General features: G+C 39.3%; 1 protein-coding gene across 1 annotated transcript; it reads left to right on the forward strand.

Annotated features, from left to right (window-relative positions):
• Positions 1–55,114: 55,114 nt before the first annotated feature.
• Positions 55,115–120,141, forward strand: rxfp2 (relaxin family peptide receptor 2). Its single transcript, XM_012958212.3, has 18 exons — positions 55,115–55,127; positions 57,111–57,239; positions 78,975–79,052; positions 80,577–80,682; positions 81,482–81,553; positions 83,490–83,561; positions 87,636–87,707; positions 87,808–87,879; positions 89,012–89,083; positions 92,784–92,855; positions 96,016–96,087; positions 97,989–98,060; positions 99,615–99,683; positions 102,358–102,429; positions 109,597–109,826; positions 111,676–112,086; positions 117,171–117,389; positions 119,326–120,141. Exons 1-18 carry the CDS (start codon positions 55,115–55,117, stop codon positions 119,592–119,594), a joined length of 2,172 nt encoding a protein of 723 aa, XP_012813666.2. The 3' UTR covers positions 119,595–120,141.
• The last annotated feature ends 1,755 nt before the right edge of the window (positions 120,142–121,896 follow it).

Consider the following 121,896-nt stretch of genomic DNA (forward strand, 5'->3'; position numbering starts at 1 on the left):
GACACTATAAACACACACACACCTCTCTCTGTCACGTTGTTTGTCTATACTAACCCCTTGATATGTTTCGGTTGTTCACGTTGTTTACTCCTGGTTGCTTAGCAACGTTATCTTTGGCGCCATTTTCTCCTTAAAAACGCCGCTTTGTATGTTCTCATTCTGTATTCCCTGACGAAAGTCCCAAGTGCGGACTGAAACGTTGGTATTAAAGCTTCACCGTTTGCATCATAATTGCTTTGATGGTTTGATTTGACTCCGTGTGAAAATCCTATGAGTGCTGACACTTTGTTGATTTATATATATATATATATATATGTATATATAATCTGTTGGTTAAGTATTCACTCTGGGGATATAGTTTTCCTTTAAGTTCACCAATCATGAGATACCAGAAAGTAGTGCTGATCCCCTTCAGTAAAACCCTCTCATGAATTAAAGGAATATTGCCATTGGAAAAAAAGGTTTTTTTTTCAAAACACATGAGTTAATAGAACTTCTCCAGCAGAATCCTGCTACCGGACATGAGCTTTAGCCTCTTTAGCCTTAAGGTGGCAGTTTGGGAGTATGAATATTATGTTCCAGTTCCCAGGAATTTTCATAAGTTCCATACCCTTTCCATTTAACCCAGTTTTGATGTTACTTACCCCATGGGTGTGATGTTTGAATCTTTAAATCTAGCACATGTCACAGAATCCAACATATTTATCAAAGTCAGAAGATATATTTGGCCAACTAAAAAACCTTTGAGCCAGGATTAAAGTTATTTTTTTAAACTCCAGGGTGACCAGCTTGGAATCATGTACAGAATGCAGCATTTCTAGCCAAAGACTTTCAGGAACAAATATTTTGTCTTTAAAAAAGAGTCTGTCCCTATGGGTCAAGTTGACCCCAGGAAGAATGTTTGGATCACATGCAAAGGCTTGTTTCATTCGCTCAATGAGTGAATGTTGCATTAGTCAAAAAAAAATGTGTGGCTGAAGGATGGTCTCTGATCAGAACCAAGACTTCCTGAGCTAGTAGGGAAATTAACCCCACGGGTCCCTTACACTAGTTTCACCAGATGCACAATTGAGCCTCAAATGTATTTGATGTTTGAAAGATCTAATATCATATTAATTATTCTTGTTCAGTACATCTGTTTTCATTGTGAACTTCTGTCATGGTACCGGAAAGTCTGTTAATATCATTGTTTAAAATACATCTATTTATAATACAGAGCCATGAATATCTTGAAAATTAAATCCTTATAAACAGTGCTTGGTGATGTCAACAGTTATAATTTGATGCTTGATGATGTAATTTCTATCACGTGACTCACTGAAACGTGTGTATAATAATAAATAAAGTACCCCCTTTTGTAAAATATGAGGATATTGGAAGTCACTTTGGAGTTCCATGACCATGTAAAAGGACTCGGCCTTTGGGCTTATGCTACATAGTCATGGAACTCCTCAGTGACTAATAATATCCTAATATGTATTATATATAGTATGGTCTATTTACACAGCTAGGATACAGAACGTCTCTCTGATATGCACCAAAAGGAGCAGGTTTAAATGAAGCACCAAATACTTAATACAGAATACTCCCCTTTTTAACACAAGCCTATTGCTTTAATTAAGAAATATCTATGGTTTCTATTATTTCTGGCATTAAACAAGAACATGAAGTCAGTTTCACGTATGTACTTCCTGTCACTTCCTGATACCCAAGACCTTCACAGGAGCTGATAAAACAAATTACCAGTCAACTGAGAAGCCCCTGATAATTAGCTGCTCAACGACTGCTGCTTAGAGAATGGAAGGGGTTGTTTGTTCAACGTAAATAGGGGGCTCTGAACAAATTCCCCAGTTTATTAAGGAAGGGGGGGTTGGTTTAGTAGAATAAACCAACTTTCAAATTAGTACTTTATAATGGCAAAACATAGTAAAATATGGATTTTTTTTAATTAAAGCAATAGGTAGAATGTAACTTTAACAAAAGTCCTGTTTCTTGTGTTAATTTTTAGCAAATGTGTTTTAGGTGCATACTGTCTGTTTAATCCATAAACAACAAAGGAAAAATATATGAATGCCAATAAGTTTTAGTACTTTAATAAAAGGGCAAGAGACAGGACATACTAAACCATGCCTTACTATATCTAGTCTATGATTAAGTGCCCCTAGGGCATGAAACTTGTAGGGTCGACGGAGATTTTTTAATGTAACTGTTTTTACTTTTCAATTTTGTGACCCCTGTGGAGATTCCTGAGTGCCTCTATGCCCATTGTGGTTGTTGTTTTCTGCATTATGCACTCTATGCTGAGGGTCTGGGGTTGGTGCACCTGGACCACCTCTTCTAGTGATTTGGTTACTGTTGGTCCTTTTGTGCCTTTATTTTTCATTTTGCATTTTACTACTGTATATTTTTGCCATTGCAGTTCACTTTGCAGGGAGATGTCCATCTTTCAGACAAACTGGAGCAGCCAGGCACTTGCACCAATAGGAGACCTTGCAGACCATGTTATTTTTTAGAAATTACACTATTTTCAAGATCAAGGAGAAACTATATTTATAAAATGCTCACATTCTGCATAAGTTAGGGGTTCAATCACTCACTTACATATTTTCTTACTGTGCTCCATACTTAGTAAGTCTTTCCTTGTTTAAACCCTACTCATTTACACCAAAGAATTTAAAAGTATCTAATCCATAAATCCGAGCATGGTTGGATATTAATGAAGACTTGGGGAGGCTTAGCATCTCTAGACCAACACCAATGACTTTCCTACAACAAACAGGATGGAGATATTATACATGAACTTGGCACAGAATTTCTATAGACTGTGGAAAGACTAGCAAATCCCAAGTAATGAAAGATATAGGTTACAAGTGATCTGTACTGTGTTCATGGCTGATGCTAAACCGCTGCAGGGCCTATGGAGTATGGGAGATCACAAGGAGAAGTTACAAAAGCAATGTGTGATTTTTCTCTGTATTTAATCTTCTGTATCTTTATTCAAGGCCATCAACAACATTGTCAAAGACTTTCCCTCGTTGCTGTTTTGGATCCATTCTGACTTCCAGTTTGCTGCCAAATGCTATATCTCCCAGGAGCCAGCTTTGTGTTTAATCGCTTTGGGTACAAAGATAAACTCCTCCAATTTAATTTTATGGCTATCATTTAATTGTCAGTGACATACTGTGAAGAAAATAGATCTCTTCATCTTGCTAGGCCTTTACTTGGGAGATGTTTGCTAAGACCCTGTCTTAGGCATTAGGTCTGTTTGCTGTCATGTGTATGATTAATGTCCTTTTTGTTACTCCAGCCTGGGCCAAATTACTGAAACATTTTACAAGTTTCTCGTGAAGTTTTGCTATGAAACTACTTGTATGTCAGTCATATCGTCTTACCAAAAGCTGCTGACCAGTCAAATAGCACTTTGTTGTGCTTAATCCCATTGGAAATTACACAACTATTGAAAAGGAATCACTGTGATTATATAGTCTTGTATATAAAAATTGTTTGTGCCAAAAAAAAAAAAAAAAGTCTTATGAATAACAAAGCCAGGAAAATCTCTCTTCAAGATATGCTAAAATGAATATGATCCCTACAGACATTAATATTTGTTGAAGCTCAAATACCCAATACTGCAGGAGTCTCTGTAAGCTTTCATAAAGAGGGGAGGGGGAATATATTCTCATTAAAATGTACTATTCCTCAGGCTCAAGCCAGGAGGATTTGAAGTTATATCTGTTAATGCAGAAAGCATTCCCTACTGGCATAAACATTAAATTATATAGGATTTGGGTGACTACTGTTGATTTAGCATCTAGGGCAACCTCTGAAAGGCAAAGTAAGCATTTGAACCTACTTTTGAATATATCAGTAAGAAACCAAAGAGAGACACGTAGAACAAGCTTAAAGCTGGTCATACTCATTCAGATTTTAGTCTTTTTTAGACAAACGTTCGGATATTGATTGTACGTTTAAATGCAACAATCTAAAACTAACATTCAGGATAAAGCTCTGAAAATAACAAATCGGAGGATGTTCTAAACATTAATAAGTTGGCAAGAGCGACTCCCTGGCAATGCATTATAGGTCCCACGAGGATATAACCAGATACACAATACACCCGCAGATTTTATCTTTATCCAACCAAAATTTTCTAACCTGCCCTATCAATAAAATTATTGGGCCGATGATTCTGAGCCCTCACACCGTCCTAAAATCCTATTAAACCTAGTTTTGATTTTATTGGTGTGTGTGTGGCCAGCGTAACTTTTCTTCCTTCTATCAATTCCAAACCAAAGATAGTGGAACACAATGGCCTACAAATGTTTGGAAGAGTAGACAGAACAATGGGATCAATCCTATACACTGGGTTATGTTTAGAACTCCTGGAAAAACATTCACTGTCCATTGCCTTTAATTTCATTTTAGGGCTACCACTTTTAAAGATTTGTAACCCCCAAAAAAAGGATTCAGTGATAATTTCAAGTTCGACTAGATAGGTCTAATGCGCCCAGCCTTCCAGACCTCATGCATCAAACCCCCAGCAATAGAGCTGCACTCTCAGCCAATGTCCAATCGAAAAAATATATAGGGGGGGAGCACGTGACAAAATGCAACATTTTTGCAAAAAAAGTGCTTTTATTTTTATGCCATACACAACATGTTTCGGGCCCCCCTAAGGCTACCACCCTAAGCACAGGCCTTTGAATGCCTATATATAGATAAGGCCCTGTGTTTGGATTATTGCCAACACTTGGACCAATGGATCTGCCATTGCTTATTAGTTTGTTCTGGTTATACGCAGTGGGTATATAGAAATATTTTTCTTTTTTTGTTTCAGTAAATGGGAATTAGTTACTAGCCATGACTGTTACACATCTAGGAGGAAAATCCTAATTGGTGATGACAAGTGTACAATATAATATGCAAGGCCAATTATTTTGGCAGTGTAAAGTTTGTCAAACATCCCCAGGGTTCTCAAAGCAGATGTAAAAATATTTTTTTTTACTTTGATTGTGTTTTAAATAAATCAGAAAATTAGATCACAAAATAGGATTTATGAAAGTGGATCCCTAGCGTGTAGACTCATCAGTTGTCATTTGTAACAATAACAGACACAAATTTCTTCACTTAGCGGTTCATGGCCTTTTGTGATCAGATGGCAGTAATAAAGATAGCATTTATAAACACACAGAGGTAATATGGCTGTACTGTTTGCTGTATGCCTTGCTACCTGCTACCCAGCCTTTACAATTTTCATGACCAAGTACTGGTTTTTCTTAAAAGTAAAAAATGACAGTGACATATATGAACCACTGGAGATTTCCTTGCATCTAAAAGTGGTATAGGTTGGAGAGTAAGGAAGGAAATCTGGCGGTATCTAGACATACTAGGGAGCATATTTATTATAGCCTGTAAGCCAGCATCACTGGTGATTTTGTCCATACCTGCCAATCAGAAATTAAATTTGAATGGTATATCAAGTTAGAAAACAAAAGCAAAGATCTTATTGGTTGCTATGCGCAACATGCCGCTTAATGTTGTAAGTGGAGAACTGAAGCTTCCAACTGATCTGTTTACAGTCTACAGACAGTGGCGATCCTGCCTCAGGTGGCAGCAGCCCAGATGCCGCCTCTCTCTGCTGCTCTATGTCTACAACTTTAGTGTTGGAGTGGGTCGAGAGGAGGCCCCATCGCTAGTGCAGAGAGTGCCATTGAGCTCTCTTCAGTAGCAGAGCTGAATGTTCATTTTAATAAATGAAAAATTCAGCTCCTAAAGTTACCAGAGGTGGCATTTTGCTTGCTCCCTGCTGCCAGAGGCAAGGTTCTCACCATGACAGGAGCACCCCTGTCTACATAAGTTTAGTTTTAGTGTGTCCCTTACAAGCCCTGGATGCCTTGCTACTGGGGCTTCATATGTTTTTATATTAGATAGATACCATGTCAGTTTACTTTTCACATGTTATAAGGAAAAGTTTCAGAATTTTCTACACTAATCCTCTCATCCTAGAACAAGCCATTACAGAAACTGTCCTCACACTGTCTTCTCCTACTGGGACCTACTTTCCCTCTTCTTACACCAAGCACTGCCTCCAGCAATTTGGCCTCCACCGAAAGAGGGACACATGACAGAACACTAGACAGATGAGGGAATCCTAACACCCCCTGGCCAACTAGTGACCTGGAAAAAGGAAACCACTCCCATCTGTAAATCAGAACCAACTCTTAGTTGTCCAAACCCCTATGGGGACTGCCTAAAGTAAAAATGTGCAAAAAATGTACCCCCTTTACCATGTTGGATTATTTTTCAAAGGCCATAAGGGAAAGTTAGGGAATTTACAATACAAACAATCTAATTAGAACCTCTGGCTGTTCTACTGACTACACTAATCTTCTCATCATACAGAAACTTTCCCTGTATTCTCTTGCTGGGGCCTATCTTCCCCTCAGGCTCTTCTGGCACCAACCACCCCCTCCAGCAAGTTGGGATCCACAGAAAGAGGCCTAACACATGGCGATATTTCTTATATAGATGAGGGAATCCTGACACCCCCTGGCCAACTAGTGAGCTGCAATGAAAAATTTTTGACCTGAAAACAATAACTCCCATCTATAAAATTAGCACTAGCTCTTAGCTGTCCAAACCCTTATAGGGACTGTCTGAAGTAAAGATGTGTAAAACGTTTACCTATGCCTTTTTAAGGGAAAACTCACATCAGCCAGGGATCCTGCATTTCTTCTGTGAGTTCTCACAGGCGGATGAACAGCTTGTAATATTCAGCCACTGTTGCGGGAAAATAACTGATTTAGAAAAAAAATAGGATATCATTAGTAACAGAAATATGGACAGAGCTAATTAGGCATGCTGAGATAATGAGAGGACCTACTAAAAGCAAGAATATAATAGGATGATAACATTTGTATAAATAATCAACTGAAAACATTTTGCAAGTAAGGACAGTAAAAGAAAGGGATATTGGTGGCTGGTTTAATACGCAAACAGTTAAGCAATAACACTTTTTCTTCTTCTTAATGTCAAGGTAGGCACTAAGTATTGACAGCCCTGCACGTGGCATTTCTAAATATTCCACTAGTAATTGAATAAGGATAAACATAGAAATCCAACACAAGAGTACAAAGATCTGTCCTATAAAATGTGATTTTCCGGCACATTTAGTAACCACACATGCAAGAAATTGGTCATTAATATGTATAAAGCCACAAACACATATGTATATAACACAAATATTGGCACCCAAGATGAGCAATTTCTTACACACAGTGGGGGTGATTTTATAAAATTCGCACAGCACAGAATTAATCTCTATAAGCAGGAAAGAGTTAATATATATTGCATTTGTTAATTTGGGGTTGGGCTTATTTTCTCTTATAGGTGCTTATTAGCACAAGTGCAATTGCAATTAGCAACCAATCAGGTCTTTGCTTTCATTTTCTAATATAGAATAGTATCAGACTAAGGGGCAGATATATCAAAACACGAGTTTGAATCCCAAATGGGAAAAAGTCAGATTGGAAACGAAAATTCCTGAAGATCGCAAATATCACGAAAATTAGTCACGATAATGTCGTATTGGTGATCCGAAAGTCACAAAATTTTCGTACCGAACAATTGTAAACAGCGGCAAAACCGATCTGATTTGTTTGCGCTAAAAATACGAAAAAGTTGCGAAAGCGCTGCAAAAGTCGCGAAAGCGCCGAAAAAGTCGTGCAAGGTATGAAAAAGTCGCAGAAAATACGGTTGGACCAATCAAATGAACGCTCGGAGCATTTGTGGATAAGTAAATGTGCCCCTAAGTACACATGTGCAATTTAGCTCCTCTGTTTGTAAATCCGCAGTACTGTGTATAACATTCACTAGCTATGTAACAGAGAAAAATACGTTGGAGAGAATGAAATAAATTCCTCCCAGAAAAACGGCAAAACAGTGAAGTTCTCTTCATTCTTGGAAGATCGTTTATGCAAGCGAATGGTCTCCAACACAGATGGATATACTAATTAATTAGTTATTGTTGTGAGAAAAATGATTCAGCAAGCTGTCAGCTGCTTCAAAAGGTAGTGGTCCGTCACCAGTGTAACAGTGAATATGCAGCTTAATAGAGATGTGTGGGAACCTACAGAGAGCCGGAGCTGGAGCTTGGGGCAGGCAGCAGAGGCATCATTCCCTATGGCCCTAGGCACATACTGCTTCTGCCTTCTGCCTGGGGTACTGCAGAGCTCACCATGTAAATGGAGTGGGTGGGCAGTGAGCAGCTGGTGGGGGGGGGGGGGGGGGGGTAGGGAGCAGTGTGTATCATGGGGCTGCACTTACATGTGCATTAATCGGAGAAATTATGCAATAACTTGCTCCCTATTGCATTTGTAAATCTCACATTAAAGAGGAACTCCGGTTTTAAAATTGTTAAAGAGCCCCACTCAACACACAAACCTCAAAAATACCTATCACTGTAATCTGTTCCTTGAAAAAGTACAAATAAATACCATTTTTATATGCTGAAATCCAGCTGCAAAACAGTTCTTCTCTTTCTGCATCATTTGAAATCCTTGCAGGGGGAGGAGGGCCTAAAACATTGATGTTACAAATTGTAACAACTTCTCTCCAGCTTACAGACAGCATGCAGGAACTACATAACCCACAATGCATTGCACTGTGATGTTCCTTCCCTTATTGACATCACGTGTGCAGGGAATTGTGGGATTGGGAGGATGCAGGCTGAAGGCAGGCTGGGGACAGGCGACTACTGTTACATTTTATTTGAGTATCAAAGCAGTCAGCCAGATCAGCAGGGGAACAGGGGGCCAGGCTTAGGGAACTATTCCAAACCTTATTATTACTTACATTATTACATAAATCATGAAAAGCTGCATATTTTTTAATTGATGTACAGTATATTGCAAAATTGCTTAATATTGTGTTTACTTTTCAAAAAGTTGTGTTGTGAGTGCAGTTTTATTTAGTAAGGCTTACTGAATTAGAATTTAATGGTTCTTTTTCTTGCTGTTTCCTGATTGTATTTTCCAACATGATCAGATACCCTGCAACTCCAATGGGGTAAGGGGCACAATGGTTCCTAGGTCACAAAGCACTGCTACAGGGCAGGTAGTAAATAATGCACTAATGATACAATTCAATGGTGGGAAGTGCCAGGGATCCATTCACTGTGCTAAGGTAACAGAGCATGGCTTAGATATTATAAGCTGAACAAATCAATTTATTGGACACCCATAAAAAATGAAAACTGCTGGCTGTAAAAAGAACATAGCCATAAGCAGCATTACTGAGCAAGTTCTTTAATTAAAATATATTACATTTGTCAAATGCCTGAATGGTCACAGTGAATGAATAAGCCAGGGATTTGTGATAATGATTTTAAATGCAAAGTTAATAAAGCAACGCACACCTGACTTGTAAATTCAGACTTGGTTGAGTTATAGGTAGAAAACAATTTCCCGGGGATGGGGGGGGGTATATTTCTGATGAAAACAAGTAAATGAAGTGGGAAATAGAAATGTTAACAGAATATTACAATCACTAGGGGGTGCCAAGATGTTCAAATCCCCTGGAAATGGGTATCGCCAAGTTGACAGCTCTGCAATAGATTTGCCCACACAGCTTCCTAGGATCCCCAAATTGTAATGATCACCCCAGGAGAGCATCACATAGACACACATACAATAAATCAGAATTCCCAAAGCACTTATTCTGTAGTTATACACTTTTGGGGGCAGGCACGTGGTATCCAGCCAACTGGAGAGTCCTTTATAACAGACCTACACCTGCAATACCAGTATGTCGGGTTCAGATACTGATTCCTGTGGATATTTTCAGGATTATGAAAGTACTGAACCTCTGAGTGCTGGAAATATAGTTTCACAACATCTGGAAAGCTGTAGGTTGCCCGAGGCTGTATTAAACCCTACAAAAATTCTTCATGGACACTTGTCCTTTGCAGATTTTTTTTAAACGATGGCAGTACAATTTCCATTTGGGAAAGGACAAAACCTTCCAAATGCATTAAAGAGTTAACAAACCAGTTCCAGAAATAATATGCGTTTGCCTCCCTTTTAACAAGTTGAAAATATACCGTAACAGTTCATCAAATCCCTGATGTTCCACTGCATTCTGGCAATATGCTCCGTTGCACATCTAGCTTGGTTTAGCCGACTGGTTTTGTCATTATCTGCAAACTTCCATTGCTAGGAACAATCTCTGCAAGCACGGCCATGTCTGACAAGTACTGCACGCTCTCATTCATAGCTCCACATGCCTTTTCCCTTCCTATATCTATTTAATCGGACTTTAAGCGATTGGGTCTCTCCAGGGAAGTAATGATGTGTTAAAGTATAAGGAAATCCTAAAAATACTGATTGTAAAATTGGTCAGGGTACTTTTCTAAGCAATTAATTCTTTTTTTCAGCATCAGAGCTAGTTAAGTTGTTATTAACTGCCAGGATAATGAATCTTGCAACAACAGTGCCACCTGCTGGTAAGTTCCTGTAAGTGTATAGTCAGAGAGAAGGAAACCTTCAGAAGGGAAACAGAGAAGGGTTCTGATGTTGCACAATGTCACACAATGGCCAATACTCAGCCTGTTTGGGCTGGACAGACAGATACTATAGGACAGTGATCCCCAACCAGTGGCTCAGGGGCAACATGTTGCTCGCCATCCCCTGGGATGTTGCTCCCAGTGGCTTCAAAGCAGGTGCTTATTTTTGAATTCCTGTCTTGGAGGCAAGTTTGGTTGCTTAAAAACCAGGTGTACTGCCAAACAGAGCCTCCTGTAGGCTGCTGCTCCACACAGAAGCTACTAAATACCAACCATAGCCCTTATTTTGTACTACCTAATACATTGTTTGTGCTTGTGTTGCTCCACAACTCTTTTTACATTTAATTGAGGCTCACAGGTAAGAAAGGTTGGGGATCCCTGCTATAGGAGAAGCCACACATGGCATGGCCACCTTTCCGTTCGTTCAGACCATCAACATCTTTCATCTTCCGATGCACCATACACTGGCAGACACAAAGCACTGGCAGATGAAAATTTCTAGCATGGACAAAGAACCAACTGATATTCGTGGAACAAAGATATTGGTCAGGATTATGACCCAGTATTGTGGACCAGTCAGACAAACAGAACAATAAGGGAAAGGCAAAATATAAGAATAAAGCATATTAAATAAACATGATAATAATAAACCTGAAGCTTTATAAATAGTCTGTGTTTTTTGATTGCCGGGGTCACTGACCCCAGCAATCACTTGCCATTTTCAGAAGCAGAATTAGAATAGCAAAAAATAACAATTACAAAACAATAGGAAACAATGGTGACAAACTGAAAAGTTGCTTTGATTAAAATACAATTTCATTTAAAACTGAACCCCTTATTTAACCCTTTAAAGGAATACGGTCTTTACAATACAAACTCATTTACTAACAAGTTTGCATCAGTGCAGCGGCCCATAGCGACCAATCGGTTATCTGCTTTCAGTTCTAAGACAGTTCAAAGTTAATTGCTGATTGGTTGCTATGTGCTATAGCATGGATGCTAAATTTGTTTGTAAATTTGCCCCAAAGTATTCATTTTTACCTGAAACGTGTAGTTTTGGAAACAAATGTTTTGCTGTACTGCTTGAAAAAAGTTGATTTTGTTTAGGAAAGGGCTTTGGATGCAATGCAGGGAATGGTGGTGCTACTGTGACCAGCTGTGTAGCAGATGCACAGGGCCCCCGCTGACATGAATTGCAGATTTAATCATTGGCTGGGTTTATCTTTGCACAGTATTGAACATTTCTTATATTCATGGGGTTGTTGTCATTGTGGATCAGCGCCAGTAGGTTCTGTAGTAACATTGGAACAAGGGAGTTACAGCAGCAATTACTGCAGGATGGCTTCTAACCTAGAACTTTATGCAAGTCAAATTGATCTGTTTCCCCTTGAAACTGTTGTTGCTGCAAGGCCAAGAGCTGCTATTATCTCATACATGCACCTGTGTGTTGGTATCAGTTCTGAGCAGGAGCAAAAAGCAAGCGGCTCTGTATCTACTTATAAATAAGCTTTCTAACCTGCCACTGCCCCCACAAATATATTGCTTAAATGTCTGCTCAAGGACTCTACCTCTGTATTATCTTTAGAATGATATTGACATTACCCTACAAAACTTCTACGGGTATGGGACCTGTTATTCAGAATGCTCGGGACCTGGGGTTTTCCGGATAAGGGATCTTTCTGTAATTTGGCTCTCCATAACTTAAGTCTGCTAAAAATCATTTAAACATTAAATAAATTGCCCCCAATAAGGATTAATTGGGATTAGTTGGGATCAAGTACAGGTACTGTTTTATTATTACAGAAAAAAAGGAAATACTTTTTAAAAATTAGCATTATTTGCTTATAATGGAGTCTATGGGAGATGGCCTTTCCATTATTCAGAACTTTCTGGATAACGGGTTTCCAGGTTTTAAGGTACTATGTACATAAAATGTATATTATTTATGTTACCTATAGGTCATGTTGATAGTTTTCCGCTGATAGAGCTGCTTTTGTAAGTAATTGTTACTTGAAGTCCCTAAACCTGACTGTTTTGCCAACCTGACTGTCCCTTCCCAGCCTGTCAGTTATAGCTTCTAATGCTAACGGCCTCCTGCTTCACAAATATGGCCGCCCCCTCATAGAGGGACATGGGGGATCAGATAGGGAATGCAAAAGCATTGGGCAAATACTTTTATGGCAAAATTTTAAATAGCATGCAAAGACATTTCACATTAATATATGATAGATAAAAAAGGTTTAATTTCTAGTTTCATTATCTCTTTAATGATGTTTCTCATTCTGGTTGCACTTCAATCTCCCTTCCTTAGTCCCTGTCAAAATCTCCTTATAAAAAACCACCAGGGAGCAGTATCCTGTGTCTAGCCGTAAGTCTCCTACTTTGCCAGAAGAGTACTAGAAAGAACTTCCTAAATGTGTTCCTAGCCAGTACATGTATGGGATCCATTATCCTTGAAACCCATTATCCAGAATTATCTGAATCACAGAAAGGAAATCTGCTATAGACTCCATTTTAATCCATTTTAATTAAGAATAAATCTGTGTCACGATAGGTGTTCACTTGAGCACAAAATGGAATATTATGCTTTATTGTATTATATTTAAAGGGATGTTGTCGCTTTAACAGAATTTCCTTCTTTATTTTATACTTTCCACTTTTGTCCTTTGCTCGCTCAATCTCCTTCTTTTCTCTGCTTCCCGGTGCTATTATGTTTCCCATCACACATTCATCGTATCCTGCCTGTAAAGCTATCTTAGGACACATAGAACATTAGGTGGGAGGTTTGAAACATCTGACTGTATAGCTCTACATTTTCTGTTGATATTCAATGGAATCCATTCTTCCCGCTACATGATGATTTTTCACAGGGAAAAAAAACCCCCACTGATTACAATGCATTTGGCACGAGATAAAACTGCAGCAAAAAACACCAACTGACTCCAATGCATTTGGCACATGAAAAAAACATGGCGAAAAAAAGGCCACTGACCTTTAGTTTTGAATTGAGCCAAACTTCAGCTAACTTTTGGCATTAGCCAATTCTTCCTGTGGTTTTGAGAATCATCACTACCAGTAATGCTTCACATTTATATATCTATCATATACCAAACAACATTTAATCTATTATCATATACTGTGTCTGTAGAAACCCAAACTAGTACTGATCAGGGTCGGACTGGGGGTTGCAGGGGCCACCGGGGCTCCCGCCCCAGGGGCCCTGCAGGTGCCTCTCCGGCCACGTCCCCTAACCTCCCCCCACACAAGCGCCCCCCTAACCCCCCCCACACAGGCGCCACCCTAACCCCCCCCCCCGCAGGGTACCCTATCCAACATCCTCCCCAAGCGCTCATAAATTTAACACGTCAGGGGAGGAACAGTCAGGCAGGGGGAGCGCCGGCAAGGGTCGGGTCTGGGCCGTCGGGCCCACTAAGACCCTGATACTGATAGCACAATGTTAGAGCCTTAGTGGAACCTTAGTAGCACTGTTGGAAAGGGGCAGAGCTGTTCCTAGTTTTGGCTAAAAGAGAACGAGTTTGATATGTTTAATGATAAAGAAATGATACAGATATGCAGTGTTACGCTTAACAAGCCCCTGGAACCTCAGAATGCATGTGCAATTTTACTCAAAATTATTAGAGACATTAGAAAAGAGATTTATTTCTGACAGTGTATCTACTTTTGATTAAATTACATTTGATAGGGATTGAGTAGGTAGCATAGAGAGGCAGAGGTGAGAGAAAGAAAGAGACCTGACAACAAAATGTATTGCAGATACATTCTGACATTCAGTTACAGGGGGTGAATGAACAAGCAGGATCATCCGCCTCAAATGAAGTTATATTTAGAAAAGGGTGAAAATAGGATGTGCCATGGGGAGATTGAGCAAAATGAGGCAAACTGAAAGGCTTGATGTAATTTTAGCGACTTTGACTTGGGTCAATTAACTGTCAATTCACACAGATAACCTTAAGAAATGTTCGTCAGGCCCCTAAATCTAAACTGTTATTCACAATGTGAGTCAAATTGCAAATGTTTTCCTGAGAATTATACTGTAGCCATATTCTGTAATATGACATAACTATTCTGATATATGACATAACCTTCCATAAAAAAGGCTTGAGACTGCTTTTGAATAGTGACAGAGTGTGTCTCTCATACTGTTAAGAATAAGGCGTTCCATGGAGAGGCATCTCAATGTATAAGTATGGCTGCCAATGAGGGTCACGGGGTTGTGTCAGGGAGCTACTCATGGTGGGGGTGACTGATCTGTTGCAAAAAGGGTTGGTTAGATGTTGTTATGACACAGAAGTAAATCGACATAAGCCATATGTACATTCTTGCGCTTATGTTTTCCTGCACCAACCTGTGGCACACCTGTTGCACCTACTGCACCTATTGCTGTGACTGAGGATAAGCATGCAGAGGGAGCCTAGTTCTTTATATTTGCCATTGACTAGGCCAGGCCTTTGCTCATGAAAATATCTACAACTAAAGGGCATGTTGGGGCCCTGCTCACTTAACACTTATATTTCACAAGTGCAGTGCAGTTGTGAAGAATTAACTAACCTACACAGTAACTTTCAGGTGCAGCAGTTTGCACTAAATGGCAGTTATTGCTTTTCACTTGCTTGTAAATTAATTCTTAAGGGGGGAAATCTTATGATAAGAGCAAGTTTTTACAATGCATTATACATATCTAAAAAAAAATGCAATTCCATTTCCTGTTGTCTGCTTTCCCAGGCTGTTCACCAAAGCCAGTGAGTCTCAGCACCTTTCACTGTAGGGTATCAGCCAATCCACAACTATTGTGTGGGCAGCCAGGTAGACCTGAGAGGGAACTGTAGTAGAACTGTAGCTCTGTGTGAGAGCTAAACTATGATTGGCTGCCCACCTCAATACTTTATAAAGGGTTCAAGCATGATGGGAACTGTAGTCCAGCAATGTAACATAAAATGTTCTCAAAACAGAAACTGCTTAACAAGAAACTTCCCAAACTCTTGGGGGTCATTGAATTCAATGTCATCCTCCAATCCTGCCTGCTCCATTCGTACCTAGCTCCCTGTTTTTTGTTTAGGCATTCATCACTGGAGGCGTTAAGCCATTGATTAGCTCTTTCTTCTTTAGATTTCATGAATACTTAGTTGAAAGTTAAGCATGCTCATTATTACAAGGCAGTTATTATAGTCTCATGAATGTTGAAGGCAGACACTATATAATATATAATTTTCAAACCCAGTTGAATGTCAGCTGAATGACAATAAAAAGGGTTATTTCTTGATTACAATCCAATGCCATTTTTGTTTTAGGGAGTCTAAGTTGGGAATGATAAATGGGTTATAATTGTGTCTCCTAACACATTTATAAATAAAAAAACAAAAACAGCTGTTGGTGGGATTCTGGGATTTGTAGTTAAACTGCCTTTGGAGGATTTCAAGTTGGATATCCCTGACGTAAATAACCCACCCCCTAATTAGGTTGGAAGCCCACACTTCCTGCATTGCCAGGGCCCCACTTTAGCTTTGATTAGGAGCTCCCCCAAACAAAACTGTAATTCTCTTCCTCTGAAAGAAATCATTTCTAAAATATAACCCAAATGAAAGAAAGAACATCACTTTTTGGTCAGAATGCATGGAGCTGAGAGTGCCCAGATAACTGCTTGTCCATTACAAATACATTAGGACAGAAGTGCACAAAACAAGGCAATATCAATATTGGACAGTACACTATCATATCTGAAAGCTTCAAGCAGTAGGTGGTACTTTTGTTAAACTGACTTCATATAAATGCTATACGTTCTTAAACTAGCAAATGCCTCTTTAGTGTGCAATAAAAACCTACCCTATTATAAACACTGCCTTATTGGGAATTCAGCTCAATAACAAAGCTCTTGATGAGCTCTCGAATTAAAGGCAATCCCTGGCCAAATTGGTTTCTAACTAAGAAATCATAGTTAATTAGATATGAGCAGTTAAAAGAAACCTTAATTGTTATCCAATGATGAAGTGCAGGACAAACATGCTTAGTAATTGAGCTGCAAAAATAGACTTTGCTATGTCTTTGCTATATCTGGAGACACCTGCATGCTTTATTTTGCTTTGGAGTGTGGGAATGCTAAAAGCTTGAGATTGGGCGGGGGTGCATGTAATATTATAGAATGGGCTAATGCTGATAACCACAGTTTCATTTTAGGCAGGGCTAAAGCTAGGGGTAGGCAGATACAGTATGTGCCTACATACATGCCTTGTCTGCCCTCTACCTTAGGTGGGCATATTGGGGAAAGATCCTCACCAAATAAGCAGATCTCATAATGTATGGGTGACTTTAAGCAACCAACCCATGTTCCCTCAAAAGTGTGCGCTCATGTGTGCCCAGACAAACTGGGACATGGGGAGGCGGAGTGATCCTTCTCAAGAAGAAGTTACCAAGAATTGGTAACTTCAAAAAGTGATTTTTTTTTTTCTTTAAATGATGTTTCTGTTGATCCAGGACCTGCAAATAAACCACTTCTTGGCTTTTTATTTTAAATGACAAAGGTTTTCAGTCTGTAGTCCTATAGAGAGATACAGTATGAATGGCATTCGACCCCTGTGTAAGAATAAAATCCATTGTATTCTACAGAGCTTTTTTGCTATGTAACCTGTGCCTTTTTTCCTTTTTCAGCTTGAATAACAGCCCGAATGGCCAGGCCCGGACTTGTGGCAAGGCCACAAAGGCCCACGCCTAGGGTGGCAAGAATTTAGGGGCGGCATGCTGCCCCGCCGCACCAAAGTTTTGCTCCCATACGGAGCAATTCTCCCCACTGCTCCGTATGAGTTGAAATGGGTGCCTGCGCAAATGCGCATGTGTGCGCTCGCGTGGGGGGTGGTGAGGGTGACCGCGCATGCACGCGCGGGGGGTGGTGAATATATTTGACCTTGGGGCACCTGGATAAGAAATCCAGCACTGCCAATGGCTACACAACAGCTAATTTATATAACCTATACCAGTGTTTGTAAAGCAAACACACCAATTTTACCAGTGCAAGGCAACAGTATATTATATTAAAACACTTAAAATTCGGAAAACTGCTAAAAAATTCACAAAATGGTACAAATTCGAGAAATTAGGCTTACATGCAACTTTTTTTAGGAGCACAACTAACATGCAGCTTTTTTTTATGACTGCGACTTTTTTTGATGTGAACTGCCAAACAATGAAAAGGAAAAACATATGAAGCTAAGCTCCCGGCAGATATAGCTCTGTTTGTTTCTCAGTTACAGTTGGCCCAAAAGTGTTTCTCGAGGACAAACTTTCAAGCAAAGTGACTCTGGTGATTACTGGGTCAGTGCTGATCCTGCACAAGGCAGTGCGTTTATGGTCAGTGTGGGCACCCACTGTTATTCTCTAACAGGCAGTCACTAAACTGCAATTTACCGCTTCCCGTATGTATTTACTGTTCTTAGTTTTATTACTGCGGCGTGAGTTGTTTAATAAGCAAGCTTCCTCTTGGAATCTTCTACAATGTTAGCACTCTAATTATAACCAGTCTAACAGAAAAGGAAATAACTATCATGATTTTCTTTTCTCCATTATCACAGTTTATGCATATTTGGTTGAGTGAGTTGGAAACTGATTTGCTAGCGTGCCAACTGTAATGCATTTTTTATTAAGCATATTAAGCCAAAAATTTTTTCAAGAAAAAAGGCCTGTGCTCAGTGTCGGACTGAGATGGCAGGGGCCCACCAGAAAACCTTGGACCATAGGCCCACTCTCAAAACTATTATTCCTCCTCTCCTCCCTCAACCTCTATATTATCCAAGTCTCCTTTATCTATCCTTCCATCTCATTTTCCCATACAGAAATAGGGAATGACCAAGCAATTTGACAAATAGTTAGATGCAAGAGACTCCTGGGCCCACTGGGAGTTTTCCTGGTATCCTGGTGGGCTAGTCTGACACTGTCTGTGCTGTTTCCCTAGTATTTACCAGTTGCTATAGGGTTAGGCCATTTCCCCCAAGGTTTATATTAAAAAAAATATAGGGGGCCGGTGGGGTATAGGGGCTCTGGAAATCCTGGTCTTTGCAACCTATGCTCTGTGGGAGGAAAGTTTCCTATTTGGCCCAGGAATCTAGAGATAATTTCATTTTGGCACTAATATAATGGAAATGAGTATATGGCTCCTCTTCATTGGACTCATTGTTAAGTTTTTACTGTGATTCGAGGTTCTTTTGCTATGAATCATGAATTTGAATTATGGTTTTGAAAACTTGTATCTTCAATATTCAATAAGATAAAAAAGTGAAGAACTTAAATGTCAAACTTCTACCTGAATGGGAGCTGTCCCAGGCAAAATTTCAACTGTTTACCCGATTCGAGTTTTTCAAGTTTTTAAAAAAAATGGGTAAACTTGTAGACCCATTAAAAATATAAACTTGAAGTACAGATATGGGATACATTATCCGTCAACCCATTATCCAGAAAACTCAGCATTTTGGGAAGGTCATCTCCCTGAGATTCTATTTTAATCAAAGAATTCACATTTTAAATAATGATTTCTAGTTCTTCGGCAGGCATGGTTTCACAAAGAATTTCCACAATTTACCATTGGCGAATTGTTTCTCGAAACTTCAGTGAAAATTAATTGTGAAAACATTTACCACGCATCAAAAAAATTGGGCATGGTTGCGTAAAAAAAAAAGACACGGGCATTAAAAAAAGATGCAGGCAACAAAAACGTTGCCCCCAATAAGGATTGATTATATCTTAGTTGGGATCAAGTACAGGTACTGTTTTATTATTACAGAGAAAAGGGAATCATTTAACCATTAAATAAACCCAATAGGGCTGTTCTGCCCCCAATAAGGGGTAATTATATCTTAGTTGGGATCAAGTACAGGTACTGTTTTATTATTACAGAGAAAAGGGAATCATTTAACCATTAAAAACACCCAACTAAGATATAATTACCCCTTATTGGGGGCAGAACAGCCCTATTGGGTTTATTTAATGGTTAAATGATTCCTTTTTCTCTGTAATAATAAAACAGTACCTGTACTTGATCCCAACTAAGATATAATTACCCCTTATTGGGGCAGAACAGCCCTATTGGGTTTATTTCATGGTTAAATGATTCCCTTTTCTCTGTAATAATAAAACAGTACCTGTACTTGATCCCAACTAAGATATAATTACCCCTTATTGGGGCAGAACAGCCCTATTGGGTTTATTTAATGGTTAAATGATTCCCTTTTCTCTGTAATAATAAAACAGTACCTGTACTTGATCCCAACTAAGATATAATTACCCCTTATTGGGGGCAGAACAGCCCTATTGGGTTTATTTAATGGTTAAATGATTCCCTTTTCTCTGTAATAATAAAACAACTTGAAAACATTTTTTGCAACTTTTTCTTGCACAGACTTTTCCTATCTGATTTTTTAGCCAAGTTTGAAAATTTTTAAAAATGAGAAATTATAGAGTTTTAGAAGATCACGGAAAGATCCCTATCCGTAAGATCCAAAGTCCAGAGCATTCTGGATAATAGGTCCCATACCTGTATTTGAGGGGTTTCTTTCTTATTAGATCACCTTTTATATTCAAACCTTTTAATAAATAAGCAAACATTCCAGTTTTATAAAATTTTGAGTTTATTCACACTGGAAAAGATTATGAAAATTACACAAATATAAATTTCGATCATTTTGGCCCACGTGTCAAGACACTCAGCTGGAAATGGACCTAGGCTTTCACTAGAGAAGATCTGGATCTCTTAAGGGTATCTCAGGGAATCAGAGCCTTTCTACTCCAAACCCAACTGCTTTGTGGGAATACAGAAAGCCTCAACAGTAAGTTCCACGGTGCAGGAACAAAAGGAAGGACAATATTTTGCAGCTATATAAAGGTAAATAACAATATAAAAATGTAAATAATATGCTTCCAAGTAGCAATACTTTGCAGGATGGAAATTCTATTCCCAGAAAGTGTTCGAGCCTGCAGATTATAGATACTGAAATCTCTGCTTTGTGTATTGTGCTGACTGTGAAGCAATATATCATGTTTATGCTTCAAGGAGAAACATATTTCTTTTTTCATTTCCTGAACTTATTGAGCTCTAGAGTAGCTTAAAGAGAGTGACAAGATCCAGCGTGAGTAGTCGCACCAGTCGTAAAATGGATTATCTGGAGAGACAACTTTGCAGTTTGTTAATCCATTGCAGCTGAGAGAGAATTTAAAGTTCCATTGCTGCAGAGTTAACAACTTCAAATTCTTCTCAACATGGAAGGGTCTAGGGGAGTAGCATAACCCGTGTATCAAAATAATAAAGTAGTACATCCATGTAATATGACAGATCAGAGGCGCCATTAATCCCAAGTACAGTTTTCAGTGCCTTTCATTATTGTATGGCAAGCGGTGCAAGTAAATAAAGTCAGGCAAAGTATGAAAGTGTCAGTTAGAGAAGGCTCCAACTCGTTTGAGTTGATTCCAGTTCTTATTTTTTTGCCACGTTCTCGAGTCAAAACAGATTTCGTAGTGCCAAAAACTGCAACAAAAAATATCAATTCTCATCAAAAGAGAACCTGGGGAAATTGAGACTGATCAAACAAAATCAGTGTTTTTCCTATTCAGGGACACTTCAATGTATACAAAAAATATGAAAAATAGCTGCCATTTCTTAAGCTCTCTGCTGCATACTTGTCAAAGAGGAAAGCACAAGAGAACTTGAAATGAGCTGAAAAAATAACAAAAATTATCTTGGGGAAAAGATGGGGGGTTGGAAGAATGCCTGGAAGCTTTTTATGGGTGAGGAGGGGAAGATTAAAATTAAGGAGGGTGAGGTAGGAATAGGAGATAGGAATAAGGGGAATAGAAAAAGAGGTAATTGTAAGGAGAAATATAGGGACAAGAGGATGAGCAGGACTGGTAAGATTTTAGCCAGTTTAGAATGTTTATTTCTCTGTGTAGGTTTGCTATTAACAGAGATATGGATGAAAAATTGCAAGAAGGTCATAGTCACGGATAGAGATTGGTACAGGAATAGGGTAAGAAAAGACACTGGGATAGGGGCAAAGCCAACATCAAAGGGTTACAATCAGGAGTCCTGTCAGAAGTCTAGTCTAAGCAGGGGCTCCAAGCTATCATTAAAAAGGTGGCCTTTGGGTAGAATGGACAGCTCATGGGTGCCCCCTGGAGGACATATGAGACACTGTGATTCCTGACAGCAATGCTAGATATGGGGTATTGGGGCAGAGTAAGGGACAGGGGCACAGAGAATAGGGGCAGGAAGGTGAACAAAAGTAAAGTAAGAAAATAGTATACTGCATCAAAAATAATAAGGGTTAAGTATTTTTGGTAAGTTTAGATAGTGGAAGGATGGAGAAAATACAACAGCCTGAAGTATTCTAAAGAATCGTAAATAGTGATGAGCGAATCTGTCGCGTTTTGCGTTTCACATTTAAATATGTAATAAAATGAAATAAGGTTATGTATAATATTTAAATTATTTAGTAAGTAATGGAAAAGATATGGAATATAATTAAAAAAATTATCCATCCTAAACTCTGATGGCAGTAATAACATAGAAAATCATATGTGGTCTATACCTTTTGTGGCAGGAAGTGGGACTGTGCAAAATGAGTCGATTTGGAAGAACCAGTGAGCTGGTCATGTGGAAAGGTCTTCATAAGTTTACTTACATGCCATTCTTAGGCTCAGCCATATGCTGTAGACAGTCAGTACTGGAAGTTTACATAGCCAGTGACCTGTAGCCCAGGGTGAGATGGCTTACAGTTCCCAGACTGCTGTAACCTGCAAGTTTTTTAGACACTATAGGGTTGATTGACTTAAGTGCGATAACACATATCGCATGTTTTTTTGCATTAAAATTGACGCGAAAAAAACACGCGATTCGGCAAAGTATTATTGCATGCGTTAAGACGCATGGATTCGCGGCGAATTTCCGCGGAAAAATTCGCCGCACGTCAAAAAATTGTCGCGGGTGTCAAAAAAGAATAGTCGCGGACGTCAAAATAATAGCTGCAGGCGACGAAACAAAAGCAGCGCGACGAAACAATAGCCGCGGGCGACGAAACAATAGCCGCGGGCGACGAAACAATAGCCGCGGGCGACGAAACAATAGCCGCGGGCGACGAAACAATAGCCACGGGCGACGAAACAATAGCCACGGGCGACGAAACAATAGCCGCGCGACAAAACAATAGCCGCGGGCGACGAAACAATAGCTGCGCAACAAAATAATAGCTGCGGGCGACAAATTTTTTTTGTCGCACAACATTTTCACCGTTTCGCGAATTTTTCGCCATTTCGCGGATCTTTTGAAAGATTTGCAAATTTTTCGGCGAAGCGAAACGGAACAGATTCGCTCATCACTACTTAGATGCACTAAATATCGCATTTGTCTGTGCGAAAAATAACACCTACTTGAAAGTACAGTTCATGAGCTTTTGGCAACACAATATGGACTTTGCAGCGGGATTTATTCAAGTCTGTGTTGGTCCCTGAGCGATGCAGCCGCCAGTTTGCAGGGAAATGGTCATTTTCAGAAAAGTAGTTTTATGAAAGTAATGCCGTGTATGGCTAATATGGCGTGCGCTTTTTTCGCACGCAGTGACTATTTGTGCACAATGCGTTGATTAGTGTGCAGTAGCTGTGAATGGTGCAATACCATTGATTAGTGCTACATCAGTAATTTTGCACTTATATAAATAAGTAGGCTTCTTACTCCAATCAGGAGGATTGTGGACATCCTTCTGCCCTCAGTACTTATAATGACAAATTTTCTAGTTAGGATTACCCAATGGCACATACTACCAAAAAAGATAAAATGCTTTTATAAAAATGGTTTATTTAGATGAAGCAGGGATGGAGCAGGGTTATGCAATATATTTTATAGAGACCGTCACTGTTTGGGGTATAGTTTTCCTTTATATGATGTGATTACGCAAAACTCATGTAACACCTGCACATTAAGGGCAAGGGCTAAAATACAGAAATTCTTCCCATTATAGCGATAAGAAATATCTGTCTCAGTGTCCAAATGTAACATTACAATATAACATTACCAAGCTGCTAGCTGTATCTATATTTTTAGTACCTTATGTAACCTTAGCAACTAACTGAAAATGATGCGCTGTATGCAAATAATGAAGCAACCACATACGGTTCACTGGCCCTAAGTAAAGCACTTTCTTTAAACGTCTTATTGGGTATCAATATTATTGTAAAGAAACAATAATCAAGGATAGGGGCGTACATTACATTCTTCATTAAATCCTACAAAGGTAAAACATTTAGTTCTGAAAAAAACTTCATCGTTCATGAATACAATTGCACTGTGAATTTTGTTCCGGCATAGGATCCCTTATCCGGAAACCTGTTATAAAGAAAGTTCCAAATTACGGAGAGACTGTCTCCCATAGACTCCATTTTAATCAAATAATTCAGATTTTTTTTATCTGTGTAGAAATAAAACAGTATCTTGTAATTGATCCCAGCTAAGATATAATTCATCCTTATTGGATGCAAAACAACCTAATTGGGTTTAATGTTTTATTGATTTTTTCGTAGACTTAAGGTATGGAGATCCAATTTACGGAAAGACCTCTTATTATGTTCCCGAACATTCTGGATAACAGGTCCTATATTACCATGATTTTACCCATAATGCAGCATTTTGCTCATAACTGCAACAATGCTCGAGTTGTGTTGGCCAAAGCTTTTTGCACCCTGATTCACTGGGAGAAAGTCTTTCAAAGCAACCTGCTGTCCCCACTTCTCTGATTGTACCATTCCTTCTCCTTTAAGTGTTGTCATTTTTATACTTAATGTTACAAAAACAAAACATACGGCTTACTAGAAATTATTCTGCCTCAAAACCCATACCGTATAGTGTTATTTTTTACATTTCCCTTAAAGGCGAATGCAAGTCAAAATGTAAAAAGCATACTGCCCAATAGTCCTTCCATTGTTTAGTAAAAACGCCACACTTTCAGCTCACCTAATCAAATATTTACTCAGTCACACTTACTTCACATTTTCTAGAACAGGCAGCCATCTCTAAAAAGGTATTCTCCCTCCCTTTCCCTCCTTGCTTCATACTGCACATGTGTTTCATTCCCTCCCCCCCTCCCCTCTGCCAGATCCGCTTCTGATTGGCTGGTGGGCATGTGTAGCTCAGAACAGGAGACAGGATCAAGTTACACACATGCTCAGAGAATAGGAAGGCTGCCGCTGGCACCTACAGGAAGGGGAGAGAGATTTCAGTGATGTCACTGTAGGCTTCACACTGCTGTAGGCTGCCAGCACCATATCTCAGAGAAGCAAGCAGGGATCTGGGAATTTAGATATGCAGTAAGTACTTAAAAAGAATGCATTTAGACTTACTTTTAATTTATATTAAACTTTCATTGTCCTTTAAAGATGAAAGAATTCCCTTTCCCATGGGTTTGTAAAAATATATGTAGGGACCCATAGGGTTAATATGCTCCTATGGCTTTAACCTCTACCATTTCCTCTTTCTCCTTGTTACTGGGCAAAAACCCATGTATGAGTTTGATACTAACATCTTGTGCATTATTGGTTTATAGGTAGACCACTCCCTTGGCACTCAAATATAGTGTTTAGCAAAGGGGTGGTTCCTCCTCTTTGGTTGCATCTGTTGACTCAGTTGGAAGTTCCACTAAGCCTGGGATCAACAGGGCCCTGTAAGCCGTATACCCTAGAGAACCATCTAAACTTTAGTGAAGTTGGGGAACAGGGACCCCGTGAATGAGGATTAGCAAGAGCAGGAAAACGTCATTCATAGCACTTTCCAGGAAAGTGAGATAGTTTGGTTAGAAAGAGCAGTTTCTAGCTCCAACCAGGAGAGATTAGCTGGGAGTATTCTTACCTACAGGCACTGTTGCCTTATTTTAGGGCCACAGTTAACAGGTTACACAGGTATCAGGTTAGTTCCTATCCCTGATCCACTGTCGTCTGTTGGGGATCTGTGACCGCTATGGTACAGATACTTATCCAGACTACTCTCCACAGTGGTGTTGGGCTGTTTGAATGTCTTTACCCTGCCCACGCTCTGCTGAGGTGGGATAAAACGGTGGATATGGGGTATGGTCCTTTCTAACTTCTGTGTATTTATCTGATAATTCCTCTGAGTGAGTATTGAATAACTCTGTAGATCATTTGTCTTGAGCAAATAAAAAAGTTCAGTTCTGTTTTGCTTCAAAAGAACCTTCTGGTGCCCATTCTTTCAGTTACTTTGCACACAGCCTATGTGAGTTGTAGTTGTACCACATTCCCTTGATCTTTCCAGCCCATCTTGTGTGTTAGAGTCCTATGTACCCCTTGCTCTAAAGCCTATTTAGCTGGTATTTCCTGTTACAGGGTTACATACATTAGCTATTATATGTTTCAGTCGCGTGGTACAGGGCTTCAAAATGTGTGTAATTTAAAGTGTTTAGTACTAAAATCAAAAATTCTGCATTCCTTGTACAATTTGCTAAAAAATGTCGGTTCTGATCTCTCTCAAAACATGAATAGATATTTGTGTCTAACTTATAATTTTTATGTTGTTTTGTACCATTGGCAGCAATTTAATGCATCCATTAACATTATCTGTGTTCTTCGCTGTTTCAAAATCTGTATTTTAGAGAGTTCAGCAGCGGGTCAGAACCATTGGTGGGAAGTAAACTACAGCGACAATCATCTTCCTCAGCTGGAGAGGCACACTTCTATTTTAGTAGCATTTTCTTTAAATAAGGAATTAAAGGAGTTTTAGGTCAATATATTATTATGTCCATTACATATAATGGTTATATATTTAATTTGTCTTGAAAATAGACAAATCAAGTTCAACCCCTCAAACACAATAGCCCTAGTGCTACCAAGTCTTCTCGTAGTTTTCCTGCGGACGGCAACGCCTACCAAATAACCTTTTCTTCTCCATTCTTCTCCAAGATTTATTTTTAATTATTCTATAATTTTTAAGGAGGAGGAAAGCCATTTTGGCATTTTACTGCCAATAGATTTGCCACATTAGTGCCACCTAGAACAATATATTTATTCTGCAGAAAGCTTTATTATACCTGGGTAAAGAGCCATAGTAGCTCCCTCTTTTTGTATAAGATTCCAGCTGCCATTTTAGCTTGGTCTTTGTAGCTTCCTGCTGCAGCTCCAGAGGCTGGTAGCTCAGATTACACATTCCTAAGGGAGGGGGGAGTGAGTTTTATGAATTCTTATGGAAGGGGGAGCAGGAGAAAGGAGAGAACTGCACAGACTCTGGCCACAGGAATGAAGGATTTTTCTAAGAGAGAAAGTCTGTTACCAAGGAACATGTTTACAAAAAAGGAGACAAGAAATCCTGTGTTTCTTTTGACAGAGGACTGCAGCTTTTCTGTGAGTGCTTATGGCTGTATTTACATAGACCTTTCTGATTACTTAGTTTTTAACTTTTCTTCTCCTTTACATAGTTACATAGTTACATAGTTACATAGTTACATAGGGTTGAAAAAAGACCAGTGTCCATCAAGTTCAACCCATCCAAGTAAACCCAGCACACCTAACCCACACCAACCAATCTATACACTCACATACATAAACTATAAATACAACCACTAGTACTAACTGTAGATATTAGTATCACAATAGCCTTGGATATTCTGATTGATCAAGAACTCATCCAGGCCCCTCTTAAAGGCATTAACAGAATCTGCCATTACCACATCACTAGGAAGGGCATTCCCCAGCCTCACTGCCCTCACCGTGAAAAACCACCTACGCTGCTTCAAATGGAAGCTCCGTTCCTCTAATCTAAAGGGGTGACCTCTGGTGCGTTGATTGTTTTTATGGGAAAAAAGAACACCCCCCATCTGCCTATAATCCCCTCCAATGTACTTGTACAGAGTAATCATGTCCCCTCGCAAGCGCCTCTTTTCCAGAGAAAACAACCTCAACCTCGACAGTCTAACCTCATAGTTTAAATCGTCCATCCCCTTAACCAGTTTAGTTGCAGTCTCTGCACTCTCTCCAGCTCATTAATATCCCTCTTAAGGACTGGAGCCCAAAACTGCACTGCATACTCAAGGTGAGGCCTTACCAGGGACCTATAAAGGGGCAAAATTATGTTCTCATCCCTTGAGTCAATGCCCTTTTTTATACAAGACAGCACTTTATTTGCTTTAGTAGCCACAGAATGACACTGCCTGGAATTAGACAACTTGTTATCAACAAAAACCCCTAGATCCTTCTCCATTAAGGAAACCCCTTGATCTTGATCTAATTTTGCAAACTAATCTCTATAGGGACCCTTAATTTGTTTTAAGGAAAGGAGACCAATTTGTTAATGTGCGCCAGGAATTAAGGGGGTGATTTATCATGGGTCAAGTTTGCTTTTTTTTTTTTTTTTATTCAAGTTTTTTTGCACTTAAAAAACTTAAATTCGAGTTAAGGTTCAGAAACTCGAATGTCTGGCTGTTTATGAAGTGCAAAAAACCTGAAAACTCTAATGTAAAAATTTGCCATGTAAAAGCTTGTGAGTTTCTATAGAATTCAATGGGAGCTGTCCTAACGACTTTTTTCACTATAATTTCTACTCACTGTAAAGACCTGTACAGCCCTTACCAGGGTTCAAGTTGGGACCAAGTCCAATGCATGGTATCTAAGAGTCAGGAACAGAATATCGAATTTAGACACACCCAGGAACTTGCAAACCAAGTTCAATATTTGGGCACTGAACCAGCTCCTCAGCGTGAATTTATGATTAATCTTCGTGCCAAAGGTGGTGGCGGCGCATCACTTTAAAATAAAGCACTTCTGACAATCACTAATATTTTTTGAAACAAAAATGACCAAGATGATGTATAATTAAATATTTGTGCTCTGATCCACAAATTGAATATTTACTTGCTAATATCACATTGGTCTTTTTTTTAAAAAAATAACATTTGGCTTAATGTATTGGAAACTGTGTAGCTCATTAGAAGCAATAATTATAAAAGTAATTATCTGAAATTGTACAGATGGCTTTGAAGGTATAGGTTAGGGGGAAGTGCTAGACATGCTAAGGGAGGCAAAATTGTTAACCTTTACAGGTCCGTAAACCTTTAGAGCAGTGTAACTGTATGCTGCGCCGGTTGCATTGGTTGCACCTTGGTTAGTGCATCTGGTGCAGCCTGATACTGCAAAAGAATATTTTGTTTTTAAATGCTGCCTTCTGCAGGAGCCCCTGTGTAATGATGCACAAGCAAGGGGTGTGTAAGGGAATACGGCTTACTACCAATGTGCCACCTCTTACACGGCTAATGCAACTCCATGGTACTCAGTTACAAGGGCCCCCACAATAAGGCACAAGGATTTGTACCCATCACCAGCAGGCACTATTACCAGCCACCTTTAGGAAATAATGAGCATTGTGGGCAAAAATCATGACCATTTGCACAATGCACTCTTTTAAATTATAAATGAACACTTATGTTGCTGAACAAACTCTGCTGCTCCAAAACCTATCAGGAAAAAAGGCTGCCTGATCTACTGTAGGTTCTTATAGAGTGAGATTTGTTTAATGAGGTATTATATCCTTATATAATTGCCTTGTCACTCTTGGTGTTCTTGAAAATTAGAGTGAATTTGTGGCTTCTGCTGACAAGGCAACTCAATGTCATTGAAGGAAGCAGGCAAACTGCTGGGGATTGGTTGCTCCTGCTGGTTTTTTTGGGAGCCGCAAGAACAAACGATGTGCCTTCCCTGTGTGAACTGGCAATTTGAGAGACTGCTATGGTTTTCAAATGATCCGGCTACTACTTATAATGGAAAAGTACAAAAAGTCTTTTGACAACTGTGAATTGAGTTTAGATGACTTGCACTGTCTGGGACCATTATGGAAGTTCTGTGTCTCTGTATGAGAAATGTTAGTTGAGTTAAGACATTACCGGGCTCATTTACTAAGACAACCACAGATGCAGTTGCACTATAATGGACACGGTCGTTGCCCCAGTGAGTTGCATTAATAGGTGCAGTGTACTTGTGCCTAAAGAATCTTGTGTAGATGTTGTTTTCATGCCATGCACCTAAAATGCTGAAAATCCAGCTCTAAAAATGTTCAGCTCAGTTTTGTTTTATTAGCATCAAAGTGTAAGCCCACGTGTTTTGACGCATTGGATGCAGAAATGATGTATTGTGGGTAAAAAACATGGCAACTTGCATCCAAACTTGCACTTTACATGCTGCACTTGGTGCTCCTAAATGAGCCCTTATATTGATCCAATAAGGTGTTTCTTTACTAGGTCATGACAATATACATGCCTACAATTTGTAACTAGCTAATATTCTGTGACTAACTGACTTGTCACAAAGATAATTTTAATGTCAAATGCCAGTGTGGCTCCTGTATTTGTTTCCAAGCATCAATTTAAAAAAAATTGATGGAGCAGACTACATGGTCAACTAGTGGTCTGTTTGTCATACACACAGCATAACCTTTTCCTCCACTAACTCAGTTTGTATTATCCCCAAACACATTCAGCCAGTTTTTAGGGCAAGAAGCCATCTTCCACATCAGATCATTAGAATTCATATTCTGAGTCTTGAAGACATTATAACTTATTTGTTTAAATTTCTGTCCCTGTTGGATACAGCATGGCTGGTATAAAAGTACAGACATCAGTTCACACGTTCTTCTGTAACAAGGAAGGCCTCAAAAAACGTGTTATTTTCAGAATTATCATACTTTGAAGGGCCACTCCGATGCCATTCCAGTCACGTTAGGTATGTTTGTTTTTTTCAGCAAGGGACCTGTATTAGTTACACTTTTAAAAGATAAATTGTTACATTTACTGCACTTTCACCGCAATCCATGCGGACGATAGAGGAAAACTGGATCTTTCCATACACTGAGCTTTACTGAAGCAATCTCTACTTGTCTTAACAGATGTTTTTATATATTTAGGGGAAAGGGGTAGACTGTAGATGTGCATTAAGCACAATTCTTTCACATTGTCGCCATGATATATTATGTGTCTATGACTGTGCATGTAAATGAAATACTCATATTGTGGGAAAGAAGCCATTCTGAGAAACTCTAGATGTTGAACTTTCTGAACTTTAGCATTTGATGGTGGGTGCTGATAGACAGCCAGTTGGAAACCAATTACTTCCCACACCCATATCTCTGGTAGCCTCAGTGTCTCTTGGGGTGTCTTAGGTTCACACATAAAAAAAAACCTTATTTGCAAAAGGCACAAGTGCAGGAATGCTAAGGACAACAATATTTTGGGTCTTAGTTTAGGGAGCGTGTGAGTTAAATCATACCTTTATATTATATCTTCATTATAAGATGTTGTTTGCTAAATAACATAAGGAAAACGTTACACAACTGTGCAAACATATGTGCAATCTTATTGTAAATTACTTATTTGCATTACCAAGGGGTTGCGTATGGTGAAACAATAGGGACAGAGAACAGGTGCGGCTGTAAAATATCAAAGCCACCAAACCCTTCTGTGTTTCTTGGAGGAGTGAATTTCCCAGGCCAAGTGTGGATAAAAGTCTAGATGTCTAGACTTAGTAAGTAGGGTAGTAGGGATAGGCCGATGACACACAAGATTAGTCACTCGCGACTAACCTCCTCTAGCGATGGCGACTAATCTCCGCTGAATGTTTTCCTACCAGTAAGAATGCAAATTGCCGGTGGGAAAACACATCTGTTGTTTTGGCTTTCGGAAGTCTCCTGAAGTTGCCTCGCATTTAACATCTGTCGGAGCTGGCTCACTGTGCTACTACTTTATGTATTTAAAACTGTATTGGCCATCTCTGCTGTACCTTTTTTATTGAACAAAGTAATAAATATTCTTTATTTTGTATAAAATATTACAAGCCCTAGACACACCAGTGAGTCGGCACTTGTATTAGTAGTTGTATAATAATGCTAAATCTGTAAGCAGTAACCCAGGCTTCCGACACCTAGAACCCACGCACCTATCCCTTTCATTCTGCATTTGTGCTCTGTGCCCTGAGCAGGACTGCTGCAGGTGAGTGAGCTCCATTTTGCTTGCACCACAAATATAGCATTGACTGTATTAGTCAGTGCTGTATTAATAATGGAAGAGAGAGAGGAGGCTTGAAGGCATCCCCCTCCTGCCCCCTACCCACCCCTTCATCCTGCGCCCTTGGCTGGGACAGGGCTGGCCTATGCACCCTGATACAGCTCTTGGTGCTGGATTTATAAACTAGTGCACAGTGCAGAATGCAGCATTGCCCAGCCTGTGAGTACTTGTTAGGTGAGTACTTGATTGAGCTCTTGTATGAATGAACCAGAATGGTCTCCTGACTTTTGGATGTTTCCATCATCATTGGATCAGTGATAAAATTGTTCAGCCAGTCAAAAAAATAAATCTGCTATGCCCAATTCATTACTTTCCCAAAGCAGAGACTTCAGAAAGACCGAACTTGTCCTCAATAAACCACTATTAATTAGGAACCACTTTATAGCAGGTTTTTGTTTCCAGCCACCGCTTTACAGATTGTTATTGGATTTGTGTATGTTCATGTCTATGTTACTTCTGTTGTGCTTGTAATATTGTTATCCCAAATACAGTCCCATAATGACCCTTCTGAGAGCCTCTATGCTATGGATGTCAGGCTTAAAGGTTACATCTTTACTTGCTGACAATGTTTTTCCTATTTCAATAACAGCTCCTTATTTACCAAGGCCTTCGTCTTGCTGCACTTTTCCAGATATGAACAGTACCTGTGGGCATTGGTGCTTTATTTACACTTCAACTGAATTCAAATTCTTATGCTGCTATGAATTTCTTTGTCAGCCAGTCACTTTTTATATTTAAGGTACTGGACTAATGTAATCTCAAGCCTCCAGAAAAATGGCCTCTCTTTGATATAAGCAGAAGTAAAGTTGCAGGGAATTAAATCAGATATTCTATACAGACATACTGTATGTCTGCTGGTACCGACATATTTTTCTTAACTGTAACTGTGCATCTATTCTTGTGAAATAATAAATAAAAATGATAGATAATAATAATAATAAAGTCTAAATATATGGATAACGCACGTTGTTTGACTTCCAATCAAATTGACCCTAGTTGTGGGTGTGTGTGTGTGTACCTGCAGTAAGCAATCCATCATGTATGATTCAGTGAGTAGGGCTGATAAGAATGATTTAACATTCTCTATAAAGTACAGTGCAATTTCTCACAGATGTATCTTTATCTTTAAGGTGCAGGTTATTTACTACATGCAGGGCAGGATGCAAAGTGCAAAAAATATGTGCTATGTTGTTGGTTGTTGCACCCTGCCCTGCAGTCAAATGAACACAGAGAACTATGTTCCACTGATGAATACTGTGCTGCCTGCATTAGTCAGCACTGTATTCATGAGGGGTCCCATAACTGCCCTGCAGTTGTAAATAAAACCTCAATTTAATATTTTAGAGGAACCCCAATTTTATGCACTAAATATTCGTGAAACTATTGGAGGGCAACTGGAATGACAATGTTCATATATAGCATGCCAGATAGCTGACACTGGACTTATGATTAAAAAGTAACTTTTATTGCATCAAAATATTATTATTATAATTAACATTTATTTATAAAGCGCCAACATATCCCGCAGCGCTGTACAATAAGTGGGTTACATACATTGGACATACAGAGTAACATATAAAGCAATCAATAACCGATACAAGAGGTGAAGAGGGCTCTGCCCAAAAGAGCTTACAATCTACAAATAAAAATAAGTCAACATTTTGGTCCCTGTCTTGGACTTTTCTCATACATACATACACAGTACATACATACATATATATATATACAGCAGTCCATGTGGTACATACCATTACAAAAACATAACCTGGGTGCCTGAGCTGTGATATGAAAATAGACCAAAGAATGTCAGCACTCACCAGATGTAATGAAAGGTAAGATAGTGATTTATTAAACAGTGCCTCAACATTTTGGTCCTCTGTTTTCTCTGTTTTCTGTATTTGCTTCATTTTCTGGGGCAATTCAAATGCTGTTTATAGGATTGTTGCTTAGTAACATTCTTTTGGGCGCCAAAACTGCATTGGTGAGAGTACTTTCAGGGGGTGTTTGGAGTGGCTCTGTTAATATTGGTTTGTTTTTGCTTGATGCTGACGACGGTCCCTGTGGGGGACTGAAATATTGAGACACATTTTTCAATAAACCACTATCTTTGCTTTTGTTAAATCCTGTGAGTGCTGACATTCTTTGGTCTATACAGTATTATATACAGTATTTATATATATTGATGGAATGGACAAAGCACTCACAGGACTTTGTAACAAATCTATATTATACTTTATTAGTGCAACATGTTGGTTATATATATATATGTCTATGCAGGTTTACTATTCACAGCAGGCCTGGAGGGCAGTCTGTGGGTTCTGGCAAATGCCAAAGGGGCTGCTGTAAGATGCCATATGCAGTCACTATTTATTGGGCTGGTGGGGGCTGTTTGGGCCTGATTCACAGCATTAACATCAGCCCTATGAATACTGATCATATCAGATGTGCGGGGCAACCCAGCTAAGGAAAGTCTGTAGCACAGAACCCCCCTTAGTGCCACAGCTTGGCAGGCAGTGCATAATAATATAACATGCCAGGCTTTAATGCTTTCCACATGGTGCTACTTCTCTCAGGAATACTGGGGGAATAGTGGAATATAGAACTGGATATAGAGAAGGGTTTAGTGCTTCATTGTTAAACTAGGTTATGTAACCATTATGTAATAAAGTTATATTATTAATTAATTGTAATTAAACATCTTTCTTTATAGAGAAACTAGAACACTAACTAGAGAAACTAGAACACTAAATAAAATGTTACACAGTAGCTATAAAGTATTAGAATCCATGGGATAATGTAATAAATGTTCCAAGGCGTGCCCCAAGTAACGTATAGTTAGCATTCAATGGCCGCCTACTTGAAAGCAAATATACAAATTGCATTCCTGTATAATGCAAAAAAAAAAATGGTGTCTGTGTGTACATACCCTTTTGGATATTATTTTATTCTGGTGTCAGGTAGTTTATTTCCAAATAGCCAAGACTGTCTCTAATTTCTTTTCTGCCTCTTGAAAAGGCTTGCTTATATTTAAATACGGAAGAGATTAGGAGGGAGATTAGAGACAGCAGCCGTCAGTCAAACCCATGAAACCTTTATGATGCCATAAGGCACATTACTCCAGTTTTGCCATATAGCACCAGCATTAACTGTCAGTGCTGGTCCTACTCTTTTGCATTGCACAAAAAGGTACTGTCTTTACACCTGACTAGATGAATAGCTCAGATGTGATGATTGGACCCTCAAATGGAGTAATAAAGTCAGTTGTGCCCGTCAGGTCTAGTGTGCTTCTGTGAAAATTGGATGACAATTGAAATTGCCAATACTGCTGCGTGGGGCTAATTTGAGACAGGAATGATTGCATTACCTTCTTTTTTTAACTTTCAAATGTTCTAAACAAGCCAATCACATTGTGGAAGAAATGTGTGTAATAGTTTTGCAAAAGCCCTATTTTATACTAAATGCTATGCCATCAGGCACCTTTACTATTCATCTGCTTGAAGCAGTCATAAGGTGTCCCGGAGATGTCACATTCTAGTAATTATGAGCCTCTGGGCATCTCTATCCATGGACCTACGTGCCATCATCATTTCAGCGGAAAGCACATCTCCTTGGGCAAAGGACTATAAAATTATGCGGAATTTCAAAAGAAAAACATTATCTTGTTTTTCTACAACACATTGATTTTCTGAGGGAGGGACTGAAATAGTGGTTTATATGTGTGTTTATGCACGTCAATATCAAACTTAAGATATTAATTGTGTGTGTGTACAAAGTGAAATTAGAGCAATGCAAAGAGAAAATATTGGATTATTACAGCTTGAGCCAGCTCTAGGGAATACATCATAATTATTAGGTGACTATGGGATTTAAATAATTGTGTAATCTTTCATTTCTACTGTGATTAAGAGCATTTTAATCTGATTAAGCATTTTTAATTCTACTCATTAGCGCTTCACTAGGTGATGATGTCACATAGAGGGAGGAAGTGATTGGAAGGCTGGTTGGGACACACCCACATTTGTAAGTTTATGAAAGTAATGTGTTTTAGTAGGTCTTGAGAAAGTTTCTAGACATGAGACTTAGGGCCATATTCGTTAAAGTACGAATCCGAATCACGAAATCGAATAGTTTCTGATGTTTGCAAAAGTCACGAAAATTCTGTTAGTTTGAATACAAAGATTTTGTACTTATGATCCGAAAGTTCCAAAATGTTCGCATTGAAATGATTATTTGCGAATGACGATCCCATAATTACGATATTTTCGTATCCGAACGATCGTAAACAGTGGGAAAACCTTTCTGACTTGAACCTTTAATGCAGGAAAGTCATGATACCGAAGCTTTAATGAATATTGATTGTATGGCAAGATGGAATAAAGATTGAATTTTATGGCCTTGGAGTGCACCATTTGCCTATCATATATCAGGTGTCCCTGATGAAAGTTCCAGTCAGAACTGAAACGTTGGACTAAATAAAACCTCTTTTTATTTTCTTCAAACCAGTGACTCCTGTATAAAAATTCCTGTGTGTGCAGCTTCCTGGCTACCTATATATATACTTTGTTGATTTTACCATTTTTACTTAATATCCATAAAAGAAAAAAAAAATCTAGACTTGGAAAATATTCCATTGCTACTCAAAATATCCATGAAATCTGAAAATATTCTAGTGTTAGTGAAATGTCCAGGAACTCCTTTTCTCTTTTAGCCATATCACAACATTAGGTTATGGCTTTGGTATTTCTCTGGAATAATAATGAATAATTAGACTCCAAAGTAAAGTCTAAAATATATGACAAGGTTTCAGCTTTGTTTTCCATGTAAAACCTTATCAAGGATTGGCCTTAATTATTGTTAATGGACTTTGTATAAAGTAGCAATAATTATCCCCATAACTGGGTTAATACCATAACCTCTTGAAAAACTTGATGCATGTACACAATAATATTCTCTGGCAGCACATACTAAAAGATTGCACAATCCTGAAGCATGTCTCTCACATTAATTGTCCAACTGTATTTTCTAGCTTTGATTGTCGGCTATGTAATTGAGCTGTAACCAGTGGTGTAAACTACTATTTAGTGGGTCTGGGTGCAGGACATGTACCTGGGCCCCCTCGGGAATTGCCCCCGATCTTCGTTTGATGTGTGGGAGCAAATATCTTTACAGATTTGCCCACAATAGGACACCATTGTTTCTCCTGTGGGTCCCAAGGGGGTGTGGGCCTGGGTGAAATTGCACACCCCCGGTAGTAATGTTATATTTGATAGTTATGAAGGGGGGAGGAAAGGTATAAATAGCTATAAAAACTGGCCTTTATGCTGAATGCACCATTAAGGGGGCCCATTCATTTAACCACAATTTTTTTGTAGTTAAAATAACTCCAACCTCCAACCCGGCCCAAGGAAAGTCTCCCATAGGGCTCAATGGCACTCTGCAGCTCCAACCCGGCCCAAGGAAAGTCTCCCATAGGGCTCAATGGCACTCTGCAGCTCCAACCTGGCCCAAGGAAAGTCTCCCATAGGGCTCAATGGCACTCTGCAGCTCCAACCCGGCCCAAGGAAAGTCTCCCATAGGGCTCAATGGCACTCTGCAGCTCCAACCCGGCCCAAGGAAAGTCTCCCATAGGGCTCAATGGCACTCTGCAGCTCCAACCTGGCCCAAGGAAAGTCTCCCATAGGGCTCAATGGCACTCTGCAGCTCCAACCCGGCCCAAGGAAAGTCTCCCATAGGGCTCAATGGCACTCTGCAGCTCCAACCCGGCCCAAGGAAAGTCTCCCATAGGGCTCAATGGCACTCTGCAGCTCCAACCTGGCCCAAGGAAAGTCTCCCATAGGGCTCAATGGCACTCTGCAGCTCCAACCCGGCCCAAGGAAAGTCTCCCATAGGGCTCAATGGCACTCTGCAGCTCCAACCCGGCCCAAGGAAAGTCTCCCATAGGGCTCAATGGCACTCTGCAGCTCCAACCTGGCCCAAGGAAAGTCTCCCATAGGGCTCAATGGCACTCTGCAGCTCCAACCCGGCCCAAGGAAAGTCTCCCATAGGGCTCAATGGCACTCTGCAGCTCCAACCCGGCCCAAGGAAAGTCTCCCATAGGGCTCAATGGCACTCTGCAGCTCCAACCCGGCCCAAGGAAAGTCTCCCATAGGGCTCAATGGCACTCTGCAGCTCCAACCCGGCCCAAGGAAAGTCTCCCATAGGGCTCAATGGCACTCTGCAGCTCCAACCCGGCCCAAGGAAAGTCTCCCATAGGGCGCAATGGCACCCTGCAGCTCCAACCTGGCCCAAGGAAAGTCTCCCATAGGGCGCAATGGCACCCTGCAGCTCCAACCCGGCCCAAGGAAAGTCTCCCATAGGGCTCAATGGCACTCTGCAGCTCCAACCTGGCCCAAGGAAAGTCTCCCATAGGGCGCAATGGCACTCTGCAGCTCCAACCTGGCCCAAGGAAAGTCACCCATAGGAATCAATGGCACTCTGCAGCTCCAACCTGGCCCAAGGAAAGTCTCCCATAGGGCTCAATGGCACTCTGCAGCTCCAACCCGGCCCAAGGAAAGTCTCCCATAGGGCTCAATGGCACTCTGCAGCTCCAACCTGGCCCAAGGAAAGTCACCCATAGGAATCAATGGCACTCTGCAGCTCCAACCCGGCCCAAGGAAAGTCACAATACTGAAGCTTGAATGATTTGTGATCGTAGTCTTTGTGAAAAATAGGACTTTTTTGTGGAAGTTAACGAAAACTGCAAAAAAGTCGTGGAATTTTAATGAAATTATCATGGACAATACGAAAAGTTCTATAAAATAGAAAAAAAACTGTAGCACTTGCACATGGGGTTCCAAAATGAGCCCCGTGGATTCTTAACCTATGGATCAGGACCTGGAAGGAATCATATAAATATCATATTTATAAATAAGGAGCTGTTGTTTTGAGGTTTATTTGATGTGAGCAGTCACCAATGATTTAGAGTAGAGCAAACTGATGTGCAGTTCCCATGCATTTATACGGGATTTTATGCAAAGCAGCCATTTAGGCTCCCAGCCACTGCCGGAGAGTAAGCACTTTAGCAAAGCCAGACCTTTCCATGAACTCCCAATTCCTGCCTCACACTATTGTATTCCTGCACTATTTCATACTCATATGACAAATATAATTGTATGCAAATCCCCTGCAGACCATAATTGCCTTTATCTACTCTTTATAGGGAAGGGAACATGGAAACAATATGAAAGAGACTACACATGGCATCTGCAAAATATCAAAGTCACAGCTTATGCTTTTGTTTTTATTGCCATTTCTATTAGTGCTGGAGAGAAATTCCATGTAAAGTGGAAGTTTTATTGTGCCTACTTAAAGGCATCTGTATCAGGCGTATCTTTCCCTCATGGCTGCAATTACACTGGAATTATGGGCTGGAAATGCTGCTTTGTGTGTAAAAAAAAACATGGTGGCTTTCATCTTTTCATTATTCATGATATAAATGCAAATATAGGTATTGGACCCATTATCCAGAATGCTCGGGACCAAGGGTATTCCGGATAAGGGGTCTTTCTGTAATTTGGATCTTCATACCCTTAGGGCTGTGGCACACATAGAGATTAGTCGCCTGCTGCAAATCTCCCTTGTTGCGGGCGACTAATCTCCCTGAAATGTCATCCCACCAGTGGGAATGTAAAATGTCGGTGGGATGGCATACGTGGCGAAGCGATTCCCCTGAAATCACAGAAGTTTCTTCTCTAGGCAACTTCCACGATTTCGGGGAAATTGCAGCGCCGCAGCCCTAAGGCTACTAAAAAAATCAATAAAACATTAAATAAACCCAATAGGATTGTTTTGCCTCCAATAAGGATTAATTATATCTTAGTTGGGATCAAGTACAGGTACTGTTTTATTATTACAGAGAAAAGGGAATCATTTAACCATTAAATAAACCCAATAGGGCTGTTCTGCCCCCAATAAGGGGTAATTATATCTTAGTTGGGATCAAGTACAGGTACTGTTTTATTATTACAGAGAAAAGGGAATCATTTAACCATGAAATAAACCCAATAGGGCTGTTCTGCCCCCAATAAGGGGTAATTATATCTTAGTTGGGATCAAGTACAGGTACTGTTTTATTATTACAGAGAAAAGGGAATCATTTAACCATGAAATAAACCCAATAGGGCTGTTCTGCCCCCAATAAGGGATAATTATATCTTAGTTGGGATCAAGTACAGGTACTGTTTTATTATTACAGAGAAAAGGGGATCATTTAACCATGAAATAAACCCAAAAGGACTGTTCTGCCCCCAATAAGGGGTAATTATATCTTAGTTGGGATCAAGTACAAGGTACAGTTTTATTATTACAGAGAAAAGGGAAATCAGTTTAAAAATTTTGAATCATTTGATTAAAATTCCATAATTCGGAGCTTTCTGGATAACGGATCCCATACCTGTAAATGTATATTCATACTGTACAAAAGTAGCAGTTTAAATCACAGTGATGTTTCAGGTTAGGCCCGAGTGTTCTTTGTGAGAAGCCTTGGTCAAAAGAGTTAATTCATTTTGTCCTGGCTTCATAGCCCCGATTAAAGGCAAACTATACCCCCTAACAATGTAGGTCTCTATAAAAATATATCACATAAAACAGCTCATATGTAAAACCCTGCTTTATCTAAACAAGCCATTTTCATCAAAAATATACTTTTTAGTAGTATGTGCCATTGGGTAATCCTAAATTAAAATTGCCATTTTCAGTACTAAGTGCCTTCCCCTGGGATCACACATACATGTGAGGGCACATCAGCCAATGAATGGACAGAGTTCTGCCTTTTACTCCCACACTACTTCCTGTTACAGTTAGAGCTGCATTATTTCCTGTCAGCTGATCTCTGAGGGAGCACACAGTCCATCACTAAATGGCGGCTCAAGGGAAAAGATGTAAAAGAGCAGTTCTGAGCTCCTACATAAGACTTGAAGTTTTGTGGGTATCTCTCCCAGGCCATGTTGCCTGTAGTGTAGGGATCCCAGTGAATAGGGAATCGGGATAAAGAATTCCCTGAGGGATCCACTACAGGGTGTGTCGCAGAGGTGAAGTGAGATTCGTGTCAAGTCTGCCCGCAGGGGAGTGTCAGTCTGTATTACACTCTGTATGTGGTGTTGCCTGTACCACTGGCCTCTGAGAAACTGTGCTGTGGGAACCCTGTGGATGCTTAATAAACTGAAAGGAACCCATAGGGTTAAATGGTCCCTATGGCTTTAAACCCCTACAGGTTGAGTTCCCTTAGTTGCTGGGCAGAAGGGAAGGTATCTAAGTTAGTTCATTAACATATGTGTGCTATTGGTTAGAAGGTATGGTGACCCCATCCTGCCTCACTTTGGTATAGTGCTGGGAAAGGAGTGGCACCTTCCTGTTTGGTTCCACAGGAACAGGGTGGTTGTGTGCTATGAACCCAGGGCATGGGCCCAGGCCCATTTGAAGTTGGGGAACAGGGCCCCGTGAATGAGGCATTAGATAGTGGCAGGTGTAGCTCACTCTAGGAGTAAGGCAGTTAGGGCTAAACTAGAATGAGCAGGTCTGAGCTCCTACATAGGACTGCAGTTTTGGAGGTATCTCTCCCAGGCCACATTGCCTGTAGTGTAGGGATCCAAGTGAATAGGGAATCAGCATAGAGAATTCCCTGAGGGATCCACTACAAGGTGTGTCGCAGAGGTGAAGGGAGATTCCTGCCAAGTCTGCCCACAGGGGAGTGTCAGTCTATATACACTCTGTATGTGTTGCCTGTACCACTGGCCTCTGAGCAGCTGTATTGTGGGTAACCCTGTGGATGTTCAATAAACCTTTATTATTTTGTAGTTTGCAAGAACCTCTGGCGCCCTCTGTTTTTATTTATCTGTATAGCAGTAAGAGGTGTAGTTGCACAACCCCCTCACCTTCCTCTTCCACTTAGCGAAGGCCCATTCTGGGTGAGAGAGTACAGTGTAACCCATGTTCTGCTGGTACTAGTCTGGGAAGGCAGCTATTGAGCTGAAATAGAGGTTACAAAACTCTTTCTGGTTTGTTGTTTGCAAGAACCTCTGGCGCCCCCTGTTTTTATTTTTCTGCACAGCAGCAAGAGAGGTGTAGTTGCACAACCCCTCACCTTCCTCTTCCACTTAGCGAAGGCCCATTCTGAGTGAGAGAGCCCAGTGTAACCCATGTTCTACTGGTACTAGTCTGGGAAGGCAGCTATTGAGCTGAAGTAGAGGCTTCACAAGCATAAAATTACATCTCTGTCTTTGCTTCTGTTGTTTCTTAAAGCAACTAAAAAGGCTGCTTGAGTTAATATATTGTTCAAAAATGTGTAATTTTCATTTTAATTGTAATTGTGTGCTGGGTAAATCTGTAAAAATACAAAGAAAAATGCAAGTGGTGGATGCCGCAGGATCCCAAAGATGAGAATAAATAATGAAATACTCAATGTGAGATTACTGTACTATACAAGTGAATATAACCTCGGAAATGCAAATGTATGCAGGTAGCATCAGGATGCTTATTACTGTTCCAATTGACAGCTGAATGTGAATGCAATCTTACTTGTAAAATACCACAATAATGCGTAGCGCTTAGCTGGAGAGAATGGAGCATTGCGTGCTTTAGGTACGGTAAAGAAATCAGCATGTTGCATGGTAACAAGGCACCGTTACCCATTCACTATCAGCATCTTTGCATTTGTCATAATGAATTTAAAGTTTATATGTAACAAGGTTAACAGAAATATCCCTAACGTGAGTGCCAGGTACACATGATAACAATACTTGCCTCAACCTTGTGAAATGAATAAGAACAACAACAGAAGCAGAAAGGAGGTGCAACCTTTTCTCATGTTTTTCTTCTTGCTTTGAAAATATTCCCCCATGAAAATTAATTATATTTTAAGCCCAGGAGCAGGCAGAGAAAAAATTGCCATCAGAGACGCAATTACCATTATATTCTGCCATATGCCACAATTTCTCCCCTAATCTTCTTACTTCTCTTTGCACCTCTTTTGCCATTTCAGACCAATATTTCCCCCTCCAGTATTCCAATATGCTTGCCACTTGTCTCTCCTTGATACACCTCCTACACACAATTCTGCGGATTCTCTGGGAAGCGTTGGTGTTGTACGGTTTCTCTGGGAAGCGTTGGCGCTGTACGGTTTCTCTGGGAAGCATTGGTGCTGTATGGTTTCTCTGGGAAGCGTTGGCGCCGTATGGTTTCTCTGGGAAGCGTTGGTGCCGTATGGTTTCCCTGGGAAGCGTTGGTGCTGTATGGTTTCCCTGGGAAGCGTTGGCGCTGTATGGTTTCTCTGGAAAGCGTTGCCGCCGAATGGTTTGTCTGGGAAGCGTTGGCGCTGTATGGTTTCTCTGGGAAGCATTGGCGCTGTATGGTTTGTCTGGGAAGCGTTGGCGCCGTATGGTTTCTCTGGGAAGTGTTGGCGCCGTATGGTTGCTCTGGGAAGTGTTGGCGCCGTACGGTTTGTCTGGGAAGCGGTGGCGCTGTACGGTTTCTCTGGGAAGCGTTGGCGCTGTACAGTTTCTCTGGGAAGCGTTGGCGCTGTACGGTTTCTCTGGGAAGCGTTGGCGCTGTACGGTTTCTCTGGGAAGCGTTGGCGCTGTACGGTTTCTCTGGGAAGCGTTGGCGCTGTACGGTTTCTCTGGGAAGCATTGGTGCTGTATGTTTTCTCTGGGAAGCGTTGGCGCTGTATGGTTTCTCTGGGAAGCATTGGTGCTGTATGGTTTCTCTGGGAAGCATTGGTGCTGTACGGTTTCTTTGGGAAACATTGGCGCTGTATGGTTTCTCTGGGAAGCGTTGGCGCCGTATGGTTTCTCTGGGAAGCGTTGGTGCCGTATGGTTTCCCTGGGAAGCGTTGGCGCCGTATGGTTTCTCTGGAAAGTGTTGCCGCCGAATGGTTTGTCTGGGAAGCGTTGGCGCTGTATGGTTTCTCTGGGAAGCATTGGCGTTGTATGGTTTGTCTGGGAAGCGTTGGCGCCGTATGGTTTCTCTGGGAAGTGTTGGTGCCGTATGGTTGCTCTGGGAAGTGTTGGCGCCGTACGGTTTGTCTGGGAAGCGGTGGCGCTGTACGGTTTCTCTGGGAAGCGTTGGCGCTGTACAGTTTCTCTGGGAAGCGTTGGCGCTGTACGGTTTCTCTGGGAAGCGTTGGCGCTGTGCGGTTTCTCTGGAAAGCGTTGGCGCTGTACGGTTTCTCTGGGAAGCGTTGGCGCTGTACGGTTTCTCTGGGAAGCGTTGGCGCTGTGCGGTTTCTCTGGGAAGCGTTGGCGCTGTATGGTTCTTTGTGTATAGACTTCATATATGCTATGATGTTTGTTTTATGGGTTATTTGGGTTATTGGATTGTTCAGTGTTTCCATTTACTTACGTATATCTCAGCTCATCCTTTTTTACAGTTTACAATTCCAGATTGCATTAGTTTACAAAAACTCCCTCACATCCCCAGTCCTTAACAATATTATCCCTTCACCCTTGTCTAGGTTATATCCGTGCGTCCAATGTTTATCCCAAAGCTTCACAATGTCATGGGGTCTCCTTTACATAAAATAGATTTCATTACAAATCTGATAGGGACATGTGACTCTGCAATTTGCTTATTTGACCCCCAAAGGAATGTAATACTGTTAAAGTTAACCTATGGCTCTCCAGATGCTATGCCAGCTGTTTGCAGACTTTAGCTTCAAGCTTATTCCTAATTGCTGCAGGATGTTGCAAACTTCAATTTTGAGGCTACAGCAGAACATTGTAAGGGATATAGGAAGGCAGGACGGCTCAAAAACTGGGTAATACTGGCAGAGAGAGAAGTCCAAGGACCAAGACTAGTCTGAATCAGGCTCAGGACCAAACTGGGATTAAGATCAGGAGTGGACAGTATCTGGGACAGAATAAAAAAAGCAGGATAGCAACTACGTGTAATAATCTCACCAGGATGCCAGACAACCCACTAAGTCTGAGAATATAAACCAGTTTTCCTAAATAACAAAACTATCACAAAAATAAAATATGTAATATAAGCTTCAGCATACTGAAATAAGAAACTTTCTAAATACAGGTGTTGGACAAATTTTTAAAAACTATTTCCATTTTATCTGTAATAATAAAACAGTACCTGTACTTGATCCCAACTAAGATATAATTACCCCTTATTGGGGGCAGAACAGCCCTATTGGGTTTATTTAATGGTTAAATGATTCCCTTTTCCCTGTAATAATAAAACAGTACCTGTACTTGATCCCAACTAAGGTATAATTACCCCTTATTGGGGGCAGAACAGCCCTATTGGGTTTATTTAATGGTTAAATGATTCCTTTTTCCCTGTAATAATAAAACAGTACCTGTACTTGATCCCAACTAAGATATAATTACCCCTTATTGGGTGCAGAACAGCCCTATTGGGTTTATTTAATGGTTAAATGATTCCCTTTTCTCTGTAATAATAAAACAGTACCTGTACTTGATCCCAACTAAGATATAATTACCCCTTATTGGGGGCAGAACAGCCCTATTGGGTTTATTTAATGGTTAAATGATTCCCTTTTCTCTGTAATAATAAAACAGTACCTGTACTTGATCCCAACTAAGATATAATTACCCCTTATTGGGGGCAGAACAGCCCTATTGGGTTTATTTAATGGTTAAATGATTCCCTTTTCTCTGTAATAATAAAACAGTACCTGTACTTGATCACAACTAAGATATAATTACCCCTTATTGGGGCAGAACAATCCTATTGGGTTTATTTCATGGTTAAATGATTCCTTTTTCTCTGTAATAATAAAACAGTACCTGTACTTGATCCCAACTAAGATATAATTACCCCTTATTGGGGGCAGAACAGCCCTATTGGGTCCTAATTAGCATATGTTAATTAGGATTCGGATTCAGTTCGGGAATTGGCCAAATCCTTCAGGGTGGGTTAGGGGATTCGGTTGAACCCAAAAAAGTGGGTTCGGTGCATCCCTAATTATTTCTGTCTCTCTCTACATTCTCTTCTTGTGTGTTTTCCCCAGAAATTCTGTCTCTCTACATACAGGATTTGTGCCATTTATCTTGTTTGATTTTGTGTGTGCTGGAATTGGTTACTTGGATTACCTCTATTACATTTGTTAGGAATGGGAGCCCACCCTAAAAGATATATTGGATCTAAATGTCAATCAAAATCTGACTTTGACTCCTGCATGGGAAAACAATATAGAGAGACAGATGCTGAGTGGGGAATAAAAAAGAGTAACTTTATCATTTCCGAAAAAGTAAAACATTGTTAATTGATGGGTTGTTAAACATTGTTGATTGATGTTAATTGAGTGGGTAAATTTAGTTGCAGGTTTATAAATCCACTCTCTGTAGTATCCATACTATCTTGTTCTGCAGGGTCTCCATCTGTATTAGTTATAATAGCATGTAACCTATCAAAATAGATCAAGTAGTGATCAAACCTAACACACGTATTTGTTTTCGAAAAAAACTCTCCCTAATTAACAAGAGAATTGCATCTTTTTTACATATATTAGGCTTTTGGAGACTTTCTCCAAAATTTCTGAATCTTTTTTGGGAAACTGTCGTCAAAATCCTTATGTTTTTCGTAAGAGGAGCAAAAGAAGTTTAACGTGCAGTAAGTGAGCTCTCCACAGGAAACAAGAGGAGCAGCCAAGAAGTTAATTGGTGCGCTCATTTCTGTAGAACACATGCTGCTTTCCAAAGGCAGGGAGTATGGAGATACCACTGACATCAGCAACCTGCAAAGTTTGATCAATGGCAATACTGATTACTCAGTGTGTATTGCGATACAACACCCATTAGATTAGCCAGGAACCCACATAAGAGAAATCACCTTTTCTCAAGTGAAATCAGTTACATTAGCAATGTGAGCTTTCAGACTCGAGTAGTTATCGGATATTTTGCTACACTGCCATCCTTTAAACACATATATCATCTTGGAGCAGCAGGGGCTGTATGAGACACTTACACACTTCAGAATAAATCAGGATTGTGTATTAATGGCTTGAACTTGAGGCAACACGAACAACTGTATATATGTATGTATGTATGTATATCTTTATTTATAAAGCGCTACTTATGTACGCAGCGCTGTACAGTAGAATACATTAATAACAGGGGGTTAAAGATAATGGATAAATACAAAGTACAACAATAAATACAAATAAATACAAGGTGCAGTTGCAATAAGAGTCAGAAACACAAGATGAAGGATGTCCCTGCCCCGTAGAGCTTACAATCTATATAGGAGGGGTAACTAACAGATGCAAATGGGCAAATGTAGGTGCTGTAGGTCACAGTGGGTGACCTTACAGTATAATTGCCAGTTCCCAGATCAGGTGCTGGGCGAGTGCTCCAAAAGGTAGTCTTTAAGTTTAGTTTTACAAAGACTGAGGGAGGATTCTCTCCGGAGGAAATCAGGGAGGGAATTCCAAATGTAAGGGGCAGCAAGGCAGAAAGGTTTAAGGTGGGAAACAGCAGTTGTAGTGGGGGGCGCAACCAAACGATTGCTCAGCGAGGAACGAAGGAGTCGGCCAGGAACGTACGGAGACACCAGGGAAGAGATGTAGTGAGGAGCAGAGGAATGGAGGGCTTTGAAGGTTAAGAGAAGGAGTTTGTAAGATATTCTTTGTTTAACAGGAAGCCACGATAAGGCCTTTAGCAGGGGAAGGGCCTGAACTCTCCTGGATGAGAGGAGGAGAATTCTGGCAGCGGTGTTTAATATAGACTGTAGGGGGGAAAGATGGGAGTTAGGGAGGCCGGTTAGCAGCAGGTTACTGCCAAATGCAGGCTCATTATCAAATGGGAAGGGGGTCGTTATATAAATATATATATATATATGAATTATCAAAAAAATTATCGAAAAAACTCAAAAGCAGCCCAAACTCAAAAGTGTGCTTTTTTTTTATTAAAACCAGAAAAGCTGAAGGAATAAAGACTTTTTTAGAAAAAACTTGAGATGGCAAAATCACGTTCTAATCATTTTCAAGCCTACCAGCTGACTACGTGCTTTCCATCTTCCAGCTTTTAGACACCACATTTTTACATTTGAGTTTTAGAATTTTTGAGCTTAATATATCTAGAACATTTGTTTCAAAAACTGTAAGTGTGTGAGTTTCAAAGCAAAAAAAAACTTGATTTGAACATTGATACATCTGCCCAAACTCTTAAAAAACGAAGGGCTCATTTACATCTGCATGCGCAATGTTCCACTTGCGCTTTACCTTGCAGTGAGTTGCACGTAAACCACTTTCATTAAAGGTACTTGTGTCAAAATATGCTCCTTGTGCTTTTATATAGTTGCACTTTGTGCTGCTCAGTCCCTCCTGCCTTCTGTTCTAAACCGAGTGCTGCTGCTCCTATCGACACAGGGGAACCCTGAAGTTACCACCACTTCTGAACCAGGCGGTAGCTCTAGGGTACCCTCAGGGAATGACTCCAGAGAACACTGGAAACGATACCAGACACACTTCAAAAATGTTTGGTGCAATTGTTAATGGTAGGTGAGGTGCAATCACATCAAGAGTATTGTCCATTTACAGCCACAATAATGTACTTCTGTGCAACTATCTGATATACAGTTCAAGTAATGACTAATAAACCCTGCAGAATGTATAAACCAGACCCTGAGTTGTCATGTGACTTTAAAGCTCTGTACAACTGAACCTAAGAATTTATTTGCTTACAATTGAAAACATATCTTCCAAAACTTGAATTTGTAAATTTGACTTTTGATTTGGATCATTATTTGAATGAATCTTTTGCGTAGAATTCTGTATTTGGTTGAATCCAAAAATGATAAATTTGGGATTATCTAGGAAGGGGAAAGTGTTCATCCGGATCAAAGAATTCAAACTGGAAATCATTTTGTTCCTACCCATAGCAAACAGTTAGCTTTGCCTGGCCTACAGCAGAAGTCTCATGAAAGAAAACTTATAAATGTTTTCTGTTGGTTACAACTTCCAAATAAATTGTACTCCACTTAACTTTTGTTGCTAACCATGTGTAGGGCTACCAGTTAAAGGAATGGGCAGCCATGCTTTTATACCTTTTCTCAATGGCAGAAAGATTTAAGGGCACATTCACTTACTGAGGCACAGTGAGCAAAGTTCAATGTCGAGCACAATTGCCATGTTTTTTCCTCACAATGCACCGTTTTTCCAACATTATGCATCATGCCTATGGAATCAGCAAATCTACAGAGATACATAGCTCCATATGGTCCCACTCACACTTAACCATGTCTCAAGCATAATATATATAAAGGCAAGACCCCACGGAGCAACATACTCGCCCCCAATAGATTGCTGCTATCGTGGGCAAGTAACCGCTCCAATTTATAGATGTCACCGGTGGAAAGCCCTTTGCCTCGCTTTGGTTTCCGAAGTTGTGCAAAGTTTCCTTCTGCGACTTGTGCGACTTTGGAAACCGTAGCAAAAGTCTTTCCACCGGCGACTTCTATAATTGCAGGTAGGAAACCCTTTTCGGAGCAGTTAATCGCCCGTGATAGTAGTGATCTATTGCGGGTGAGTAAGTCACTCCGTGGGGTCTTCCCCTAATTAGTGATGAGTGAAATGTTTTGCAGCGAATTTCTGCGTTTAGCCATTGGCGGATTACTTCGCGACATGTATACCAAAATTCACCATGCGACAAAAAAATAAAAGACACAGCATTTTTTTGTTATGTGCAAAAATGTTTTTGATGAGCGATATTTTTTGTAAATTTTCCGACTTTTTGCCAATTTTTTAAAAGCGAAACAGGACAGATTCGCTCATGACTAATTAAGGGGGCTCCGATGGGAAATCTGCCTAAATATCCTCTACCAAAGGAAGGAAGTACAGAGTAATAATACATATGCAGTCTTTCCAAATAACCTTTAGTTCTGTACAGAAGCAATGGCATTGTATCCCCCCGCCCCCCCCCAAATAAAAAACCATTTACAGGCAGGGGAATTTGTGCTGCTTTATATTAGCTGCTATCGAAGACCGATGACAACAGGCATTAATCACAGCCGGAGACAGGACCGTTTACAGGCATATCTTTTATTAAAGTATATAGATGAAGTCACCATTTCATTATTTATTTTTTTTATCTGCAATTTGGAATTCACCATAGATCTAACATCTGCAAAGGCCCATATTAAATGTCATACAGGCGGAGGGGCTTTTTTTTATTGTAATCTTATGCACACATTTTAGCATTTAATTAACGATTATTTAAAGGGGAACGCCACCCAAACACAACTTAAGCTTTTTGAAAAGTAAACTTAATTTCAAGCAAGTTTGCAATATACATCAATTGAAAAAATATGCAGCCTTTTCATGATTTTTAATGTAATAATATGGTTTGTAACAGTTCCCTAAGCCCCGCCCCCTGTTCCCCTGCTGATCTGGCTGACTATATGGAGACTCAAATAAAATGTAACAGTAGTCGACTGTCTTCAGCCTGCCTTCCTCCAAATCCCACAGTTCAGGAAAAATCCCACAATAAGGAAAGGAACATCACAGTGCAATGCATTGTGGGTCTGCTTGCTGTGTGTAAGCTGTGGAGAAGTTGTTACAATTTGAACCACCAATGTTTTAGTCCCTCCTCCACTGCCAGGATTTCAAATGATGCAGAAAGAGAAGAAATGTTTTGTAGCTGGATTTCAGCATATAAAAATGGTATTTATTGATAATTTTGAAGGAACAGATTACAGAGATAGGTATATTAGGGGTTTCTGTGTTGTGCAGGGCTCTTTAACAAATTTTGGTTCAGAAGCCAGAGTTCATCTTTACAGGAACTGAGTTGCCCCAGTTAGTAAAGGGGTTCATGACAATTTTGCTAAGATAATGCATTTGCCACTGGGCAGTATGGACCAAGCTGAGATGCATACGCCTGACTGGTTCCTTTCTATCCACATGTCTTTCCTGTGTATGACCCGTACTTGTACTTGTATTAAATCAGGCATTAACTACTGGGCTTTCAGTGAGCTAGGCTCTCTGTGCAAGTGCTTAGTTTATGGCTATTAAAGGGTCACAATTACTTTTTGTTAGTCCTACCATTGGTTGAAAGGAATGTTAACTGTTATAGGCAGCTGAGTGCCAAAGCCAAAGAAGATTATTGGTGCAGCTGGTATGGTTTGTTTTATGCTCCTAACCCAGTGTCAGAATTGAGAAAGCCAGTAGGATGACCGGCGAAACGTCTTCAAGAAAAACACAGCAAGTCCAGTTGATTTGACTTATTACTAGAGATATACCATGACCCGGATGAATGAAAACCGTCACAAACTTTCATATTTCAGTTTTTTTTGTTTTAAGGCATTTAACTCTGATTCTTGTTTTTTGATAATGCCACAATCACAACAGGACACAGAGAAGCAAAAGGGCAAGATATTGTATTAAGTTGCCAATTGCAATATTTTTTATAAACAGAAAAGAGTCAGATTGGTGGGCAACCTCCAGACCCAGCAGGGTTATTTTTGCACCAGGTTGTCTATGGTGACCAAGACTTGTTGTATTTATCTAGCTCGTGGTGTATTAGGGTGAAGACACACAGAGCTACTAGTAGCAGCTACTTGTTGTGGCTACTAAAATAGACAATGCTGATCATTTACTGTGTTTTTGCAGAGGCTATTCTCAGTATTGTCTATGGCAGGGGATTTTCTGGCATTCAGTAGCCAGTCGCCAGTAGTAATTAGCTGCTACTAGTAGCTCCATGTGTCTTCACCCTTAATGGGAGGATAAATCTTTCTTTTTATGTTCAGTGTGGGGAGGTCCACTTTCTACACCTAAAATCTAGGCTCTATTTGGGAGCAGTGTTTAAATTCCTTTTTGCTGAGTCAGTCATTCAATGCCAGATGGTTCGGTAGAACCTCTATTTATAAAAAAGTTCAAATATTTCCTTCCATAGTGTGAATAGTAGTGTGCAAGTCAACCATAAATGTAGTTTGTTTCCTCCCTCTCCACAATCCCTAAAGCAGTTAGGTTCCGAGCCATAGATTTTACATAGGGGCAGATTTATCAACATTCTGATTTTCATGGTTTTATAGATTTTTGAACCATGAATAACCAAGAGTAAACCAAGAATGTCTAGAACATGAAAACCACCAATCTTCATGGACTTATATAAAAATATCTCTAAAACCACAAATTAAATAAAGATTGTTACAGTTTGCCTAGTGCAGCTCCCATTGGCTTCTACATGACCTCAACAGCTTTTAGATGGTGTAGTTTTGTAATAGTGGTTTTAGATTGAAAAAAAGATGAAATATAAATGTTAGTAAATGCCCCCCCCTCCCCTTCGTTTGGCTAGGGTCAGGTACCAAACATGGAACAACGTATAAGCCTTTTCTTTGATAATGGTGTTGATGGACACTTGCCTAATATTGTCGAGAGTAGATCAGTGCCCCGTATTGCATTCAGTCTCTGTTCCCAGCTTTCCATATTTTTAGTTTTATCCGTAGTAGAATGTGAGCTTAGTCGGGTGTAAATCTAGGTGATTTGCTTCTTGTCGTTTGGGTGGGACCATAAATATTCAAAAATTGTGCTTTGCCTGGAGGCCTTCCCACCTGTTTGAGCTGCAAATACCTGAAGTTCTTATGGCAAGGAATTGAGTGTTTGCAGCGTAAATCGTCCCAGATTATATCCCACATAATGATAGTTTAGCCAATGATTACATAGATGTGTAGTACAGAAAGGTACCTATTAAGGAGAACAAGTTATAATTTTCAGTAACTCCCACATTAGGCTACAACATACGTACTACACTAACCTCAGATATAAGCTCTACGGTAAAGCCCCCATGGCAGCCATGCACATAGTAGTGTTTTTGTAGCTACAGCAAGTTGGCGGAAGGACAATAGGACAGTATTTACTGCCTTTCAGTTATTTAAAATGAGCAATGGTTGGATTTGATTATCTGATTTGTAAGAACACCTTATTTTCATAGTACTTCTTGTGTCTGCTCTGAAAGTATTACAATGGAATATTCTAAAATCTCTAATACTTAATAGGGCATATTGCCAAGGAATGAGAAGGCTGTGCTAGTTACCTTGGAAATAAGCAATGTCAATCTATAGCAGTGATCTATATTTCTTTTAACTGAATATAATTGCTCCTGGATATAATGGATATAAATGTTTCATTAATTGGTTTATTATTTCTTTCCTTATAAGTAAGTGAACATATTTTATTATTAGATAGAGGAAGCTCCATTTTTTATTCCGGGCACAGAACCACAGGATGGATAATAATCACTCTGAATATCCTCACACCTCATCTGAATCCTCATCTGTTGAATTATGTCAGGGGTCACTTACACAGCTTATCCACCTCCAGGCATCAATTTTGAGTACATTTGTGTACCAGAAAAAAGCTGTCTCTCTATGTAGTTAAAAGTTAAGCATGGGTATTTCTTATAATATTTATGTAGTTTGGTGCTAAAATATGATGATATATTCACAGAGAGTCTCCCAGCCCCAGTTGAGCCTACAGGAGTCTCATTTCAATGCTACAATAATTTACCAGTCAGGCTTTGCATTGTAGAAGGAGGCTAGAGAACTAGAAGGAAACCAATACAGAACATATATAATCCATGCCAGCCACAAAAATGTTAAATTGATTACAGATATTTGTCTACATATACAATATGGAGGGGATTTATTAACATTCCGATTTTTGTGGCTTTGTATTTTTTTTAAAACCACGACTAAACTCATTTCCATTTATCAGAAAATACAGATTGAAAAACCACAAACAAAAGCACAACATTTTTGATTTGTAACAGGAAAACCATTACTTTTTCATATTGTCGCATCAGAAAAACCCTCTAAAACCACCAAGCACAGAAAGATCTTCCAATTGGAAAAGGAACATCTGACTTCTACATTAGGGGTGCCCAGACTTTGCCACCCTGTGATCTACAGGCCACAAGAAAAACTTAATTTAATACCCAAATCCAATATACAATATACTGTGTGTATATATATATATACACGCAATACAGACTAATGTAGAACAGCAGTCACAGGATTTGCTGAATACATCTTCCAAAGGTTCATCTAGATTAACGTTTCGGTCCCCCACAGTGACCTTCGTCAGGAGTCAGACAGTGCAACCAGATCCACCGTAGTGTGACAGAATTTAAACTTTAAACCCCCACAATTTCTTGATGCCAAGAAATTTCTTATATAGGACTATATAATATATATGTCAGGTGGTTTCATTTGCATATGTATGTAACCTGCATGCAAAAACTGTTGGGAAAATATTCCATTATACGAAAAAAGTAATATTTAAGGCCAAATAAGGAGATAAGATAGGTCAGTTACTCAGACCTCTTATTGCTTATTCAGCAAGAACTTTTTCCACCAGCTCTCCTAAAGAGCGAGTATACAGGGAGAACAGCAGAGGATCCCTAGGGTCTCCTAAAGAGCGAGTATACAGGGAGAACAGCAGAGGGCCCCTAGGGTCTCCTAAAGAGAGAATATACAGGGAGAACAGCAGATGTCTCCTAAAGAGAGAATATACAGGGAGAACAGCAGATGTCTCCTAAAGAGAGAATATACAGGGAGAACAGCAGATGTCTCCTAAAGAGAGAATATACAGGGAGAACAGCAGATGTCTCCTAAAGAGAGAATATACAGGGAGAACAGCAGATGTCTCCTAAAGAGAGCACCATCTACACGTTAACTTGCTCCAATCAGAAGCCCGTCAGGTTACCAACACCTTACATTTCAACCCCTTTACATGTATCGTCCTTTCTTAAAAGTAGAGTCTTCAACCTTTTGTTTCTTAAAGGCATAGGGACCTTTACCTTAATGTGACAAATTTGTTAGCCTTGTATATTAGCATAATTCTTCATTTATACAGCACCAAAAACCTACGTAATTATCGATAATATATAAAAATAAATACAATATGTTCATATAATTAGAACAAAGAAGTGAAAGTGTTATAATCATTCACAAAGAAGGGTTACAGACTGGAACAGGAGGGTGAGATGGGCCTTCAACCCCTTGCTCTGTACAGCACAGAAGGACATGGCTTTATAACAAAATAATAATGATAATGAACAGTAGCCTGTCAAGATACAGTACTTTTGGCCTTTAATAATGTCACAGTTGTAAACACCAGCAGCACATAACACACTCAGTATACTCAGTGAGCATCTGATGATATGAGAGGCCTTTGGGCTAATATCATTGCTTTTAAGATAGAAAGTTTCAGGGTTTCGCTTTAATTTGATATATATACCAAAGTTTCAATGTTTTTCCTACATCAAGTTTTTTGTTAGCAAATTTATGATCACATTGAAACATTGTGCATAAAATGTAATATATTGCGATTGCAGCTTGATATACAGGAGGTTACAGTAACGATGCCCATAAATACTGAGCCAAGGTCAAGAGAGAGATGGTTTCTAAACATCCACACTGAAATGATATTGAATCTGCTTCCTGTATATCAGCACTCAGAATGGCGACAAGAAGTAATGAAGTATAATTACTGGCACCACAAAAATGCTTTTGAATCATAAAGACAAACTGGGGGAAGCCCTACAAGCAATTTAGCAACTATCCTAACGGGGTTCTCCGGCTGAATAGGAATTCTTTTGTGATACACATCGGCTTGTATGTGTTTGTTCAGCTGATTCTATGACAATAAATTATTGATGCAAAAAGAAAAAATCGGTTGTGCTATCCAAAATAGAGTCTATAGTAAAGTTAACTGGGAGTGCGTATTCCTAAAAGCCGTGGCTTCCGGCTATTGACATATTGGAGTTGATTCACTAAAGTGAGATCATTTTTATCGCACGCGATAATTAGCGCGCGATTCACTACAGTATTATCGCGTGCGTTAAATCGCATATCGCATGCGTTAATTAGCGCGCAGAAAAGAATACTAACGCATGATTCACAAACAGTAAGGCACGCTAAATATCGCATTAGACTATGCGAAAATTAACACCTACGTCAGGCAGGCGGTAATTATAGAAAAGTACAGTAAATGAGCTTTTGCCAATAAAATATGGACTTACAGTGTTATTTATTCAAGTATGTGTTTCCCCTAGAGTGACGCAGCCGCCAGTTTGCAAGGAAATGGTCATTTTTAATACAGTAATTTTCCGCAAGTATTGGCGTGTATGGCTAACATGGCGTGAGTTTATTCGTACGACTATTTATATGCGGCTACAAGTGATGAAATGTTTCGCCAGGCATGGATTCGCAGCAAATTTTTGGACGTGCAGCAAATTTTTCAGCGGCGAATTTTTTCATGCGTTTCGCAAAACAATCTGCCAATGGCAAAACGCATGAAAAAATTTGCCACGCAAAAATTCACCGCACGTCCAAAAATTGACATAGGCGTCAAAAAATAATAGTCGCGGGCAACAATTTTTTTGGCCGCACAACATTTTTGCTGTTTCGTGGATCTTTCGAACGATTTGCGAATTTTTCACCAAAGATAACCAGAACACATTTGCTCATCACTAGTGGCTACTATTTATAAGCATCTACTATTTATATGCTACTATTTATATGCTACTATTTATGTGCTACTATTTATATGCTACTATTTATATGCTACTATTTATGTGCTACTATTTATATGCTACCATTTATATGCTACCATTTATATGCTACTATTCATATGTGGCTAATATTTATATGCTACTATTTATATGCGGCGACTATACGCGGGCATTATTTAGTGCATGTACCATCAAATACTGCACAAAAATAGTCTTGGCGAGTTAAATAACGCATGCAGTATCGCGCGTAAATTAACGCAAGTATGCTTTTAGTGATAGCGCACGTTTTATCGCACTTTAGTGAATCAGCCCTATTAAGTGCAAAGTACAAAAAAGGAAGTCACTCACAATTCAGTAGGTGCAAAAAGCTGCCGAAACGTCTGTATCCTTCTCACTGATTACTCCAATAAACCGGCACGGAGGCAGCTTTTTGCACCTACTGAATCGTGAGAGACTTCCTTTTTTGTATTTTGCACTTAATAAATTATTGATGGTTTTTATTTCAGTGCCAGGATTATATTTTTACCAATTACTTAATTACAGCTACTATTTATGAAAGATTTCATCTATTGGGAATGGTTGATATAACACTATCACTAATAACTTACCACAGGCAGGGGCTGAAGGACAGAGGAAGCAGACCCTATGGTTGCAGGGGGGACAGTAAGGCCATAATTAAAGGGGAATTACAATATATCTTGACAGAATAGGTCAATTTACCAATGTTTTGGGGCCCTAAATTGAATTGGCTGTGGGGCCCATTATATCTAGTTACGCCACTGCTAGCTCCACAGTAACCAACACTTTTAAATATGTTCATAGAGTCACAGAGTACAGACTATCCCCTATACTGAACATTATACTGCATGGAAATGTGTGCAGTGCTACTTAAATATGGATTTTGTCCTAATCCTGTATTATTCCTTTTTCTTTCTAATACAGATTCCATTACTGATCCTGAATGCAGAATGGGGTTTTTCCCATGTGGAAATGTAACTATTTGCCTCCCAAGGACATTTCACTGTGACGGTGTAAAAGACTGTGAGAATGGGGCAGATGAGGAGTACTGTGGTAAGTCTTATACTCGCTTTCAGCATCATAGAACGTGTAGGCCTGGGAGTTTGCAGACATGAACTAAAGAAATAAAATTCAGTGATTATGATATAGTAATCTAAATTATTTTGTAACTGAACTTGTAGGTTGGTTTAAGTTTAAGCACATGATTTCTAACACCACTTATGGCAGCCTAAGGCCACTGTTAGTTGAACCCAAGTCATTGGGACTGAGTGAACATATTTGCCCTGCCTGTGTTTATATTTATAAAGCTGGACAAGGTGCATTTAATGTGCAGACAATTTTTATTTGCAGTGCAATTAAGAGTTTTTAAAGCAGAAGGAAAGGTAAAAACTAAGTAAGCTTTATCAGAAAGGTCTATGTAAATACAGCCATAAGCACTCACAGAAATGCTGCACTGAGTCCTCTATCAAAAGATTAGTTGTGTCTGTTTTCCTCTGCCAGAGACAGGCAGCTCTCTGCTCTCTGATGCTCCCCCCTCCCTCAAGAATGCTAAGAACTCACCCCCCCCTTAGGAATGTGGATCTGAGCCAATCAGCAGGAAGTTGACTCATAGGGGCTGATTCATTAAAACACGAGTTCGAATCCCGAATGGGAAAAATTCGGATTGGATACAATAATTTCTGAAGATCGCAAATATCATGAAAATGCTTACGGAAAAAATGTATTAGTCCCGATAATATCGTATTGGTGATCTGAAAGTCATGAAATTTTCGTACCGAACGATTGTAAACAGTGGCAGAACCTTTCCGAATTTTTTGCGCAAGTGTACGAAAAAGTCGTGCGGGCGTACGAAAAAGACGCGCAAGCATGAAAAAATCGCCGAAAATACGTGTCTTAATAAATCTCCCCCATAGTGTTACTAACTGAGCATGTTCACTTGGTCTGGGTGTCGGTGCAGGAGTGAGGCATTATGGGAACTTTCTTCACAGAGCACAACGTTTTGTTTCCTGTTTGGCTTCTGATCATCTGAATGGGAGAAATATGGGGAGACTTAAGGGCACTATTGAGGGAACTGAAGGTATGCCTGCAGCTTGAGATTAACTCTTTATTAACCTTTCCTTCTCCTTTAAATATGGCATATTCACAACTTGCAAATATGTATGTGGGGTAAAAAATATTCACTAAACAAACATTGCACAAAGTTTTGGTGTAATGTAATAAGGTTGGTGATTTATAATTGGGGCGATGTTAATGATGGCTCCCTAGTAAGAATCATAGTCATTAGTGTAATAAAAAAGATCCCATAAGCCTTTATTGTCCTTTGGATCAATGGTATACATTGTGCAACTGGCCCACAAGAACACAAGTGCCTTGGTGATGTATCATCATCTCTCTTGATAGGGATACTAACAGTTTTATATTGATTGCAGGATTGGGTGCTCCAATAAGACTATGTTCTACCGTTGGGGTTTAAGGGAAAATCACATACACAGCACTTCCCCATGTCAACATACATATTATAACTACATACAAAAGGGAATATAAACCCAAAAATAAAACTTTACCCAAATACATAAAATAGTTTATTTGTAAAGCCTATGATCTCCAGATATCAATGAACTACTCCAGCATTGAACAACACAGATCCAGGGTCAAGGCATGCTAAAAGTTGTAATTGTGCAGTGTCTGAGTACCAGGTTTACTTTTAGTTTGCTGCAGAGAGTAATATTATTCATATTTTCTAATTAGTGTTTTTTTATTTATGTATTTCACTTTTTGTTCAGCAACTCTTCCATTTGGAATTTCAGTGGCTATCTGATTACTAGGGTCCAAATTACCTTAGCAGCCAGGCAGTGATTTAAATGAGAGACAGGAAGATGATTAGGAGAGGCCTGAATAGAAAGATAAGTAACAACAACGATAATACAATGGTAGCCTCACAGAGCAATACTTTTTTTGCTGTTGAGACCATTTGCAAGCTGAAACAGAAGAAGAAGAAGGCAAATGAAAAATGAATTATGAATACCAGCTGAAAAGTTGCTTAAATGTGCCATTCTATAGAAAAAAGGCACAGTATTGCCTTCTGTAAATCACTAGGTAATCATTGTTTGTTTCTTTAAATGTTTGCTCTACTTACCCAAGAGCAGCTTGCTATGTGCTATGTGCTAGCTGGAAATAAATTGCCAGTGTTGCAAGGATTAAATTAAGTGAGCTTCGAGGAAAATAGATTACTTGCATGTTCTCTAGAGAAATCTAACTTTTAATTACTGTGAAAGAGAATTATACGTGTTGGTACGGCAAATCTATGCACATCATTCCCCGTTTCTCTGTATATACCCTGTATTGAATGTTGTTAGGGACTTTCATGAAATTATTTAAGCACATTGTGGGCCAGTGTAGACCTGCCCTAATACACTTTTATATAAAAAGGTAATATTATAACAAACATAACAAAGACTCTTACTTACTGAAATTATGTAAGAGTTCTGTATATGGTTAAACTGTACAAAATACCACCGACAGTTTATAGACAAAAAGGGGCATAAATATTGTATAAATATTGTATTGTAATAATACCCTAAATAAGACTAAAATTAGAAATAAAATATAATAGCACTTTGTCACCACAGTATAGAGGACTAACTCACTAAATGGAATGGTTCACCTTTATGTTAACTAATATGTTATAGAATGTCCTGTTGCTAGCAACTTTGCAACTGGTCTTCATTATTTATGTTTTATTATTTTTTTTTTAAAACTTGATTTATTTTCCTTCATCTTTCAAATGGGGGTCACTGATCCCAGCAGACAAGAACCTATTGCTCTATGAGCTTACAATTTTATTTATTTGTTACCGTATATACTTGAGTATAAACCGATCCGAATATAAGCCGAGATACCTAATTTTACCTAAGAAAACTGGAAAAACGTATTGACTCGAGTATAAGCCTAGGGTGGGAAATGCAGCAGCTACTGCTAAGTTTTAATAATCAAAATAAATACCAATAAGATGATACTAATTGAGGCATCAGTGGGGTATATGTTTTTCAATATTTATTTCAAAGAAAAACAGTAAACTAGCTCTGTAAGCGGAGAAGAGGGACAACAAAAACAATGAGTACTATCCCACGCTCATTGCACCTTGACAAACTGGCAGCAGACACAGTTCCGGAGGAGATGTAAGGGGAAATAAATATTGCTAGTGGGAGCCTAGGCCAGGGCACTGGAGGGTCTGGTTGCAGGTGGCCTAATTTGCACACAAAGGAGAGGAGGGTGCTAGTCTAGAGGGACCCATGGCACCCGACTCGAGTATAAGCCGAGGGTGACTTTTTCAGCACATTTTGGGTGCTGAAAAACTAGGCTTATACTCGAGTATATACAGTAATTTTTATGACTTATCATTCTATTCAGTCCTATTTGTATTACAGTCTCTCATTCAAACCACTGCCTTGTTGCTAATGTAAACAAGACACTAGCAATGTTGGTCTTGGGGTCATTCGGGGTCCTTGTTTCACTCTATCTTATAGAAGGGCTGGAAAATCTAGCTGAAATATTTGTACATATCAATAAACATATGAACTTTCTGTAAGATCTATGAGAGATGTCTCTTTATATTGTGGATTTGGATCATTGAGTTTGGAGTGCACCTGGGCTGGGTTTGTTCCTGGTAACTGTGAGGGCTGCCACATGTTATTTTTATCTTTCCATAGAAATTATAGATACATATAATTCAGTTTTAGGAAAACAAATCTAGTTGCCTATTTTGCAATTTACAATAATGTATTACAACAGTCATGTTTAAGAAACAATTGTTTCGTATGAGAGGAGTTTTACGTGTTTTTTGCTCTCTGGCTCCAAAATCAATATGAGCCGTTCAGCTTTGACTCAGCGGGCTATTTATACAACTGTTTCTGTTATTGTGTGTTAAACTTAATTAAGCGTTTGATTTTATGCAGGCAAGGAAAGACTGTATTAGGATGTGTATTCTGAAATGACTGGCCAAGCAATTTCTTTTAGAGCATGTATATATGTAGGGATTGTGGAGATGCACTGAGGCCCTATAGCAACACGGATACACTTAGTGCTGACCTCTTATCATTTTCTCCTTGGATTGTTTAGTTTCACAGTGATCACAGTAAGGCTCTGCTGGGATTCAAGCCACAAACCATCAGGTTTCTAGCTGCTCTCCCTAAGCATTAAGCTAGGTGAGCAGCTGGCAATCTTGCTCATTATCTTTCTCCTGACTTTTCCATTCTCTCCTTAGCAGCCTCATGGGTTGGATAGGATCAGCCAATCAGGGCTGACTTTGCCCTATTTAAACCCTACTTCCACTTTACGTCCTTTGCATAAGCATTGGCCTCTGTTAGCTTGAACGCTGTGGCTTGCCCTAATTCTTGCTCCCCTTGTTCTCACTCCTGTTCCTGCTCCGGTCCTCTTCTTACTCCGATCTTGTTTCTACCACTTTACCTACAGAATGCATGCTCTGTCCCACTCATGGTTGTCCCTGATTCTTCACCCGCTCCATCCCAGTCCTGTCTGTCTTGTTCCTGACATTTACCCTTTTCATTTACAGTACCTGTCTTGTTTCTGATTGGTCACAATAACTAGTTCTCACCTGAAGGACTCACCACCCATCAAAATCCCTTACAATCACAAACAAGTGCTAATGCTGAACATCTGAGTGCCACATATTTGTATAGTTACCAGTCTATTCACATTATGTTGGATAGATAGGATTTAGAGACTTGCAGCAAGGAGCCTTTGCAGCTGGACCAAACACGTGGCCACAAGACCATGTATTCTCAAGCTGATTCATTGGTTCCTTCTTGGCTTATATATTACCCTATTTAACTAACTTGTATAAAAAAAAATATTCCCTGCACTTCCACTAGGGCCAGACAAGGTGCGTAATGCAATTTTTGCCCTTTTCTCAGGATGAACCTTACTTACAGGTTGGATATGGGAGAGAATTTCAAGGGAGTGACAGTCTAGCAAATGTCCTTTGGACACTATCCAAACTATCTTAACCAACTCAATAAACCAATAGTCTCTTGAGGAAAATGTCAAAGGACAGCACCTATATACACTTAGGGGCCCATTTACTTACTCACGAACCGGCCGAATGCGCCCGATTGCGCTTTTTTCGCAATGATCGGTATTTGGCGATTTTTTCGGAAAATTATTGCGACTTTTTCGTTGCCATCCGAATGTTGCGTAAAATCTGGCGATTTTTTCGTAGCGTTAAAACTTGCGCGAAAAGTTGCGCCTTTTTCGTAGCCATTCCGAAACTTGTGCAAAATGTTGCGATTTTTTCGTAGCGTTCGGATTCATTCAAGCTTCAGTATGGTGACTTTTCTTGGGCCAGGTTGGAGCTGCAGGGTGCCATTGAGTCCTATGGGAGACTTTCCTTGGGCCGGGTTGGAGCTGCAGAGTGCCATTGAGCCCTATGGGAGACTTTCCTTGGGCCGGGTTGGAGCTGCAGAGTGCCATTGAGCCCTATGGGAGACTTTCCTTGGGCCGGGTTGGAGCTGCAGAGTGCCATTGAGCCCTATGGGAGGCTTTCCTTGGGCCGGGTTGGAGCTGCAGAGTGCCATTGAGCCCTATGGGAGACTTTCCTTGGGCCGGGTTGGAGCTGCAGAGTGCCATTGAGCCCTATGGGAGACTTTCCTTGGGCCGGGTTGGAGCTGCAGAGTGCCATTGAGCCCTATGGGAGACTTTCCTTGGGCCGGGTTGGAGCTGCAGAGTGCCATTGAGCCCTATGGGAGACTTTCCTTGGGCCAGGTTGGAGCTGCAGAGTGCCATTGAGCCCTATGGGAGACTTTCCTTGGGCCGGGTTGGAGCTGCAGAGTGCCATTGAGCCCTATGGGAGACTTTCCTTGGGCCGGGTTGGAGCTGCAGAGTGCCATTGAGCCCTATGGGCTACAGGCGCCGCTTACGAGCGCTCAATCCGAAAAAGTCGCGACAAGATACGAGTGAATCGTAATGGCTACGAAAAACTCACGTTTTTTCGCGAAAATATTATTGGTAACGAAAAAGTCGCGACAATTTCCGAAAAGTCGTAAAGGCGCCGAAAAAAATCGCAAAAAATACAAAAAAGACGCAAAATGTTCGTTTTCCAATCGGAATTTTTCCAATTCGGATTCGAATTCGTGTCTTAGTAAATCAGCCCCTTAGGAGCACACAATTTATTTGTTAGGAAAGTCACCCAAGGGAAAGCTTCCCCAGCCATCTATTGATAAATTATTGGAGAAACACCCAGCCCCAGCTTTGTAGCTACAGATGTCCTCTTTTGTATATGTGGTTGGACAAGAAGATAATAAGTGATCTCATCTCATCAGTAGAATCACATATTCAACAAAATGGTTTCTTTTTTTCATGAGGTGACATGACACAAGATAGGCAACAACCACTTACACACCAGTTAGACCCTATTAACACCCTTCTTAAGCTGGCCATACACGTGGCGATCTGACGATATTTTGTGTGACCATCGGTCGCACGAAACATCATCAGATCCGCCACACACCGTCAGGGCTGAAACAGCAGATAAGGAGGTAGAAACAATAGGATTTCTACCTCCTTCTGCCGATTCAGCCCTGAAGGCAGATTTTGGTCAGGCGCCTTCTATGGCTCCCGATCAAAATTTTCTAACCTGGCCGATCGGCGAGTCGGCCGATATCAGCAGCTTCCTGCGATATCGGTCGACTCACCGACATGCCATACACGCCACAAATATATCGTACGAAACGAGGTTTCGTACGATAGTATCGGTTCGTGTATGGCTAGCTTTATAATATTAAAAGGTTAACAGTGCTGGTATCAAACACAGACTTCTGTAATATGCATTCTCCAGCTTTTAGTGAGTCTATTAAACCACACAAAGAGAAATGTATAAAGACACGCAGTTTGTGTGGGTCTAGTAACCCATAGCTGAACAGTAAATTCTACACAATGGGTTCTACACCAGCAGCACAGTTTGCACCTATTATTACATTACCCCCAGTGACTGTGAATGGCCAGTAACCTACAGAAGGCTGTAACACAGCAGGCTTAGTTTTTCACTTTCTGTTCACAGGCCAAGTAATAAGCTGAAGGGAGTGCAGCAGAATTGTTGGACTAAAATGTATTTTTACACATAGACAAACTTTCTGTATCTTATCCCACGTTGGCATTGTTTCTGTTACACAGCCATCTGTCAGCATGTTAAAGAGGTGTGCATGATAGGAATAAGCAAGCCTTCCTTTATATTGCGATCACGTGATGGGATCGGCGCAAAGGCACAGCAGGGAAATTGGCTGGCAATGTCAGGCCGCTATATTTTTAATCATATTTCATTTAATTCTGTTTTACATAAATAAACAGCTGAACCACAAGCAGTTACATTTATAGAGTTGCCAAGACATTATATTACAGTTCAGATAAATTGTTTGGATATTTGCAATTTTCAAAATGATTGAACTGGCTGGAAAATCCATTTTATATCAACACAAAATGCACCATTTTTTAAATGTATCACATCCACTTACTATATTCACCATGTTCTATAATTGTAATTTTTTATTGCCCACCATTTATTTTAACAAATATTTTGCTTGGGAGAACTAATGGAGAACTAAAGTCTCCATGGCTGTATTTTGTTTACTCAAATCTACCAGCTCAGTGGTTCGGCTCCCCATAACAGTAAGAATCCATGTATTCACAGCAGTTCCCCGTATTCTTGTTGGGCCATGTTTAGAGTGTCACTGACTCTGCACATGCTCAGTGCACTCTAGACTGCTGTTGAGATACTTAGCTTAGGGGTCCTTGGAAATTATCAAAATGTTACAGAAGATGATGCTGCAAGGGCAGTTATTAATTCATTCTAATGCATTGGCCATGGCTACGCTGCCATGTAATGTAAATATGAATCACCGTTTAGCCTTGTATGTGATTTGCTATTGGGTTTATATACAGTTTATCGTGAGTCAGTCACTAAGCTCAGGTAACTGACAGCAGCCACAGAGAATATGCAGGGAATCTTCTCTGCTCATGGGTTTTGGTTGCCTTGTGACGGCAAAGAAGCCCAAAAGGTCTAGAATTTCTACCCTAATCCTATGATGAGTTTTCGTTCTCCTTTATAGAAGAGGAGAGGCAGAGGCATTACACAGCTTCTAACTGTGATTTGCTAAGATATGTTAGTATTGTACATAAGTAGCACATCCTCCTCTAAAATGCAAGATGTGTGCAAGAAATGCTCTGAACTTGAAGGACCTTTTCATAGTTAACATGTTGAAACAAAAGTTAGGAGCCTTTAGAAAAAATACTTGCCTGTGGCAGTAACCCATGGCAACCAATCAACCAATGTTGCATCCTTTGTTCTACCTGCAGCAAGCAGCTGCAAAAGGCAAATCACTGATTGGTTGCTATGGGTTACTGCCCACTACTGCCTAGTGGTGATAAATGAGCCCCAGTTCTTTTTTAGTTGTGTTATTGCTCAGGAGTCCATTGTATGTGTGTATATGTATGTACTTTGTACAAATGACAAAGAGAATGAATTGAGGGTGAGACGCTACTCAGATGCCAATAAGATGGAGTTTGCCATGCTAGCTGACTTTGGTCAGACGGGTTAGAATTGAAATTTGGCTACAACCTTCTTTGGCTCCTAAAATTTTCCTGTCATGGAACCGAAGGCGTGCACAGAAGTAGCATATAGAGCAGAAAGATATGGGTGAGGGTTGAATGTAGATCCTACAACTGCAACATTTTACAGACGGGTTGGGTGCGAGTTAAGGCTTTGCTGGTAAGGGATGGGCACATCACTATGCCTTGCCTTAGGTTCTGCTGGCGATGAAAGCGGAGCAGGGGTGATATCATGGGGGGCGGCGATCGGCCAATGTTACTGCTGTCCTGCTGTACTAAGTACTGCCTGTTTTTTCTAATTAGGGAAACCGGGCAGGAGGTTTTGGCTTGGGCAGCCCTTCCTAAAACCGGTCTGTCTCGGTCAAAACTGGACAGGTGGCAACCCTAGGTGCGGGTTGAGTTTTTCCTGACCTGCACATCACCATGCCATGCCTTAGGTTTTGCTAAGCACCTTATACTTCTAATAGTTCTCCTTTGATCCATGAATGCTGAATATTTATCAAGTAATACATGATTATTTCCAAATCGCCTTTACATCCATCCCTTTGCTGTCAATACCGATCAATTAAAAATAACTGCTCCATTACAGATGTTCTTACAACATTATTATTCTAAAGATTTTGTAGCGCCTTGCTCAACAGACAAACCCCATGCATTAAGGCAATGAGGAGAAATAGTGGTTTCCTCCTGATTATGGTATGTCTCTGTACAGATTCCCATTCAGCAAATGCATTTCCCTCTCTGACATTATCAGGTGCAGGGTACCATGACCCATTGTGCTGTTCCTGATAATGCGTTAACAGGTTTCCCAGTATTTTGTTCTTTGGTGAATGGCAGACTGCTTGAGCCGGATGGCTTTGCTCTCATCTAACAGAGTGAGAAAAACGAAGCACTTCTTAAGTCCCCATTAATATCTGCATTGTTTGAGCCCAGAGCTTAGGGCTTGACTGGAACTTAGTTTTAGGTAGTTTTTTATTTTTAGGTAGTTTTCTCTCTGTGTGCATTCAGGTACATATACACTTCTATTATGCTTTTAATCATAATTAGAGCTTTAGCTGACATAATACTTAATAGCAATGTTTGAGCAGAGAATCAACACAGTCCTAACAGGGATAAAGGTGACCATATAACTTGGCCAATTTTGATGGAAACTCAAGATCAATAAATAACCAGCAAAAGAAAGAAGCAATTTAAAAATTTTAAGATGGGGGTCAAGGTAGGGATGCACCGAATCCACTTTTTCTGATTCAGCTTAACCCCCGAATCCTTCGTAAAGCATTTGGCTGAATACCTAACTGAATCCCAATCCTAATTAGCATGTGCTAATTAGGTTTTGGAAGGGTTAAATGTTGTCAGTGTCCATGTTTACATGACACATGATTTTTAGGATTTGGATTTCGTTTGGCTGAATCCTGCCAAAAATGGCAGAATCTTGGCCGAATCCTGAACCAAGTCCTGGATTCGGTACATCTCTAGGTACATGTTCATATGCCCCAGACTTCCTGTAAGGGGAGTAAAGCTTTAAAAATCAAACATTATGGCTGGCACTCAGGGTGGACCATAATGTAGATAATTGTCCTTGCCAATAACCATTTTGTAAATACACAGTAATCTCATACTTGCCCAGAGCTCTGCTGAGGGAGCCCCTTTGGTAGTCCATCATACAAAAATAACGCTGGTCTCTCTCTAAACTAAAAAATACATCTGGAGATGCTGCATTTCAACACATCAATGGGGCATTGGTAGATGCTGAAGGGAGAAGAGCCAGAGCACCACCTCGCTTTCCCTCAGATCTGCTCATTAGGGCAATCAGCCTAAACAGAATAAACTATATTATATGGCCATTTGTATGAATGGACACATAGCACAATACCTGACCCTCAACACAATCCCTTGGATAACTTTAGGACTGGTCCATGTAAAGCCATCTATAGAGAAGAATTATAAGGAAAATTAAATTCAAAGTATTATGGGGAATTTTCGAAAAGCTTATTGGATATAATTGGATAAAATTAAATATTAAATATGTCAAATGGAATTTTAATGCAGCCTGTGGAATTCTCGTCTAGTGTGTGCTAGGTATCATTGGATTTAGATTTCTGCTAAAGGTTAGCTGTTCATAGATGACCTATCCATGCAGAAATATAGTACAGAAATTAGATTTGTGTTTAATGGCCTTGCCCACAGAAGTTTTAGAGTGTGTTTTTAAGTGCTAATTGGTATCACACATATACATAGAATTATTCTCAATCTGTGTTTGCTGGATGGTTTGTGTTCCATTGATTTCTGCCCATGGGTTTTTAGCAACAGCAAGAAGAAAGTGAATGAATTTCAACTGATCAACAGTAGCAAAGAGCTCAGTCAATCCCACTCAGATCCTTGGGGCTACGGCTAATTAGTTCCAATAAAATTCATTTGCTGATTTAGATTATTTTAAAGGGCCTCCACCTAGAATTCTAAAATATTTTAATATCTCCAGTCTGAAGTTAGTCCAACCCACTTTTCAGGGTCCCACAATTGTGTGGGTATCAGCACTCTCATACCCAAAGAGGTATTTATGAATGTGGCGCAGAGTGCAAAGTGCAATTTTTGGATGCAAATTACCATACTTTTTACCCACAATGTAGTGTTTTTTCTAGAATTTCGACATCATTGGCCCATCTCAAATTGCATACAGTGCAACAACATGGGCACAAAAGTAACATCATTTGGAAAATTACTTACATGTTCAGTTAATGCTATTTCCCCTGTATTAGTGTTATAATGGTGTTACTTCCAGCCCACTTCATTACTACTGGCATTGGTCTCCTATTGGCTTAGGGCAAGTCCACCTATTAACAAAAAAATTTGCTAAATATTCCTTATACAGGTATGGAACCTGTTATCCAGAATGCTTGGGACCTGGGGTTTTCTGTATAAGGGGTCTTTCTGTAATTTGGATCTCCAAAATTTAAGTCTGCTAAAAATAATTTATATTATATTATTTATATTGAATAAACCCAATTTTGATTCTTAGTTGGGATCACATACAAGGTACTGTTTTATTATTACAGAGAAAAGGGAATCATTTAACCATTAAATAAACCCAATAGGGCTGTTCTGCCCCCAATAAGGGGTAATTATATCTTAGTTGGGATCAAGTACAGGTACTGTTTTATTATTACAGAGAAAAGGGAATCATTTAACCATTAAATAAACCCAATAGGATTGTTCTGCCCCCAATAAGGGGTAATTATATCTTAGTTGGGATCAAGTACAGGTACTGTTTTATTATTACAGAGAAAAGGGAATCATTTAACCATTAAATAAACCCAATAGGATTGTTCTGCCCCCAATAAGGGGTAATTATATCTTAGTTGGGATCAAGTACAGGTACTGTTTTATTATTACAGAGAAAAGGGAATCATTTAACCATTAAATAAACCCAATAGGGCTGTTCTGCCCCCAATAAGGGGTAATTATATCTTAGTTGGGATCAAGTACAGGTACTGTTTTATTATTACAGAGAAAAGGGAATCATTTAACCATTAAATAAACCCAATAAGGCTGTTCTGCCCCAATAAGGGGTAATTATATCTTAGTTGGGATCAAGTACAGGTACTGTTTTATTATTACAGAGAAAAGGGAATCATTTAACCATTAAATAAACCCAATAGGGCTGTTCTGCCCCCAATAAGGGGTAATTATATCTTAGTTGGGATCAAGTACAAGGTACTGTTTTATTACTACAGAGAAAAAGGAAATACTTTTTAAAAATTTGAATTATTTGCTTATAATGGAGTCTATGGGAGATGGCCTGTCCGTAATTCTGAATAACAGGTTTCCGGATAAGCGATCCCATTCCTATACATACTTAATACATTCATAATAGGAAACATGTATGGGCAAAGCTCAGGAGACACAATAGGATTTGCAGGAAAGCCTTCCTATATCAGTTTAATTAAGAGATAATTAAGAGAGTATTTAGACAAGGACTTGCTGTACAGACTGCATTAACTTTAAGGGCTCTGGCACACGGGGAGATTAGTCGCCCGCGACAAAACTCCCTGTTCGATTTCGCGCAAATCGCCGAAAAAGCCTCGCGAGGCAACTTCGGCGATTTGCGCGAAATCGCGCCGCCGCACATGCCATCCCACCGGCGACTTACATTTTCACCGGTGGGATGGCAGGTGAAGGCAACTTGGGGAAATTAGTCGCCCACGAACAGGGAGTTTTGTCGCGGGCGACTAATCTCCCCGTGTGCCAGAGCCCTAACCCAGTAACAGCTATGGATTTTAATCTCAGTGTTAAAAGGATTAGTATTTTATTGACTTTATCATAATCATGTCTATCTGTTAATTTAGTAGCAAGACAAAGTAATTTTAATCTTTTTAGATCACTCAAGAGCAGATTTCTTAATGATTAAAGTGGGGGATCCAGAAGGATTTCCAGCAGTTTGGTTTTTTCCCACTTCACTGACTGTCAGGAGAGTGTTAAAAATTGTAGCGTTCATCAAGTGGATAGATATTGTGCATCTGCAATAGGTGGGATTGAGTCACTGCTTTCCTGAATTTGACTTTTTCTCTTTTTCCTAACTTTCTCCTTTCTTTCTTTCTTTCTTTCTTTCTTTCTTTCTTTCTTTCTTTCTTTCTTTCTTTCTTTCTTTCTTTCTTTCTTTCTTTCTTTCTTTCTTTCTTTCTTTCTTTCCCTTTTATCCACATTCAAGTGTACTGAAAGCAAAGTGTACTCTGTATATTGTACAGCAGGGAACCTCTGTATGCAGAGCTGTGAGTTCCTGTCTGACTGTATCTCCCTTCCTCTTCTATGATTTCTATATTATAGTCACGTTCTGTCAGTTGAAGTCTACTTATTCTTAAATGTTAGGGTATTGCAAGTATAAACACATTTTGCAGGATTTACTTCTACAACTCTTTTGACTAAAAATGACCTTTTAACAATCTGGATATTTATCATCATCATCGTCCATTACCATTAATAATTATCATTAATTATTATTATTATTTAAAGCAGCTTTGTCTCCCACATTACACCTTAAGAGATGCACAGTTACTCCTTTTCTCTGTGAAGATAGTCAAAGAAGTGTCTACTGCGCATGCTTGTGTGTCTTGTTCCAATGGGAACTCAATAAGGCATGCACAGTAGACACCTCTTTTACCATCTTCACAGTCAATGAGAGAAGAAGGAGGTGAAGGGACAGAAGGACAAGGAGGTGGAGCATCACAATAGACCAGGAAGTAGCTGAAAGAGCTGCAGTTGAGCTGCTTGTGATTTAGAAATGAAATTAGACTGCACGCAGGGATTAAAACATGTTGTTCTGGGAATGATTTAGAGTTATTTTGAAGATAGGGAAAAAAAGTTTACTTGTTCTTTAAGGATAAGTGGTCTAAAGCAAAAATGGCAGCTACATTTTCTGAATACATTCTGTATAAAAAACTTCAAAGATGCTTTTTTCTTTTCTCAAATGTGTATAATGGCAAGTGACACGCAGAACTGCTCACAGAAGGGAACATTCATGAATTATATGTCACAATGAAGATACTGTTTCTTGAAGCTTTTATAATACAGTATTTATTAAGTCAGACTTTCATTCCTAGTGTAGAGCCACTCTAACAGCAACTTCATGTAGCAGCTATTTAGTCTATCAGGCTGTTAATCATCCAATTCCCCAACATTACTTCATCAGCCTGCTCCTATAGTAGGGCTAGGGTGGTGCACAACAAGCACTTTAAGTGATATTCTAGTGGGAACATAAGGATTTTCTATTAATATTCAAGCAATGTGTTTGGTATTTGTTCCTTTGTTAATCAATTGCACTTCAGCCATGGAAGTTACAAGTATGCAGTAACAATGTCACTTGTGAATGTCTGGCTCTGTGCCCAGCGCTAATATTTGGCCAAACTTAAGAGTAAGCGGATATGGGCAAAGCGCTTAGGTTTCTCTTTGCAGAGAGCTGTTTTCTGGGCTTCCAGATTTTTCTAATCCTCAGAAATAACTGTTTTCATCTGAGCCACTAAATATGTTTCTCTGGACAGGAACGTTAGTGTCAAGTCTGAAACCCAATAAATCATTTTTGTGAGCAAAACGCTTAAATCATCAGGGCTGTGCCTGGCAGTGATGGGGACATATTATATTAGGTTTGTGTTAACGTTCCCATATGTATGGTCTGTTTGTCCCTCGCACTCTTGTTTGCTCTGGAGCCTGAACTGCAGATAAAGGGAACACACAATAAGAATAGCAATTAATATACAGAATAACATGTTTAAAGTAACCCTAAATAAAGGCGTAGCCCTGCAAAGGAAAGAAAATAGATATGAAGGTTATCAGAAAGTCAATCAAATGTGAAATAAAGAGCTGCCTCTAAACAAAAGGCTACAGATAACAAGAAATAGGGGGGACCCCGGCACAGGAAGGCAAGGCAAGCATAAGGGAATATTACAGGAAAGTAGCAAATACCGAGGCAAAGTGTGAGAGGTAAAATACTTATCTAATTATGGAGGAATTGTCATATTTTGTGCACAGGGAGTTGTGGTTTTCTAGTTTTCACATATGCTTGTACTCACCATTGGCTGCTTGAAATTAACTTTTACTATATTTTAGAAAGTCCTAATCTTTTTATGGTTTTTTAAATGATTTGTTTTCCACTTTCCAGCTTTGAAATGGGGTCACTGACCCCAGAATACAAAAAACTATTGCTCTTGGCAGGGTTAAAGGGGTTGTAAACCCAGCCATGATGCTGTCCCACTGCACTCACTAGTTTTGCTGTAGAAGTTGTCAAAAATGTAATTATAGATGCAGGAAAATTCACCAATGAGCATTCTACTGACTAAAAACCTCATTATAAGTGCAAGAGAAGTGACCAATGAGAACACTGATTCCCAGCACTATGTCAGGCATCTTGCTGTTATCTTATATATAGAGATAATTATGTCATTATTATTATTTCATTATATGACACAGGAATCAGACAGGGGGATAAAGGACAGGTTTGTTCAGTGCTGGGAAACTGTGCTTAAAGCTCCCAACTCCAATTGCAGGAACAGAGAACAGGGAGCCGGGTTTATACAGATCAGCTGGGATTCTTATTGGAGGATTTTTGGAATTTTAATGCAGCTGCTGGCCCTGGAGATTTGGAGAAAAGTTTTATTGTTCAATATTGCTTTAAGAATACAACCCTGATGTTGCAGGACTACAGCTCCCAGCATGCCTTTACCTTCATTATATGTTACATTATTCTGGGATTTGTAGTCCAGCAACAGCTGAGAAAAGTTTGGTTGAGCAGTGCCGGGCAGCAGGGTTTAGTAGCCCTTTAAAAATTTTTGTTATTGTTATATTTTTCTACTTATCTTCCTGTTCAGGCCTTCTCCTGTTCATTTTCCACCCATTTCACTCATTCAAAACCACTGCCTGGTTGCTAAGGCAACTTGAACCCTAAGCAGCCAGATAGCAGCTGAAATTCCAAATTTAGCTGCTAAAAAAAAAGCTAAATAATTAAAATGAAAACTTAAAATGAAGATTAATTGCAAATTCTCAGAATCTTACTATCTACATCATACCAAAAATGAATATAAAGATGAACAACTATTTTAAATAGTTAAGTAATCTGCTTTATTAAACAGTCTGTTTTATGGATGATGTATGCGCTTACCCAGACACAGTGTGTAATTTTGGGTGCAGATGGCATGTTTTTTCCCACAATGCACTGTTTTTCCCAGACTTCCAGCATCTAAGGGAACCCTGGAGCCACTGTCTGGAAAGTGGTGGCCTTAGCTCCTGGGTTCCCCTGCGCCAGTAGGTGCCGCGCACCCCATTCAGACTGGAAGGCTGGGGGGCCTGAGTAACTCTGGGTGCAACAATATGTAAGTGCAAAGAGCACAATTTGCCACAAAGTGGGCTTTGAGTAACACTGCGGGTAAAAGAGAAAGTTGCCCTGTGCGCTTGCAGAGATAAACAAGCCCTACTGCCTTCTGAAGGGAATGTCTGGAGCCTCTACAGAGGTTCCCCTGCTTAGACCACCTGCCTGAATATTCCCAGGCCTCCTGTAATAGCACTGCAACTGTTGCAAGCATCTGGATTGGCAATTACTGTCCAGCAGTTAGAAACCAAATCTGATATTGTCAAAGATGGCAGCCACCAACTGCGCTGTGCAACTCTACAGTGCTGGTATGGGGGACCCAGGAACTATTCGAGGCAGAGACCAATGATGTTTGAGTGAATCCAGAAAGTCCACTTTGGAGAAAATAATAAAGATTAATTTACCTTTAAGCAGTAATACACAAGAAAGTGCAGTATCCTGTGATAATTGTGGCTACAATTGAGATTGTGTTCAGGCGGAACTAGAAGTGCTTCCCTCAGAATGGTACTCTCCCCAACAAACTTCCCTCCATGCAGCCTTCCCCTCCACAAGCCCACTCATCAATACCCAAAATATTCCATCTCATAAAGAAAGTCTTCTCTCTGCATAAATGTCTCCCTGAAATAGCATCGCCCGCTAAAGCTGTCTGTCAAAATGAGCGTGAATACAAATAACAAGCTCCCTAGGCGATCTGCATTACAGTCAGGAAAAATCCATTATGTCTTTTTATATGCTTATATGTCACAGTAGGTGCTTTATTATCCCATATACGTGTGTATATATATATATATATAAATCCCCACCAACTGAATATCCAATCTGTTGTATTCAATAGAGTGAAAGAAAATATGATTAATGAATACGTTGGTTCTATACAAATAAAGTATAATAATTTCAGAAATACAGTATATATATGCCATGTGGAAGTAAGTTATGGAAGTGATGCAACATTATTTTAAAGTCCAGATTCTGTAATATTTTTCAGTGAGTTATGGAATAGGACCAAACCCTTTTCTGAAAGACAATAACAAGTTTATAAAACTGTCCCAATATGATGAAAATGAACCCATGTATTAAACGCATTGATGTAAGATATCTCTTAATTAGAAGGATGAATAAGACCAAGGGATTATCGTATTGCAATACTGTACCTGAGGCTGCAGACCACTAGTCTGAGAGGTCACAATAAAGCAATTAGATAAACATAAATGTTGTGGAATAATCCTTGGGCTTCTGTGAGAGGGCTGCTTGTATTACAAATCATTATTCCGCAGCGGCTCTTTAGCAACATCTTACATTTTACTGTTCACTGCAGCAAGTGAATCATTGCTAGGCAATAACATGGCATTTTGTAAATGCAAATACCTATTATGCTGCCTATGTCATTTTCTGTGTTCTATTTTATTCTTCCTTCTCTGGATCTGTTACAGACAAGTTACACTGCTGTTTCATGCTGTGCCCAGATACAGGGAATATAGAATACTGCTGATTTTTTCTTTTCACAAATGTGTAGTGTTCAGTCCTCGCTTTCAGAGAGCCTGAATGTACTGATCAGAACTCTTGCAAGAGAAAGTAGAATACATTGTATTTTTGGGTCATGTGATGTATGTGACATTCTAGCTGCTGCCTGTCTATAGTTCCTTTAGCTCTTATTGAGGAACACTGATTCTTAGCAATTCTTCTGAGCCCTGTAAAGACTAGAGGCCAATTTATTAATGTTCTATATATTTTTGCAGAGCTTTAATGGGGTGGTTACTGCTCAGTGAAAAGGCATTGAGCATTTTTAGACGTAACAATTTGTTTTTCACTCTGGAACAGTTTGTTATAGTGGTGAAAAAAGAGGTTGTCCGAATCTTTCATTTCTATGGGCCGATTCACCAAAGATCGATAACACTTATCGCATGCTTTTTTGCGTAAAAAAGCATGCGAGAAATAAGTACAGATTCATCAAAGTAATTTCTTTTGGCAACACAATATGGACTTTGCAGTGGGATTTTTTCAAGTCTGTGTTGGCCCCAGAGCAGGGGGCTCAAACTCAATTTACCTGGGGGCCGCAGGAGGCAAAGTCAGGATGAGGCTGGGCCGCATAAGGGATTTCACAAAAAAATGGCTTTCAAGGGATAATGCAAGGCACGGCGGGCGGGAGCTGCTGATTGCGGAAATGACGTTATGCCATCATAACAGTTATTATGGGAAGACGTTCTGTGTGCACAATTAGCTCCTTAGCAGCTAATTGTGCACACAGAACGTCTTCCCATAATAACTGTTATGATGGCATAATGTCATTTCCGCAATCAGCAGCTCCCGCCCGTCGTGCCTTGCATTATCCCTTGAATCGCAATAAAAATCGCGATCCATTCATTGCTTTTGAGAAGGTGTTGGTGCGGGCCACAAAATACTGTACCGAGGGCCGCAAATGGCCCGCGGGCCGCGAGTTTGAGACCCCTGCCCCAGAGTGATGAAGCCGCCAGTTTGCAGGGAAATCGTCATTTTCATAAAAGTAGTTTTAAGAAAGTAATGGTTACGTGCGTAAAATCGTGCGCTAATATAGCATGCGGCGAAATATATTGCGTGCGACAGGAAATAACACACGGTGGGAAATAACACAAGAAAATCGCTCATTGCGAGTTAAATAACGCAAAGAACATCACTTCTTAATTATGACACGTGTCCCTTTAGTGAATCGAGCGTTAAAGAACAAGGAAAGGTTAATATAAATTAAAAGTAAATCTAAAGGCATTCTTTTAAGTACTTACTGCATATCTAAATTCCCAGATCCCTGCTTGCTTCTCTGAGATATGGTGCTGGCAGCCTACAGCAGTGTGAAGCCTACAGTGACATCACTGAAATCTCTCTCCCCTTCCTGTAGGTGCCAGCGGCAGCCTTCCTATTCTCTGAGCATGTGTGTAACTTGATCCTGTCTGCTGTTCTGAGCTACACATGCCCACCAGCCAATCAGAAACAGATCTTCCGGGGGGGGGGGGCTCGTTTTATCGACCTTTAGTGACCTCTAGTGTTAGTTTGCATCAGGATTTAATGATTCAGAAGGCTGTTAGAGCTCTCCGCTGCTCTAACTGTAAGGGATTTTGACGAGGGAACAAGACAGACAGAAGTGGGACAGACGGGGTGTTGAGACAGGAGCAGGCAGGACTAGAGCAGGAACAAGGCGAGAGCTAGGGACTAGAGCAGGAACAAGGCGAGAGCTAGGGACTAGAGCAGGAACAAGGCGAGAGCTAGGGACTAGAGCAGGAACAAGGCGAGAGCTAGGGACTAGAGCAGGAACAAGGCGAGAGCTAGGGACTAGAGCAGGAACAAGGCGAGAGCTAATGAATAGCCACAGTGCCATTATTTTACGTAAGCTCTGCTTCCTCTATAGTAATGCCATTGGCATGCCTATTTTATACAGTGTTTTACACCATTTTTTAGGCAAAATTCATTTTACACAGCATAATAAATAGGCCCCTAACTGCTGATAAAGCAGAACAGTGTTCGCAATTCCACACATTCTGTTGAACTGACACTTTATCTGCTGGGACAGCCCAGTCGGACATGTAGCTTTTAAGTAAAAATTTACTTATATTGAGGTTGAGATATATTGAGATATTGAGACTGAAACACTGCACGATGAACCTTCTTGTTATATAAGTTATATAGAAAAGTTATTTCTATTGTTATTTATCGTACTTGGTCCTATGAGGAGTATGTGAATGCGCACCTACCATATATTGACATAGGATGGAACACTGTATAATGAGTGTAGAAGTGAAACTAAATATGTTTAGTGCTTGCTGTGCTGGAGCTGCCTCAAACATCATTGAAACGTAATAGCCTCTTTATGGGATCTGTTATCCGGGAAACTGTTATCCAAAAAGCTCCGAAATACCAAGATTCAAATTTAATCAAATAATTCAAAGTTTTAAAAATTATTTCCTATTTCTCTGTAATAATAAAACAGTACTTTGTACTTGATCCCAACTAAGATATAATTACCCCTTATTGGGGGCAGAACAGCCCTATTGGGTTTATTTAATGGTTAAATGATTCCCTTTTCTCTGTAATAATAAAACAGTACCTGTACTTGATCCCAACTAAGATATAATTACCCCTTATTGGGGCAGAACAGCCCTATTGGGTTTATTTCATGGTTAAATGATTCCCTTTTCTCTGTAATAATAAAACAGTACCTGTACTTGATCCCAACTAAGATATAATTACCCCTTATTGGGGCAGAACAGCCCTATTGGGTTTATTTAATGGTTAAATGATTCCCTTTTCTCTGTAATAATAAAACAGTACTTTGTACTTGGTCCCAGTTAAGGTATAATTACCACTTATTGGGGGCAAAACAATCCAGTTGAGTTTAATTAATCTTTAAATGATTTATTAATAGACTTGAGGTATGGAGATCCAAAATACAGAAAGATCCCTTATCCGGAAACCCCAGTTCCCAAGTATTCTAGCAGCTCTCATACCTGTACTGGATTCCAGCTTACCAAATGACTGACTAAGCATATAGGGACAATCAATATCAATGCTCAGTTTCTATGGACATGTCAGTTCCTCCAGATATCAGTTCGTTGTATTATTATTTATTTCAATTATTCAGTTATACAATGATGTTCATTTATATTCGGGTTCCGTGGATGCAGCTCATTTCCTTTAAAATCTAAGTTCTAATCTACAAGTTCACAACTGCAAAAATTGTATTTGTATTATTTTTCTGGGTTTAAACTTCTTAATAGAGAAGGGATTCAAATGGAACAAAGCAATCAAAAGAAAAGTCTTGTGGAATAGAACAAATTGTTCCAAAGCAATAATGCAGAAAATGCTCAAGTTTTATTAATTTTTACAGTTTAAGAGCCCAAGGTTACCTGGAACTGGGATGAGCCCAGAGTCGGGCCCTGGCTTGGATATGCTGTATCTGGGAAAATGTATGGCGTTATATGATATGGTTCGCTGATCTGGCTGAGCTTATTGCCAACTTGCTCCCTCCCGACCAGTGCAACTAATGATGGGCTAGTCCCTGTGAATGTTATAATAATGTATATGTTATAAATAAGCAATATCCAGAAGACTATGATATAATAGCAAAGGAGACAACGAATATGTTGACTTCCTTTCCACCATAAAGAAGCAGATACATACGGGTTTGGGGCACAGGGACATATTTTATATTACAATGAACTGTCTCTAAAATGTAATGATGGATTCTCTTTTCATGTAAGTAGAATTTCAGGTTAGAAGTAAAACACAATAAATGTCATTGACTGCATTTGTTAATGCTATTTTCCAACTCAAAAACAATACGTCTCTTTCAGGGGATAACAGTGGATGGGCAAATATTTTTTATGAAGTCCATGGGAAAACCAATGATGTCATTGAACCACAGGAATGCTGTAAGTAACTGAAAAAGCTGAACAAACTCCAAGGGAAATAGAAAATTAATGTACAACTATTACATTCCTTACATTTTCGTAAGAAAACTCAAATTAATCATTTTCTCAACAACACATTAGGCAAATGTAATTTTTTTGTCATTTACATAGTTAATTTGAGTACCCCCGTGCATGTATTTACACAGAACTATACAAACCTATCATTACTATTACATGTATAAATATATATATATGCAAATACCCAAACTAAACTAACTGTAGATATTAGTATCACAATAGCCTTGGATATTCTGATTGTTCAAGAACTCATCCAGGCCCCTCTTATAGGCATTAACAGAATCTGCCATTACCACATCTCTAGGAAGGGCATTCCCCAACCTCACTGCCCTCACCGTGAGAAACCCCCTACGCTGCTTCAAATGGAAGCTCCGTTCCTCTAATCTAAAGGAGTGACCTCTTGTTCTTTTTTTGGGGTAAAAGATTCCCACTTTGTGTCTATAATCCACTCTAAAGTACTTGTAAAGAGTAATCATGTCCCCTGGCTAGTGCACTTAATTAGAGATGATAATTTAATGATTATTAATTTATTTGGTTATGAATTTCCCATAGACTCATAATCACAGTCCTCTAGTTTTGCTTTTTTATTATTGAGTAGAAGTACATTGTATCCTGTGTTGATATAAAAAGCCCATTCATCTTCCTCCTGAGCCAGCCTGAGTGTAGCTGTGCTGTCAGTCTTATAATTATAATTATATATTATACAGTATTATAATTCCAATATGATGTGCCGTTTTCTCTTTCCCAAGTCTAACGCATTTGTTAGATATATAATACATATATATTGATAGTTTTAAGAAAACAAAGTGTATGACTTTTTCTGAACCATGCTTACAGTATGCGAATAAACCTTAATTCAATGCATGTACATTAGGAAACACAAATGGTACAAATGATATCAGAGCAGCCCAGCAGCTGCTATCACATATGATTCTCATTTGAAATTAGGATTTGTGTCACCCATGATCAAGCTATATTCTCAAACTTGAATTTTTTCGAGTTTTTAGAGCTCGTAAACTCAAAACATTTGAGTTTTTTATTTGAATGAGTTTTCCTTATTACTAAACAAGCGACCATTTTATATGCGAGTTTATTCGATTTAGAAAAACAAACTCGAATTCACAAACTCAAAAATTGGTAAATAAGCCCATAAGTGTCTTCAGATTGGACATGCTAAGGGAAATTCTGTATTAGAGAACGCAGGGCCCAGTAGTTGTCGCTGCTCATGATTTTCACAGTTTCATTGGCTCCTGAGGAAATTGGCCCTAGTGTGTGTGAATGTAATAGGGACCTTAGCTTGCCAGCTCTACTGGGGCAGGGACAGATGTGAATGATGTACAATCTCTATAAAGCCCTGCAAACATGTCAGTACAATATAAATAAGAGATAATAATTTAAAAAAATATTAGTTACTTTAGTAACATAAGCCATTTAACAGTATACAATTATGTCACTGCCTTTTTCTAGGTCTTTCCAGATTCCCAGAAAGCTGTGAGTGCAAAGACACTGAGCTGGAGTGTGTAGATGTCAATTTAGAAGCAGTGCCGTACGTCTCCAGCAATGTAACACTCCTGTAAGTAGGGGCAAACTCATTTCAGAACAATGTTTAACACTAGACTTTAGGGTTTATTTATGAATCACGTGCGGCGGGGGGGTCCCTGGAGGTAGCATCACGGTGAAGGTGAGCTCACATCTGAGCCTGGCCACAATTACACTGGGAATGTGGGGAAAATGGTGTATTGTGCATAAGAAACATGGCAAATTGTGTCTCAAATGGCACTTTGCACAGTTCACTTGCAGTGCTAAATGAGCGCTATGATTTTCTGTTGCTGCTCTTGCTAACTATGACTGACTTGCCTACAAAGTGCTATTAAAGCCTTAGGGCTCTGGCACACGGGGAGATTAGTCGCCCGCGAAAAATCTCCCTGTTTGCGGGCGACTAATCTCCCCGAAATGCCATCCCACCGGCGAAAATGTTAATCGCCAGTGGGATTACATACGCGGTGGCGCGATTTGCCAAAGTCGCAGAAGTTTCCTCTCAAGGCAATTTCTGAGATTTCACTGAAATTGCGCCGCCGTGTATGCCATTTCGGGGAGATTGGTCGCCCGCGAAAAATCTCCCTGTTTGAAAACGTAAAAATATGAAAACGTAAAAAAAAAAGATTTTTTTTGTATTCGGAAGCGATCGTACTTTGATAAATGAGCCCCTTAATCTCTGTGTATTTATACTTATTTATTGTATTTATTATAATACTTGTTCTCCTTCTGTGTGTACTTTTGTAGCAGCGCTGCACAGAATAATTTCCATTACAGCCTCACGCTCTCAATATCTATACTGTATATTTATTTTACTGCAAACTTTTTGCTTTTAGGTCTCTAAAGAGAAACAAGATTCACGCACTTCCAGATGAAGTTTTCATTGGCTATCATGATTTAACCAAGTTGTAAGTATGTCGACAAATCACAACTGCTGAGTGTTTTTTTTAAACAACATTCTTCCAGTACACTATCGTTTATTTCATATAAATTTATTACAAGGAAACATGGCATGCCTCAGGCAGGAGCCCCCCCACGCTGCTGATTTAGGCTTACCCTATCTGGCAAGCTTCAGTAGCTATAGCTTGTGTTGTAAATCAAAAGAAACAAGCGTTTTAATATTATAGCTGAATGGCTGTGGCTAAAAAAAATGTGCATTAATACTGATAAAAGATAAGACACAGCGTGGCTAAATAGAGAATTTGCACAGGATAGTGGAGATGTGTTTCTCCATGCAGTGTGGGACTGGGACCCCAGGGGCCCACCAGAAAACCTTGGACCATAGGCCCACTCTCCAAACTATTTTTCCCCCTTTCCTCGCCCAACCTCTTTATTCTCCTGGCAGGGGCCCCCGAACGGCACATGCGCACCAAAGCACAGGAGGAGGTGCAGGGGGGGGCGGTGCGATTAGATCGGTCATTGCCTCCACCGCTAATGACAAGCAGCGGAGGCAATGACAAATTAGCACTAGGGGTAGGCAGGAGAGGCTGCCTGGTGCCCCCCAATCGTTGCGCCCTAGGCAGCTGCCTCTTCTGCCTACCCCTAGTTCCGGCCCTGTCTCCTGGTCTCTTTTATTTACATGCTAGCATCTATTCTTCCATCTATTTCTTCCCATTCAGAAATAGGGAATGTCCATGAAGCAGGCCAAATGGTCAGGAGTAGTAGGGCCCACTGACACCTGGGCCCACTGGGAGTTTCCCTGGTATCCTGGGGGGCCAGTCCGACACTGTCTCCATGATTACTTAGGATTCTGCCACCTTTGTGGGACCCTGATTTGCTTACCTTTTTTTAATAACTGGAGCCTCAATCACTACAACAATGGCTGATTCAATAAGGGAGTGTAACTTTAAACCTAATGAGCTTTTCCCTTCATGCAAGATTTATCAGGAATAATCCAAAATTAAGGATTGGCCAGTTCTTAGCAATTTTTTCTATTGGTCTTCTTAGCTTTCAAGCTATACTTATTTGTACTGTCACCCCAATAAATAATTCCTAATTCTTTTCTATTGTGTTTCTCAAGCAGAATAAACTTCACTTACTCTATAGAAATAATATAAATCTTGTTTACTTTAGTTTTGGAATCCACAATCACAGCAAGCAGGCAGCGGCCATTTTGTGAACACGATTATAAAGACAAACTTTGTATCAGCCAAAATTCTTGTGAATGCGCCAGAATGTGGGACGTAATAGACATGAATGCTTGTTAAATGTGTGTAAACCGCCGTGTGTGGTATAGTTTGCTCTATACTCCAAGGGGCACATTTACTAACCCACGAACGGGCCGAATGCGTCCGATTGCGTTTTTTTCGTAATGATCGGTAATTTTGCGATTTTTTTCGGCGTCTTTACGATTTTGCGTAAAAACGCGAGTTTTTCGGCGTCATTACGAAAGTTGCGCAAAGTCGCGATTTTTTCGTAGCGTTAAAACTTGCGCAAACGTCGCGCCTTTTAAGTTTTAACGCTACGAAAAAGGCGCGACTTTGCGCGCAAGTGTTAACGTTACGAAAAAATCGCGACTTTGCGCAACTTTCGTAAAGACGCCGAAAAACTCGCGTTTTTACACAAAAATCGTAAAGACGCCGGAAAACTCGCGTTTTTACGCAAAAATCGTAAAGACGCCAAAAAAAACGCAAAAAATACGAAAAAGTCGCAAAATGTTCGTTTCCAATCGGAATTTTTCCAATTCGGATTCGAAATCGTGTCTTAGTAAATCAGCCCCCAAATGTAGGGACTGGTTAATACTTCTTCCTGGGATGGGTGTTATGAGGCCAGACCCAGATGTAAATATAACATTCTAATCAATTCATTCAAGAATTGTATCTCATCGACTGTATTTGTCCTTAGGTTTCTTCAACACAATTGTTTGAAAAATATATCCCAGAAGGCCTTTTTTGGGCTGTACCATCTACAGCGGCTGTAAGTAAGCCCCATTAAATGCTTCTTGTGTTGAGAGTAAAGCTCAAAGCTACGTGGCCATTGGCTTGGCCAAATTGTGCAACGATTCTCTCAGCTTGCAACCAAACTGTAAGGGGGTGATCTATCAATGTTTGAATTTGAAGTTTTATTCAAGTTTTTTGCGCTAAAGTTCAAGTTATGGTTTAAAAACTCCAATGTCTGTTATTTATTAAGTGCCAAAACCCCAAAACATGAGTGTAAAAATTCTGCATCTAAAACCTTTACGAGTTGATGTAGAAGTCAGTGGGAGGTTCCCTAGGCAAAGTCAAGCCATATTTTCCATTTGAGATATTTTCAAGTTTTCAAGAAGTTTTTCAAGTTTGTAAACTTTCTGTAATTAAAAAAAATTCTTGTTAACAAATAAGAATGCAAATTTGAAAATTGAGAAATAAGCCCATTAATGTTCACCCCACAGCTTCATTCACTTGTACAGATATGGGACCTGTTATCCAGAATGCTTGGGACCTGGGGTTTTCCAGATAAGGGGTATTTCTGTAATTTGGATCTCTATACCTTGAGTCTGCTAAAAAAATCTTTTAAACAATAAATAGACCCATTATCATTGTTTTGCCACCAATAAGGATTAATTATATCTTAGTTGGGATCAAGTACAAGGTACTGTTTTATTATTACAGAGAAAAGGGAATCATTTAACCATGAAATAAACCCAATAGGGCTGTTCTGCCCCCAATAAGGGGTAATTATATCTTAGTTGGGATCAAGTACAGGTACTGTTTTATTATTACAGAGAAAAGGGAATCATTTAACCATTAAATAAACCCAATAGGGCTGTAGAGATCTTACAGCCTCCCATGCCAGTGCCAGAGCCGCCGCCAGAGCCGCCGCCAGGCTTCCTAATACTGCGCTCTTCTGCGCTTCTGGGCGGATGTGACGTCACGCGCCCCCCTTCCTGCACGCTTCTGCCCTGCCAGCGCTTCCCGTTCCCACAGATATCAGCAGCCTTTATCACCTGGATGCACCTAACTTATTGCATACCAATGTCTGCGCTAATGGAGACCATCACTTCTGGATATTCTCGTGCCCAATGGGAGTGTGGCAGGTGTGAGAGGGATGGAGCATTTGTACGGTAATTAAAATTTGAGATTCTCAGATTATCTGGTGGCTATAGTTGTCCCTTTTTTAATGCTGATTAAAAGCAGACATTTGCAACAAATTGTTATTGAATAGAGGAAGGGGCCCCTTTACCTCCAGACATGTTTTTATGGGTTGTGTATATTTTAGGTATGCCTCAATAAATGTAGGTTTTTATTATATTTCAAGACTGTTAATCATAGTGGCTTGTTAAACAGGGTTGTTATTATATTTTTAATTTACCAGTCCACAGATACCGGTAATCCTCTAGCATAATGGAATTCTGCTTATCTGTGCACTAGAAATCCAATTATTTACCTCGCAAGGACCAAACACTCGGTTTATACTCGAGTCAATAAGTTTTTCCCGTTTTCTTAGGTAAAATTAGGTACCTCGGCTTATATTCGGATCAGCTTATACTCGAGTATATACGGTACATTAATTTCTAATACACAGGGGTCCTAAAATAATTTAACAAACAAGGGTTACAGAACAGATCAGAAGGGGGAATAAACAAATTATTTTCAATAGAATAACACTGACCCAGGAGCATTGGGGGGGGGGGGGTTTACATAAAGAGGCAGAGATGGGGCCAAAGTGAATGGGACATTAGAAGGAGATTTGAAGAGTAAAGGCAGAGTCCAGTAAAGATGGGGTAAGATTCCTAAAATGGGAGTAGAGATTTGGGGCAGAGCAAAGCAAAGCTTAACTGGGCAGACAAGGGGCAGAACAATAGGGAATTACAGCATTTTATTGGTCTCCAATGAAATAGCCCCCACCCCCTCATTTGAGAAATTCCTTAGACAGAGGGCATTGCTTGGTAACTTAATGCACAGAATGCCTTAATGCCCTATATATATTGATACTGGGTGAGTGCAGAGGGGCTCTTGTTTCTGTCTGTATGAATTTTGTGGTCCGAGCTTCATCAGCCCTGTCTAATCGTTTAAATTTATTGGTTGAGCACAACTTTACCTTTTTTGCTATAATTCCTTTACCAGAAGCCAGTACACATCATGGCCTTGTGATTTATATATTCATGTATCTACATATTTGTATATATGATAAGTTACCATTGTATGTATATTTGAATTCTATAGTGCTGCTTGTGTAGGCAGAGTTACACCATTAATGGGACACAATGCTACAAGGCACAACATATACAGTAGGACCCTGCACTATGTATATTTCAGCAGGATAATTCACATGAGATGAAGTTTAACAGAAGCAGCACTAAGAAAATAAACCATACTTTTCTTTTAAATAACGCTAATGTTTTTAATAACACATAGGCAGTGACGGCCTTAATTTTATGTTACTCACAGAATCCTTTTTCTTTTAGAAACACTGTTCCTATTGCTAGCGCACACTTTACCTCCCCACGTGGGAACCCATAATATCTGCAGATTAATGCGAGTCACGTGCAACAGTAAAACATGCCAGGCTTGTTAATTTCTAACTAGGGACAAGCCGACAGATTTGCAAGCTCAGGGAGGTAAAAGCCTTGATTAGTTCTGTTAACTGGCCTTTAAATCCTGTCAGACTTATTGAAAAACAAATTAGCAATAATAAAATTGTGGCTGTTTCACACCTGGAAAGACAAATGTGATTTACGTGCAGAGGATCAATTAACTATAGACCAAACACCGTCGAATGGCATTCCCCAACATATTGCTGTTCCCTTTATGCCCGGCATTATAAGACATTGACATAAATCCATACTAGGGGCAAGATGCTTGGACCCCTTTCCCAGAAACCCCCATGTCTCAAGTATTTCATATAATTAAATGAATATACTGGGGTGCCCAACCTTTTTTACCCGTGAGCCTTATTCAAATGTAAATCGAATTAGGGAGCAACACAAGCATAAAAAAAGTTCCTGGGGGTGCCAAAAAGTGCAGTAATAGGCTATTAGGTAGCCCCTATATGGACTGGCAGCCTAGTCAGAAATTCAAAAATAAGAACCTTCCTTAAGGCCACTGGGAGCGACATCCATGGGGCTGGAGAGCAACATGTTGTGCCAGAACCACTGGTTGGGGATCATTCAGCACTTGCATGTATAGCTCCAGGGCTTTTCTGTACGGCCATATGTAATTTATACACAACAAATGAAGTCATACAGAGTATCTAAGCATCAATATGACAGTATGGAAGCACACATTGTCACAGTATGTACAGGCATACAGCACAGGAATACTGATACTTTGCAGTAAAACATGACTTTTTGTGTAAAAAAAAATGATTTTTTTCATCATTTATTACGCATCAAAACCCAGAAAAACGCAAATGTAATAATGTGCCATCTAAAAGCTGTTGAGGCCATATAAAAGTCAATGGTAGGTGTCCTAGGAAAAGTGTAAATTGTTTTAGTGGTTTCCAGGGGGTTTTTTTTGTACTGTAAGTCAACAAGAATTGTTATTATTATTTGAAAATGCGATTATTTAAGTAATTCCTATTTTGATTGTCCTGGAAATACCACACTAAAGCCATACATAGTAAGATCGTGGTTGCCAAGTGAGCGGATCTTCTCCCGATATGCCCCCTACAGGCAAACAATCGAATTAAAATGGTGGGTATAGGCACCGTCGTGTCCGTCCCTGATCTGACGGAAAACCTGCCCAAGCGAGATCTGGATGATTTCAGCTCAGATGTTGGTCAATCAGGCCCATCTTTCATGCCCATATACAGGCAGATAAGTTGCGGAATGGGTCTAAAGGACTGATATCGGCAGCTAAAATCGACCTGTGTATGGGCGCCTTAAGCCTTTAGATCAGGAACAGCAACGTTTTTCTGCACACACTAATTACACCTTACTTTAATCACAGTGACAAAATGCTCAGGAAAAAAAGAGTGCGTTCCCTACTGGCGAGAAGTCCCTGGAAAGCAGCTTGTAGTCAGTGTAGGCTGCAGCCATTCGCTTACAGAGATCTTCTTTTTCTGTTGCAGTTACCTGAGTAACAACTGTATTAGTTATCTACAGCAAGGAATATTCAGCCACTTGCGTGAACTAAAATGGCTGTAAGTATGAAATCGTTTAAATTTAAAGTACAATTAATATCAGGAGAGGGCAAAGAGTTGCCTTGCTGAATTGTTTCAGTTACATTTAACTTTCTTCTAGAATCCTGGATGAGAACCCAATAATTAGAATTTCGCAGGATATTTTTGCTGGATTAACATCCTTGTTTTTTCTGTAAGTAGCATTTCATTATATATCCATTGCGCCAGATATAATTAAATAATTGTAATACCTTGTGTTAAGCTTTCTTGGCTGTATGGACTTCTGTCTATCTAGGTGCTCCCTGGAAGCCCCCCATTACATTTGTTATCCCTTCTCTCTTGCATTGGTGTTGGAGGAAGGAATGTATATTGGGCTCCAGGGGTTCTTAACTGCATAATGCAATACTAACTTAGTACAATCAATCCATTTGAGGCAGTTTCACCATGTAGTGACTTCCGATAAAAGATATGCAAGTACCAGTTCCAGGTGTACCAGCAAGGAGACTTGTAAAGTCTTAAAAGTCTTGGAGTCTGTCATGATTTTTATGGTGTGCTTTAGCAAATAATTCACTCTAACATTTAAAATTTTGATCTTAAACCAACAAATGTATTTTTGAGCTGTAATATTGGTGTGTAGGCGCCATCTCAGTCCATTGTGCCTGAGTCTGAGCTTTCAGAAGGAGCCAGCGCTACACATTAGAACTGCTTTCAGGCAACCTATTGTTTCTCCTACTCCCATGTAACTGGAGGAGTCCCAAGCCGGACTTGGATTTCTTACTATTGAGTGCTATTCTGATACCTACTGGGAGCTGCTATCTTGCTCCCTTCCCATTGTTCTGCTGATCGGCTGCTGGGGGGGGGGGGGGGGGGGATGGGGATATCACTCCAACTTGCAGCTCAGCAGTAAAGTGTGACTGAAGTTTATCAGAGCACAGGTAACATGGCTGTGGCACCCTGGGAAATGAAGAATATGGCTAGCCAGTCACAGTCACTATTTATTGGGCTGGTGGGGGGCTGTTTGGGCCTCTGTGTACTTGAAGTGCCAGGGCCTATTTTGAATCCCAGTCCAGGCCTGCTCTCCCAGGCAATACTGGAGTATAACCTGAAAGAGCTACCTGCAGTTTATCAATCCTCATTGAAGCCAAGTGGTTCAAGTGGCACAATCATGCCCCACCCAATGGATATCTAACATATTAGCCTCAAAAGGAGAAGGGATGCACATTATTATTTTTGTTGGTGGGTGGCACAGGCTGTTTGCTTTTTAGTCATTGTGTTGTATTTGTATGCTGTCTAAATAATACCAATTTTAATTGTCTTCCATTTAGATCAATGATAAACAATTCTTTGGAAGCCCTTCCTCAAAGGTTGTGTGCCCAGATGCCACTTATTAACTGGATGTAAGTGACTAAGGTGATTAATCAAAGGCTCCATTATGTGTCCCTTGCAGGAATGACAATGTTAGAAGTGCATACATTATTTTTCCATGCTATGTAAAAAAAAGCAATATATATATTGTGCTGTATATTGCTCTGTGTTACTGTATGTTGTATGCTCAGTTTCATCCATCTGATAGAAGATACCCATATCATTTTTCTGGCATAATTTGGGTCTCCATACCTGATACCTTCTAATAAAAAAACATTTAAACATTAATTAAACTGAATAGGATTGTTTTGCCCCCAATAAGGATAAACTATATCTTAGTTGGGATCAAGTACAGGTACTGTTTTATTATTACAGAGAAAAGGGAATCATTTAACCATTAAATAAACCCAATAGGGCTGTTCTGCCCCCAATAAGGGGTAATTATATCTTAGTTGGGATCAAGTACAGGTACTGTTTTATTATTACAGAGAAAAGGGAATCATTTAACCATTAAATAAACCCAATAGGGCTGTTCTGCCCCCAATAAGGGGTAATTATATCTTAGTTGGGATCAAGTACAGGTACTGTTTTATTATTACAGAGAAAAGGGAATCATTTAACCATTAAATAAACCCAATAGGGCTGTTCTGCCCCCAATAAGGGGTAATTATATCTTAGTTGGGATCAAGTACAGGTACTGTTTTATTATTACAGAGAAAAAGGGAATAATTTTTAAAATCTGAATTATTTGATTAAAATGGAGTCTATGGGAGATGGCCTTTCTGTATTTCAATGCACTCTGGATATCGAGTTTCCATATATAAGATCCCATATACATGGGGGAGCACTCACCAAACAAAAACATTGCATGCCTGGGTGTAAGTACAGTATATAACCAATCTCTCAACGATGCAGTGTTTTTATTATTCAAACATCATACAGAGGTCCGACGTTTTGGTCCTATCTATCTTGCTATCTATCTATCTGTCTATCTATCTATCTATCTATCCATCATCTGTCTGTCTGTCTGTCTGTCTGTCTGTCTATCTATCTATTATCTATCTATCTATCTATCATCTATCTATCTATCTATCTGTCTATCTATCTATCTATCTATCTATCTATCTATCTATCTATCTATTATCTATCTATCTATCTATCTATTATCTATCTATCTATCTATCATCTATCTATCTATCTATCTATCTGTCTGTCTGTCTGTCTGTCTGTAATTATAGTAAAGCCAAGAGCTGCTCTACACCTAGAAAGGTTTTGGTAAGGACAAAAATAAAGTGGTTCCAACAACAATGGGCAAATTTATCGAAGTGTGAAATTAGAGCTTACAACGGAAATTTTTAAAGTGGGCGAGTGTTAAAAGTGTTCACTATTTGATAAATATGCCCGTTCCATGTTTCCCTGGGACTGTGGTATGAGTAATGACACGCTCATTGGTTTATTGATGAGTCTATGTTCCCTTCAGTACAGCCTCTATTAGAATTAATAGCCTGCATTAACAAATTTGCTTCCTTATGGCGGAATGGATAAAAAAGCCGCCTCAGGGGAATGAATGGGTGAACGCTCATCTATAGGAGCCCTAAGGGCTTCATATCAAAGCACTGTCTGATCTCATATTTATTAGTAAGAACAAGGCATATCAACACAATAATTCATCTGGAAACAAAAGATTGTGCTTCTGTGAGTAACACTTTATGGTTTTGACTGTGTTATGAAACAAATGCCACTGCCATGTTGGCACCTTTGCCCCTATACTGCATGAAACACAATCATAAATCCTGGGTCTCCAGAGATGAGGGTTTTATTAAATTTGTGACCCATAAACAACAGAAGACAGGAACTGTCTAGACAGACACAAGTAGCAATAGTACCTGGCAGTGGGACTTTGTTGTACATAGACTCAATTGCTCGGAAATCTCTTCAGTTCTTCAGATAGGCAAAGCCGGCAAAGGAATATTTTGCCCATAATTATTAAGCTGGAGCCCAATTTGCTTTTAAATCAATGTTAATAAACTTTGTTTGCCTACAGACGCTTTATAATGAATACACACAACAGTGAGAAGTATTAACGTAAACAAAAGTCAATAAGATTTAGGTGTTCTTGCTTCAAACTAATGGAAGAGAAAACCTTTTCAGTTTCCCACTGGAATTGCATTCTTTAGTGACAAAGTGACATATAATAGCCATTAAGCAAGAAGCCTCATTTTCTTCTGGTTTTACAAGATAATAAAACAAAGTAACCTTGCAAAAAGTTTTTAGGATAATTTCCCTACTTGTGTGAATTGTTAATTTTCAGTAGAACTCTACTAAGATGGAGAGAACCATTGTACAACTTCCAGCATTCTCTGTCATCTAAAGCCCCTGACAGGGTTCTGGAAACTGTAACGGCAATGATTCACAATGTGATTCCATACGTCCGCATTCATATTTGTCTTCCACTTGCACTTCTGTATGGTTGCATTTGATGCACCTATTGATTCAGGAGAACACTGAAACTAACACCACCTCTGACCACGTGCTAACTCCAGGTTACCCTCAGCACCCCATGTCAATTACCGCAGTTCACTTGCATTGAAAGAATAGGCCACACATGCTCTATTCGCACGCTGAACACTAGAAATTACTCCAGACAGACTTTTTTTTCAGCCCAATTTTCAGCCCAACTGCCCCCCATTCGTGATAAAGCGCACATGCAGTCAGGGTTGGACTCGGCCAATGCAGTCCAATCCATATACCAACCGTAGACAGTGTGGGGAAGGGTTTTTTCTTTGGAACTGGGGGGATGGCCCCCCCGCATCAGTCCCAGAGGGCCCTGGACACCCCAGTCTGATCCTGCGTGCAGTTGCCTTAATTATGGCTAAATGGATGTGATTGCAGTAGGTGCAGCACAATTGTGCCAACAGAATTGCCCCTTCGGGACTGCAATGACAAGAGGGAGCTATTATTATTATTATTTATATAGCGCCATCAAGTCACACAGCGCTTTACAGAATAGCGGGGTACAAAAGACATAACAGTTAACATGTACATATAAACAATTCACAAAAATGGCAGTTACATTGGATGAGGATCAGAGACACTAAGGGGAGGGCCCTGCTCGCAAGAGCTTACATTCTAAAAGTAAGCATGTATATTAAATGACCCTGTAGTATAATGTATAGTATATCAATTTTCAATTTTTGGTGAAAATACTCCAGTTTTAACTTTCACCTTTAGTAAATTTGCCCCATTATGCCAGCACATTCCCTGGAAAAGGTGATGGTTAAATGAATCTACATCCTCCCGCTGGCTGTGCTTTCCTACTGGCAGTTAGCCTTCTCTTTCAGTAATGATGGGCCCTTGCACACATATTTCCACTCTCCCCCATATTTGAAAACATGCCTAATTCATATCGGACCTGGGCATATGGGGCTCATTAAACATTTAAACCTAGGGTGACTGACTTGCCCTTGAGCCAGTCCTGTTCGTCCTATGTCTCTAAATAATAGGATACATTCACGTTTAAATGTAATTCAGAGTATTATTGATTGGTCTTCCTATTTTATTTTTTATGGCTTTTTGCTTTATCTGTCCTATGCTACCTTTCAGCTTACAATTTGAAATGCTATCTGGTTGCCAGAGTCACTGACCCTGCCTTCATTCTCATTGTTACTTCTTATTCTTATTCTTACTTTTGCTATTCAAGCCTGCCATTAATTGTATTTTATTCTCCCATAGGGATTTTGAAGGTAACAGAATAAAGACTTTGGAGAGCTCCAGCTTTGTGACATGTAACGAGCTGACTGTTCTGTAAGTTCCTTTTGTAGCATGCATTGTGTGTCAGCAATTGAGTCTCAGGCAGGGAAAGGCATATCTCTGTGCATAGCCGCACGTGGAACTAATACTAATATAGTTGGCTCTGTTCTTGCAGTCGGTTTTTACTTGCTGCTGTAAATGTGCAATCATTTTTCATAGTTAAAAATTGTCAGAAACCTGCAATCAAGTTGTGACTTACAAAACTAAGGTGGCAGTAAAAGGGACCATTTAGAGGGCAAGTTAAACCTGAGAAAGGATTAGGAATGAAATGATGCCATCTATACAGCCAGAGGCATCGTTTCCAGGGCAATGAAGATGTTTGCTCTTGAAGTGTAAAGGCGGCCTTACACGGGCAGATATAAGCTGCCGATTTGGGCCCTTCAGACCGATTCAGAAGCTTATCTGCTTGTGTATAGGGCCCTCCGACGGGCCTACCCTACTGATATCTGGTCAAAAATCGAGCAGATGCCGACCAGGCAGGTTTGATCTTTGAGGACTGCATTATATAGCATTATATAGGGCTGGTGCTCCTGTTAGGAGAAAACTGAACCAGCAGTCTTTGCACCGGGCGTGGGATTTGGAAGAACAAAGACAGATGGAAGAGTATCACCCCCTCACAGCTACCCGGGCTGGGGTGGTTTTCTCCTAACATTAGCCCCAGTCTGTGTTAAACGTAAGCAATGAAGTGATTTTTACCTTTCCTTCGCCTTTCCGTTGCTCTTTAACTTATATCAGTACGAGCGTCCCAAACTGACGCCAGTCTGTATGCACCCTGCAATGGCGACTGGTTTCATACTTTCCCACAGAAGCCATTTGCAGAAGGCTGAGAGTCGGGACCCTCTTCATTTGGTTTATCTGCCTTATAACTGCTGAACTTGTGTTTTGCAAAACTTGACTGATCTAAATGAACCATTTTTGGGTGAAAGTTAAATGTCAGCAAAATTAATCAGTTCAGCCCCTTGAGTTAATTCTTGGCAGAAGTTCCAGCTGCAAGTCACTTTGGATCAGCCTGCCATTGCCTCTGTGCATATCGGCCCAAGCTGTGCCTGGCAAGGTGTTTAATCATCAGATATAGAAAGCAGCTTGACTTCCTTCCTAACAACTCTGTTAGCTCAAAGCATAGACATTAGGGCAATGACACACGGTACATTTTGTCACCCGCGCATGAAGTCATTTTTGAATAATTACGCAATTTGAGTGTTTTATCAGAGACAGTTCTCAGTGTTCCCTAAGCCAAGGTATTTTCTGGCATCTTATAGCTGGGACAAAGCATGGGAAACAAACGCACTGTATGTCATTGCCTTATACAAAGATGCACTCAAAGATGCAATTGTAGCATCATTACCGCCTTAAACTCCAAGGTCTGTCCTTCTCGACATTGAACAGACCTGTTTAAACCTCTCAACAATAGCAAACTGGTTGATCATTAGCAAGTCTCTATACCATAATGCCAACATTTTACATGAAAAATGCAGTGTGCAAAGAGCAAAAAAAAAGGCAGCAAAAGGCATTTTTTTGCACTTTAAACATTGCATTCTGCCTTTGCTGGATTGCCACAGGACTCTGGGACCCGTTTTGCAGCACAGAGACCTATGGCCAGACCTTTGAGTCGAGCGCTACCTGCGCTAGGCATTACTTTGACCAAGAGGGCAGGGAGGGGCACATAGACACCCTTCTAACTTGTGCGGATGAGCAGGTTAGATTTAGAGGGAGGCAAGGAGCAGAGCATGGCTTTCCTCGTGGCACAAGTGCCGCTTAGATGAGCCCTAAGGGATGTGCTCCCTGAGCATTCTAGCACTTGTGCAATAGTAAATGGCCCCATAATGTATTTCCTACCGTCTCTTTTAATGTATATTTGCAAATTATGCAGTTCTCTAAACCACTGATAACCAGTGACCTTATCTCAAAGGTATCAAAAATATACAATTTACTAGTTAAAAACCCTAATTATCACTTTTAAAAACACAGGTAACCTGGGAAAGGGAAACTAACACTGAACTGTCCCTGGGTGATTGGCAGGAATTGTGGGAGAATGCTAACAACATATACCAAAAGCATTAATAAAGCCATGCTATGTTGGTATCATACTCAAGTTAAATAAGGGCTGGAGGGCTGCGCAGCATGGATACCTTTCTCTCAGTGGTGTAATTACATGGCGCCTGGGCCCCCTCACAACAAAAACATTTGGAGGGACCCAGCACACTGGGCAGCTGGGGAGGGGGAATTTCTATACCATAGAGCAGGGATCCCCAACCTTTTTTTACACTCAGAAGTCTTTATGCTTTCAAAACTTGTGTCCAAGCCAGAGATGTAAAAATGGGTCCCTACATTGAGGCAACTGGGAGCAACATTAAATGGGGTTGTGAGCAACATGTTGCCCCCAAGCAACTGGTGGGGACCATTGCTATAGAGAATGCAGACCTCATGGTTCAGGCCCCGGGCCCTCCAACAACAGCAGGGTCTGCTCCCTCTATAGTTACGCCACTGCTTTCTCTGAACATTTTTAGTGTGGTACATGGGTCTGTTTGCATAATGTTATTTCCCTTTATTTAAATAAATAAATTTAAAATGATCTTTATTAAAGGAGAAGCAAGCCCCACTCACTGCCAGCTAATGAGCCCCCTCCCTGCTCCCTCCCCGCAGAGTCCATTTCAGTGAACAGTGTCTCTAATGGTAAACTGACCTAGACAAGCAGAATAGCGCAGCGGAGCTAGGGGCGCCATCTTCTGAATCTTTGTGTTCTCTTTGAATCAGTTCAGCAACATGGAGCCTAAAGATACTCCAAAATAACCTTCAACTGCACATGTGCCAACAAGCTCCATGTCGCCGAACTGATCCGAAGAGAATGCGAAGATTCCAAAGATGGCGCCTACTAGCTCTGCTGCGCTATTCTGCTCGTATAGGCCAGCTTTACTATCAGAGACATTCACTGAAATAGACTCTGCGGGGAGGGAGTAGGGAGGGGGCTCAGTGGAAGGCAGAGGATATTTTCTGGGGGGGTTAGTTCTCCTTTAATCTACAGGAGAATAGACAAGAAAATGAATTTAAACAAATGGAAGATGCAAACAAATCCTGCTTTTGTTATGTTAAATACAGTATTGTTTAGGCGATTGGCAATAAACTGAAATAACTTTCCCTTTTATTCCCCTTTCAGGTTTCTACGTGGAAATCAGATCAGCTTAGTAAAAGAAAATATATTCTCCTCATTAAGAAGCTTAGCAGAAATGTAAGAAATGTATCTACTGCAAATGTACTGCAACTATAACTCTGCTTCTCATAAAATATACAAATGATAATGCACGAAATTGTATTTTTCATAAATAATTCACAATTATCTGTGTGCTTGTAGGGGCTCGTCTGCTAATGAAATGCTAATGAAATGCACAAAACTATGATTTCATTTGAGTCTTGTTTTAAATATTCTGCTGCATGATCTTTAAAGGGATACTGTCATGATTTTTATGGTGTACATTTTATTTCTAAATGACACTGTTTACATAGCAAATAATTCACTCTGCCATTTAAAATGTTATTCTTGAACCAACAAATGTATTTTTTTAGCTGTAATATTGGTGTGTAGGCGCCATCTCAGTACATTGTGCCTGAGTCTGAGCTTTCAGAAGGAGCCAGCGCTACACATTAGAACTGCTTTCAGCTAACCTATTGTTTCTCCTACTCCCATGTAACTGGAGGAGTCCCAAGCCGGACTTTGATTTCTTACTATTGAGTGCTATTCTGATACCTACTGGGAGCTGCTATCTTGCTCCCTTCCCATTGTTCTGCTGATCGGCTGCTGGGAGGGGGGGATATCAGTCCAACTTGCAGCGCAGCAGTAAAGTGAGATTGAAGTTTATTAGAGCACAGGTCACATGGTTGTGGCACCCTGGAAATGAAGAATATGGCTAGCCCCATGTGAAAAATTTTAAAAACAGATTTTAATGTAGGATTCTGCTGGAGAAGCTCTATTAACTGATGCTTTTTGACAAAAAACAAACAAAAAAGCATGTTTTCCGATGACAGTATTCCTTTAACCAAACCATCACCTCCTTCCCTTTCTGCTGAAGTTTGTTGATTACTTCTTTCCGCTGAATAGTTATGACAATATTTTGTTTCATCTCCATTCCTATGGTATATATACTTATTATTAAATCTCCTTTGTACATCAGATATATGTAATCTCCACTGTACATCAAATATGTTCCATCAGGGTAAACTCCCAACTAATTATCTTGTTCCATTTGGCAATATAACCAACCAAAACCCAAGCTAAGAGGCTTAGGATGAGAATCATTTTCCAGCTTGCTGCAGGAGCTATAAGAGTGGCGATGGTCTGTTGCCAAGATGTTTAATGTAGAGTTTAGAGCGCAAGGTTTGTTCCTTTGAATGTTAGTTGGGAGCCATATGATGTAGCCGGTGTAGGATTTAGATGATCTATCGGCTTCTGCTGACTGAAGATTGTTCCAACATTCTCTTCTTTTCTTTTTTTGTCTAAATCTGGACACTGTTATATTTTTGGTGCAGCAATAATGAATTCTCACAAGATTTTATGAAAGGCCATTTTCCTCTTAAAGAGAAAACATACCCCCCTTGTGATATGAGCTCATTCAGTTGAGCTTCAAGGAATCCAGAAGAACCCACCACAGTAACCAGGGTGGCCAGAAAACATACAGCTAAGCCAAAAGGACCCCAATGGGTCAATAATGAAATAATTATTGCCCATATCCCTTAAATTAAAAATGAAAAAATAACCAAATATCTTTTTAAATCATTTATCTAACGTATTGGTTCAATCATGACATTAAGGACATTTTTTCTGTGGCCTCAGTGTGGAACAGGTTCATAACATTAGTTATATTAACATGGCACTGGCACTGGGAAGCCCTATTTGTTTCCCTGCAGACAATGAGTTACAGAGCAGAATTTCCCATAGCAACGGAGAACGCACATCTCTACTAATTACTATCCTACATATTTTAATTTATGCTATAAATAAAGCAGCAAATGTATGAAATTAGTGCTGGGAATCCTGGGGGATTTGGTTGAAATCTGAGGTTTTCTATGGGCAATTTTTTAAACAAAAACAACATAAAATTCCACAATTTATTTGCGTGTCTTTATTTCTCATAGAGACCTATCAAACAATTTAATCACCCGCGTGCCTCTCTCCAGTTTTAAAGAACTGAAGCACCTCCAGAAGCTGTAAGTTGAAATGGATTGTTTTTGTAATGTAGAATAACCGAAAATCCGATATCCAGAAAGCTCTGAATTATGGAAAGGCCGTCTCCGATAGATCCCATTTTAATAAAATAATTAAACATTTTTAAACAGATTTCCTTTTTCCCTATAATAATAAAACAGTACCTGTACTTGATCCCAACTAAGATACAATTACCCCTTATTGGGGGCAGAACAGCCCTATTGGGTTTATTTAATGGTTAAATGATTCCCTTTTCTCTGTAATAATAAAACAGTACCTGTACTTGATCCCAACTAAGATATAATTACCCCTTATTGGGGCAGAACAGCCCTATTGGGTTTATTTAATGGTTAAATGATTCCCTTTTCTCTGTAATAATAAAACAGTACCTGTACTTGATCCCAACTAAGATATAATTACCCCTTATTGGGGGCAGAACAGCCCTATTGGGTTTATTTAATGGTTAAATGATTCCCTTTTCTCTGTAATAATAAAACAGTACCTGTACTTGATCCCAACTAAGATATAATTACCCCTTATTGGGGGCAGAACAGTCTTATTGGGTTTATTTAATGGTTAAATGATTCCATGATTCCCTTTTCTCTGTAATAATAAAACAGTACCTGTACTTGATCCCAACTAAGATATAATTACCCCTTATTGGGGGCAGAACAGCCCTATTGGGTTTATTTAATGGTTAAATGATTCCCTTTTCTCTGTAATAATAAAACAGTACCTGTACTTGATCCCAACTAAGATATAAATAATCCTTATTGGGGCAGAACAGTCCTATTGGGTTTATTTAATGGTTAAATGATTCCATGATTCCCTTTTCTCTGTAATAATAAAACAGTACCTGTACTTGATCCCAACTAAGATATAAATAATCCTTATTGGGGCAGAACAGCCCTATTGGGTTTATTTAATGGTTAAATGATTCCCTTTTCTCTGTAATAATAAAACAGTACCTGTACTTGATCCCAACTAAGATATAATTACCCCTTATTGGGGGCAGAACAATCCTGTTGGGTACAGGTACTGTTTTATTATTACAGAGAAAAGGGAATCATTTAACCATTAAATAAACCCAATAGGGCTGTTCTGCCCCCAATAAGGGGTAATTATATCTTAGTTGGGATCAAGTACAGGTACTGTTTTATTATTACAGAGAAAAGGGAATCATTTAACCATTAAATAAACCCAATAGGGCTGTTCTGCCCCCAATAAGGGGTAATTATACCTTAGTTGGGATCAAGTACAGGTACTGTTTTATTATTACAGAGAAAAGGGAATCATTTAACCATTAAATAAACCCAATAGGACTGTTCTGCCCCCAATAAAGGGTAATTATATCTTAGTTGGGATCAAGTACAGGTACTGTTTTATTATTACAGAGAAAAGGGAAATATTTATTTTTTAAACTTGAATTATTTGATGAAAATAGAGTCTATATGAGATGGCCTTCCCTTAATTCAGAGCTTTCTGGATAATGGATCCCATACCTGTACAACTCTATTATGAATGTCCCCTGTAAAATATCTGAACTTTACTTGCAGCAACCTGGGATGTAATCCTCTCTCTCTCTACACTGAGCAATTTGAAAGTCTGCAACATCTTCAGTCACTGTAAGTTAACCCTAAAGTTCCTAGCTTTTTATATTTCCTTTGTTCCTTTGTTTTCTTAATTTAAATTTTAATTAAACTTGATCATTGTTGTATTTATAAAATTTCACAATAATGCTTGAATCAATCGTACAAAAATTTCAAGTTTACATTCAAAAATCCTGCATTTTTCGAGCCCCAGACCTACTTGGGGTTGGACACTTTAGCTTAGGCTAAGCCTGACTTTAACTCCATTTGTCATATTCCTGTTAAGACTTGTTAAGCTGTTATTGCCTTTTTGGGCAATTGTTTAGTAAATTACACAGATTTCCAGTTACAGGTGCAACCTTTAGGAAAACAATGTAGAGCTGCCATGGTTCAGCTGAAGGGATTTATCATTATGGGCTATACTGTAGGTCTTGGGACCTCTCCTTAACAGCAACTCTTCTTTGTTTGCACCTCTATTATTTTTAAAAATATGGGACAGGGTATCTGCTTCTAAAGGGGTGTCCAGCCTCTCTCACTTACCTGCATATATAAACCATATATGTCAAACACAAGGCCCGGGGGCCAAATCCGGCCCACCTGGCTGTTTTATGTGGCCATTGGTGAGAGTGTCTGACCATCCAGCCTCATCAGTTTCCATTTTCCTCACATAGTAACCAAGACTAAGAGGTATATTTATCATGCTGTGTAAAAAGTGGAGTAAAGCATTACCAGTAATGTTGCCCAAGGCATCCAATCAGCAATTAGATTTTAACAGTAGCAAAGCATCTATTGGCCGCGATGAGCAACATCACCGGTAATGTCTTACTCCAATTTTTACACATTGAGATAAATATACCCCTTAGTATCTTACTGAGTATATTAATAAAAAATTTGGCCCGCGACTTAGCCTGTGTTTTAGATTTCGGCCCCCTTATGTGATTGAGTTTGATACCCCTAGCTTAAACCATGAAAGTAGTTTCCATTATGGGCAGATTCTGGGTGGTTACCACAATGCTACACATTTGTTTCACTATTGTTAATAAATGGTTCTACAACTGTGAACAATACAGAGATCCTTAGGGGGGAAATGCCAGAGCTAAGTGCCAGTAGAAGTGCCACCTTCCTACATCTGTTTTGTTATTAAGAGGTACAAATAATTGTTTCATACATATACATACAATGGACAACATTCCAGTGAGATTACATGGAGATCTCTATATGTAATTAAGTGAGGGAATCTAAAATTAAAGGTCAAATTTACCAACAGACAACATTTATAGCACATAGGATTTAATCCAAACAAATTTCTTCTCATGTAGTTCAAACAATTAATATAAATTACATACTATAAAAATTGTTCACTTTGTCTCAGGTTTCTCAAATATCTGCTGCTATGGGGATAATGGAGTCTTTTAGCCAGCCGTGGTCAGGATTCTATTTGTGGTTTTTATTAAATATGCTAGTGTTGGAGAATTTAAGGACGCTTGCGGGAAAAGAAAGCACTCTTGAAAATGAAAATTGATAAATCAGCTTTCCTGTATCCTTATATATAAAATCTTTATCATACTGAGAATGATTCTGGGTATTTACATTACTTTATTGTAGTAAGTCATTAGACAAAACTAGGGATGCACTGAATCCATTATTTTGGGATTTGGCTGAACCCCGAATCCTGCACAAAAGATTCGGCCAAATCCTGAACTAAATCTAAATCCTAATTTTCATACACAAATTTGTTTACAAAGATCATTTTCAGCTCCCACGTTCATGTGGTGAAAAGTCATGTGATTTCAAGGATTCGGATTTGTTTCAACCAGGGACTTGGATTTGGGCGAATCAGAATCCTGAACTGAATGCTGGATTCGGTGCATCACTAGACAAAGCACAAATGAGAACTCCAAGTTTGTGGTTATTTGGGTGATTTGGCAACTTTAGTATAAAAATACAAGCCCCACCTTTATATTGTGGCTCTGATATACGGCAAATATAACGCAATAAACAAATGCACCCATATGGCATACAAGCTAAAATGCACCAATATGATGCACATGGACCTGCAAGAAACATGCACAGGGGAAAAACATAATTTGTTATAAAATTAAAGGAGAAGGAAAGGGAAAAACTGAGTAAGCTTTATCAGAAAGGTCTATGTAAATACAGCCATAAGCACTCACAGTAATGCTGCATCTATCAAAAGAAACACAGGATTTCTTGTCTCCTTTTTTGTAAACATGTTGTTCGGGTGTCTGACTTCCTCTCTCAGAAACATCCTTCATTCCCAGGCCAGAGTCTGCGCAGCTCTCTCCCCTATCCTGCTGCCCCCCATAAGAATTCACACAATTCACTCCCCCTCCCTTAGGAATGTGTAATCTGAGCTACCAACGGCTAGAGCTGCAGCAGGAAGCTATGAAGACCAAGCTAAAATGGCAGCTGCTATCTTAAACAAACAGAGAAAGCTTCTAGGGCTCTTTACTCAGGTATGGTAAAGCTTTCTGCAGAATAAATATAGCGTTCTAGGTGGCACTAATGTGGCAAATCTATGCCAAAATGGCTTTCCTTCTCCTTTAATGCTTGTTATTCCAGTTTTACACTGATAGCCTATATCTAATATCTAACAAGTGACTTGTTAGCGTTTGTCAGATTATTTTTGCTGCTATACAATCCGAATGATGCTCTTTAACACTAAATGTAAAATTGATGTGATTTTTAGAGACCTGGAAAAAATCGAAATTCCCAATATAAGCACAAGAATGTTTCAGCCGATGAAGAATCTTTCTCACATGTATGTATGTATGTTTGTAACAAAGCCCATTACTTACATTTGTATAAGTGCTATAGCATGTACCACGCTACTGTTACATCTGTGATAAATGTTTCCAAGGCTATTTTATGGGGAAATTGAAATGCCGCACCCCAAGTAATCAGCAAAATGGCGCCACTTCCTGTATGAGTTCCTGTTTTGTAAATGTAACTAAAGCAATTGGGCTAATAATGAAGTGATGAGGACAATGTAATTGGAGTCAAAGCAGGTCAAGAAGGACAAATTAGAAGTCTCCAATGTTCCTGTGTTCATTGGTTGCCTGAACATCCAATACCATGAACCAAAATGGCTAAGACAACCCATGCCACCCCTCCACCATAACTGCGTGGTGATAAAGGGAGAATATCATCCAGAAAAAAAGTTGTTTTTTTATGGGTAAAGTTATTTTTATTAGTTGCAAAACACTCTTTTCCAGTAAGCCTATTCTAGCCATTTATATAGCAAAAAAAATAGGGACGATCAGTGACCCTAATCACAGTCTGCAAATGACTTGCAATGGCCCAGTGTACCAATGCCAGTAAATCCCATTACAGAGATGTTGGTATAGCTTCCAATTTAGAATTATGCATCTGTAAGTTCTGTAGGAAGCAGGGATCTGATAGTATTAGAAGCTGAAGCAACAAGGGTTAATAACATTATGGCCGGAGGATGCAGGCATTGGTATTTAGATGGGTAAGATGTAAGAAACGGTAAGATGGCAATTTATTGCTGGCCTATTAGGGTGATGGAGAAAGCCAGCAGCAGGTAGAGACTTGATGGAAGTGGCATTATGTGTATAAAACTGGCACAAAGGGTGGTGCTTTACAAACAGCCGTTATCCCCCTAAAATGACCATTAATGTGATAATACTGTAACTATGTCATACGCTCAGTGTTTCCATGATTCTCTCATGTACTGCAACTGATGCTTTTATTTAGCAAAATGATAATTATCATTGCAAATACGATGCAGTAGGGCTCCATTACTATAGGCTGGGGGCTTGAACCCTGAAGGGAGCAAATTTGAACCTCTTAGACCTCATACAAAAAGCCCTTTTCCTTCTCTTCATTGCAAACATTCTGCACCTTGTACCAGAAGGAAAAGACTGCGACACCAACAGGCACAGCAGAGCCAGTACCCAATGCTACTTACAGATGAAGTACAGGTCCAACTGGTGCCTGAGCCTGGGAGTAACATACTCACCAGGGTGCACAAACCATAGTCCTTTGCTGCTGTTTCTCTTAGTGTTGTACTTGTGAAGTAAATAAGCACTAATACACATATATATGCTAAAAACTGAAATCAAATATTCTGCAGTTTGTGTGAAGCAATGAAATATGTGTTTTTACACAACTGTTAAGCAATATTGGACCAGTTAACTAGGAATATAAATACCTACCCCTTCCCATTTCCAGCCAGATTGGCAAACGTGCAGTATGTGAGCTTAATTGAAATCCTTATATCTCACTCTGCAGGGCTAAAAACATTTAATTGATTACAGAATATAGTAAATCTAATCTTAGCTACTCTGATACTTGTAAAGGAATCAGTTCAGTCACCCCTGCATGGGTCATTACCTGTATGTATTAACACAAATAAAACTTACAGCAAACTTTATACTTTAAAGGAACACTGTCATGGGAAAACATGTTTTTTTTCAAAACCCATCCGTTAATGGAGCTTCTCCAGCAGAATCCAGCATTGTAATCTGTTTTTTAAAAGAGCAAACAGATATTTTTATATTTAATTTTGAAATTAACATGGGGCTAGCCATATTCTTAGTTTCACTGGTGCCCTCAGCCATTTGACTTAAAGAGTAAAATCTTGCAGATATGAGGGTAATAAAAATGATTTTTACTATCACACTCAAACTACACCTACTAATATCACCATTGCTTTTGGCCAACCCAACTGAAACTTTCAAGCGTGATGATCATTAAACAATATCTACAATACAAAAAAAACCCTGTCTGGATTGTCCACCTAATACACATGTACTAAAAACTGTACAGAACATTATATAAGTACATGTACGTCCAGCTTAAACCCTCCATAGTACTCCAACGTGAGTCCTGTAACACTATATATATCACTATTATTTATTGTATATGCTGAGGAAACAGAATCATTAAAGGAACCGTTTAGTGTAAAAAGGAAACTAGATAAATAGGCTGCGTAAAATAAAAAGTTGTTTCTAATATAGTTAGGCAAAAATGAAATCTATAAAGTCTGGAGTGTGCAGATGTCTAACATAATAACCAGAACACTACTTTCTGCTTTACAGCTCTCTAACCTCTTAGTTAGTTGGAGACTTGAGACAGGGCCACATGGGACATAACTGCTCAGTTAGTTGGCGTTAGTATGCAGAAGCAGTTATGTCCCAGTTGAAAGGAGAAAGTTGAATTCTGGCCATTATGTTAGACATCCGCTCACTAACTAAATTAACTAACATTTTCTTATTTTGTGTAGCCTATCTATTTACGCATGAACAGTTCCTTTAGGTTCTTCCATATTTTTTCATATTTGCATTCTCTAGTGTAGCTGAGCCATCACCCCTCATAGTGGGATAATCATATGCTTCAAAATAAGTGGGAATAATAATACCAATTATGCAATCGATTCCATGCTTTTTGTTTGCTGACTTGATTTCAGCTTTACAACACTTTTTTAAGTAGATTGCTCCATAGATTGCTTTCCTAAAAGAAAGCATTGAGGAAATAATGGTTTATCGTTTTTGTATGTTTTTGTCTCTATAACTATTGTCCAAATCTGTGCATCAAAGTCATTCGTTTTATAGTGGTAAAGTGGGCTTTCTATAATTTGGTCTTTGGTGGCTTTTTGTCACACATATAACCCTGTGCCTGAGTGCAGTGAGCCCTTCCATGCCTTCATAGTGATCAGTGTACTTGTGCAGGTATGGGACCTGTTATCCAGAAAGCTCGGGGCCTGGGGCTTTCAGGAGAAGGGATCTTTGCAAATGTGGATTTCTATAACTTAAATCTGCTAAAACATAATTTAAGCATCAATTTAACCCAATTGGATTGTTTTTGCCTCCAATAAGGATTCATTATATTTTAGGTGGCCTCAAGTACAAGGAACTGTTTCATTATTATGGAGAAAGGGGAATCTATGGGAGATAGCCTTCCCATAATTCAGAGCTTTCTGGATAACAGGTTTCTGGATCACTGGATACTGTACTTGATTATTTCAAAAGCTGTGATGCTTTGAGGCCTCACCTCTCTTCACAAAAGCAGCAAATGTTTGGAATTATAGCAGAAAAATAAGTCCTTTCAATAAAAACCCAACAAAGAAAAGGTCAGGACAATATTTTTAGAAGAAAATGTTCATTTGGAAAACTCTCGTCACCCCTCGTCTGTCATTATTCTGCACAAGCAGAGGGGAATATTGATTGGGTTGTTCCAAAGGCAGAAAAAAAACTTTGCAATAAATTGTATTTGTCTATTTCATTAAGGTACTTAGGGTGACATCTTTGGAATAAGTTGATTTGGAACTTGACACTGCCATAAGGTTTATAGCATGATTTAATGTGCCACAGAAGTGCCCAGCAGTGAGTGGGTAACATCTGAGGAATTGCTCCCTGGTTATAGGAAATCAATCCTTTCTGCCACTTAGTCACTGATGGAGACATTGGTCTGTGATTGCTTTGTCATTCCACGCATATCCTTCCCAACCAAAATTACCATTAAGTCAACTCTAATTCTAATGAAGATAGTGATGTTTAAAGACAGTCTGTGATTGATTAGTGGCTCGAAAATAAACTTGAAATAGAAAGATCACATTGATGCCGAGCAACCCCTTTCCAATCACTATGGTCACTGATCCCTGCAAAGTAAAGATTGCAGAGAGACAGTAAAAACTTACAAAAAACCACAAAAGAAGACAAAATGAAGAGCAGCTGCAAAGTTGCTTATTTCTGTCTATGAGTTTCTAAACATTCGCAACAACCAGACAAAAATTAGAACAGCAAATTTCCAAACAGCATAAACAATGGCTGTGGTTCAAACACCGGCAGTTGAAGTTGATATGGCTGTAAATTCTGGGTTCGGTGCCCCCCCCAAAGTATAACCAATTCAAAGAGAAACAAATCAAATCAAGCAGTAATTAGCAAACTGCAAGTGCTTTTAATTAGCAGTGTAAGTGCACTATGTGTTTTGGGCAAATCCCTCTCTAAATGTACAAAGTGCAAGGCATTATAGGATTAAAAACTTTCCTATGAAACACAAACCCCAATATACGTCTTAAATGGATAGTGTCAAATTTTATATCAATAATTAGTCCATTATAGTCTATAAGTCCATCATGATTGTGTCTGTCTTTTCATTTCATAAATCCATCTTGATTGGGTGTGTCCTATACTTGGGCACCTGTCCATGGAAAACCTCCGTACTGGCAGAATGTAGCCTGCCTGGGAATGCATAAAACATGTAGGCCACGTATGCCCAAAATGACCCTTATTGTGTAACGCCAGCCATTGGCTACTGTACAACATAATAAATGTAGTAGTGTTACCTTACACGGCAGGTAAGGTGATGCTTTTCAGGAGTAGCTGCCCATTGGCACCTAAAGAGAGAAGCTTATATAAAAGATTATTTAAAAAGAATAATTATAAAAATAACTTTAAGTTGTTGTGATAATTCATACCTTTAGCAGTTGCTAAAGTTTAACCCAGTGACCTCCTCTCGGTGCACTTACACTGCTAATATAAACCACTTGCAGTTTGCTAATTACTGTTTGGAGCTGTTAGTTCGTTATGAATTCATTTCCAAACAACATCTTGACGTGTCATCTGCTCATCATTTTATCTGTTCATATCTTTATTTCTTTCTATTTTTTTGCTTCCCACCTATCCCATACTCTGGCCTTTGCTAAATATTTAGCAATCCTGCTGCGGTGTCAACCATAATAGGATAGCAACTCACATCTATTGTATTCCCAATTGCTTAGAAATGATTTCAAATTAATATTTTTTTTTATATATAAATTATATCAAATCAGTGACTAGAAAATATAGTGAAGTCTTTCATCTTTTCTATCCACTTTTCCCTATAAGGGTCAAGACACACAGAGCTACTAGTAGCAGCTACTTGTAGTGGCTACTAAAATAGACAATGCTGATAATTTACTGATAATTGTCTCTACCTGTGTTTAAGCAGAGGCAGTTCTCAGTATTGTCTATGGCAGGGTATTTTCTGGAGTTTAGTGGCCATGAAAAAGTAGCTGCTACTAATTAGCTCAGTGTGTCTTCACCCAAAAGAGCAGCCATTAGGGCTCTGGCACACGGGGGAGATTAGTCGCCCGTGAACAGGGAGTTAATCGCGGGCGACTAATCTCCCCCGTGTGCCAGAGCCCTTACGGTTTTGCAGAGATCTGTGCAAATTTTTCACAACACTATTTTCCATTGCCGCTAGCAATTGATAATAGATGTCTATAAAATCACTTGGTTGCAGATTAGACACACTAAAAACTTCTGGGGAGGTAGGAAAAAGCAAATCTTCTCAATGAGAGACATTTGGATTGGGTACAAGAATAAGACCTTGCCAGAAGTCATCATACAGGAATTGTTACTTTGTAGATTATTCCCAATCTATTTACTCACATAAGAACTTTGCTTTATTGGTTGTGCAAACAGCCCCATAAACATCCAAGGTGCGTATTTCTTCAGATTAGTTGGACTGCGAAAAAACCATGTTCTTTACATATAGATTATAAAAGATGTGTAGCCTGCAGGAAAACCGGAAAAATGTACCCAAAATACAAATAATGTTCTACCTACAGGTTAATTAAAGGACAAAGTGTAAGTGATGTCATTATTTAATGGGAATGGAATTAATATCTTTACTAAGGCCAAAGGGGTTCATGTAGAGCTCGAGGGCAAGTTCTGTACATGTTATCAAATAAGCAGAGTTTTGTCGGAGAAATCACAGCAGATAAAACAGTGTAATGATTTGATACAATAATAGTTGCCAACATCAAATGTAATTGTGCATTTATTTGGGATATTAGATGTTCCAGATATCATAAAATAGCCCTGGTGAATCTTTGGCAGAAACCTTTAAGTTAACCAAGAGCAGCTGAGAAAGGTCTAAAAGTTTATATTGTTAGTCCTTCAGTCTTTCAGTTCAGCGTAAACAGTTGATTATTCAAGAAAACATTTACACACAGGTTATAGAATATGTGCTATGTGTTATGCAACGCAGATCATTATACAGTATATGTACAGACTGTTTTATTAATAATATTAGGCAACCATATTGCTTGCTGTGCCAAGAGAAAACAACCCCAGATTCCATTTTTTGGCGACTTTTAGCTCTAAAAAATCTTGATCAGAAAAAAAAAATTGACCGTTAGTAAATGGCCCCCATAGATGGAGTATTTCTGAATCTGGAACTGCTGTAGTTTTGTCACATAGTAAATCTCGAAAAAAGACAACTTTTTTTAGCAATTTTTAGAGGTAAAAAATTTAGACCCGAGGACCTATTTGATCGTAAATCCCTTTGTAATTGTGTACCAAATAATAAGGCGTTGTATTCTAAAATACGAATGAGCAAACTAACGTTTTTCTATGCCACTGAGCCGCCCATAGGTGGATAAACTGGTGACTTTATAAGGCTCTGACTGCTATGGCTACACCTGGGCCATTGCATTGCGCAGTCTTTTGTGACACATGCTACCTTGCCTTTTATTTACAATAATTAATAACTAGCAATGTATTCTGTTACTATCTTTATTTTATTAATTAATATTCCCATTGTGCATACTGTGTAACAGAGTTTGTTAAAGACTGTTGGGGTTATGTAATAAAAGCACTAGGTTTGCCCAGGAGCAGTAACCCATAGCAACCAATAAGATGTTTGTGTTTAAACAGGTGACCAGTAAATGCTACCTGCTGCTTGATTGCTATTGGTTACTGCTCCAGGGCAAACTTTGTGCCTTTTATTACATATGAGGCAAATTTTTTAATGGGGTTATGTGGTATCAAAAGAAAGCTGTTGCTGGAGTGCATTCACACTAGTTGCTAATTTATAATGTTTAATTATGTATCTTTTACAGTAAATATCTAATTTATCATGTCTTTATTTTAACACCTTTCTGAAAGAAAATGGTTTCCTTTCTTCTCCTCATTTGTAGATATTTCAAGAAGTTTCGATACTGTTCCTATGCACCCCATGTGCGTGTCTGCACCCCCTTAACAGACGGGATATCGTCTTTTGAGAACCTTTTGGCAAACACCATTCTCCGGGTCTTTGTTTGGGTGATTGCTTGCATCACTTGCTTTGGGAACATCTTTGTTATCGGAATGAGATCCTGTATCCAATCAGAGAACAAGACACACACAATGTCAATAAAGGTCCTGTGCTGTAAGTACCCAATGAGGCGCCAGTATTTCCCACAGTATTTCTGATACTAACATTGAGTTTTGCTTCTCAGCTGAAGAAATGCACATTATATATGAATATATGCAAGGGGTGAAATTCATTCCAGATATAATTAAGATGATAAATTCGTATGGTTAAATATTTATTCCGAATATGATACTTGGCAGTGAGGGGATCGTTAAAGCCGATCGTCCAAGGCTGCTTAAAAAATGTTAATCAGATTTTATAGTAAGTTCTTGAATATTCTGCAACATTTGCAACTCACGTGTAATGTTCCCGACTTTACTGAATTTGTGTTTACGGGATAGATTTTTTTAATTATTCATATCTGCCCAATTCCTTTTCAAATCATTCTTAGATAAAATAGATAATATAATAATCTCACAGAGAAAGGGGAACAGGGCACTGCATTATATAAAAAATGAACCTGAAAAAAAAGGTTTCATATAAAGTACAGGTATAGGACCTGTTATCCAGAATGCTTGGGACAAAGGGTATTCCAGATAAGGGGTCTTTACGTAATTTGGATCTCCATATCTTAAAAAAATCAATAAATCAATAAAACATTAAATAAACCCAATAGGACTGTTCTGCCCCCAATAAGGGGTAATTATATCTTAGTTGGGATCAAGTACAGGTACTGTTTTATTATTACAGAGAAAAGGGAATCATTTAACCATTAAATAAACCCAATAGGGCTGTTCTGCCCCCAATAAGGGGTAATTATATCTTAGTTGGGATCAAGTACAGGTACTGTTTTATTATTACAGAGAAAAGGGAATCATTTAACCATGAAATAAACACAATAGGGCTGTTCTGCCCCCAATAAGGGGTAATTATATCTTAGTTGGGATCAAGTACAAAGTACTGTTTTATTATTACAGAGAAAAAGGAAATAATTTTTAAAATTCTGAATTATTTGATTAAAATGGAGTCTAATGGAGATGGGCTTTCCGTAATTCGGAGCTTTCTGGATAACGGGTTTCCGGATAAGGGATCCAATACCTGTATAGGGAAAAAATCCAACGTGTTTCAACCCTGTATAGAGGGGTCTTTATCAAAGCCTGCATTAGTATTTTTATGCATGGGTCTTTGACAAAGACTGTATGGGGGTTGAAATGCGTTTTTCCCTGTGACTATAATCCTATGGGACTTACACATAGCCCCCTTACAGCAAGCACCCTGCTTTACAGTTTTTCTCTGGATTGCTATCCCAACATCCCAGGGCAGATTGGCTCGAAGGGAATCAAACTTGGATCCATACAGTACAAACAGGAAGTGATGTAAAGAGAGATATCCAAGGAATAATTCTAAGTTCTTCGTTTGGCCCTCAATTTTTCTTTTTGTTAAAGTTTTTGAATGGTTTATCTTCTTCTTCTGCTTCTCTCTCCAGCTTTCAAATGGGGGTCACTGACCCCAGCAGCCAAAAACAACGTTCCTCTGTGAGGCTACAATTGTATTGTTATTGTAACTTTTAATTACTTACCTTTTTATTCACCCCCCTCCTAATCATATTCTAGTCTTTCGTTCAAATGAATACCTGGTTGCTAGGGTTATTTATCTTAATAATTCAGAAACCAAAAATAACAAAAAATGAAAAAATGAAGACCAATTGCAAATTGTCTCAAAATATCACCCTCTACATCATATTAAGAGTCATTACATATATATATATATATAAATATATATATACTGTATATATAGGGTTTATAACCCCTTTAATACTATAATCTTCACAAGTCTTATTTTCATTAACCATTCTGTTTGGTGCCCTGCATATCCCCTTAAATATGAACAGAAATGTCTACTTTAAAAACGTTTCTTTCAATAGGTGCTGATTGTCTGATGGGAATCTATCTCTTTTTCATTGGAGTGTTTGACGTGAAGTACCGAGGACAGTACAAGAAATATGCGCTGCTTTGGATGGAAAGTCTCCAGTGCCGAAGCCTCGGGTTCCTGGCAATGCTCTCTACTGAAGTCTCCGTTCTGCTGTTGACCTTCTTGACTTTGGAAAAATACCTTGCTATTGTTTTCCCATTCAGTAATATTCGACCTGGAAAACGCCAGACGCTAATTATCCTTATATCCCTATGGGCAGTTGGATTTATAATAGCCATTGTTCCATTTTGGAATGAAGACTTTTTTGGAAATTACTACGGAAAAAATGGAGTTTGTTTTCCACTTTATCCTGACCAGACAGAAGAAGCTGGTGGGCAAGGATACTCCCTAGGAGTGTTTTTAGGTACGTTTTGTTGCGATTAGAAGTAGTTTATAATCACCATTAGTACAGCACGACCGTTAATTTACTAAAAGAACGCAATGTACAAAACATTGGCCGAATACTCCATGTATTTATCCACAATGCAATAATACTTCCCAGATCTCCAGATAGTTTTGTCCACCACAACCACCACATAGAGGTGCAAAGGTTTGCACTGGTTAGTAAATTGCATGCATTGAGCTCCTGCATGGGAAGGGACGGCAAGCAGTCAGGACATACACTTAGCCCCGCCCCCCCCCGCTTTGTTTGTGATTCAACTGGCGCAGTCCTATAGGCACAATATGGGTAGGGAATCCTGGTCAAGGTTAGTTTGACATTTGGCATTAGATATACCAGGTAATGTAAAATCAGAAGGTTCCATTTGTTGTGGTGCTAGAGGGGCTGTACACACGCTTGTTCAGCACAAGTGCAAAGAATAGGGCTTGAGTTTAAAGTTTTTTTTACTTTTTAATTTATTATTTCATTAGCAAGTAAAAATCAAGCCCTTTTCAGGAAACCGAAGCTACTGCATGTTTGGTCCTTGGTTTAGTTCAATAAACTTCCATGAACCCTTTCTATACAATATACACTGATATAATATGATTTGGTATTATCTAATACTCTAATGGAATCTTGATATTAAATATACATGCATATACAATCCAGCATGATTGCTGCAGTGAAAGGGAAAATAACCAGAGAACTAGGGTAGAAATGCTGTACATTATGTTTGGGGCTTCTGTACCAGCCCAAGGCAACCCCAGCCCTTTAGCAGAGAAGGTCTGTGCCCCCAAAGATGCCCCAGTAGCTCCCCATCTTCTTTTCTGCTGATTCACTGCTCTGTGCTGCTGTCACTTACCTGAGCTTAAGGGCCCACTCACACTATACTGTATATATAGAATATAAATGGCACACTATACTGTATATATAGAATATAAATGGCACACTATACTGTATATACAGTGGAGGAAATAATTATTTGACCCCTCACTGATTTTGTAAGTTTGTCCAATGACAAAGAAATGAAAAGTCTCAGAACAGTATCATTTCAATGGTAGGTTTATTTTAACAGTGGCAGATAGCACATCAAAAGGAAAATCGAAAAAATAACTTTAAATAAAAGATAGCAACTGATTTGCATTTCATTGAGTGAAATAAGTTTTTGAATTCTACTCAATTAGTCAACCTCATTAAGGACACCTGTCTTAACTAGTCACCTGTATAAAAGACACCTGTCCACAGAATCAATCAATCAAGCAGACTCCAAACTCTCCAACATGGGAAAGACCAAAGAGCTGTCCAAGGATGTCAGAGACAAAATTGTAGACCTGCACAAGGCTGGAATGGGCTACAAAACCATTAGCAAGAAGGTGGGAGAGAAGGCGACAACTGTTGGTGCGATTGTTGGAAAATGGAAGGAGCACAAAATGACCATCAATCGACCTCGCTCTGGGGCTCCACGCAAGATCTCACCTCGTGGGGTGTCAATGATTCTGAGAAAGGTGAAAAAGCATCCTAGAACTACACGGGAGGAGTTAGTGACCACAGTCACCAAGAAAACCATTGGAAACACATTACACCGCAATGGATTAAAATCCTGCAGGGCTCGCAAGGTCCCCCTGCTCAAGAAGGCACATGTGCAGGCCCGTCTGAAGTTTGCCAATGAACACCTGAATGATTCTGTGAGTGACTGGGAGAAGGTGCTGTGGTCTGATGAGACCAAAATAGAGCTCTTTGGCATTAACTCAACTCGCTGTGTTTGGAGGAAGAAAAATGCTGCCTATGACCCCCAAAACACCGTCCCCACCATCAAGCATGGGGGTGGAAACATTTTGCTTTGGGGGGTGTTTTTCTGCTAAGGGCACAGGACAATTTATTCGCATTAACGGGAAAATGGACGGAGCCATGTATCGTGAAATCCTGAACGACAACCTCCTTCCCTCTGCCAGGAAACTGAAAATGGGTCGTGGATGGGTGTTCCAGCAAGACAATGACCCAAAACATACAGCAAAGGCAACAAAGGAGTGGCTCAAGAAGAAGCACATTAAGGTCATGGAGTGGCCTAGTCAGTCTCCGGACCTTAATCCAATAGAAAACCTATGGAGGGAGCTCAAGCTCAGAGTTGCACAGAGACAGCCTCGAAACCTTAGGGATTTAGAGATGATCTGCAAAGAGGAGTGGACCAACATTCCTCCTAAAATGTGCGCAAACTTGGTCATCAATTACAAGAAACGTTTGACCTCTGTGCTTGCAAACAAGGGTTTTTCCACTAAGTATTAAGTCTTTTTTTGTTAGAGGGTTCAAAAACTTATTTCACTCAATGAAATGCAAATCAGTTGCTATCTTTTATTTAAAGTTATTTTTTCGATTTTCCTTTTGATGTGCTATCTGCCACTGTTAAAATAAACCTACCATTGAAATGATACTGTTCTGAGACTTTTCATTTCTTTGTCATTGGACAAACTTACAAAATCAGTGAGGGGTCAAATAATTATTTCCTCCACTGTATAGAATATAAATGTCACACTATACTGTATATATAGAATATAAATGGCACACTATACTGTATATATAGAATATAAATGGCACACTATACTGTATATATAGAATATAAATGGCACAATATACTGTATATATAGAATATAAATGGCACAATATACTGTATATATAGAATATAAATGTCACACTATACTGTGTATATAGAATAGAAATGTCACAATATACTGTATATATAGAATATAAATGTCACACTATACTGTATATATAGAATATAAATGGCACGCTATACTGTATATATAGAATATAAATGGCACAATATACTGTATATATAGAATATAAATGTCACACTATACTGTATATATAGAATATAAATGGCACACTATACTGTATATATAGAATAGAAATGGCACACTATACTGTATATATAGAATATAAATGTCACACTATACTGTATATATAGAATATAAATGGCACGCTATACTGTATATATAGAATATAAATGGCACAATATACTGTATATATAGAATATAAATGGCACAATATACTGTATATATAGAATATAAATGTCACACTATACTGTATATATAGAATATAAATGGCACACTATACTGTATATATAGAATATAAATGGCACACTATACTGTATATATAGAATATAAATGGCACAATATACTGTATATATAGAATATAAATGGCACAATATACTGTATATATAGAATATAAATGGCACACTATACTGTATATATAGAATATAAATGGCACACTATACTGTATATATAGAATATAAATGTCACACTATACTGTGTATATAGAATAGAAATGTCACACTATACTGTATATATAGAATATAAATGGCACACTATACTGTATATATAGAATATAAATGTCACGCTATACTGTATATATAGAATATAAATGGCACGCTATACTGTATATATAGAATATAAATGGCACAATATACTGTATATATAGAATATAAATGGCACAATATACTGTATATATAGAATATAAATGTCACACTATACTGTATATATAGAATATAAATGGCACAATATACTGTATATATAGAATAGAAATGGCACACTATACTGTATATATAGAATATAAATGTCACACTATACTGTATATATAGAATAGAAATGGCACAATATACTGTATATATAGAATATAAATGTCACACTATACTGTATATATAGAATAGAAATGGCACACTATACTGTATATATAGAATATAAATGGCACACTATACTGTATATATAGAATATAAATGGCACACTATACTGTATATATAGAATATAAATGTCACACTATACTGTATATATAGAATATAAATGTCACAATATACTGTATATATAGAATATAAATGGCACAATATACTGTATATATAGAATATAAATGGCACAATATACTGTATATATAGAATATAAATGGCACACTATACTGTATATATAGAATATAAATGTCACACTATACTGTATATATAGAATATAAATGGCACACTATACTGTATATATAGAATATAAATGGCACACTATACTGTATATATAGAATATAAATGTCACACTATACTGTGTATATAGAATAGAAATGTCACACTATACTGTATATATAGAATATAAATGGCACACTATACTGTATATATAGAATATAAATGTCACGCTATACTGTATATATAGAATATAAATGGCACGCTATACTGTATATATAGAATATAAATGGCACAATATACTGTATATATAGAATATAAATGGCACAATATACTGTATATATAGAATATAAATGGCACAATATACTGTATATATAGAATAGAAATGGCACACTATACTGTATATATAGAATATAAATGTCACACTATACTGTATATATAGAATAGAAATGGCACAATATACTGTATATATAGAATATAAATGTCACACTATACTGTATATATAGAATAGAAATGGCACAATATACTGTATATATAGAATATAAATGGCACACTATACTGTATATATAGAATATAAATGGCACACTATACTGTATATATAGAATATAAATGTCACACTATACTGTATATATAGAATAGAAATGTCATAATATACTGTATATATAGAATAGAAATGTCACAATATACTGTATATATAGAATAGAAATGGCACAATATACTGTATATACAGTATAGAAATGGCACAATATACTGTATATACAAAAGTCCAGATACCACGATGAATCAAAATTAAATCAGATTCTCATGTCAAGGCCACATAGTAACCACTACCAATTGCATACAAATGTAATAACCAACCCTGTAGAGTTAGTTTCTATTACCCCATTTCCTGTTTGATAATTAGCAACAACCCCTAAGCTTAGCTTCCCAGCAGCTGCCCAGACAGAGCGCACTGAGCATGTGCAGTGCCAGTGACACGCCTAACAAAATTAAAGATGGAGATGGCCTTATTGCTATGGGGCTGCTGAACCTTAGGCTGGTGCAATCAATTCAGTATATAAAATACAGCATTTGTAGCCATATATGTTAGCTTTAGTTCTCCTAAACACATTACTCATGTTTGTTTGATTTTATTTGCCAGGCGTGAACTTATTGGCCTTCATCATAATCGTGTTTTCCTACATCAGTATGTTCTGTTCAATTCAAAAGACTGCCCTACGAACCTCCGAAGTCAACAGTCACATCCACACAGACGTTGCTGTCGCAAACCGATTTTTCTTCATAGTATTTTCCGACGCTGTGTGCTGGATCCCAGTGTTCCTCCTAAAGATACTCTCCCTTTTTCGCGTGGAAATCCCTGGTAAGTCGTGTGGCTCCGGGACATAACTACAGTTTGTTTATAAGCTGAGTGCGTGCTGATTAGTTATCCTTCCAGCATTGCGGGGGTCTTGTATGTGTCAGGCTAAGGAACACAGGGCATTTAACCACTCAAGATGCCCTATTTGCTATTATCCAGGCCATAGGTGGCACTGCAAGTGGCTTGGAAAAACCATTTTCTCATAGGAATCTACAGCACTGGCAGTCAGGTTCTTAATAGCACATCCAGTAGATTCTTTGTTCTATTTCCAGCCAAGGGTTAATGGTTAAACTATTGTCACTGTTTTCTAAAGAAGTATGACCATGCAGGTAAGTGCCAGCCTATGGAATACAGTATATGACCTGAGGTAAATAGTTAGGACTCCCATATGGAGTTAAGCTTGACATGGTTTGGTGGTTTGCTAATTTTATGATCATAACTTTGTAACTAAAACCCCGTTTTGGAAAATACATGCACTTGCCCAGATACTAAACTACTAATGAACCAGGGAACCAGGGAATGTGCATTAATCAATCCCCCTCTCTTTTGTATGTTTGTAGCTAATTTGACAGATCAGTTGCATTTCCATTGTACTTTATGGGTTATTATGAGTTGGTTTTAAGCAAGAAAATAAAATATCAAATTAACTTACATAAAATCTCACAAAGCTTGGTAACAAAACCTTAGAGAGAGAACTGTATTGATCCCTATTCCAGAAGCAATGACATTGTAATATAAATAAATCTTTAAATAAAAACTGAATTCCTTCACATCCTTGCTTAACATATTCTATATAAGGGGGAACAGTGTAATGTAGACATAGTCCATCCTCTGCTAGAAACACATGGGTGACTAGTAATTGCATCAGTCAGGCATTGGCTAATATGGAAACCAACTGCACTAAAGCAATGTATCATATGAAATAAATATGAAACGTTGTGCTATTATCTTAAGCTGATCCAAAGAGAGGTAAAAAAAACCATCTGAAGCCATATTAAATTTGCTTAATAGGGTGAAGACACAACAGAGCTACTTAGTAGCAGCTACTTGTCACGGCTACTAAATGCCAGAAGATACCCTGCCATAGACAATACTGAGAATTGCCTCTGCTAAAACACATGTAGAGACAATTATCAGTAAATGAAACAACAAGAAGCTGCTACTAGTAGCTCCAAGTCTCTTCACCCTTAGCATGGAAAAACATACTTTATAACTTATAGGGTGAAGACACACAGAGCTACTAGTAGCAGCTACTTGTCCACAGCTACTAAACCCCAGAAAATCCCCTGCCATAGACAATACTGAGAATTGCCTCCGCTAAAGCACACGTAGAGACAATTATCAGTAAATGATTAGTACTGTCTATTTCTGTAGCTGTGACAAGTAGCTGCTACTAAGTAGCTCTGTGTGTCATCACCCATAAGCGTGAAGACACGGCTACTTGTCGTGGCTACTAAAATAGACAGTGCTGATAATTACCTACCTTTGTCCCAGCATTCTCTCTGACCTGGTTCCTCAGTCAGAAGGTGTTCTTTCTCTTTGCTTCCTTGTGCAGAGTGAAGCCCCGCCCCCATTTCCTGTTCAGTTCTCTCTTCAATTCGACAAGGTTGTCGGAGTGGAGAGCCTTATGTGCATGCCTCGAGGCAGCCAGAGCCAGTCTGTGCATTAGCAGGGTTTTTTTAGATGAGAAAAAGAAACCTTCTGACTGAGGAACCAGGTCAGACAGAATGCTGGGACAAAGGTAGGTAATTCTGGAGGCTGTTTAGAGTAATTTTACTCATAGAAAAAAAAAAAGGTTTACTTATTCTTTAAGGTGAAATGCAATATTTCGTTATGGTTTCACCCCCCCCCCCCCCCCCTTTCTATGAAACTGAACTGGTACCTACAGAAACACGACCATTCCACCCGCTAAGAAGATTTTTTCCTTTCTCTTTCCCAGGCACCGTTACCTCATGGATCGTGATATTTATCCTCCCCATTAACAGTGCCTTAAACCCCATTCTCTACACACTCACGACGAGCTTTTTCAAGGAGAAACTCAAGCAGTTGCTACACAGGCAGAGGAGAAGGTCGGTGTTCAGGAACGAAAGGAAAAGTTTATCTACGTCTCTGGTGTGGACAGAAGAAACCCTGGTTCAGCATCCTTCTCTCAAACTTGGATTCCTCCATAAAAAGTCTTTAGATGAGAACATTATTAAAACGACATGACAGTGTGTGAGATGGAGCCGGGACCATTTTCAGTTGGCGGCAGGGTGCAGTGGAACCGGGAATGTTGAACTGATTCAGCTGTTGTTCAACTGCCATTCCTAGAAGCTCTCCAGCCCGTAGCTGACAGTGGGAGCTGGAAACTGTACTTCAGCCAATAGCAGGGCTGTGGGACGGGCGACATTAATCTAAAGAGGTACTGTTGCCATCTTGGCTCTACTGCCCCTTCACTCTGGAACACCCAAGGACCACTTTGGCCTTAGCTTTAACTGCCTCTCTTTCTGAGGTGAATGCAGAATATACATATTTGGGAAAAATAACTCTGGCACCAACATGGAATTATACATCTCATGGAGATAAAAAGGACCTGCTGGAGTGAAAGATGTCACAATGCAGCACTATTTATTCTTTATGACTCAAGTCCCATTGCGCCGAACAAATGACAGTTAGTACTGAGTTGTAGTAACATTATTTTAGTATATTTTGAGGACCTTTCATTTTATTGTCAGTCACTGGCACTTAAAATGAAGAAAATTGTTTTATTTAGAAAGAATTTGAAAGTTCTAGTCCAGAAAGCTGTTACCTGCCCTCAGCTGTGGCTGAACTACAACCTGCCAATTATGGGATGTCATTTCATATTGCTCAGATCATTCGCCCCCTATTGCTCAGATCGCTCGCCCCCTATTGCTCAGATCGCTCGCCCCCTATTGCTCAGATCGCTCGCCCCATATTGCTCAGATCGCTCGCCCCATATTGCTCAGATCGCTCGCCCCATATTGCTCAGATCGCTCGCCCCACATTGCTCAGATCACTCGCCCCATATTGCTCATATCGCTCGCCCCCTGCTGCTCGGATCACTCACCCCATATTGCTCATATCACTCACCCCCTATTGCTCAGATCACTCACCCCCTATTGCTCATATCGTTCGCCCCCTATTGCTCAGATCACTCACCCCATATTGCTCAGATCGCTCGCCCCCTATTGCTCAGATCACTCACCCCATATTGCTCATATCACTCACCCCCTATTGCTCAGATCACTCACCCCCTATTGCTCAGATCACTCACCCCATATTGCTCATATCGCTCGCCCCCTATTGCTCAGATCACTCACCCCATATTGCTCAGATCACTCACCCCATATTGCTCATATCACTCACCCCATATTGCTCATATCGCTCGCCCCCTATTGCTCAGATCACTCACCCCATATTGTTCATATCGCTCGCCCCCTATTGCTCAGATCACTCACCCCATATTGCTCAGATCACTCACCCCCTATTGCTCAGATCACTCTGCCCATATTGCTCAGATCACTCGCCCCATATTGCTCAGATCACTCACCCCCTATTGCTCAGATCACTCACCCCCTATTGCTCAGATCACTCGCCCCATATTGCTCTAGTCTGTTAAGCTTAGCCATACAAATGTCTCCAATAGTGATTTATGGGAAGGCAAGTCTATCACCCAGTGCAGATCACTAAAAATAAACGAATCCCAATCACCTATTTCATAATTCAATGGATCAATAACTATTTAGTTCATTTAACAACCAAAATATGTTCTGCAATTACTGAGTCCCCACTGTAACTGGTTTGCAGAAGACAAACGCCGGCTGCGCAGTTGGTGGAACCTTTTCCATCTTTGGCGCATTTTGTTTTGTCACTTGCAATGAATGAAAAATTAATTACGCAAACATTTTGATGGATTTGGATACTTTAGCGCATTGATATAAAGTTAACAGTTTTCTTTTTTAAAAGCATTTTTATAGATGTGTTTTCACAGCTGTGTGCCCTTTACTGAAGGTGCGCATCATTTTTGCAGAAAGAAGGGCTGATTTACATTCTCCAACCACATTTTAGCCTCTTAGAATGTGTCCCATCCGGCTTTCTGTCATTTTGTTAAGTTTTTCAATTACAAATAGTATGCTTTAATATGATAATATGACAATATGACAAAGTATGTTGATATGAGATTTACCAACATATATATCACATACAATGCACTACCGTACGCAGTTTATAACAGTTTAGTTCAGCCACAGCGATACAGCCGTAGGTTGCAGGTAACTGGTCTCTCTGGTTTCTCTTTTAACATCTATTTTAAACATTTTCTGTGTCCTAACCCCCAACCCTAACTCTCAAACTTAACTCTAACCCCCAAACCTAACCCTAACTCTAACCCCCAAACTTAACTCTAACCCCCAACCCTAACTCTTACCCCCAAACTTAACTCTAACCCCCAAACCTAACCCAAACTCTAACCCCCAACCCCAACTCTAACCCCCAACCCTAACTCTAACCC

The sequence above is a fragment of the Xenopus tropicalis genome, chromosome 2 (genome assembly GCF_000004195.4).
Source record: "Xenopus tropicalis strain Nigerian chromosome 2, UCB_Xtro_10.0, whole genome shotgun sequence".
NCBI lineage: Eukaryota > Metazoa > Chordata > Amphibia > Anura > Pipidae > Xenopus > Xenopus tropicalis.

Excerpts from the sequence above, each read along its gene's own strand:
- rxfp2 (XM_012958212.3), top strand. Across the intron at positions 57,240-78,974 it reads GGCAGATGAGGAGTACTGTG|GGGATAACAGTGGATGGGCA; the intron begins GTAAGTCTTATA and ends CGTCTCTTTCAG. Across the intron at positions 102,430-109,596 it reads ATGAAGAATCTTTCTCACAT|ATATTTCAAGAAGTTTCGAT; the intron begins GTATGTATGTAT and ends CCTCATTTGTAG.